General features: G+C 40.5%; 1 protein-coding gene and 3 pseudogenes across 1 annotated transcript; 1 reads left to right on the top strand and 3 right to left on the bottom strand.

Annotated features, from left to right (window-relative positions):
- Positions 1-11,202: 11,202 nt before the first annotated feature.
- Positions 11,203-12,061, bottom strand: LOC104669536 (annotated as a pseudogene).
- Positions 12,062-71,785: 59,724 nt separating this feature from the next.
- LOC115898317 lies at positions 71,786-73,606 on the bottom strand (annotated as a pseudogene).
- A 257-nt stretch (positions 73,607-73,863) lies between these two features.
- Positions 73,864-124,492, bottom strand: LOC104661437 (zinc finger protein 736). Its single transcript, XM_010362054.2, has 4 exons — positions 124,099-124,492; positions 98,228-98,354; positions 97,624-97,719; positions 73,864-80,640 (listed from the first exon to the last, which is right to left on the bottom strand). Exons 1-4 carry the CDS (start codon positions 124,099-124,101, stop codon positions 79,583-79,585), a joined length of 1,284 nt encoding a protein of 427 aa, XP_010360356.1. The 5' UTR covers positions 124,102-124,492; the 3' UTR covers positions 73,864-79,582.
- LOC115898245 lies at positions 98,419-99,206 on the top strand (annotated as a pseudogene).
- Positions 124,493-144,179: the final 19,687 nt, after the last annotated feature.

Below are 144,179 nucleotides of genomic sequence, written 5' to 3'. Positions count from 1 at the left end.
GATTCCTCATAAACTTTTTTTTTTTTGAGACGGAATCTCACTCTGTTGCCCAGCCCAGAGTGCTGTGGTGCGATCTCAGCTCACTGCACGCTGCACCTCCCAGGTTCTAGGGATTCTCTTGCTTCAGCCTCCCAAGTAGCTGGGACTACAGGCACATGCTACCACGCCCAGCTAATTTTTTGTACTTTTAGTAGAGACGGGGTTTCACTATGTTAGCCAGGATGGTGTTGAACTCCTGACCTCGTGATCTGCCTGCCTTGGCCTCCCAAAGTGCTGGGATTACAAGTGTAAGCCACCACGCCTGGCCAAAAATATTTTTAAATATATATTTGTGTATATATTTATGGAATACATGAGATATGTTGATACGGACATGCAATATATAATAATTACATTATGGAGAATGAAGTATCCATCCTCTCAAGCATTTATTCTTTGTGTTACAAATAATCCAATTATACTCTTAGATATATTAAAATGTGCAATTAAGTTATTATTGACTATAGTCACCCTGTTGTGTTATATTAGGTCTTTTTCATTTGTTTTACTTTTTGTATTCGTAAACTATCCCCACTTCTTCCTAACCCCCCACTCACCACCCTCCCCAGCCTGTAATAACCATCCTTCTACCTCTATCTCCATGAGTTTAATTGTTTTAATTATTAGCTTCCACGAATAATTGAGAACATGTAATGTTTGCATTTCCTTTCCTGGCTTATTTCACTTATCATAATGACCTGCAACTCATATCATTGCAAATTACTGGATCTTATTCTTCTTAATGGATATGTAGTATTCCATGGTGTATGTACCACATTTTCTTTATCTGGTCTTCTATTGATGCACATTTAGGCTGATTCCATGATATTACTACTGCGAATAATGTTGCAATGAACATGTGTGTATGTGTGTCTTTATGATAAAATAATTCATATTTATTTGGTTATGTACCCAATAATGAAATTGTTGGGTCAAATGCTGCTTCTGTTTATACTTCTTTGAGAAATCACCACAGTGCTTTCCACAATGTCTGGACTAATTTATATTCCCATCAACAGTGTACAAGTATTCCATTTCCACAACTTTTGCAGCATGTTACTTTTTTGTTTGTTTGTTTTTGTTTTAGAGATGGAGTCTCACTCTGTTGCCAGGCTGGAGTGCAGTGGCACAATCTTGGCTCACTGCAACCTCCATTTCCCAGGTTCAAGCGATCCTCCTGCCTTACCCTCCCAAGTAGCTGGGACTAGAGGCATGTGCTACCATGCCCAACTAATTTTTGTATTTTTAGGAGAGATGGGGTTTCACCATGTTGGCCAGGCTGGTCTCGAATTCCTGACCTCATGATCAGCCTGCCTCGGCCTCCGGAAGTGCTGGGATTACAGGTGTGAGCCACTGCACCCGGCAGCAGCATCTGTTACCTTTTAACTTTTTAATAATAACCTTTATAACTGGTGTGAGATGGTATTTTATCCACTATCTAGTATTTTAAATAATGTGCAAAAAAGGAAACAAAACCATGTTATTCAGCATCAACAGTAACAAAAATTATAGCACATCTGTACAATTTGACATCAAAGGAATGTTACATTGCATGGTAGTTGTGAAAACATACATGTAGATAAAATATTTAAAAAAGGAACGGGCTCAAGATGGTAAACTTGTGACATTGGATGTCAGTTCTCCTTAGGAAGAACAATAAATATTGTGAACTGGTAATTATACCTCAAATAGAATGTCAAGGAAAGAACACTGGAACCTAATTGAGAACTCACAGAAAAAATCTGAGGAGCCAAAGGAAAAGGAAGCAAGAGGCCAACTCAGCAGACACCTGCTAGGAACCTGGAGGGCCTCAGCATTGCTGAGGACAGGTAAGTGGGAAATGTTTCCGCAGCCTCCATTTCTCCTGTGGACTGCCACGGTCTGAATTGTGGGAGAGCTCCTTTGCTCTTATGAACCCTGACACTAACATGGCTGTTGACTTCAAGAACTCTTGAGAGCATAGCACCAGACTGGGGATTCACACCGTGCTACTCACTTTCCACTAAGATGCAAGTGGTTGTGTCAGAATGCCACTGGGAAAATGCAGGCATCAGGGAACTGACTCTAGCCCTGGGAACCTCAGTTCCCCTATCTTTGCATCTCAGGAGCTGCCGCTGACATTGTTCAGTGCCAGCTTGGAGGGCTGCCGTGGCCCAGAGCTGGCTGGACCCAAGAATGATGCAGTTCCCCAGAAGTTTAGCCCTACAGAGTGCTGCTCCTGGGAAAGGGGAGAGTTCAGTGAACCAAGAAGGCAAAACTGGGACAAAAGAAAAAGCATTCTACTTTCAGAGTCCAAGAGCTGCCTGCTTGGGGCTGTGAAAAGTAACTTTGCTCTCAACAAGTTCGAAAACTGTCCTCACACTGCAGATGAAGGGTGAAATGCCCTCCCACCAGTTGCACAGCCTCTGTGCAGTGGCTCAGGCACACAGAATGAGACCTCTCTTTTCCCTTCGCACACCACTGCAGGACAGCCTGTACTACTGCCACAGGAAGTTGGGGTAGGTGAGCATCTTGAGCTGTGAGTGATGACTGCAACCCAACTGGCAGCAAGCCTAGGCTTAAAAAAAAGGGCAAAGGGCAGGGCGTGGTGACTCATGCCTGTAATCCTAGGCTTAAAAAAAGGGCAAAGGGCAGGGCGTGGTGGCTCATGCCTGTAATCCCAGCACTTTGGGAGGCCAAGGCGGGCAGATCACTTGAGGTCAGGAATTCGAGACCAGCCTGGCCAATATGGTGAAACTCCGTCAATAGTAAAAATACAAAAATTAGCTGGGCGTGGTGGCGGACACCTGTAATCCCAGCTACTCAGGAGACTGAGGCAAGAGAATCGCTTGGACCCTGGAGGCAGAGGTTGCAGTGAGCCGAGATCACGTCACTGCACTCCAGCCTGCACGTCACAACGAGACTCTGTCTCAGAAAAAAAAAAAAAAAAAAAAAAAAAAAAAAAAAAAAAAAAATTTAACTAATGAGCTCCCTTCCAAAACAATATAATCACATTTTCTTACAAGTGAGATCTGGAATAACAAATAATTTATATGCACACGAAAGTTTGAGAGGCAATGCTTAGCTAAGTGGCTCTCACCCCAAACTTCCATTTAAGAGCATCTGGCCAGTTTGAAGAAATGCTGATTCTACCTATTGTTCTGGGTGGAATCGTTCATGTTGTTCTATTTAATTGCCCTATGTGATTCCAAGGTGAGGCCAGGGTAAAGCACACAGGCTCCCAAATTCTTTCAGGAGGGCTGAAAAGCTTTAAGCTTTTTCCCCAAAGGGAGATCACAGAGGCTACTCTGCTTGTGTTTGGTAGGGGGCTAGTCAGTTTGGCCTATATTCCCATTGCTGTAACAGAAACCACTGGAGTCTGTGGCAAGGAAGAGTACTAGAGGGCAGAAAAATGAGAAAGTCACAATTTCATCTTTATATAGCAGGTCATTGTTTTTGAATTCTACACAAAGGCCAGGAGGAGAGAACATTTTCCGTGCTTTAAGGTCCTTCTGCCTGTGGGTGTGGTAGCACCAGGTAAAAAGTTTGTCCTGATGCCTTTACAGACATTCTCAAGATGAAGGTGAGATTTGTTCGGTTAATCTCTCCTAAGAAGGAATCAGAGAAGAGAGAAAAAATGGCAGATTCTCAGATAAGTGTGTCCCAGGTCGAAAACTGTGCCCACTTTTTCTTCTAGAATGTCATGTCTCTAGAATTGCAAGCATTTCCATTTCCACTTCTGATGTTTCTGCCTAACAAGATTATTTTAACTACCTTTTTCCTTTTCTTCTCAAGACAGTGAAAGGACCTCTTTAAAGTAACTCTCCCTCTATATCTTCATTCTCTCCATCCAGGCTTCCTACATACCACAAATAATTCTCACCTTGAATTTATGCTCTGAAACATTGAAAGCTTCTCTTTGTTGACAGATCAGTCTGGGCAGGTGGGGATATAAAACATTTTTGGGGGGATGGTGCTGGGTCCTCAGATATCAGTGAGTGAGAAAAGTACACTGTTTATGTTCCATTTGGTTGCTCCGTCAGCTCTATGAAGAACATAACTTTTAAATGCACACTTAAAAAGGATAGAATTAATTGCCTGGGATAATTCAGAAGGTAGGAAAAGGGATTAATTTTTTAAAATGTGCCTTCTAGGAGGCTAAAGAGGGAGTATTTAAATACACTATTAGAAATTAGCCGAGATCGCGCCACTGCATTCCAGCCTGGGCGACACAGCGAGACTCCGTCTCAAAAAAAAAAAAAAAAAGAAATTACAAAATATGGGAAACATATGTAGCTTGAGTTTTACATAAAATTGATGTTTTTTGTGATTAAATTCCAATTATGGTTTAGGTTTTTTGGCCAGTAATCTTGCAGAAGTCATGTTGAATCCTCCTATATGTATCATCACCTGATACCAATTTGTCCTGATAGTTTTATTCACTTGGTGAAGGTGCTCTCTAAAGGATTCCTCCACCACAAAGTTACTTTTTCTTTGAACTCTGTCATTAGCGGGTATCTTGGAGAGACTTTCTGATCAATGTGCATAAACAATCACATTTAATCTGGAAGTGCCTTTTCTTATTAGTTTCTCTTTGTTACTACCTTGCTTCAGAAAATGAAGGTTGTCATCTTTGTTTACCGGTCTTCTACACTGGGATAAAACCCAGGTTCTGTCACTTACTAGATGTTGTACAAAATATTTTTCTTAGCTAGAATCATTGGGATCTTTGATGAGTTTGTTAGCAATGCAGAAACTCAAGTTTCATCCCAGGTCTCTTGAATTAGAATACGCATTTTAACAAAATCTCCAGTTTACTGATGTACACATTAACATATGAGAGGTACCTTCTAACTTATTGTGACTTCTCCATATGAGAACTATATACAACTTACTCTGTATAATGTAAATATAGCACTCAAAACTGTATATGCTTGTGTTTATGCCATGAATTGTATGCTGCATCATTCAGAAAACTATAGTATCTACACTGGCTTTGTGGATCTTATTTCATTCTCTTTCCTCGGAATGAGGGAATACATTAGAGAATCTTTCTGTATTAAACAGTATCTTCTTGGGTAATTCAAGTCTCTCATGTAAAACAGAGTCAACTCTCTTAACTCTCAAACACCTAGAGTCAAATTAAGAATTCTGCCCATGGTCACTTGCTGTGTGTGTGTGTGTGTGTGTGTGTGTTTTAGAAACTGCTACCATTGAAGGATGTGGCCGTAGAATTATCTTAAAAGGAGTGGGAATGTCTGAATCCTGCTCAGTGGAATTTATATAGGGATGTGATGTTAGAAAAATACAGATACCTGGTTTCCCTAGGTGAGAATAACATCTTCCTGGAATTCCTAATACACCCTAAGTTTTCTATTTGCTCCCTTTGTAGAATGATTTTGGGAGTTTTTCCTCACTTAAATTATTTTTAGATCAATATTTTTGAGGAAAACTTGAAGATTTTTTTGGAATAAAGAAAGAAAATCTTCAAGATGTTTTATCTTAACAGAAACCTTCCCCTTTCTTCAGCTAATCTGTATCCTTGACTCTAGATTAGTAGAAATCTAGAAATTCAGTGGCATAAAATATTGTTGCTCAAATATTGAAATCCAATATTCATCATGAATTTTAAATTCAATATTGTTGGATAGTAGAGCTAAGGGCCCAGAAATGTAAAATATGTTTTAAATATTCTAAAGGTTCTGTCAGAAAACAGTATTTAGAAATTAATTTTTTAGAATATTTTATAATATTCTCTCCTCTTTACTGAACATAGTGTTAGGTTTGTAATTGGAGGATCCCAGCAAGTCATGTTACTTTTTTCTAACAAAACAGGTCTTGCTGTCTCTAACCCTCATCTGATCTCATGCCTTGAGCAAACAAAAGAGGCCTGGAATGTGAAGAGACATGAGACAGTAGTCAAATATTCAGGTAGGTAAGCATGAATGAAGCAGATAACACAGACCAGAGGTACAAAGGTCAAAAAGAATGCCAGACCTTAAAATGTGATATGGGGCACTGCTTCAATGGAAATGTTTCCTAAAAAGCCACGTTTTCCTCTTGCTCTCAAATAGGAGCATCTTCTGTCCCATACCCTTAAATTCTCTAAGGACTTGACTTCCCATTCTGTGATTTTCCTTTGAGATTACCATGAGAGTCAGAGTCTTCTTTATGGCTTATAAGGTACTGCATGATATGCCTGTTCTTCCATGGCTTTGGTGGGATACAAGAATATCTTTATTTTTGAGGAACTGCATGTTAGATCATTTTTAAAGTTGTCTTTTTCCATAATGTCTGAAATGTGTGAGAGCAGTGGTGATATTAAAATTTGCTTCAGGAATCTCAGGAACATCAATGACAAACATTGCCTGTTATTTCTCTGTTTTTTTCTTTCTGATTTTTGCAGTCCTCACAGATTTGAAGTGATGGCTCATCATTGTTTTCATTTGCAACTGCCTGATGGTAGGTGATATTGAGCACTCTTTCGTATACCTGTTGGTCATTTGTATATATTTGTTGGCAAAATATTTTGTCAGTTTTCTATTTTTCAGTTGGGTTATCGTCATTATTATTTACCTTTGCTTTGAATTTCTTATATATTTTGAATATTAAACTCTTATTGTATAGATGGTTTGCTATTGTGAGTATGATGCAATAAACATGCAAATGTATCTATCATTTTAATATAATAAATTCTTTTTGTGGGTAGATCCCCAGTGATGAGACTTCTGAATCAAATGGTGATTCTATTCTTAATTATTTGAAAAATTTCCATATTGTTTTGTACAGAGCTTGCGTTAATTTATATGTTTCTGCTGAAGGTGTATAGAGTGTTCCCCTTTCTCCACATCTTTGCCAACATTTATTATGTTTTTTTCTTTTTAATAGTAGCCTTTATGGCTAATGTAATATCTCATCATGGTATTACTTTCTGCTTCTCTGCTAATTAGTGATATTGAGCATTTTAAAAATACGCACGCTGGCTATTTGTATGTCTTTTTTGAGAAAGACCTAGTTATTTGCCCATTTTCAATGGGATTCTTTGTTTTTATTACTGTGATGACTTGAGTTTGAGTTATTTGTAACTTCTCAATATTAGTTCCATGTTGGCACATAGTTTGCAAATATGTTCTTTTATTCTGTAGGTTGCCTGTTTACCCTGTTGATTTTTTTTTTTTTTTTTTTTTTGCTGTGCCAAAATTATTTAGTTTGAGTCCTATTTGTCTATTTTCCTTTACTTTTGTTTATTGCATGTTTGAGGTTTTAGTCATGAATACTTTGCATAAACCAATGCCCAGAAGAGTTTTTCTTACATCTTCTTTTAGTACTTTTATAGCTTCAGGTCTTACTTTAATTCTTTAATTCATCTTGAGTTGATTTTTGTATATGGTGAGTGATTGGGATCTGTTTCTATTCTTCTGTATATGGTAATCCAATTTTCTCAGCACTATTATTGAACAGGGTATTCTTCCTCTGGTGTGTGTTCTGATCGGTTTAGTCAAATATCAGTTGACTGAAGATATATGACTTTCTGTTTTTTTTTTTTTTTTTTTTTTTTTTTTTTTTTTTTTTTTTTTAACGGAGTCTCACTCTGTCACCAGGCTGGAGTGCAGTGGCGCCATCTCAGCTCACTGCATCCTCTGCCTCCTGGGTTCAAGCGATTCCTCTGCCTCAGCCCCCCAAGTAGCTGAGACTACAGGAGCACGCCACCACACCCAGCTAATTTTTGTTTTTTTAGTAGAGACAGGGTTTCACCATGTTGGCCAGAATGGTTTCGATTTCTTGACCTTGTGATCCGCCTGCCTCGGCCTCCCAAAGTGCTGGGATTACATATTTCTGGGTTTTCTATTCTGTTTCCTTAATCTACATGTCTGTTTTTATACCAGTACCATGCTGCTTTGGTTACTATTTATTGTGTTGCAGTATAATTTGAAGTCAGGAAAGTGATGCCTCCAACTTTGTTCTTTTTGCTTAAGATTGTTTTGGCTCTTTGGGCCCCTTTCTTATGAATCTTATAATAGTTTTTATCTAATTCTGTAAAAAATAATGCAGGTATTTTGATAGGGATTGCAGTAAATCTGTAGATTGCTTTGAGCAGTATGGTTATTTTTACTAATATTAATTCTTTCAATCCATGAGCATGAGCCATTTTTCTTTTTGTGGCATTTACATTTTGTCTAATCAATGTTTTGTAGTTTACCTGTAGAGCTCTCTCACTTACTTGATTAAATATGTTCCTATGTATTTTATTGTTTTTTGGAGCTATTGTAAATGAGATTGCCTTCTTGATTTGGTTCTCAGTTGGATCATTGTGTATAAAATCACTACTAATTTTCATATGGTGATTTTGTATCTTGACACTTTACTCAATTCATTTATCATATTTAAACGATTTTGGTAGAGTTTTTAGGTCTTTCTAAATATAACACCACATCATCAGTGAACAGGAATAATTTAATTTTATTTTTCTAGTTTAGGTGCCTTTTCTTCCTTTCTTTTGCCTGATTGCTTTGGCTAAGACTTCCAATACTGTATTAAATAGGAGTTGTCAAAATGGCATCCTTTTCTTGTTTCGGTTCTTAAAAAGAATTTTTCTCATTCATTATAATGTTACTTCTATGTTTATTTTATTGAGGATTTTCATCATGAAGAAATGGTGAGTTTTATTAAATTCTATTTCTGCATTTATTGAGATAACCATAGGTTTCTGTCCTTAATGTTGTTCATGTAACCTATTATGTATACTACTTTGTGTACTTTGAACCGTTATTGCATCCTTGGTATAGAACCCACTAGATCATGGTATATTCTCTTTTTGATTTTATGTTGGATTCAGTTTAGTAGTATTTTGTTGAAAATTCTTGCATTTGTGTTCCCACGGATATTGGCTTATCGTTTTTGTTGTTGTTGTTGTTGTTGTTGTGTGTCCTTGGCTAGTTTTGGTATCAGGGTGATAACGACCTCAGAATTACCTAGAAAGAATTTCATTATCCTCAGTTTTGGGGAAGAGTTTCAGGAGAATTATTATTAATTCTTTGTACATTTGGTAGAATTTGTGCATTCATCCGGTCCTGAGATTTTCTTTTTCAAGACTTTTTAAAATTACTGACTCAATCATGCTACTTACTATCGGTCTTTTCAGGCACTCTGTTTCTTCCTGGTTCTATCTTGAGAGGTCGTATGTTTCCAGGAATTCATTTTTTTTCTAAGTTTTCAGGTTTGTGAGTGTCTAGCTGTTTTTAAATGTTTTTAGTGATCTTTTTTATTACTGTTGCACCCATTGTAATGTCTATTCTTTTACTTCTGATTTTGTTTATTTAGATCTCTCTTATTTTTGCAGTTAGTCTAGCTAGCAATTTATCAATTTTGTCTTTTTGAAGAACTAACTCTTTATTCTTTTGATCATTTGTAGTTTTTGGTCTTTATTTCATTTGATTATGTTCTTATTTTTGTCATTTGTTTTCTTCTTCTAACTTGGAATTTGGTTTGTCATTAATTTTCTAGTTTCTTTAAGTGTGATGTTGGGTCCTTAATATGTAAGCTTTCTACTTTTTTGATGCAGGCATTTAGTGCTATAAACTGCTGTCTTAGTACTATTTTTGTGGTGTCTCACAAGTTTTATTATATTGTGTCTCTATTTCCAATTTGTTCCCACAAATTTTTACTTTTCATCTTAATTTTTTACTTGAGATGGGGTCTCACTCTGTCACCCAGGCTTGAGTGCAATGGCACGATCTTGGCTTACCGCAACCTCACCTCCTAGGCTCAAGCGATCCTCCCACCTCAGCCTCCTGAGTAGCTGGGACCACAGGTGCACACTACTACACCCAGTTTGTTTGTTTGTTTATTTGTTTGTTTGTTTTTGTATTTTTGGTAGACACAGGGTTTTGCCATGTTTCCCGGGCTAGTGTCAAACTCCTGACTTCAGGTGATCCACCTGCCTCAGCCTCCCAAAGTGCTGAGGTTGCAGGTGTGAGCCACCACCCTGGCTGACCATCTTTTTTTTTTTTAAACTTAGTTGCAGAGATCTACAATTTATTATTATTTTCAGTGTTAGAGCTAGAGGGTAATTTTTTCAAAGATGGCACTCAACTCCACTTATTTACCTGTCAACAAATACAGAACTGAACTATTCGGCATAAGCACTTTACAAACAGACTCAGAAAATTATGCAGTAGACAATAACATAGCTCAACCAGACTCTGAAAAACAGACACATATTTTGGTTCACACTTGTACAAAGAGAACAGTCATGTCTGCATGACTTAAGGTTCTCTAAACACAACTGTCTTATGTTTTAGACCCCTAGAGTGTGCCAGTTTACCACATCAGGGAGGAATCAAGGAATGTGCTTCTTCTAAAGAACCAAGGGCAAGTGGGGTAGGGGTGGCTATAGGGAATGCTCTGGGCAGAAGAGCTGCCTCAGGTTTTTGTGGGAATGAAAATTACCTGTTGTAAGTAAGCAATGCCTAGGGTTTATCTAGTTTGAGGTTCAAAACAAAGGAGAGAATTATTTCCTTCCTCGAGCTCTTCCCAAAGCAATATGCACATCTCATAATCAAACCTCAGGTAGTACAAAGAGATAACCAATTATCTAAAAATTTAATTTACATACATGTTGGCCTGGATTAAAAACAAAAAGGTTAGTTTCCATAAATAGCAGACTTTAGTGCTGTATGACCCAATGACTAAAATAAAACCAGGAAGTTTTTACTGAAAGCTCAAGGACAAAAATGAACACTGGCTGGCTATTGAACTCCACATCTGACAATAATTACTGACAGTTTAAAAATGTATATCCAAAATATAACCTCAAAAGGACCAGGTTTTTTTGTCCGACAGAACAGCTCAAAATGTTGAGGTATTATTTGTTTGGATTATGATGGGTTATTCTCAAAGTTTATTTATCTAGAAGGGAAAAGTAATTATAGAAAAATACTTGAAATAATTTGCCAATGAAGTCGCAGATTCTAGCAATAATCCACATCTTAGATTTTTAAGTATGTAGTTTCATAGTTTAAACAAATTCTGTCAAAAAGCTATTCAATATATTTTATCACCATAACTTTCCATGAAAACCAAATAAAAATCACATCTGAATGATTTACTTCTATGCTTTTATATGATTGTATATATATGATGTACTACACATCCAAGTACAAGAGGCAGTTATCCTCTCTGAGAGGTGCAAGAGTTGTTCTTTCATGAATGCCCTCTAATAGTGAAACCGGCAATTTTTATATATGCATTCATGTGCATATACGTGTACTTCAAAAAGCAAAGCGTCATCTCTTCGTCCATTGTTAACTTAATGGTAAGAGTGGGGACCACCAGGCATCGGTGGAGCACCAGAAGGTCCTGAAGGCGCTTGGAAAGGATCACTGGGAGTAGGATAGAGTCCTGTGTGGGATACGATCCTGTAGGGGCAGGATATGGTGCTGCTGGTCCCCAGGCTCCTGGTGGAACGGTGCCCCGTGGAACAGGTGGTGCTGGCCCAGGGGCTTGGGGAGGAGGATGAGCGGGATATGGCCCTGCAGATGGATATGGCATATTAGGGGTAGGATACTGCCCTCCCATTCCTGGCACCCAAGGTCCAGAAGACATGGATCCCCATGGACCTAAAGGACCAGCTGCAGCTGGATCTGTGGGTGCACCATATGGTCTGGGTAGCTCTGGAAAGGGCATATTTGGTGTAGGATATGGCCCTGTGGAGCCAGGGCCTGGCACTGTTGGGGCTAGATAAGGACCACCGGGTGGGGGGCATGATGGTCCCGAAGGAAGAAAGAGTGCTGGGTGTCCTGGAGGTGGTCCGGTGGGAGGCATGGAAGGATACATTCCTGTTGGTGCTGGTCCAAAAGGCACAGTGGAGGGTGTTGCACTTGGTGGGAGTCCAGATGGCACCGAAGGGGGAGCACTCGGATTATTCCAAGGGCTGGAGCCTGGCCAGCCTTGAGGAGGTTGGCCAGGTTTTGTATTGCTCACAGCAGAGGTTTGCAGGGGAGCGTTCAGGTAGTGCATCTGCCAACGAAAATTCACCAGACATTTTCCCAGCAATATCCGAGACCGCAGTAGGGTCTAGAAGCGGCGATGGATCCGAGGGACTGGGCCCTGAAGAAGCAAGCGGGCGCAGCCTGACTGACGGCAGGGAAAGCAGCTGACCATCTTAATTTCTTAATTGACATGGTGACTGTTTAAGAACATGTTGTTTAATTTCTTTGTAATTTTAGTTTCTGAAATTCTTCTTCATATTGATTTGTAGTTTCATTCTACTGTGGTTTTAAAAGGTAGTTGATATAATTTTGATTTTGGGGGGTACTTTGTTGAGACTTGTTTTATTGCCTACTACATGGTCTATGTTGCAGAATGTTCTATGTTTTGATGACAGGAGTGTATATTCTATGGTTGAGTGGGAAGCATGTTCTGTAAATGTCTTTTAGGTCCATTGGGTCTAAAGTCTAATTTAAGTCCAATAATTATTTCTCAACTTTTCTATTTCAATGATCTCTCAATGCTGTGAGTAGAATTTCTAATTTCTCCACTATTATTGTATTGCTGTCTATCTCTTTCTACAGGTTTAGTAATTTTTTTTAAATCTGGGTGTTTTGATGTTGGGCGCATATATATTTAGGATTGTTATATCCTCTTGCTGAATTGATTATTATTGGATGATTACCTTCTTTATCCTTTTTGTTACTTTTTTTAATTTAAAATCTGTTTTATTTGATGTAAATATGGATACTCCTGTTCGCTTTTGGTTTCTGTTTGTGTTAATATATTCCTCCCTTTACTTTTGGTCTATATGTGTCTTACAAGTAAGGTGAGATTCTTGTAGGCAACATAGTGTTGAATCAACTTTTCTTATCCATTTGCTAAATCTATACCACATAATGGGGAATTTAATTGATTTGTATTCAAGGTTAATATTGACATGTAAGGTTTTGTTTCTGTCATAATGTTGTTTTCTATTTTTTAATCTATTTATATTTGTGGTTTGATAAAATTCTGTCGTGTTGTGATTTGATATTTTTTCTTTTTCTCTTTTGTTTTTTAAGATGTATTTTATACTTTTACATGTTTTAATGATAGTGAATATCAATCTTTTGTTTTTATATTAGAAATCCTTTGAACTTCTCTCATAGGCCCAGCCTAGTGGTAATTAGTTTCCCCAGCATTTATTTGTCAGGGCAAGACTTTATTTCTTCTTCATTTGTGAAGGTTAATCTAGCTTAATGTAAAATTTTTGGCTGGCAGTTTCTTTTCCTTTCAACTTTAAAAGTGCCATCCCATTCTCTTCTGGCCAGTAAAGTTTCTGTTGCGAAGTCTGCTGTTAGTCTGATGTGGTTTCCTTTATAAATGACTAGATGTTATTCTTTTACTGATTTTAGAATTATTTCTTGCACTTTGACTTTAGATATTCTGATTATCATATGCCATGATGAACCCCTTTTGCAATGTATTTTGCTGTGATTGCTGGGCTTCCTGTATATGGATGTCTAACTCTGTTGCTAGGTTTGGGAAGTTTTCTTAAACTTTATTTTCAATTATTTTCTTAAATAGGTTTTCTAAAATGTTGATTATTTTACCCCTCAAAAACACTGATAATTTGTAAGTTTAGTCACTATATTTAGTCCCAAACATCTCAGTCTTTGTTCATGCTCTTTTATTCTTTTTTTCTTATTTTTGTCTGAGTAGATTATTTTGAAAGACGTGTTTTCAAGTTCTGAAAATTCATTTTATTCCTGTTCTCGTCTATTATTGAATCTTTAAATGTATTTTCTTTTTTCTTCAATAAACCTCCATAATTTTTGTTTGGATTTCTTTTAAAAGATATCTGCCTCCTTGATACATTTCTCATTCATTCTCTGAATTTATTTATTTATTTTTGTATTGGCTTTCAGATTTCTCTTGCATCTCTTTGAGCTTCTTTAAAATCTATTTTTTGAAAGTCTTTTAAAGTCTGATATTTCAATGAATTTTTTTGCTAGAATACTGGAAAATTATTGTGTTCTTTTGAATGTGTCATAAACCTTGCTTTTCCATGCTTCCTGTGTTTTTATATTGATTTCTGCACATCTGGAGCAACAGTTTCTTCTTTTTATTTTGAATTTACATTCATTGGAGGAAGCTTACTTTTTGAAGTTATTACCATGATGTTTATTGCACAGGGCCATTTGACTTTACTTTTAGGTTTGTGCAGTGGGAAAGACTCTGTATACATTTCTTGAGTATAAACAAATACACACACACACACACACACACACACACACAATGTTTTATTGGCATAGGAGTAATCTTTTATCTTAGGTTGATTTTTAAAACTGAGTCTCAGAAAACAATGTATCTTTGTTGTTTTGGTCATTGAAGTACAGCACAGTATGACACCTGACTTAATAGGGTGGCGGGTTAGGATGGGGGTGGAAGATGAGAAATTACTTAATGGTTGTAATGTACATTATTTGAGTGATGCATGCCCTACAAGCCCTGACCTCACCAAAATGGAATATATGCATGTAATTGAATTACACTTGTACCCCATACATTTGTATAAATAACTTAAAAAGAACCACAAGAGTTTGCTATCTTGCTTGTTCATAAATACAAATACATTATGAATGTTTCCCGTGACATTAACAATTATTGATGCAGGAATTAAAAATAAATTTTAATTTAAAAAAAGCAGACCCCAAATTACTTCTTTTCTAATATAGAGCAGTGTGTAAAATTGAGCTGCAGACATAGATAAGCAAGATGGAAGCTTGCACAAATAAATGCTGGCAGCTGTGCCAATAGGAAAAGGTGCTACCTGGGGACTAGGCATGTTCAGAATGGTGGCTCTATCTTCCATTTCCTTTGTAAACCATGTGTACAGTAAGAAGCAGGCAACATGGTCGCAGGCAACAGGGCACCAGCCAGGCAAAGACTCCATTTACATAATAGAAGATTAGGTGGGGGCAGCCAGCTTCCTCGTGCACTGTGTAAACATCACACCTGGCCCAACCAATCTTTGGGCCCTACGTAAATCAGTCACTGCCTCCTCAAGCCAGTCTATAAAATCTGGTGCACTTTGCTGCAGGCCGGAAGTCCACTCAGGCAACCCTCTCCCTCACAGGAGAGAGAGCTATTTTCCTTTCTCTTTCTTTTGCCTATTAAACCTCTGCTTCTAAACCCACTTCTTGTGTGTCCACATACTCAATTTCCTTGGCATGAGATGACAAAACTCAAGTATTTACCCCAGACAGACGACACTGCTTCATTGTTTTATAAATGATAAATTTATTAGTTAAAATTGCTGTATTAAGAAATATAGCACATTTTAAGGCTGCTGACGCACAGTGCAATAACTGCCATATACAAATATGACACCACTTACACTTAGAGCCCAGGCACAGAGACTCACACCAGTAATCCCAGCACTTTAGGCTCCCAGGGCAGGTGGATCACTTGAAGTCAGGAGTTTGAGATCAGCCTGACCAAAATGGTGAAACACCATCTCTACTAAAAATACAAATTTTGTTTTTAGTAGAAAAAAACCTTTTTTCTATTAGTGGGGATGGTGGTGCATTCTTGTAACCCTACAAGGACGAGTCAAGAGAATCGCTTGAACCCAGGAGGCAGAGGATGCAGTGAGTTGAGATCACATCACTCCAGCCTGGGTGACAGAGTGAGAGTCCGTCTCAAAAAAAAAAAAAAAAAGTATTACAAAACTCTTCTTTCCCTACACTTACCATTTATCAACAGTTTAATGATATATGTTATTTTTAAACACATTTTCCATTTTGGTATGTCAAAAAACTGGCATCTCATTATTTTAATATGCATTTTAGTAACTATTTAGGTAACTTGGTTTTATGTATGTTTAGTGTATTACTTTTTGAATTGCCTAGTCATGTCTTCTGCTTATTTTGCTATTCAATTATGTAACGTTTTAGTGATTCATATGAGCTCCCCATTATAGTAACCATTTGTCCAAAATTATTATTTATATATCTCCATTCAGATTCCAGTGTTCACTCTCAATGTTTCTGAGAAAAAAGGAGTTCCTTCCCTCTAAAGATTTCCACTCTCTAAAGAGCTTAAATAAGTACCAATTACTAAAACACAATTAGGGAAGTTTAAACATTATCTAATTGCATTTTATTTGTGGAAAAAAATTTTCTCACCTTTCCATTACTATTTAATCATGTATAGAAAGGAGCCCATACATTCTGGGCTGATAAATCTCTTTTAAAAAAGGGAAAATGTATTCTGTCAAAGAGGGTACGAAATTCCAAGTTCACACTGCACTTTGCTAGAAACATTGCCTTTAGGTTAGCTGTGTTCTCTCTGAAACACAGAGCTGCTCACATCACAGCCTTGTTCCAAAACATTTGATGGCTCATAGCAGCCAACACAACAGATCCCCCATTCATTTTTCCAAGGTCAACACCTCTTACTATCACAACTCTACACAACGCTTCCAAACTCTATTCGCTACTCACACTCCACTTCTTGTCCTACTCTGTCCTCAAATAAGCCTCATATTTTTATACTCCAATGCCTATACTTAAACTGTTTTTTTCCTAAATGTACATTTTCCCTTTCACACGTCTTTCTCCTCCACATGGCAAACCCTGCACATTTGAGAGCATTACTTTCTTTTTCCACTTGGATGTCCTCCATGTGTTCTTGCTGGTTGTGAGGCACTGGTGAGTTTTAGAACCGTAACTATATTTTATCCATCTTTGCAGTTCTAGAGCCTTGCACTGGGGTAATTGTTAATAAATGGTTCCCGATGCCCAGCTAATCATCATGCTGCTTTTTGGGCCAACACTTTTCACAGTTTTCCAGTTCTTACAAGCCTGCTCTAGTCCCTACCTTCTTCACCATTCCTATCATTTACTTCATTCAGTATTTTTTCTTCTTCCAAACACACTGTACTTCTCTCACTACCCTGGACACATCCACCTTTTCAACCTCAGGGCTCTGTACCAGCTGTTCTCGGAAGCATTCTTTCCCTCCAGTCACCCATCCTTCAGATATTAGTTAAAATGTCACTTCCACTGGATGGCTTCCTTGACCTGCATCCCAGGATCCTCCATTTCTCCTCCCAGCACAAAGGCCAAACTTTACTTCATAGGTTCTGGTCATAGTTAACATTTAGCAGTTAACACAGATGTAAATAACCTCTTCATGGCTGGATGAGTCTCTTTCAATGTGACATATCATCTATGAGACTAGCAACTGTCTATCTTTATACCAGTCTGTGGCCCAGGGGTTGGAGACCCCTGACATAAGGCAGCTGCATTTATTACCAGCACACCTATGTTGTATAGTGCCTGGCATAAACCAGGTAGCCAATAAACAGCTATTGATCAAATACAGGACTTATAAGATAAAGTTTATTTTTTCTCTTAAAGGAGAAAAAAATGCTTTGGGTAAAGGTAACATGCTGTACCTGTGTCAGATGCAAATAAGATCTCAGGAGTCTGCTTGAAGAAACTTAAAATAAAAGATCATTTCATCAATAGGTCACTCGTTGGATGGTGTAACAAGTTAGGAACAGGTGCACCACCTGTATCAGCTCAGTGAGATACATGTTCCCCATCACATAACAACACGTGTCTGCCATATGGGCTTAGAGTCTGAATTTCTGATGAGAAATAAAATGGTATCTAGAAAACCCCAGATAATGATATTCCATATATCAGTAAGCATCAATGGCATTTTTAAAAAGTATCACACATCCAGCAAATCCTTTGCGAAACAAGACACCCTAATATGCAACCAATTTAGCTGTATATATGTATATATTTTTTGATGGAGTTTCACACTTGTTGCACTGACTAGAGTGCAATGGCGAAATCTCGGCTCACCCCAATCTCCGCCTCCCGAGTTCAAGTGGTTCTCTTGCCTCAGCCTCCCCAGTAGCTGGGATTACAGGCATGCGCTACCATGCCCGGATAATTTTGTATTTTTAGTAGAGACAGGTTTCCTCCATATTGGTCAGACTGGTCTCAAACTCCCGACCTCAGGTGATCCGCCCAACTTGGCCTTCCAAAATGCTGGGATTACAGGTATGAGCCACCATGCCCAGCCAGCCGTATTTTTAAGAATGATGGGACAGTGTAACTTTATTTACCTGAAATGGAGTACAGGATCCTTTTGAAGGAATTCATACCCATTCCTGCAAACGTTCTGTGGAATCTTGAATGTAGCACTGAACTAAGCATTTTTTTGTTTTTTTTCCAAAGAGGTTTTAGCCCAGACTTTGGTCTTTAACCTCAGATCCTCTAATTAAAATATGGCTTCAAAACTATACCTGCCTACATGAAAAAGCACCAAATCTAGAGGATGCCTTTCACGAGTGTGAAATAATGAAAACAAAATCACATCCTTCTCTTGGCAGTTCTCTTTCCCTTACCTTCCACTTCTATTAAACTTCCTTCAGAATAATCGTCTGCAGATTCAGAGACAACTACATATGTAAGGAAAAATAAACCCTCTCACGCACCTGTAGTCTCAGGTACTCGAGAGGTTGAGGCAGGAGAATCGCTTGAACCCTGGAGGCGGAGGTTGCAGTGAGCCGAGATTGTGCCACTGCACTCCAGCCTGGGCAACAGAGTGAGACTCCGTCTCAAAAACAAACAAACAACAAAACAAACCCTCTCAAATATATGTGGGTGCACTGGAAACTCTGTCTTTGCAGAAACCATTTTAAGGTTTTTTAAGACAGAAACTTCTCACTATTTTCAGCATTCTTATCCAACAAGCATTTTGTTTCCATTGACTTAGAAAGGGCTAAGCTTAATCTCTGAAGATCGAGGGTTTAATTTTCTGTTAATAAAAATCCCAGACAGGTGTTTTGACTTACCACGGCGTTATACTTTTTATTCACCCTTCTATGTCTCTCCACGACCACGATCATGACTACCCACAAAAGAAGAAGAAAACCCCTCCGATGTTCCCCGAATATATGCTGGTGCTAGCTTGGAAGCTGTGTAGAGTTTTGTAATGGAATGTGAATTGCTACCCCGGATCTGGGCTCGCCTTCTATCTCCTAACCAGTAAGCAGAGAGGAAGGACAAATCGGCTAAGCAGGGATAATTTCTTTCCTCTTCTACATAACCTCTCACTAATGCAGAGCTGACCAGGGTCGCCAGCGGCACATGGCGCTTGCCAAGCGGCCCGCTGGCCAGTACGTTCTGCGCTGGGTGGGGTCCCGGTGCCCTCCAGGGCTCCTCCCTGCCTGGAAAGGAAAGTGCCCCACTAAGCAGTGGGATCCGCCACCACGCCCCGGCCTCACACTTGGCCGGGGAGTGGGTCACATCCTCGATGCGCCCTTGGCCCAGAAAACACTCCACTTCCTAGGGAGCGGGTCGGTGACAGGAAGAACCTCCCCTGCGTCTTAGCAAACATCAGGGTAGCAGTTTTTAAAGAGAGGCAAGTCCGGAGGAGGCGAGGGGGCCCAGGCAGAGGCTGTTACTAGGGGCAGAGGTAGCGACACTAGACTGTGGGCCAGTATGAAAGGAGGAAGGGAAGTCCCAGAACTAGTGACAAATTGTTCCAGCAGGGCACGGCGCGGTGGCTCAAACCTGTAACCCCAGCACTTTGGGAGGCTGAGGCGGGCAGATCACTTGAGGTCAGGAGTTTGAGACCAGCCTGGCCAACATGGTGAAACCCCGTCTGTACTAAAAGTATAAAAATTACCTGGTCGTGGTAGTGGGCGCCTGTAGTCCCAGCTACTCAGGAACCTGAGGCAGAAGAATCTCTTGAACCCGGGAGGCAGAGGTTGCAGTGAGCCAAGATCATGCCACTGCACTCCAGCCTGGGTGACAGAGCAAGACTCCCTCTCAAAAAAAAAAAAAAAAAAAAAAATTGCTCCAGCATGAGAAGGACCCCTGCCTTTTTGTCTGGGTTCACAATGGCACCCGGCATTGAGCCCCCCACCTCGTGCAAGGAAGGTACACTCCACATAGACGGTTTTCAGTAAAACGTGTACCCTGCCAGTGGAATTTTGAGAAACAATAGGTGCCCCCATGACTAGGCCCCGGCCCCCTTCTTTCTTGGGCACTTTAGATGGTAGTAGACCATACCACAGCTGCCAGCCAGGAAAGGGCCAGGGCACAGGGCTACCTGCTGCCCCCTTGATGCCAGTGTCCTCTGCCCAGGAGGATCAAAGTCCACCGAGCAGAGCACAGCAGATGCTCCTACCAAGCACCTTGGGGAGGGCACCCAGGAAGCCACCTCCTAGCCGACACCCCCATACTTTGCAGCTGCAGTGGAAAGCAGGCACCTGATCTCCAGGCTTCCCTGTCAGAGAGAGACTGAAAAGAACATAAGAGAAAAGTTCCTCCTTCCTCAAGGGTAAGGATGCCAGGAGAGAGAGGGCACAAGATAGGGAGCAGCATCGGGAAGATGTTTCTGGACTACAAGACTTGCACCATTGAATCCTGGTGGTGCTACAAAAAAACAAATTCTGGGAGGCCAGAAAGCCCCTACTTTAACTGAGGGCTGCAATGACGTTTTGGGTTCCCTGGAATTAATGTCAGTTCAGAGTCAGTGTCCAGTAGTCCCCAAAATGTCTGATCATTTATTTTCCTTTCCCCAGTGTACAATCACCCTGGTAAAAGGCTGGAGGTCTCCTTGGGGAAGGATGGGTAAAAGATTCACTACATAAATTGTCGTTAACGTAGTGGGGTCCTTCCTCAAGACAATCTGGCCTCCCCTCTGGGTCTGTAAACTGGCTCAAGTCTGGAAATTGATCAAGGTGCCATGATTCTCTGTTTTTATAATTCAAATTAGTCTTTTGTTCATTCCACCTAGAAGTTTTCTCCTTGTATAAATTAAGTAGGAATGCAGTAGGCATCCTATCAGTTTCACTTCTAGGAATACCGTCATTAATTAGCCAATGCCAGAGCTCTACACAAGTGAGACTATTCTGACTGCCACTTTGCCTCTGCTGTCCATTATGGTAGCTATGCTCACCTTGCCTTTGTAGGTTGAGTGCCAACACTTGGCCCCTGCCACCTTGGGATCCAATGATTCCCACTGATTTTTTTTTTTTTTTGGAGACGGAGTCTCGCTCTGTTGCCCAGGCTTGAGTGCGGTGGCCGGATCTCAGCTCACTGCAAGCTCTGCCTCCCGGGTTTATGCCATTCTCCTGCCTCAGTCTCCCGAGTAGCTGGGACTACAGGCGCCCACCACCTCGCCTGGCTAGTTTTTTTTTTTTTTTTTTTTTTTTTTTTTTTTTGTATTTTTTAGTAGAGAAGGGGTTTCACCATGTTAGCCAGGATGGTCTCCATCTCCTGACCTCGTGATCCACCCGTCTCGGCCTCCCAAAGTGCTGGGATTACAGGCTTGAGCCACTGCACCCAGCCGATTCCCACTGATTTTATTTTATTTTATTTTATTTTTCATTATAGTTTAAGTTCTAGGGTACATGTGCATAACGTGCAGGTTTGTTACATATGTATACTTGTGCCATGTTGGTGTGCTGAACCCCTCAACTCGTCAGCACCCATCAATTCATCATTTATATCATGTATAACTCCCCAATGCAATTCCTCCCCCCTCCCCCCTCCCCATGATAGGCCCCAGTGTGTGATGTTCCCCTTCCCGAGTCCAAGTTTCCTCATTGTTCAGTTCCCACCTATGAGTGAGAACATGCGGTGTTTGGTTTTCTGTTCTTGTGATAGTTTGCTAAGAATGGCTTCCAGCTGCATCCATGTCCCTACAAAGGACGCAAACTCATCCTTTTTTATGGCTGCATAGTATTCCATGGTGTATATGTGCCACATTTTCTTAATCCAGTCTGTCACAGATGGACATTTGGGTTGATTCCAAGTCTTTGCTATTGTGAATAGTGCCGCAATAAACATACGTGTGCATGTGTCTTTGTAGTAGAATAATTTATAATCCTTTGGGTATATACCCAGTAGTGGGATGGCTGGGTCATATGCTACATCTAGTTCTAGATCCTTGAGGAATTGCCATACTGTTTTCCATAATGGTTGAACTAGTTTACAATCCCACCAACAGTGTAAAAGTGTTCCTATTTCTCCATATCCTCTCCAACACCTGTTGTTTCCTGATTTTTTAATGATTGCCATTCTAACTGGTGTGAGATGGTATCTCATTGTGGTTTTGATTTGCATTTCTCTGATGGCCAGTGATGATGAGCATTTTTTCATGTGTCAGTTGGCTGTATGAATGTCTTCTTTTGAGAAATGTCTGTTCATATCCTTTGCCCACTTTTTGATGGGGTTGTTTGTTTTTTTCTTGTATATTTGTTTGAGTTCTTTGTAGATTCTGGATATTAGCCCTTTGTCAGATGAGTAGGTTGCAAAAATTTTCTCCCATTCTGTAGGTTGCCTCTTCACTCTGATGGTAGTTTCTTTTGCTGTGCAGAAGCTCTTTAGTTTAATTAGATCCCATTTTTCAATTTTGGCTTTTGCTGCTGTTGCTTTTGGTGTTTTAGACATGAAGTCCTTGCCCATGCCTATGTCCTGAATGGTACTACCTAGATTTTCTTCTAGGGTTTTTATGGTATTAGGTCTAACATTTAAGTCTCTAATCCATCTTGAATTAATCTTCGTATAAGGAGTAAGGAAAGGATCCAGTTTCAGCTTTCTACTTATGGCTAGCCAATTTTCCCAGCACCATTTATTAAATAGGGAATCCTTTCCCCATTTCTTGTTTCTCTCAGGTTTGTCAAAGATCAGATGGCTGTAGATGTGTGGTATTATTTCTGAGGACTCTGTTCTGTTCCATTGGTCTATATCTCTGTTTTGGTACCAGTACCATGCTGTTTTGGTTACTGTAGCCTTGTAGTATAGTTTGAAGTCAGGTAGCGTGACGCCTCCAGCTTTGTCCTTTTGACTTAGGATTGTCTTGGCAATGCGGGCTCTTTTTTGGTTCCATATGAACTTTAAAGCAGTTTTTTCCAATTCTGTGAAGAAACTCATTGGTAGCTTGATGGGGATGGCATTGAATCTATAAATAACCTTGGGCAGTATGGCCATTTTCACGATATTGATTCTTCCTATCCATGAGCATGGTATGTTCTTCCATTTGTTTGTGTCCTCTTTGATTTCACTGAGCAGTGGTTTGTAGTTCTCCTTGAAGAGGTCCTTTACATCCCTTATAAGTTGGATTCCTAGGTATTTTATTCTCTTTGAAGCAATTGTGAATGGAAGTTCATTCCTGATTTGGCTCTCTGCTTGTCTGTTACTGGTGTATAAGAATGCTTGTGATTTTTGCACATTAATTTTGTATCCTGAGACTTTGCTGAAGTTGCTTATCAGCTTAAGGAGATTTGGGGCTGAGATAATGGGGTTTTCTAAATATACAATCATGTCATCTGCAAACAGGGACAATTTGACTTCTTCTTTTCGTAACTGGATACCCTTGATTTCTTTCTCTTGCCTGATTGCCCTAGCCAAAACTTCCAACACTATGTTGAATAGGAGTGGTGAGAGAGGGCATCCCTGTCTTGTGCCAGTTTTCAAAGGGAATTTTTCCAGTTTTTGCCCATTCAGTATGATATTAGCTGTGGGTTTGTCATAAATAGCTCTTATTGTTTTGAGGTACGTTCCATCAATACTGAATTTATTGAGCGTTTTTAGCATGAAGGGCTGTTGAATTTTGTCAAAAGCCTTTTCTGCATCTATTGAGATAATCATGTGGTTCTTGTCTTTGGTTCTGTTTATATGCTGGATTACGTTTATTGATTTGCGAATGTTGAACCAGCCTTGCATCCCAGGGATGAAGCCCACTTGATGATGGTGGATAAGCTTTTTGATGTGCTGCTGAATCCGGTTTGCCAGTATTTTATTGAGGATTTTTGCATCGATGTTCATCAGGGATATGGGTCTAAAATTCTCTTTTTTTGTTGTGTCTCTGCCAGGCTTTGGTATCAGGATGATGTTGGCCTCATAAAATGAGTTACGGACCATTCCCTCTTTTTCAATTGATTGGAATAGTTTCAGAAGGAATGGTACCAGCTCCTCCTTGTACCTCTGGTAGAATTCAGCTGTGAATCCATCTGGTCCTGGACTTTTTTTGGTGGGTAGGCTATTAATTGTTGCCTCAATTTCAGAGCCTACTATTGGTCTATTCAAGGATTCAACTTCTTCCTGGTTTAGTCTTGGAAGAGTGTAAGTGTCCAGGAAATTATCCATTTCTTCTAGATTTTCTAGTTGATTTGCATAGAGGTGTTTATAGTATTCTCTGATGGTAGTTTGTATATCTGTGGGGTCGGTGGTGATATCCCCTTTATCATTTTTTATTGCGTCTATTTGATTCTTCTCTCTTTTCTTCTTTATTAGTCTTGCTAGCGGTCTGTCAATTTTGTTGACCTTTTCAAAAAACCAACTCCTGGATTCATTCATTTTTTGGAGGGTTTTTGTGTCTCTATCTCCTTCAGTTCTGCTCTGATCTTAGTTATTTCTTGCCTTCTGCTAGCTTTTGAATGTGTTTGCTCTTGCCTCTCTAGTTCTTTTAATTGTGATGTTAGAGTGTCAATTTTAGATCTTTCCTGCTTTCTCTTGTGGGCATTTAGTGCTATAAATTTCCCTCTACACACTGCTTTAAATGTGTACAAGAGATTCTGGTAAGTTGTATCTTTGTTCTCATTGGTTTCAAAGAACATCTTTATTTCTGCTTTCATTTCGTTATGTACCCAGTAGTCCTTCAGGAGCAGGTTGTTCAGTTTCCATGTAGTTGAGCGGTTTTGATTGAGTTTCTTAGTCCTGAGTTCTAGTTTGATTGCACTGTGGTCTGAGAGACAGTTTGTTATAATTTCTGTTCTTTTACATTTGCTGAGGAGTGCTTTACTTCCAATTATGTGGTCAATTTTGGAATAAGTGCGATGTGGTGCTGAGAAGAATGTATATTCTGTTGATTTGGGGTGGAGAGTTCTATAGATGTCTATTAGGTTCGCTTGGTGCAGAGATGAGTTCAATTCCTGGATATCCTTGTTAACTTTCTGTCTTGTTGATCTGTCTAATGTTGACAGTGGAGTGTTGAAGTCTCCCATGATTATTGTACGGGAGTCTAAGTCCCTTTGTAAGTCTCTAAGGACTTGCTTTATGAATCTGGGTGCTCCTGTATTGGGTGCATATATATTTAGGATAGTTAGCTCTTCCTGTTGAATTGATCCCTTTACCACTATGTAATGGCCTTCTTTGTCTCTTTTGATCTTTGATGGTTTAAAGTCTATTTTATCAGAGACTAGGATTGCAACCCCTGCTTTTTTTTGTTCTCCATTTGCTTGGTAGATCTTCCTCCAGTCCTTTATTTTGAGCCTATGTGTGTCTCTGCATGTGAGATGGGTCTCCTGAATAAAGCAGACTGATGGGTCTTGACTCTTTATCCAGTTTGCCAGTCTGTGTCTTTTAATTGGAGCATTTAGTCCATTTACATTTAAGGTTAATATTGTTATGTGTGAACTTGATCCTGCCATTATGATATTAACTGGTTATTTTGCTCGTTAGTTGATGCAGTTTCTTCCTAGCCTCGATGGTCTTTTACATTTTGGCATGTTTTTGCAATGGCTGGTACCGGTTGTTCCTTTCCATGTTTAGGGCTTCCTTCAGGGTCTCTTGCAAGGCAGGCCTGGTGGTGACAAAATCTCTAAGCATTTGCTTATCTGTAAAGGATTTTATTTCTCCCTCACTTATGAAACTTAGTTTGGCTGGATATGAAATTCTGGGTTGAAAATTCTTTTCTTTAAGAACGTTGAATATTGGCCCCCACTCTCTTCTGGCTTGTAGAGTTTCTGCCGAGAGATCTGCTTTTAGTCTGATGGGCTTCCCTTTGTGGGTAACCCGACCTTTCTCTCTGGCTGCCCTTAAGATTTTTTCCTTCATTTCAACTTTGGTGAATCTGGCAATTATGTGTCTTGGAGTTGCTCTTCTCGAGGAGTATCTTTGTGGCGTTCTCTGTATTTCCTGAATTTGAATGTTGGCCTGCCCTACTAGGTTGGGGAAGTTCTCCTGGATGATATCCTGAAGAGTGTTTTCCAACTTGGTTCCATTTTCCCCCTCACTTTCAGGCACCCCAATCAGACGTAGATTTGGTCTTTTTACATAATCCCATACTTCTTGCAGGCTTTGTTCATTTCTTTTTCTTCTTTTTTCTTTTGGTTTCTCTTCTCGCTTCATTTCATTCATTTGATCCTCAATCGCTGATACTCTTTCTTCCAGTTGATCGAGTCGGTTACTGAAGCTTGTGCATTTGTCACGTATTTCTCGTGTCATGGTTTTCATCACTGTCATTTCATTCATGACCTTCTCTGCATTAATTATTCTAGCTATCAATTCTTCCACTCTTTTTTCAAGATTTTTAGTTTCTTTGCGCTGGGCACGTAACTCCTCCTTTAGCTCTGAGAAGTTTGATGGACGCTTAAGCCTTCTTCTCTCATCTCGTCAAAGTCATTCTCTGACCAACTTTGATCCGTTGCTGGCGATGGGCTGCGCTCCTTTGCAGGGGGAGATACGCTCTTATTTTTTGAATTTCCAGCTTTTCTGCCCTGCTTTTTCCCCATCTTTGTGGTTTTATCTGTCTCTGGTCTTTGATGATGGTGATGTACTGATGGGGTTTTGGTATAGGTGTCCTTCCTGTTTGATAGTTTTCCTTCTGACAGTCAGGACCCTCAGCTATAGGTCTGTTGGAGATTGCTTGAGGTTCACTCCAGACCCTGTTTGCCTGGGTATCAGCAGCAGAGGTTGCAGAAGATAGAATATTGCTGAACAGCGAGTGTACCTGTCTGATTCTTACTTTGGAAGCTTCCTCTCAGGGGTGTACTCCACCCTGTGAGTTGTGGGGTGTCAGACTGCCCCTAGTGGGGGATGTCTCCCAGTTAGGCTACTCAGGGGTGAGGGACCCACTTGAGCAGGCAGTCTGTCCGTTCTTAGATCTCAACCTCCGTGTTGGGAGATCCACTGCTCTCTTCAAAGCTGTCAGACAGAGTCGTTCGTGTCTGCACAGGCCTCTGCTGCTTCCCCTGTTGTGCCCTGTCCCCAGAGGTGGAGTCTACAGAGACAGGCAGGTTTCCTTGAGCTGCTGTGAGCTCCACCCAGTTCGAGCTTCCCAGCGGCTTTGTTTACCTACTTAAGCCTCAGCAATGGCAGGCGCCCCTCCCCCAGCCTCACTGCTGCCTTGCAGATAGATCGCCGCAGACTTCTGTGTTAGCAATGAGGGAGGCTCCGTGGGCATGGTACCCTCCCGGCCAGGTGTGGGATATATTCTCCTGGTGTGCCAGTTGGCTTAAAGCGCAGTATTGGGGTGGGAGTTACCCGATTTTCCAGGTGTTGTGTGTCTCAGTTCCCCTGGCTAGGAAAAGGGATTCCCTTCCCCCTTGCGCTTTCCAGGTGAGGCGATGCCTCGCCCTGCTTCAGCTCTTGCTGGTCAGGCTGCAGCAGCTGACCAGCACCGATTGTCCGGCACTCCCTAGTGAGATGACCCCAGTACCTCAGTTGAAAATGCAGAAATTACCGGTCTTCTGTGTCGCTCGCGCTGGGAGTTGAAGACTGGAGCTGTTCCTATTCGGCCATCTTGCTCCGCCCCACTGATTTTAAATTTTGTAGCAGAGTGACTGCATTTCCTACCATTAGATCTGACATACAGAGAAGAGCAATTACAGGGGTCTTCAAAGATGCAGGTGCTGCCCCCACAAACCTATCACAAACAATATCAGAAGGCATTGGTCAGGGGTATCCCAGCTGGGATGAGTAGGTCTAAAGTAACTAATCCACACGACCATCCCAATCTCCCTAGGCCTTTGGATGCCTTCCTCTACATTAAACCAAGGGAGGGTAGGCATCTTCAGCTCACTCACAGAGGGCCATCTTTTAATCCATATTTCGGCTAACCAAGCAAATAAACTATTAGAATATTTTTCAACTTCCCAAGCTGTAACATTAAATGCAGAGTCCCTACTTAGTGGGCCCAAATCAATAAATTCAGCCTCATCCAACTCTATGTTCCTTCCACCATTATCCCTTATCCTTAATATCCATTCCCATGCCTGTTATCCAGATTTCTGTTTATATAAGTTAGAGAACTCAAACAGTTCTTTTTGAGTGTAGCATACCTTCTCATGGGTCACACTCTCAACCACACCTCTAGGGCCCACAGGGACTTTAGTCTAGTTATAGGTCTAGAAGAAAACAGGGGTGTTGGGGTTGGATCCTGTGGAGAATCAACATTATCTTGCCTGGCAACTGCCTCAGGGGAGGCTATCTAGAGGAACAGAATATTCTCAGGCAACCCAGGGTTTATCTCCTCAGACAAAGGTGGAAATGCTGATGGCAGCATGGGTTGGAAAGGGGATGTTGCCACTACGGGGATGGGGAAACTGTTCCTTCTGGTAAAATAGGTTCATCAGTTTAAAAATTCAGTGTCTGTCACTTCATCAGGGTACTCCCACACATCCCTATTCCAAGTTTCAGGATCCCATTCTCTTCCAATCAGTACCCTCACTTTAATAGTAGACACCTGGAGAGGCTGTGCATGCATCTTCCATTGCAGGTCAGCCATTTGCATGATAAGAGCTTGTGTCTGTTTTTCCACAATTTCAGCTCTTTCTCTACAGCAGATAAGACTCTCATTCAGGGCAATCTTAGCAGATTTGAGGCTCAGTATTTGCTTCTGAAGCCACAAGATGGCATCCCTGATGTTGTCATTTTCTTTCATCACTTTATCCACTGAACTTAGGAGCAACCAACAAGCTTCATTATGTTCCATGGTTCTCCATACATGGTCAAAGAAAGGCATTATGTGTAGAGTCACTAAACTTCTTGCCCCTCACAAGCAGTAAACCAGGAGTGTCAAATGCATTTATTTTGCATAACTCTCTAAACAGTTCATGCCAAGGACTATCAGTGTTCTTCATACTATTAGAAGTAGAGTCCTTAGCATTTTGGGGTCTAATCATATTAAGCAGCCAACTCCAGAAACTCCAAAACCAGTGAAAGAACTCCATCTTTAATTTTCTGTTAGAACCACTACTGGTATCAAAATCTGTGTTAGGGTTCTCTAAGGGGGCAGAACTAATAGAATACACACACACACACACACACACACATATATATATACACACACACACATATATATATAACACGATAATAAACTCCCATATATGTATATGGGAGTTAGTTTATTAAGTATTAACTTACATGATCACAAGGTCCAACAACAGCCGGTCAGCAAGCTGAGGAGCAAGGAGAGCCAGTCCGAGTCCCAAAACTGAAGAACTTGGAATCTGATGTTCGAGGGCAGGAAGCATCCAGCACAAGAGAAAGATGTCAGCTGGAAGGCTAGGCCAGTCTCGCCTTTTCACATTTTTCTACCTGCTTTATATTCGCTGGCAGCTGATTAGATGGTGCCCACCAGATTAAGGATGGCTCTGCCTTTTCCAGCCTACTGAATCAAATATTAATCTCCTTTGGCAACACCCTCACAGACACACCCAGAATCAATACTTTGCATTCTTCAATATAATCAAGTTGACATGCAGTATTAACCATCACACCAGGCAAAAGAGTAACATCACCTAGATGCAGGTTCCACCCTTATTTCACAATGTTCCATGTGAGCAAGGCCCAAGCAGAAAGTCACATCACCTTGGTAACAGGCCCAGAGATATGTCACAATGTCCTCCTTGAAACATGGCCCTGGAAGAAGAGTACCAATACCTGTGTGCTTGGTCCAGCAGTATGTCACAATGCCCTCTCTAGGCAGGCCCTAGGAAGGAGGGTCACATAAGCTGGGTGCTGGATCTAGCAATACGACAGATTAATACATGTGGAATAAACACAGATGAGGCATGAGAGCCAAGACACCTGAAGGATGGGCCTAAGACGTGCCAAAATACCTTCTGTGGCTCTGGAACAGGCAGGAAAGTCACATCATCGGGGTGCTGGGCCCAGCAATATGCCATAATTCCATCTTAATTCAGGACTTAGGCAGAAGAGTAACATCATTTGGGTGTTGGGCCCTGCAACTGATCAAAATTTCCCTTTGTGTGCATGATTCAGAAAAATGAGGAGAGTCATATTACCTAAGTGCTGGGCTCAGATATATGTCACAATCCCCCCATTGTAAAGGTCCAGGCAAGAGAAGAAAGTCATATCAGTTATGACATGGGCTCAGAGATGTGTTCCAATTACCTCAGTATGCAGGCTTGAGGTAGAAAAAAAAGAGTCCTATCACTTACGTGCTTCCCTATGTATTTGTCACAGTCTAACATGCGGGCAGAAACTGGGCAGAAGAACCATATAAACTGGGTGCTGGGTCCTGAGATAAGTCATAAGGCTCCCTTAAAACAGAACCTAGGCAAGAGGGTTACATCACCTAGGTGCGGGTTCCACCCTTATGCCACAATGCTCCATGTGGTCAGCACCCAAGAAGAAAGTCATATCACCTAGGTGATAGGCCTAGAGGTATGTCATAATGAAACATGTTCCAAACCCTCTTTCTGTAGAAACTATGATGTGACATTTCCGAGTTTTTATAGGAATATAAATATATATAGCCCTTTATAATAGAAACAAATTATCTGTGAAAATGCTTTGTAATGTGCTGTTTTATATCACAAAATGGAACCTCTGTTTTGATTCAACAAGTTCTAAACACACTTTTCCTGGAATCTAAAAAGTAAAGTTTCCAAAACTATTGAGACTTTTTTTTAGAAAAGATAAATATTCAGCCCTAAAGACTGAAAACAAGCTATCTGTAAAAACGCTTTCTGATGTGCGGTTTTATATACAGAATTTAAACTGTGTTTTATGAAAAAGGTTCCAAACACTCTTTTGTAGAATCTAAAAAGTGACATTCCAAACTTTGAGTCCTTATAAGAAAATATGAATATCCAGTCCTAAAACTTAGAAACAAGCTATCTGTAAAAATGCTTTGTGACGTGCTGTTTTATGTCACATGATTAAACCCACATCTTAATGAAAGAAGTGCAAAACAATCTTTTGTAGAAACTTAGTAGTGACATTTCCAAATTTATTTAGCCTTTATAAGAAAATTCAAATATTCAACCCTAAAAACTACAAACAATGTATCTGTGAAAACACTTAGTGATTTGCTGTTGTATATCACAGAACTAATCCTGCATTTTTATAACACAGTGTTCAAAACACTCTTTTTGTAGAGTCTAAAAAGTTACATTTCTGAGCCTACTGGGCCCTTATAAGAATATACAAATATTCATTCCCAAGAACTACAAAAAAGCTGTCTGTGAAAATGCTTTGTCATGTGCTGTTTTATATCACAGAGTGGTACGTGCGTTCTGATGCAACAACTTACACACACTCTTTTTGTAAAATCTGAGAAGTGACATTTCTTACCCCATTGAGCCCTTATGGGAAAATATGAATATCTTGCCATAAAAACTAGAAACAAGCTATCCGTGAAAACGCTTTGTGATGTACTGTTTTATATCACAGACTACAATGTGTGTTTTGATTCAACAAGTTCAAAACACTCTTTTGTAGAATCTAAGAAGTGTTGTTTCTGAAGCCATTGAGCCCCTATAAGAAAATACAAAAATTGTGCCTTAAAAACTAGAAACAAACTATCTGTGAAAATGATTTGTGATGTGCTGTTTTATATCTCTGAATTGAATCAGCATTTCTATGAATAGGTTTCAAATGCTCTTTTTTAAAAATCTAAGAAGTGACATTACTGAGGCTGTTGAACTCTTGTAGGAACATAAGAATATCCAGTCTTAAAAACTAAAACTAGAAACAAGCTTCTGTAAAAACTCTTTGTGATGTGCTGTTTTATATTACAGAATGGAACCTTTATTTGATTCAACAAGTTCAAAACACTCTTTATGTGGAATCTAAGTAGTGCCATTTGTGAACCTATTAAGATCTAATAAGAAAGTACAAATATCCATTCAGAATACTAGAAACAAGTTGTTTGTGAAAATGCTTTGTGTTGTGCTATTTTATATTACAGCATTGAACCTATGTTTTGATTTAGCAAGTTTCAAACAGTCTATTTGTAGGATCTAAAAAGTTGTGCTTCTGAACCTATTGAGCACGTATGAAAAAATACAAATATCCATCCTAAAAACCAGAAGCAAGCTGTACATAAAAATGCCTTGTAATGTGCTGCTTTACATCACAGAATAGAACCTGTGTTTTTATTCAACAAGTTCAGAATACTCTTTTGTAGAATCAAAGAGGTGACATTTCCGAACCTATTGAACCCCTGTAAGAAAATAAGAATATCAAGCCCTAAAACCTAGAAACGAGCTATTTGTAAAAATGCTTTTGATGCACTGTTTTATATCCCCACGTTGAATCAGTGTTTTAATGAAATAGGTTCCAAACACTTTTTTTTTTTTTATAATTGAAAGAGTGACATTACCGAGCCTATTTAGCTCTTATAGGAACATGAGAAGATCCAGTCTAAAAACTGGGAACAAGCTATGTGTAAAAATGCTTTGTGATGTGCTGTTTTAAATGACAGAATGGAACCTGTATTTTGGTTCAATAAGTTTGAAACACTCTTTTTGTAGAATCTAAGTAGTGCCATTTCCAAACTTAATAAGACCTTATTAAAAAATACACATATACACAGGAAAGACTAGAAACAAGCTATCTGTGAAAATGTTTTATGATGTGCTGTTCTATCTCACAGATTGAACATGCATTTTGATGAAACATGTTTGAAACACTCTTTTTGGGGATTCTAAGAATTGACATATTTGAGTCTATTGAGCCCTTATAGGAACATACAAATACCCAACCCTGAAAACTGGAAACAAACTATCTGTGAAAACGCTTTATAATGTGCTGTTCTATATCACAAAATGAAATCTGTGTTTTTATTCAACAAAGATGAAACACCCTTTTTTATAGAATCTAAAAGCGATGTTTCCAAACTATTGAGTCCTTATAAGAAAATATGAATTCCCAGTCCTAAAAACTAGAAACAATCTATCTGTGAAAATACTTTGTAATGTGCTATTCTGCATCACTGAATTGAACCTGCATTTTTGTGAAACAGGTTACAAACACTCTGTGTAGATGCCATCAAGTGACATTTCCAAGCCTATTGAGCCCTTATAGAAACATATTAATATCCAGTCATAAAAACTTGAAATAACCTACTTGTGAAAATGTTTTGTGATGTGCTGTTTTATATCACAAAATTGAAACTGCATCTTGATGAAATAAGGTTTCAAAAACTCTTTTTGTAGAATCTAAGCAGTGACATTTCCAAGGCTAATGAGCACTTCTAGGACCATACAAATATCCAGTTTTATAAACTAGAAACAAGATATCTGTGAAAATGCTTTGTGATGTGCCATTTTATATGCAAGAATTCAACCTGCATTTTGATGAAACAGGTTCCAAATAATCTTTTTGTAGAATCTAAGAAGTGACATTTCCCTCCCTAGTGAACCCTTATAAAAACATATAAATATTGCCTTAAAAATTAGAAACAAGCTATCTGCAAAAACGCTATGTGATGTGCTCTTTTTTTTAAACACAGAATTGAATGTGCATTTTGATGAAACAGATTCCAAACACTCTTTTTGTAGATGTGAAAAGGTGACATTTCCAAGCCCAATGCGCCCTTATAGGAACATATGAATATCCAGTCCTAAAATCTAGAAACAACGTATTCGTGAAAACCTTTTGTAATTTGCTGTTTTATATCACCAAATGGATCCACCATTTGATCAAATATGTTCCAAACACTCTCTTTGTACGATCACAGAAGTGACATTTCCAAGCCTATTAAGCCCTTATAGGAACAAATGAATATTCAGTCCTAAAAACTAGAAAAAAAAAAAAAGCTATTTGTGAAAATGCTTTGTGATGTGCTGTTTTATATTTCAGAAGTGAACCTGCATTTTGATGAAACAGGTTCCAAACACTGTTTTGGTAGAAATTAAAAATGGCATATCTGACCCTATTGAGCCCTTACAAGAACATACAAATATCCAATCCTAAAAACTAGAAACAATCTATCTGTGAAAACACTTTCTTATGTGCTGTTCTATAGCACAGAATCGAACCTGTGCTTTGATTAAACAGGTTCCAAACACTCTTTCTGTAGAATCTTAGAAGTGACATTACCGAGCCTGTTGAGCCCCTGTAGTAATATATTAATATCCAGTTCTATAAACTAGAAACAAGCTATATGTAAAGATGCTTTGGGATGTGGTATTTATATCACAGAATGGAACCTGTGTTTTGATTCAACAAGTTCAAAACACTCTTTTTGTGAAATCTAAGAAGTGACAGTTCCAAACCTATTGAGTGTTTGGAATAAAATAGCTGCAACCAGTTTTAAAAACTAGAAACAAGCTATCTGTGAGAACACTGTGTGATGTGCTGTATTATGCCACAGAATGGAACCTGTGTTTTGATTCAACAAGTTTGAAACTTCTTTTTGTAGAATCTAAGATGTGATGTTACTAAATCTATTGAGCCCTTATCCCAGCACTTTGGGAAGCCGAGACGGGCAGATCACGAGGTCAGGAGATCGAGACCATCCTGGCTAACACGGTGAAACCCCGTCTCTACTAAAAAATACAAAAATCTAGCCGGGCGAGGTGGCGGGCGCCTGTAGTCCCAGCTACTCGGGAGGCTGAGGCAGGAGAATGGCGTAAACCCGGGAGGCGGAGCTTGCAGTGAGCTGAGATCCGGCCACTGCACTCCAGCCCAGGCGACAGAGCGAGACTCCGTCTCAGAAAAAAAAAAAAAAAAAAAAAAAAAGAAAGAAAGAAAGTACAAACATCCAGCCCTAAAAAGTAGAAACAAGCTATCTGTGAAAACACTCGTGTTCTGCTGTTTTGTTTCAAAGAATGTAACCTTGTTTTTATTCAACAAATTTGAAACACCTTTTTTGTAGAATCTGTGAAGTGATGGTTAGGAATCTATTGAGCTCATATAATAAAACACAAATATCCAGCCCTAAAAACTAGAATCAAGCTATCCATGAATATGCTTTGTGATGTGTTGTTTTATATCACAGAATTGAATCCACATTTTGATAAAACAGGTTTCAAACCCTTTTTTGTAGAATCTAAAAAGTGACAGTTCTGAGCCTACGGAGCCCTTATGAGAAAATATGAGTATCTAGCAATATAAACTAGAAACAATCTATCTGTGAAATCATTTTGTGATGTGCTATTTTTTTTCACAGAATGGAACCTGTGTTTTGACACAAGTTAGAAGCACTATATTTGTAGAACCCAAGAAGTAATTTTTTCTGAATCTATTCAGGTTTTATAAGAAAATGGGAATATCCAGCACTAAATACTAGAGACAAGCTATTTGTGAAAATGTTTTGTTATTTACTGTTTTATACCACAGAATTGAACTTGCATTTTGATGAAATAGGTTCCAAACATTCTTTTTGTAGAATTCAAAAAGTAACAATTTTGAGTCTATTGAGCCTTTATAGGAACATATGAATATCTAATCCTAAAAACTAGAAACAAGCTATCTGTGAAGATGCTTTGTGATGTGCTGTTTTATATCACAGAATGGAATCCATGTTGCGATTCAACAAGTTCAGAACTCTCTTTTTGTAGAATCCAAAAAGTGACATTTCTGAACCTATTGAACCCTTATAAGAAAATATAAATACCCAGTACTAAAAACTAGAAACAAGCTATCTGTGAAAATACTTTGGGATGTGCTGTTTTTTATTACTAAACTGAACCTGTATTTTGATGAAACAAGTTCCAAACATTCTTTTTGTAGAAACTGAGAAGTGACATTTTTTAGCTAATTTAGCCTTATAGTACATATGAATATCCTACCCTTAAAATTAGAAACAAGCTCTCTATGAAAACACGTTGTGATGTGGTGTTTTGTATTACAGAATGGAACCTGTGATTTGATTCCACAAGTTCAAAACACTCTTTTTGTAGAATCTAAGAAGAGACATAGATGAGCTTCTTGAGCTTTTATACAAACATACAAATATCCAGTCCAAAAAACTAGAAACAAGCTGTCTGTGATAATGCTTTGTGATGTGCTGTTTTATATGACAGAATTGAACTTTAATTTTGATAAATCAGGTCCCAAACACTCTTCTTGTAGAATCTAAGCAGGAACATTTCCTAGCCTATTAATTTGTTATAGGAACTTACCAATATCCAGTCCTAAAAACTAGAAACAAGCTATCTGAGAAAATGCTTTGTAATGTGCTATTTTATATCACAGAGTAGAACCTGTGTTTTGATTCAATAAGGTCAAAATGTGATTTTTGTAGAATCTAAGAAGTTACATTTCTGACCTACTGAGCCCTGATAAGAAAATATGAATATCTGGGCCTAAAAACTAGTAACAAGCTATCTGTGAAAGTGCTTTGTGATATGCTGTATTATGTCACAGGATTGAACTTGCATTTTGATAAAACAGGTTCCAAATGCTTTTTTTGTAGAATCTAAAAAGTGACATATTTGAGTGTATTGAGTCCTTTTATAACAACACACAAAAATCCAGTCCTAAAAACTAGAAACAAGCTATGTGTGAAAACACTTTGTTATTTCCTATTTTATATAGCACAATTGTACCCGTGTTTTGATTTAAGTTCAAAACACTTTTTTTATAGATTCTAAAAAGTTATGTTTCTGAACCTATTGAGCCCTTATAAAAAAATATGAATATCTAGCCCTAAAACCCAAACATTCTGTCTGTAAAAATGCTTTGTGATGTGCTATTTTATATCACAGAATTAAACCTGCATTTTGATGAAACAGGTTTCAAACACTTCTTTTGTAGAATCTAAGTGACATTTCAAAGCCTATTGAACCTTTACAGAGACATATGAATATCCAGTTCTAACATAATCTATTTGTGAAAATGCTTTGGGATATGCTATTTTAGATTACAGAATGGAAACTGTTTTGATTCAACGAGTTTGTAACAGGCTTATTGTAGAATCTAAGAAGTGATGTTTCTGAACCTATTGAGCTTTTGCATGAAAATAGAAATATCCAGCCCTAAAAACTAGAAATAAGCCATTTGTAAAAACGCTTTGTGATGTATTGTTTTATACACATAATTAAACATGCGTTTTGATGAAACAGGTTCCAAACACTCTTTTTGTGGAAGTTAAGAAGTGGCATGTCTAGGCCTATTGAGCTTTCATAGGCACATACAAATATCCAGTACTAAAAGCTAGAAACAATTATCTGAGTAAATGCTTTGTGATGTGCGACCTTATGTCAAAGAAAAAAAACCATGTTTTGATTTAACAAGTTCAGAACACTTTTTTTAATAGTATTTAACAAGTTCACAACTAAATCAAAATGGAGCATCTGGGAGGCAGGGGATCGCTCCTTGTCTGACTCCCCATGGGAGACAGGACTCTTCGAGAGCCTTTCTTGCAGAAAGCATGATCTGAAAAAGCCAACACATGAAAAATTATATGTTGAGAGAGTCCAAGTGTTGTGGAATCATCTGCATCAGCACTGAAAGATTCCATAACTGTGGGGAGGAAGGCTCCTTAACTCTCATCTATAGTAATCCTCTACCCGCCACTGCAGCTCTTGAATGTCTTAAATCATTGTCCTATGGTTTAGAATCACTTTCATCAGATAAAGCACCATTTTCAGTATGATTTTAAATAATCTGTAATGTTCCTGTCATCTCATAACTGTACCCTATGTAAATCTATACATAGAAAACATTTTTCATATGGTTATAAAAGTACAGTATGATCAAAGGTATTGCTATAATGATTCCTCCTGCTTTACTTAATGCCTGATGGTTTCTGAGTCGACAATTTTCTTGCCTATTCTCAATATGTACCTAATTCATCCTTCACTTGTCATCTTTTATCATAAAGCTCTATTCTCATTGTATTAATGTCTTTGCCATATTTCACAGGGCAGAAAAAGCTAGGCTTCTCAACAGGCACGGTCAGTTTGAAGAATGTGGTTGATCCTACAACAACGTGCTTTTCTAAGGATGACAAAAACTCACACAATCCCTAGAAAGGCTAGTATGAACCTAGATTCCACACAATCTGACCTGCATTGGGGTCAGGAGATGTTTCCCTGCTTCACACGCTTTGGTCACTGGTAAATCTTAAGGTACTTTGTTTTCCCTTGTGTGAATTATCTCTCTCTTTATATATGTCTTCTGACCATTTGTTTCTATTTCTGTGTTAACTGTGTCTAAACATTGTACAAAGGTTGAAAACAAAACACTCCAATGGAGATTTCCCAAGAGGCTGGTGTTCAATTTCTGAACTCACATGTAGCTGTGTTTTTTTTCCCATAATCAATTTTACATTTCCCTCTGCCTCTGACAGCTGTCTCTTCTTTTCTGCTCACTCACGTTCTTTCATTCTCAGCTTCCTGAGGTGAGAAGGGAAATACATGCACATGATTCACTAGCCCTTGTGGGATTCTCTCTTCCCTTCTGACATCTGAAAGCCATGATTCAAAGGTCCTCTGCCAACCTTCCCATAAGTGAAGCAAATGATCCTCACAACTGGAGGAAGAATTGACACCATCCATTGAGGGACAAAGAAAAATCACACTCGGCCTCCTAGCAAGTCACCTGTTATTTCCAAATCATCATAATAGCTCTATAGTCCTATTCTTTAGTAAGTAAGGACTATTACAAGCTTCTATGAGATTTACTACGTCTGCTTCTGGGGTCAGCCTTGTGCTTGACACAGCGAAAGCTCATTTTAGTTTAGTGTGGAAAACCAGACCTCACCAACTCATCAAAACTAACTCCATCAGGATGGAGTAGGGATCGCTACTCATCTTACTCCTCCCGTGGGAGACCCGATTCTCCATCAGAGGCTAATGCCAAAATCCTGACAATCAGTCTTAGAGAGATTCTTCCAGAACATGGTGTCATTAACCCTGCAGTTCACTACTGTACATTTCCATAATTCAGGAATGGAACTCTTATCATCGACTTTAAAGATCCTTATTGAGAGATAAGGCTAATTTGAGTGCTGTGCACATATACTGAATTAGAAATTATCTAAATGGCTACTTAGTCAGGGTGTTATGTCCTGAAAATTGGTGACAACTGCGTATCATCCACTCTGGTGTTCAGCAACTTTAACAAGGTTCGGTTCACAGAGAGTGAGTGCAGAAAAAGAAAATGGCCTAAAAAGGTAGGTTTGCTGTGCTGCCTTCACACTACTTGATTCATGGTTCTGATTCTAAGGATCTCACTTGATACTTGATTTCATATGAAGGATGTGTAAAATTCCAAGAACTCTAGGAAACAGGAACAATAACACTTTAAAGAGAAAGTTAATGTACTTGTTTCTGACCACCCAGGCCATCCTTCAACACATGCTACCTGGAGTGACCTCAAGCAAGGAGTGTGTTGTGAGGTGCTAAAGCTGAAATGGGAACAGGGTCCTGTCCTCACCCTAAATGAGGTCACAGTTTAATGCAAGTGAAAAGCTAGTGAGGACATCACTACTTCTGCTGTGCCCTTGGAAACTAGAAACACAAAACCTGAGTCTGGAAGGAATCTAAGGAAGCATTCTGCTCTTGAGGAGACACGAGTGCATCTGAAGTTTCTGATCTCCTGTGAGAACAATAGGAAACACCAGACAGTATATAAAACCCATAATTTAATTCATCAAATTGCTAACACAGAAGTAAACGGACATGAAGCTGAGATGGAGAAGAAGAACGCCCAGGAAGAAGGTCACCCTCACATTTGGAGCCCATTTCCCTGAGTTTCATCATTGGATTCTGAAAGGGACGACTGAGATGCAAAGAAGCAGAGCAGCTTTTGCACACATGCATGGGATTAGATGGAAAAGAAGTGGATTGAGGGTCTGCCAATCAGAGTGACCCCTACTGAAGTCCACTGGTTTTGGTTGGAACCCAGAAGAATTACACACCAGCAATAGAGATGGACAGGAAATACCCTGGTCTTTGTAGGGGCTGAGCCTGCACTGATGACCTCAATTGCTGAGTATATAGAGGGCTGACTATATAGAGGGTATCCAGGTGTGCTAGGAACCCTGGTCATACCCCAGAAGTAGACTCCCATCTTTTCTGCAGCAAGATAAAATGCTACTAGGCTTTAATTCATTGCTAAAGATTATTAATCAGCATCTCACAATTAATTTAAAAAGACTATTCATATGGCAGAAAAATACAATGTAATATGACCAAAATCTAAGAGTGTGATAATGAATCCAGAGGTGACCCAAGCATTAAATTGAACAATGCCAGTACCAGTACTTTTCTTCCCCCTAAAAAATTATAAACGAGAATATAGGAAGGAAAAGAAAATATGAAGATTGAACTAATAAAGCAGGAAGAAAAAACTCAATTTTATCCCCACTGAATTTGCCACAAATATTGCAGAAAATATTCTCAAGAACATTATAGTTGTCTACTTTCATTGGGACATGGTTCATACAACAGTATTTGTGTCAATGAATATCTTACTCTTGCTTGGCAATCTTTCTTTATCTGTAGATTTTGTAACTGCCAAGCTTCATTGTCACCTTTTGGACTTCAGCTTCTATAGATCTCCATGAAGAAAAGACGTCTTGCAGGTCAGTTTTAATTCCTGAAAAAGATAAACCCCTTTTCTTTGTATGCATACAAATGGACCTGAATCCTTGGTTCAGATGGGAAGAGAAAAAGGTGAGAAATCTGAGGGCAAAAAGCTGTTTTTTCCCTTTCCAGGGCAAACTCACTTTCATGCTATGGGGACCCTGACAGATAGCATATCTTCCTGGCTATGGACTTCCTGACTATTGGACTTCCAGGCTTTCCACTGTTAATCCATGGATTCATCATTTACATTTCATGACTTTAAGAAAGACTTGAGAGAAGACATTTAGCAGATAATAATTAAGCAATGACATGAATATACTTCAAATAACTGAACTGTAGACTTCAATATGGTTAGATGGTAATTATCATCTAATGTTATGAATATTTTATCACAGGTTAAAATGTTTCACAATGTGAAAAGGAAGTAATTACCTTCAGTTCTCTGAGTTCTAGAATTTGTAACATTTCACCCCCTGCTTTTTCCTGATCTGCAGTAGAGCATCTTTCTTCTGTGTCTGCTCTATTCAAAGTCCACTTTCCATTCCCTGACACCAGCTTCACTACAGCTGGTTTAAACCTAACACAAAATATTCTCACCAATTAGTGAATTCTCACAAGGAATTCCATATATATATTGTACGATCTTCATCTTCTAAGACATGAAATATTTGTTTTCATCATAGCCAAGATGCAATGCAAATCCTGTCACAGATGTGGGTTATATGCCTCTGAAATTCAAGAGTTATTTATTGAAATAGCATCTTTCAAGTTCTTTGTAGGGTTTTTTTTTTTTTTCTGATTTTTGCACCTAGAATAGAAATAAATACTGTACTAGGATTTTGATAGAAACAATGGGTCATCTAAAAAGATGAAAGAGCAACCACATCTATCCCACAGCCACTGCTCGGTTTTAGGGGAAAAGTAGCTGGCCCAGTTCAGAGCTAGGAGAAATGTCACACATATGAAAAAACGAGAAGCGAAGAAACACTGTGAGGCACCCACAACTTCCCTGCATAGGAGATAATGGGATAGATGACTAGGTAACAAGGACAAAGATGAGAAGGTGTGAAGATGTCTAAGTCAAACAGCTCAACTGAACTTTTCTTAATGCAATATTTAAAAAGTGGTTCAATCGAAAACTTTCTCCAATTTACACTGAAAATTCTCTGTTCAGGACTAAGTGGGGTAGAGACTGTTTAATGTACCTAGATATCTTCATAACTTATATATTTTCTGTTTTCTACATATCATGAAGAGTAGTGCTGAATGATGTGTAATTATCTGAGTTGTAAAAATAAAACATTCTTCCTCTTTCCTTGAATATAAAAAATTATTGTGGTATTAGTATTTTTTATAAGTCATTGTTCAGAAGAAGGTTCAGCCCCTAGACACCCAGACACTTTTACTATACTGAACAGCAAAAGAAAATGTAGAGCTCAGTTTACCCAATAAATAAAAAGGCTTAAAAGCTAAATTATGGCACAACTTAGCAGCCAAATGCTTATCAAGTCCAGACTTTTGACATACTGATCTCTCTCCAGCTGCAACCAGGAACATGCACTTCAAATGATGTAATTTGAGATTACCACTTATTACCGTGTCCAGACACACTTCTTATTTATTATTTAGAGGGTTTTCTCTTCCTCATGAGACACAGTGCTGTTCTTTTTTTCACCTTCCTGCAGTTTGTTGCCTCTTCCCTATAATCTCAGAGGAATTTTGTGTCAGAAAATTGTTTGTTCCTTGGGCTCTTTCATTTCCCCTAAAAAATCATGTGGTGCCCCTCTAAATTACCTACATCTCCATCTCCCTCTGCCCTGAGAAGAGGGTGCTCTTTAAGCATCAAGAATCTGGCTCTTCTTGCAGTCTCATTTTTTGGCTGGCTCCCATGTTTATGCCTGTTAATAAGGTTGTATGTTTTTCTTCTCCTGTTAAGCTGTCTGTTGTCAGTTTATTTCTGCAGTGAACATTTAGAGAGGAGAGTAGAAACTTTTCTTCCATCCATACCATAGAACTACAAGGCAGAAAAGTTTAGAAATAATTTTCTATTTAAGTGGTGAAACTCCATACTTTATTTCTGATAAGGAACACAAAGGTAAAAAAAAAACAACAACTTATTTTTGCCTGAAAGCTCTGTTGACATTCTATTAATACCAACTTATTTAATTTTCATGATTTTTTTTTTTTTTTTTTTGAGACGGAGTCTCGCTGTGTCACCCAGGCTGGAGTGCAGTGGCGCGATCTCGGCTCACTGCAAGCTCCGCCTCCCAGATTCATGCCATTCTCCCGCCTCAGCCTCCGAGTAGCTGGGACTACAGGCGCCCGCCACCACGCCCAGCTAATTTTTTGTATTTTTTTTTTTAGTAGAGACGGGGTTTCACCGTGTTAGCCAGGATGGTTTCGATCTCCTGACCTCGTGATCCGCCCGCCTCGGCCTCCCAAAGTGCTGGGATTACAGGCTTGAGCCACCGCGCCCGGCCAATTTTCATAATGTTAATGGCAGAGTTTTTGTAATTCTTATGCTAATAAATATTTTCCATGATTTTTTTTTTGTAAAACCAAATATCCATAATGATAATGGCTTCTGATTATACTTTTACATAGATTCCTCAGGACTTAGCTGTATGTTCTTGAAAACATCTTAATTTTAAATGTTTCTTTCAAGATGGTGACCTAAACAGAGATAGCCATTCAACAGGTAGGACTACGCATATGCTGAGTCCTAAATGGAAAGAATTGAATTAGAAATCCATGCAACAATGGGAATAATTTCAGAAACATTGTGTTGAGCAGAATAAGGCAGACACAAAAGAGTACCTATCGCATGGCCTGCATCTATATATGTGAAATTCTAGATTAAGCAAAATTAACCTATGATGAGAAAGGGATTGGCTGGGAAGAGGGAGAATTTACTTTCTGGGATGACATAATATTGTAGATCTTGAAAGGGGGTGGGGGTACGCTGGTTTCAAAGTTAGCAAACTCACACTTAAGATTTGTATATTTTCAATACAAAAAACTAGCCGGGCGACGAGACGGGCGCCTGTAGTCCCAGCTACTCGGGAGGCTGAGACAGGAGAATGCCGTGAACCCGGGAGGCGGAGCTTGCAGTGAGCTGAGAGCCGGCCACTGCACTCCAGCCTGGGCGGCAGAGCAAGACTCCATCTCAAAAAAAAAAAAAAAAAAAAGATTTGTATATTTTCTTCTATGTCACTGTTCCTTAGAAGAAAACTTTATTAAAAAATACTGAATTTCAGTAATGTTAGTCTTGCTAAACCATTCAGTGTGAAGTATGTTGATGTCTCCAATTTAGTTGGAAATACATCTAAAATAAGATGGGGTGATGAATGGATGGAGGATTGGAAAGATGGGGTAGATATGTGTTAAGTCATGTTCATTAAAGTGTTAACAAATCAATGCTATATGTATGAACGTTTTTATAATAAAATGTTGACGGTAATTGCAAAAGTCACTTGTCTCATGTCAATGATTTTTCCTTTCAACAAGAGTTCCAAAATAATAATTATTTATGTTCTATATGTTTGAACAATTTTAAACACAAAATCAATTGGATGTTTTCCCTGTCAATTGATCATGGAGTTGGAAAACGCAAGGATACACAGAGAAATCTTGCAAAGGTGCTGATTTTGGTTTTCAGGACAAAGACCAAATGGAAAAATTAAGCCTCATGTCTCTTTCTAAGGCAGAGGATAGACACACTGTCACATGACCATACAAAGGAATTTTACTTAGTAATAAAAAAGAACAAACGATTAATATTTAAAATGATATGGATCAATGTGAAAATGATTTTTCTGACTTTACAGAATCCAGAACATCAAAAACACCTGCCCTGTACAATTCCATTACATGAAATGGCAGTTCAGGGGAAGGATAATAGAATGGAGGGAGAAGGACAGATGAATTAGAAAGGGGGAGGAGAAAACCTTGGAGAGAGAGGGATGTGTTTATTATCTTGAATCTGGAATGTGGTGGTGCTTTCATTGCTGTATCTATGTGTAAAAGTCAGCAAATTGTATTCTTTAAAAAGATGCTATTTACTATACAGGACATTACAAAACTTAAACTGTAGGAAGCAAATCTGATACCCAAACTATTAGTTTTTATTTATCTGATAAAAACATTGCAAATATTTTTAAAAAAATAATTACAGAACTTTACACAGAAATTTGCAATTCAATGTAAAATGGAGATAAAAAATACAAACTTAAAAAAAATACAAACTTACAATGGTCAGGAAGCCAAGGTCTTCTTTTAAATATTTAGAATTTTGTTGTACATTTTGTGTAATATATCTAAAAATATGCCAGCACTGTTTGGAAAAATATAAGAAAAAAATCTTAAAGTTATAGATAAAATTATTACATAAAGATATGCTTATACATACACAAAACTGAGAGTGGACAGCTGCTATAATAATACATGGGTTATAGTCCAACAATAATAATCAGATTGTTGTTTAGCACAAGTTTCTCAAAACACTAACCTAAAAAATTAATGTTTACTTGCTGCTGAAACAGGGGACTTTATGTCAGATTTTCAAAGTCTATAAATATGATCATAACATAGTCCTCTTGGAATTATGATTAATACTGTGAGAATTGAAGTTAGTTAAATACACAATACCAGGTCACCAATAACAAAAGTTCACCTTCATGTTAGAGCCTTGCACCCAAAGCAAGCAGTAGCACCTTGGAAAATCCATATGGAAAGCAATAGAAACTTTCTGGAATGAAGGGGCCACCACCAAAAAAGGCACAGATACTATTTTACTATTTTACAAACACCAGATTTACAAGCATTGGGAGAGAACATAAATTCAAAACGTAATTCAGACAAATCCATACACCAAGACTCAGTTTTGTGCATATAAGCCCTCTCTAAAAAGCAACTTCTGAGCTCTGCAGTACTTTCACCTTTAGCCTCACAGAGGAGGTGAGTAAAGCCTGGGCTCCTGGGAGGAATGCACTTTCTGTACTCTGTCTGAAAGGAAGCAGGAGCTTGAACACACTCGTTAAAGATGTGAATCAGATGCACATGAAAGACAAGCGTCATCATAAGAGGTGGTGAAACTCACAATCTTAACGTTCAGCTGGGCCCTGTTATGAAACTCTCTGTACCACCCAAAAAGTTTATACAATACACGCTCATGTTTTAAACTATGGGAGCTTTGTACAAATATGCAACTCAGAACCTTACCTATTGCCCTAAGCCTAGCTATGAGAGGCAAATATCTCCCATTGGTTGAATCCCAGTATAAACTTAATTATCAAGCCTGAGAACTGAAGCATGGCATATGTCATAATCACACTTGTGGGCAAAAAAACTAGGCAGGGGGGTAATATCCTTTAGGTGCTGTGGCAAGCAACATGTTACAATGCCCTCTCTAGGCAGGCCCTTGGACGGAGGGTAACGTTATCTTGGTGCTGGACCTAGCAATAGGACACAATTCCACATGTGGAAAAAAACTGAGCCAAGAGATAAAAGATAAAACACCTACAGAATGGTCCCAAGATATGTCAAAATACCTTCTGTGGCTCCAGCACATGCAGGAAAGTCACATCATCAGGGAGCTGGGACCAGCAATATGTCATAATTCCCTCTTTATGCAGGACCCAGGCAAAAGAATGACATCATCTGGGTCCTGGGCCCAGCAATACATTAAAATTCCCTTTTTGTGGGCCTGGTTCAGGAAAGAGGAGAGTCACATCACTTAAGTGCTGCTCAGCAATGTGTCACAATCCCTCCATCGTAAAGGCCCAGGTGGAAGAAGAGAGTCACATCACTTAGGTCATGGGCTTAGAGATATGTCCCAATGTCCCCAGTAGGCAGGGCTCAGGCAGAAAAGGAAGGTCATATCACCTACATGCTTCTCAAGGTATATATCACAGAGTAACATGTGGGCAGAAATTAGGCAGAAGCGCCACATCACCTGGGTGCTGGGTCTTGGATATGCCACAGATTACCTTAGGACAAGACCCAGGCAAGAGAGTTACATCACCCAAGTTCAGGTTCCACCCTTATGTCACAATGCTCCATGTGGACAGAGCCCAAGCAGGGGGTCACATCACCTAGATAATATGCTCAGAGATATGTCACAATGCCCTCCTTGGGGAATGGCCCAGGCAAAAGAGTACCATCACCTCTCTGCCTGGCCTAGACATATGTCATTATTCTCCCTGTGTGCAGGGCTTATTCGAGAGAGGAGACTTATATCACCTAAATGGTGGACACAGTCACATGTCACAATGATTTCTGTCATCATGGTGCAGGCAAGAATGTAACATCACCTGGGTGCTGGATCCAGTGATATGTCACTATCTTTACTGAGAGAAGGGGCCAGCAAAAATGTTACATGACGTAGAGGTTGGCCCAGGTAAATATCACAATCCCATGTGTGGGGTGGAACTAGCCTTTTGAGTCAAATTACACAAGCACTTGGCAAAAACTTATATAACAATCACACTGGCAGAAAATTCTAGGAATGAGATTTACTATACCACACATCCTGTTTTTATGTATGACAGTTGGCTTCATTTATGTGAGAGAGTGACAGTCTTTACTGTTAGCTGGGTGTGCATATGAGACTCAAAATTTCACCTGTGTGCTGGGCTTTGTTGTGACACTCTCTATACAATCCAAAAGCTTTGTAAAATATGTGTGGCTGTTGTAGTCTTCTGTGAACTTTTTAGCAGAAAAAGATCCAGGACATCACTCCTTCCTACTGGCTGGGTCCACATATGAGAGTCATTATCATGCCTGTGGATGTGCCTGGGTATATGTCACAATCCCCTCTGTGGTTTTGAGACAGACAGGACAGCCATATCACCTAAATGCTGGGCCAGAAATATTCCAATATTACCCTTGTAGGCAAGGCCCTGGCAGAAAATTCATATAACTTGAGTGCTAGGCCCAGCTCTGAGGCACAATGCCTCTTGTGGGCAGTGTCCAGGCAAGGGAGGGGATTCAAATCACCTAAATGATGGGCCCAGAGATATGTCACAATGCTTTGTGTGGACAGGGTTCAGGAAAGAGAGTCATATCATTTGGAAGCAGTGCTTTGAAATGCTACAATCTCCACAGGAAGCATGTTCAGGCAGAAGAGGGGAATCATGTAATCTAGATGATGGTATAAAGATATGCTACAATCCCCCTGAGGACACTGTTAAGCGAGTCAAATCACTAAAGGAGCCTGGCCCTGGTATATGTCAAAATCTCACGTGTGAGCTAGACCTAGGAAGGATTATTAAATCACTCAGGAGCTGGGCAAAGGTATATGTCACAAAAACACCTGTGGAAAGCTCCAGAGATGAGAGTCACCATTCTGAACATGTCCTGGCTTCAGGTATAAGAGGACTGGTCCCAGGTATATGGCATAATATCACCTGTGGGTAGGGAGAAGGTAGAAAAGACACATTGCCTGGGTGGGTGTGGGTCTAGTGAGATGTCACAATCCTCTTTGTGGGCAGGAACCCGGCAGAAGGGTCACATCACCTGGATGCTGGTTTCAGGGATATATCTAAGTCCCCCCTTTGCACAGGGCTTAGGCAAGGGAGGGGACTCACTTCACCTAGGCAATTGGCCTAGATATATGTCACAATGACTTTTGTGTGCAGTACCAAGGCAGGAGAGTGACCTCATATTGCTGCTGGGCTGAGCAATATGTCAAAATCTACCCTGTGGTCAAGGCCCAGGCAAGAGAGGAGAAACATCACTTAGGTGCTGAGCCAAGTGATATGCTACAAAGCTTCCTGTTGGCAGAGCTCAAAAAGGAGAGTCATGTCACCTGGGTGCAGTGCCCAGTTATGTATCACGATGCACCACAAGTGCAGGGACAAGGCAATAGAAGGGAGTCACATCACTTACGTGATAGACCTAGAGATAAGCCACAATGCTCTTTGAAGGCAGGGTTCAGGCAGAAAATTCACATCACCTGGGTGCTGGTCCCAGTGACATGTAAAATTTCTCTTTGTAGGTAGAACCTGAGAAGGAGTTTTATATTGCTTAGGTGCTTGTTCCATGTATCACACAATTTCACCTGTGGTCTCGGTTTAGGAAGGAGAGTCAAATCACTCAGGGGCTGGGCAAAGTTGTATGTCCCAGTCACACACTCAGAAAGGTAAAGAAATAAGTTTCACAGCCCCACACAGGTCTTGGCTTCAGGTATGAGAGTCAACACCTCCTGTGAGTCTGGTAGATATACAGGAGTCACAGTCTCAACAATGGGAAAGATCCATGTGTAAGAGCCTCAATCCCAGTTGAAGACTGTGTTCCAGTAGAAGAGTCACAGCCTCACAGATGTGCTGAATCATAGTTCAGACGTCACCAAACCAATTGTGGGTCAGATCCATGTATGAGAGTAACAATTTCAGCCTTCGACTGCTTTTTATGTGTGAGATTTAGTACCTCACTCATAGGCTCTGTTTATGTGTGAGAATGACAATTGTGCCAGCTGGACGTGCATTCAAGAGTCACAATCTCACCTGGTTGCTGGTCCCTGTTATGACACTCTTTGTACCACTCAGGCTTTATATAATATGCCTAAGTGTCATAATCCTCTGTGAAGTTTATACAAGTGGAAGAACCAGGATTTTACCCTTGGCCGTAAGACTGGCTATGAGAGTCAAAATATCTCTACGGGCTGGGTCCAGGAATAAGAGTCATTATTGTGCATGTGAGCTGAACCCAGGTATATGGCACAATTTCTCCTGCGGGACAAGGCAGAAGAGTCACATCACTTGGGTAAAGTCTCAAGTAGTGTGTCACTAATCCCATTATAGAAAGGGTTTAAGAAAAAGACAAGAATCACACTACCTAGTTGCCAGGCTCATAAATATGTAATAATCCCCTCTCGTGGCAGAGTCCAGAATAGAAAGGAGACACATACAGCCTAGGTTTTGCACCCAGCCATATGTCACAATTCCTTTCATAAGCAGGACCCAGGCAGGAGAGGAGAGTTACATCACCTAGACGCTAGTTTCGATGATATTTCAAAATGTCCTCTGGGGGCAGGGCACAAGCTGGAGAGACACATCACCTAGCTGACAGGCCCAGATATATGTGATAATATCCCCTGCTGACAGGGCCCGGGCAGAAGAGTCACACTACTGTGATTCTGACCCAGTGATATGTAACAATGCACCCATGGAAAGGAATTTGAGGAATGAAGTCTCAACACCTGGGTACTAGGCCCAGTGATATGACACCACCTCATCATCTTTGACGGTGACAACTTTAACTTTTAGCTGAGTGTGTGTATTAGAGTCACAATCTCACATGTGTCCAGGGCCAATGTATAACCCTCTCTATGACATCTGAGGGCTTTATAAAGCCTGCATGAGAGTTGCAGACCTCTCTGAGGCCCACGTGCTCAAATGGACTCACAATTTTACATGTTGCCCTAAACCCAGGTTTGATAGTCAACATCTCTCCTATAGGCCAGGTTAAGGGAGAAGACCCATTATTATGACTGTGGGCTGGGTCCAGAAATGCATCACCATCCCACCTGTGGCCAGATCCACATATAAAAGTCACAATTCCAACTTTGTGCTGTATTCCCTTGTTAGACTCAGGACCTCAACAGTGGGCACTGTAAACGTGGGATGGTGACAACTTTTAACTTCACCTGGGTGTGTAATCAAGAGTTCCAATCTGAACGTTTTGCTGGACACTGTTAAGAAACTCTCTACCACCAAAGAGTTGATACAATGTAAGCTAGTGTTGTAAGCTTCTGTGATCTTGGTACAAATATGCAACCCAGGACCTTACCTATTGCCCTAAGCGTAATGATGAGAGGCAAAATATCTCCTGTTTGCTGAATCCCAATATAAGTTTGATCATCATGCCTGTGAACTGAAGTAAGGTATATGTCATAATCCCATTTGTGGGCAAAAAACTAGGCAGGAGGGTAACATCACTTAGGTGCTGTGCCAAGCAACATGTCACAATGTTTTCTCTAGGCAGGGTATAGGAAATTGGACCACATTAACTGGGTGCTGGACCCAGCAATATGACACCATCTCATGTGGAAAACCCCAGCCAAGTTATAAGAGCCAAAACACCTACATAATGGGACCTAGATATGTCAAAATACGTTCGGTGGCTCCAGCACAGGCAGGAGAGTCACATCATAAGAATGCTGGGCCAAGCAATATGCAATATGCCATAATTTCCTCTTTATGCAGAATCCAGCAAGAAGAGTAACATCATCTGGATGCCGGGCCTTGCAATAGGTCAAAATTCTTTTTTTGTGGGCATGGTTCAGGAAAAAGAGGAGAGTAACATATTCTGAGTGGTGGGCTCAGCAGTGTGTCAAAATCTTCCTATTGTGAAGGTTCAGGCAGAAAAAGAGGGTCACATCATCTAGGTCATGGACTCAGAGATATTTCCCAATGTCCCCAGGAGACAGGGCTCAGGCAGACGAGGAGAGTTATATCACATAGGTGTCTCCCTAGGAATATGTCACAACATAACATGTGGGCAGAGACCAGACAGAAGAGCCACATCACTTGGGTGCTGGGTCCTGGGACAGGTCACAAGGCTCTCTTAGGACAGCACCCAGCCAAGAGAGTTACATCACCTAGGTACAGGTTCTCTGCTCATGCCACAGTGCTCCACGTGGGTAGGGCCCAAGGAGGGAGTCACTTCATCTAGGTGATAGGCCTAGAGATATGTCACAATGTCCTCCATGAAGCATAGCCCTGGTAAAAGAGTACCATCACCTGTGTGCCTGTCCTAGAAATATGTCACTCTCCAGGTTGGCAGGGCCCAAGCAGAAGTCATATAACCTAGGTGATATGCCCAGAGATATGTCACAATGTCCTCCTTTGGGCATGGCTCTGGCAAAAGAGTACTCTTGCCTGTGTGTCTGGCCTTGCAATATGTCACTATCCTTCCTTTGTGCAGGGCCCATTCTGGAGAGGAGAGTTACATAACCTATGAGGTGTATGACAGTCAACATCTCTCCTATAGGCTGGCTTCAGGGATGAGACCATTATTATGCCGGTGAGCTGGGTCCAAAAATGAGTCACCATCCCAACTGTGACCAGAATCACTTATGAAAGTCACAACTCCAACTTTGTGCTGTCTTCACATGTTAGACTCAGGACCTCAACAACGGGCTTTGTAAATGTAGGATGGTAACAACTTTTACTTTCACCTGAGTGTGTAGTTGAGAGTCACAATCTTAACTTTTTGCTGGGCCCTGTTATGAAACTCTCTGTACCACCCAAAAAGCTTTTATCATATGAATTAGTGTTGTAAACTTCTGTGAGCTTGGTACAACTATGCAATGAAGGACCTTACCTATTGATATAAACCTGGTGGTAAGAGGCAAACTATCTCCTATTGGCTGAATCCCAATATAAGCTTGATAATCATGCTTTTGAACTGAAGAAAGATATATGTCATAATCCCACTTGTGGGCAAAAAACTATGCAGAATGTTAACATCACTTAGGTGCTTTGCCAAGGAATATGTCACAATGTTCTCTCTAGGCAGGGCCTAGGAAAGAGGCTCACATTAACTGATGGCTGGAGCCAGCAATATGATACAACCACACGTGGAAGAAACCCAGCAAAGTGATGAGAGCCAAAACACCTACAAAATGGGCCAAAGATATGCCGAAATACCTTCTGTGGCTCTGACACAGGCAGGAGAGTCACATCATTAGGGTGCTGGGCCAAGCAATATGCTGTAACTCCCTCTTAATGCATGACTTCTTTACGCATAATTCCCTCTTTATGCAGAAGAGTAACATCAACTGGGTGCTGGGCCCTGAAATATGGCAAAAGTCCTGTTCATGGGCGTTGTTCAGCAACAAGATGAGAGTCACAATACCGAAGTGCTGGGCTTATCGATACGTCACAATCTTCCCGGTATAAAGGCCCAGACAGAAGAAGAGAGCCCCATCACTTAGGTCAGGGGCTCAGAGATACGGTCCAATGTCACCAGTAAGCAGGGCTCAGGCAGAAGAAGAGAGTCATATCATGTAGGTGCCTCTTTAAGTATATGTCATGATTTCATATGTGGGCAGAACCCAGGCTGAAGAGCCACATCAACTGGTCCTGGGTCCAGAGATATTCACAAGTACCCCTTAGAAAAGGACCCAAGCAAAAGAGTTACATCACCTAGGTGCAGGTTCCACCCTTACGTCACAACGCTCGATGTGGGCAGGGCCAAGCAGGAAGTCACATCACCTAGGTGACAGGCCCAGAGATATATCACAAAGCCTTCCTTAGAGCATGGCCCTGGCAGGAGAGTACCATCACCTTTGTGCCTGGCCTAGCAATATGTCACTATTCAAGTGGGCAGGTCTCAAGAAGAAGTGCCATATCACCTACATGATAGGCCCTCTGATATGTCAAAATGTTCTCTTTTGGGCGTGGCCCTGGCAAGAGTATCATCACCTGTGTGCCTGGCCTAGGAATATGTCACTACCCTGCTCTGTGCAGGGCCCATTCCAGAGAGGAGAGTTATGTCTTCTAAGTGATTGACACAGTGATATGTCATGATAATGTCTGTGGGAATGGCGCAGCTGGGTGCTGGATCCACTGATGTCACAATTCTTACTGAGAGCAGGCCCCAGGCAGAAGAGTTCTTTAATACTTCAAGGTTGGCCCAGGTAGATATGAAAATCCCATATGTAGGCTGGAACCAGTCTGAAGAGTGAAATCTCACAGGTGCTAGGCAAAGATTTATATCACATGATTATCATGATGAAATAAAATTTTAGGGATTAGATTTACAATACCACACACATTCTGTTTTCATGTAGGACAGCTGCCTTCATCCATCTGTGATGGTGAAAGTCCTTACTGTCAGCTGGTGTGCATATGAGACTCACAATTTTCTCCACGTGCTAGGCCCTGTTATGACGCTCTCCATATAACCCAAGGTTGTTATAAAATATGTGTGAGTGTTGTAATCTTCTGTGACCTTTCTACCAGAAGGAGACCCCTTTACATCACTCATGTCCCTAAACCTAGTTATAAGAGTCAAAATTTATCCTATTGGCTGGGTCCGCTTATGAGTCATTATCATGCCCGTTAGCTGTGCCTCGGTATGTGTCACCATCCCCTCTGTAGTTATTAAACAGGCAGGACAACCACATCACCTAAATCCTAAACCAGAAATGTTCCAACGTTCTCTTTGTAGGCAGGGCCCTAACAGAACAGTCACAAAACTTGAGTGCTAGGCCCAGCTCTATAGCATAATGCCCCTTGTGGAGAATGTCCAGGCAGGAGAGGAGAGTCATATCACCTAAACGATGGGCCCAGAGATATGTCACAATAACTCCTGTTAAAAGGGCCCAGGCAAGAGAGTCATGTCATTTGGATGCAGTGCTTAGAAATGCTACACTCTTCACTGGAAGCAGGGTTCAGGCAGGACAGAAGAGTCACATAACCTAGATGATGGGTCCAGAGATATGTGACAATCCCTTCTGAGGACACTGTTAAGATATGAGAGTCAAATCACCAAGGTTCTTGGCCCAGGTATATGTCAATATGTCATCTGTGAGCTATAACTAGGCAGGATTATTAAATCACTCAGGAGTTGGGCACAGGTATGTCAATAATGCCTGTGGAAAGGTTCAGGGATGAGAGTCACCATCCTGCACATGTCCTGGCTCCAGGTACAAGAGTCATTATTAGGCCTTTGATCTGGTCTCTGGTATATGGCACAATATTACTGGTGGGCAGAGAGAAGAAAGGAAAGTCACATCAGCTGAGTGGGTGCTGTTCCAGTGAAATGCCACAATCCTCCTTGTGGGCAGGACTCTGGAAGAAGAGTCACATCACCTGTATGCTGGTTTCAGTGATATATCTAAATCCCCCCTGTGGGCCGGGCTTAGGCAGGAGAGGAGTCAAACTTCACCTTGGCAATTGGCCTGGATATATGTCACAATGGCCCCTATGTGCAGAACAAAGGCAGGAGAGTGACTTCACCTTGGTGCTAGGTTCAGCAATATGTCACAATCTCTCTGGTGGTCAAGGCCAAGGCAAGAGAGAAGAAACTTCACCTAGGTGCTGAGCCAAGGGATATGTTAAAGCTTCCTATTGACAGACCACCACCCCCCCCCCAAAAAAAAAGAGTCACATCACCTGGGTGCAGTACCCAGTTATGTGTCACAATGCACCATAAGTGCAGGGCCAAGGCAGTAGAAGGAAGTCACATCACTTACATGATGAATCTAGATAAAAGCCACAATGCTCTGTAGGCAGAGTTCAGGCCAAGATTTCACATCAGCTGGGTGCTGGTCCCAGTGATATGTAAAAGTGCTCTTTGTCGCATTGCCAAAGAAGGTGTTATACATTGCTTAGGTGCTTGGCCCACGTATGTCACAATTTCAACTGTGCTCTAGGCCTAGAAAGGAGAGTCCAAACACTCAGATGCTGGGCAAAGTCATACTTCCCAATCACACACTTGAAAATGTTCAAAAATAAGTTTCATAGTGTCACACAAGTCCTGGCTTCACGCATGAAAGTCAACATCTCCTATGAGTTGGGTCGAAGTACAGGAGTCACAGTCTCAACAATGGGCAAGATTCATGTATAAGAGTCCCAATCCCACTTGAAGATTGTGTCCCAGTAAGAGAGTCAAAGCACCACAGGTGTGCTAAATCATTGTTCAAACATCACCAAACCCCTTGTGGATCAGATTCATGTATGAGTGTAACAATTTCAAGCTTCGACTGCTTATGTGTGTGAGATTTAGTATCTCATTTGTAGGCTCTCTTTACGTGTGAGAATGATAATCGTGTCAGATGGGTGTGCATTCAAGAGTCACAATAGCACGTGGTTGCTGGTGCCTGTTATGACACTCTTTGTACCACTCAGGCTTTATATGCTATGACTGAGCAGCACACTTTTCTGTGAATTCTTACAGGTGGGAGATCTAGGACTTTACCCATGGCCATAAGACTGGCTATAAGAGTTGAAATATCGCCCCTGGCTGGGTCTAGGTATGAGAGTTATGATTGTGCATATGAGCTGAATCCAGGTATATGTCACAATTTCACCTTTGGACAGAGACAAGACAGAAGAGTCACATCATCTGGGTACTGAGCTAGGGATACAGTATAATCTCCTTTATAGACACGATCCAGTCAGAAGAGTCATATCAGTTGGGTACAGTCCCAAATAATATGTCATCATGCCCACTGTATGCAGGGTTGAAAAAATAGAGGATAGTCACATTCCCTAGGTGCTGGGCTCAGCAATATGTTATAATTCCCTCTCCTGGAAGAGTCCAGGATAAAGAGAGTGATGTCACCTAGGTTTTGCACTCAGCGGTATGTCGCAACTTCTTCAGTGGGCAGGATCCAGGCAGAAGAGGATAGTCACATTACCTACACGCCATATCTAGAGATATGTGTCCCCTGTGAGCAGGGCACTGGCAAGAGAGACACATTGCCTAGCTGATAGGCCCAGAGATATGTGACAGTATCCCCTGTTGGCTGGGTCCCTTATTATGAGTCACATTATTATGATTCTGACCCAGCGATATATCCCAATGCACCTGTGGGAAAGAGTTTAAGCCAAAAAGTCTCAACACTGGGGTACTAGGCCTAGTGATATGACACAATCTCCTCATCTCTTAGGGTGACATCTTTAACTGTTAGCTTGGTGTGTATATAAGAGTTACAATCTCACGTGTTTTCTGGGTCATTGTACGACACACTCTACAACATCTGAAAGCTTTATACAACATGCATAAGAGTTGCAAACCACTCTGAGGCCTACATGCTCACATTGACTTGCAAACTTACATATTGCCCTAAACCCAGTTATAGTCGACACCTCTCTTATAGGCTGGGTTCAGAGAGGAGACCCATTATTATGCCTGTGATCTGGGTACAGAAACAAGTCACCATCTCACCTGTAGTAAGATCCACGTATGAAAGTCACAATATTATCTTTGTACTTTATTTACTTGTTAGATTCAGGACTTCAACGGTGGGCTTTGTAAATGTGGGATGGTGACTTTTATTACCTGCATGTGTAATAAACAGTCATGATCTTAACCTTTTGCTGGGCCCTCTTATGAAACTCTGTGTACCATCCAAGGAGTTTTCAGAATATGAGCTAGTGTTGCAACCTTCTGTGAGCTTTCTACAGTATACAACTCATAACCTTACCTATTGCCCTACGCATAGTGATGAGAGGCAAAATATCTACTCTTGCTGGAATTCCAATTTAAGTTTGATCATCATGCCTGTGAACTGAAGCAATGTAAATTTCATAATTCCATTTGTAGAAAAAAAAAGTGGCAGGAGGGTAGCACAACTTAGGTGCCGTGGCAAACAATATGTCACAGTGCCCTCTCTAGGCAGGGTGTAGAAATGAGGGTTACATTAACTGGGTGCTGGACCCAGCAATATGACACAATCCCAAATGTGGGAAAAAAACCCAGACAAATGATGAGAGCAAAAACACCTACAGAGTGGGCCCAAGATATGTAAAAATACTTTCTGTTTCTGTGGCACAGGCAGGAGACTTACACCATTAGGTGGGGGGCCCAGCAATATGCCACAATTCTCTCTTTAAGCAGGACCCAGGCAGACGAGGAACATCTTCTGGGTGTTGGGCCCTGCAATACATCAAAAATTCCTTTTCACAGGCATGGTTCGAGACAAAAAGAAGAGTCATATTACCTAAGTATTGGGCTTAGCAATATGTCACATCACCCCATTGTAAAGGCTCAGGCAGAAGAAAAGAGTCACATCACTTAGGACATGGGCTCAGATATATGACCCAATGTCCCAAGTAGGCAGGGCTCAGGCAGAAGAGAAGAGTCGTATCACCTAGTGCTTCCCTAGGTATATAACACAATCTAACATGAGAGGTGAAAGCAGGCAGAAGCGCCACATGATCACATGATCTTGATGCTGGGTCCTGAGATGTGTAACAAGGCTCTCTTAGGACAGGCCCCAAGCAAGAGAGTTCTAACAAACAGATGCAGGTTCTACCCTTATGTCACAATGCTCCATGTGGGCAGGGCTTGAGCAGGGAGTCACATCACCTACGTGATAGGTCCAGAGATATGTCACAATGTCCTCCTTGAGGCATGACCCTGGCAAAAGAGTACCATCAACTGTGTGCCTGGCCTAGCAATATGTCACTATCCAGGTAAGCAGGACCAAAGCAGGAGAGCAACATCATCTAGGTGATAGGTTCAGAGATTTGTCACAATGCCCTCTTTAGGACATGGACCTAGCAAAAGTGTACCTGTGTGCCTGGCCCAACCACACGCTACTATCCCCCACTGGGTGCAGGGCTCATTCTAATGAGGAGAATTCCATCACCTAAGTGGTTGACACAGTGATATGGAGAATTACATCACCTAAGTGGCTGACACAGTGATATGTCACAATGATTTCTGCAGGCACGGCTCAGGAGAAAATGTAACATGACCTGGGTGCTGGATCTAGTGATATGTCATGATTCTTACTGAAAGCAGGTCCCAGGCAAGAGAGTCACATCACCTAGAGGTTGGCCCAGGTAGAGATCACAATAACATATGTGGGCTGGAACCAGTCTGGAGAGTCAAATCACACAAGTGCTTGGCAAAAATTTATACAACAATCACACTGGCAGAATATTCCCAGGATAAGATTTACAATACCACACATGTCCTGTTTTCATGAGTGACAGTTGGCTTCATATATGTGAGATGGTGACAGTCCTTATTGTCAGCTGGATGTGCATATGAGACTCACAATTTCACCTTTCTGCTGTTATGACACGCTCTGTACAAGCTAAGGGCTTTATGAAACATCTGAGGCTGCTATAAACTTTTGTCTTTTTTTTTTTTTTTTTAACCAGAAAGAGATTTAATCACTTGTGTTTCTAAAGTAAGTTATGAGAGTCAAAATTACTCCTATTTGTGGGATCTACATATGAGAGTCATTATCATGCCTCTGAGCTGTGCCTAGGTATATGTACAATTTTCTCTATGGTAATGAAACAGGAATGACAGCCAAATAACGTAAATGCTGAGCCTGAAATTTTCCAGTATTATCTGTATAGGCACATTCCTGGCAGAAAAGTTGCATAACTTGGGGGTTACATCCAGATGTATGGCATAATGCCCCTTGTGGGCAGTGTCCAGACAGAAGAGGAGGCTCATATCACCTAAATGATAGGCCCAGAGATATGTCACAATGTCTCCTGTTGAAAGAACCAGGCAAGAGAGTCGTATCATTTGGATGCAGTGCTTTATAAATGCTACAATCCCTACTGCAAGCAGGGTCCAGGCAGCAGAGGAGAGTCAGGTAACCTAGGTGGTACGTCCAGAGACATATTACAATTCTTCCTGAGGATATTGTTAAGGACAGGAGAGTCAAATCACTAAGGTGCTCAGCTGAGGTAAATTTCCAAATCTCATTTGTGGGCTACACCTAGGCAGGATTATTAAATCACTCAGGAGCTGGGCAAAGGTATATGTCACAATAACACTGGTGGAAAGTTCCAGGAATGGGAGTCATCTTGCATATGACCTGGCTCCAGGTTTAAGAGTCAGGATTAGTTCTCTTATCTGGTCTCAGATATATGGCACAATATCACCTGTGGACAGAGAACAAGCAGGAAGGTCACATCATCTGCGTGGGTGCCGGTCCAGTGAGATGTCACAAACTTTCTTGTGGGCAGGACCCTGGAAGAAGCGTCACATCACCTGGATGCTGGTTTTAGTGATATATCAAAACTCCCCCTGTGGGCAGGTCTTAGTAAGGTGCAGACACTGACTTCACCTGGGCAATTGGCCTAGACATGTGTCACAATGGCAGCTATGTGCAAAACCAAGGTATGAAAGTGACCTCACCTTGGCACTGGGTTTAGCAATATGTCACAATCTCCCCTGTGGTCAGGGCAAGGCAAGAGAGGAGAAACATCACCTTGGTGCTGAGTCAAGTGATATGCTACAAAGCTTCCTGTTGGCACAACCCAAAACGCAGTTACGTCACCTGGGTACAGTACCGTTATGTGTCACAATACACCATAAGCGCAGGGCCAAGGCAACAGAAGGGAGTCACATCACTTACACGATGGACCTAGATATAAGCCACAATGCTTTTTTTTCTTTTTCTTTTTTTGAGATGGAGTTTCACTCTTGTTGTCAGGCTGGAGTGCAATGGTGCAATCTTGGCTCACTGCAAACCTCCGCCTCTTGGGTTCAAGCGATTCTCCTGCCTCAGCCTCTGGAGTAACTGAGATTACAGGTGCCCGCCACCACGCCTGGCTAATTTTTTGTGTTTTTAGTAAAGATGGGGTTTCACCATGTTGACCTAGGCTGGTCCTGAACTCCTGACCTCAGGTGATCCACCTGCCTTGGCCTCCCAAAGGGCTCGGATTACAGGCATGAGCCACCACACCCAGTCAGCTGCAATGCTTTTTATAGGCAGGGATCAGGCAAAGAATTGTCATCACTTGGGTGCTGGTCCCAGTGATTTGTAAAATGCCCTTTGTAGGCTGGCCCAGGCACTTTTGCTTAGGTGTATGGTCCACATATGTCACAATTTCATCTGTGGTCATGGCCTAAAAAGGAGAGTCAAATTATTCAGGAGCTGGGCTTTTATGGCCTAATCACACACTAGGAAAAATTCAGAAATAAGTTTTACAGTCCAACACAAGTCCTGGCTTCGTCAACACCTCCTGTGAGTTGGGTCAAAGCAGAGGAGTCACAGTCTCAACAATGGGCAGGATCTATGTATAAGATGCCCAATCTCACCTGAAGACTGTGTTCCAGTAGGGGAGTGCCAGCCTCACAGGCGTGCTGAATCATGCATCACCAAACCACAGGACAATGATGTCTACTTTTACCACTTTTATTCAATAGAGTACTGGAAGTCCCAGTCAGATCATTTATGCAAGACAAAGAAATAAAATACATCCAAATAAAAAAGGAGAAAGTCAAATTGTCTCTATTTGCAGATCACATAATTGTCTATATAGCAAAAGTTAAATACTACACTAAAAATCTTTAGAATTAATAAAGAAATTCAGTAAAGTGGCAGAATACCAAATTAATATACAAAAATTAGTAGCATTTTTACATGACAAGAATAAGCCATCTGAAAAAAAAATCAAGAGAAAATTATTTACCATAGCTATAAAAAATAAGTCTTACTTCATTCTAAACTCACACTTGTGGTAAGGTTTACCTTTATTTTTTATCATTTGGACGTTCAGTATTCTCCAACCCATTTGTTAAAAAGACTGTTCCTTTCTCATTTTGAATGATAGAGACAGGAGATTGCCAAGGGACCTTTTCTCATTTTGAGTAATAGAGACAGGAGACAGTCAACGGTCCTGGGCGAAACTCCACCTTCAAGCCTAAAACAGTAAGAAGGCTGAAAAACTGGACTGCTGGTTTCGGATGAAGCCCACCCTTTCCTGATTGTTTCTCTCTGAATAATGCCCACCTGTGCACTGGGAAAAGAAGTTGGAGCCATAGAAATTCACACCTTTTGGCAGGGGAGGAGCCTGTACTCTTCAGTTGCTATGTGGTGACCTGCTGTTCGTCAATAGTGAGGAGGGGGCCTGTTAACAGGAGTCTCTCTCATTTTGCTGACAGTTTTTTTTTTTTTTCTTTTTCCTTTTTGCCCTTTACTCCTCCCACTTCAGTGTGACTGTTAGCCCATTCATTCCTGTTCTTGTGATAAGATTCTAGTTTTAGATGAACTAAGGAAAAAGTTCTACAACATTTCAGTGTCTAGATGTGGGGCCTGAGGAAGGGTAAGATGTAAACCAAAATATCTTTTTCTCCTTTGCTTGTAAGCATTTTCATCCTTGGACTTCTCCCAAGGGTAGAGGAAACTGTGCACCACTCCACCCCAACAGCCCCAGGCACATGAGGGATAGACAGGTGAATGGCGGCTCCTCATCCCTGTCTCCTCTGGGCTGGAAAGTGCCAGGCATTCATGGTGTCTTCCCCTTCACCAGCCAAGGGATCCAGCCTTATCCAACAACAATTAAGTTTTTCCCTCTGTTAAAGGAATCCATATGCCTAAGAATGAATTTTCTTCCCTGCCCTTTTTTTCCCCCTTTTATTCACCCTCTGCTGGGCTAGGACCTCAACGATCACTGCTTATATTTTTTGCAGTTTTAATAGTGAAAGCGTATTTGTGAGGTTGGTCTTGAGCTGTGGCAATCTGATGTGCTTTGTACAGTCATTCTCTATGGTTGTTAGGAAATTTTTCTGTAGGCCTCTATCTTGTTTTATGTTTTCAGGAGCATGACCTGTAACCACATTGGCAATGTTTTGTTTTGGTCTCTGCCATTTAAGGAATGAGTCCCTTCTGGTTTCCTATCAGCATGTAACTTTTGCCATTTGCAGATTCTCTTCCCCTTCACAAACTACCTCAATTTTTTTTTCCACTGAGCACCTGGTAAGTTACCTTTGATAAAGTTTGAAAGCCAGAAATACTGGCTGCTTGGTACTGCTAGAGTCAGGTAATAAGGAATTTAACAGCACTTTCTTAAAGAGTGCTCAACTTAATTAAAAGTTGATATCCAAATTATAGGTGAATTTTAAAAAACTATGTTTTTCTCTTCTGGGATCTTGTTTTGCTGGGAAAAGGTTTTTTTCTCAGTCAATTGAATTCTTTTTCTTCATTTTGTCTTCCCACTCCAATGCATGCATGAGAGGCCAGTAATTCAATCAGGAAATTGGCAAATTAAAAACCTTATGGCGACTGGGTTTTCTTCTGCCTATCTGTGTAGTTGTATATGTGTTGTGTGTGTGATGTCTACAAAAAAGAGGTCTAACAAATTTACTTAAAGAATCATAAGCACTTGGATCAAATATTTTTTGAAGGGAAGATAAAAGCTGTGTACCTTTTAGTTCACATGACTGTTACTCTTTGAGAAATAAAAACAGCCTTAAAGATTATTGGCAAAACACAAATGTCATCAATATATGAGTAGATGAACTAAATTATGCAGGTCAGACACTAAGTTTACTATATGTTTTAAGGTTATAAACTGCTTTTTTGGTTTTTTAAAACAGTTCAACTTTGCTTCACAATTGGTAAGACCTGAAGACAAATGGAATTAACCACACCCTTATTTATGCTGAAAGCAGCCAAACCCTTGGCTGCACCTACCACATAATTAAAACAATTTACCTGGTTTTACATTAAAGTAAAAATTGCTAGACGTTACCATTGTAACATGTAATTGAAACCACTGGAAGTAGATTGACATACAAGGTGTGTAAGAACAGTCAAATGTGTTTTAAATAAAAGATTGTAAGAAGGCATGGAAATATAAATTATTGCCTAGAGTCAAACAATTGTTTTGAATTACGTAAGATAAAGCTAAAAGTTCAAACAAGTTGTAGAACGATTGTAAAAATAAACGTTGCCAAAAAATTGTGTGTGAACATTAATTAAATTCAAAAAGGGTTTTTATAAATTGAGCATTGACATAAAAGCACAGCAAGGTACTCTTAAGGCACTAATCTGCTCTTTAGCAAAATTTGTAAAGAATTATGAAAGGTTTTTGCTTTTTACATTTCTAAGTCATCATTTTGGTTAAATAAATAATTTATGGTAATCTGAAATTTTATTTCATAACATCAAGTGTTTTAAACCCCTAACATGTAACATCCTTCTGAAAATCAAACTCTAGTTACAAAATTGTCTTTCCTAATTCCTGGCTTTTGGATGCTAAAGAGGGCTCCTGGAGTATCCACAAGAGAAGTAAATAGGATTATATGACAGGTTTAGTTACATAGAATTGCCGAAATGGTGTTCAATATTCTTTAGATGATATTGTGGTGAATAATACTAACACATGTTCCAAAATTGTATGGGATTTCTAAAATTCTAATGTCTGAAGTATATGATATACCACAATTAAGGTTGTTAAGTTACTGTAAACCACAGAAATAACCAAAGTTTTTGTCAATCATGTTTCTGACTGTAACTACCTGGGACATTTTGTTATACACAGACAATTGTTGTCTTGTTTTGATTTTTTTCAAAAAAATGGTTTTTAATCAGCTATAGAACTTTGACAGGTGCTCTCAAATGCATGCTTCTGATAACCTTGGAGCTTGTGACATTGGAATATAGGAAAAACGTACAGGACTCATGAAGAGCTAAAATGTTCATGAATATTAAACAAAACAAGAGTTAACTGAATGGACTGGACTAATAGAAAACTGAAGTAATCTTTCTGACTTTTGCTTGTAACATTACTGATCATTGTATTGTTTACCAGCATCAAGGAAACTTATTTTGAGCTTATTTACAGCCTTTAATATTTCACTAAGGTGCACTCCTGTGAACAAAATTTGGAGCATGTTTGTCTCTCTGCCTGGCTTCTCCAGAATTTGAAAAATAATGTGAGTATTCTTAACCTACGGCAATATGGCTGTTTGCATCGGGTATGCTTCCCTTTATGGAATCAAGCTCAACTTGCAGAGCCAATAAAAGCCCGTTGGAAAAACTGGCCTCACACCTCATCTATACAGTCCTTGTGCAGGGTTCCTATCTGTGGTAAGTAAAGAATGACACTTTCTGATAGGCCCAGGAGCCCCAAGTTTATCTTGGGACCTCAAGAGGAGAGGATCACCCAACTTGCAAGTATTTGATAGTACAAACCCATGGCTGGGCTTGACTTTAGAAAGTCCAATCCAAAATTTCTTGTGGAACAGAGTTCCATCAAAGCCAATGTAAAAGACCTATGTAAAAATAATTATTGTTGCTGCACTTTATGCAAATAATCAGGCCAAGTATAAGACTGAAGTTTATTTCACAAATAACTCAGTCCTATCATGATTTGTTATTAACAGAAAAGAGGACTGGATAAAGATTATGTTTCAAAACTTATTATACATTTGTCATTAAATTCTAAACTCATTAGTTTTGAGTTTTTGCCTACATTTTAGACCAACCCTGTTTATTCCTGTGAACCAACTAGCGATCTTCAACTGTAGCTCAGAAGAAACAAAAAGGGATGGGTAATGTAAAAATCTGGATTAATATTCTATTTCTGGGCAATTATTCTGCAAATCCTGCAGAGTGATGGGAATAAATTGGGTGCCCATCCTAATCTCAGTAAGCATAACTATAGCCACTAGTTATCTGGGTGTGGCAAAAGACATTCTTTTCTCTCCCTTGTGGAAAGAGGACTCAATTCCACAGCTTCATCTTAGCATTCAGCTCATAAGGAGTCTATGCAATCCTCTGAGACATATTTTTGTCCCAACCTCAATTCCAAGCTTCAGGTTGAAGCCCTAGGAAAGAATATGGGATCTGAGAAATCCACAGGTAGATGAAAATGGAGGTTAAAAGGCACAGTGCAGGTGAGCATGACTAATTCCAGCCGATTAAGCCAAGCCTCCCATTTCATAGATAAAGATCATGCTACGATCTGTGGAATAAATGAGGTCTAGTCAACTCCAGAACCACAGACAGCAGAGAGATAGAGTAAGAGCAAATATTTCCACCCCCCTAGGCCTCCCTGTTAACCGGGGTGAAAGCTGCTTGGGTGACATGGGTGGCACCCTGTCACAATCACTGGGACTTGGGGATACAAGGATGGAAGGGGAAAAGAGAACATTCTTTCTTCTATCTGTCAACATACCCTGGGTATTTGCTAGGATGAAAAAGGAACCAGGGACACCTGCTTCTCTCTTTCTAGATGAGTAGTCATTCATTCATCTTCAGTCTATACCCTTTTCAAATGTATCCTGAACCCTTGGGACTCCTTTGAAAACATGCTGTTTTCCTTTTATCTCCTCTGTCTTCTCTTTACAGATAGGTAATCATGTCTTCATACTATGGGGCAGTCCCCTCAGATGCATCCTCCAAGCTTGGAAGAATTAATTTCCCAAACCTTACACTGAGTGGCTTAGGATTGGACTCAGAACAAAAGAACCCAGAAGCCTGACATGCTGGCAAAAGGGTAAAAGGTTTTTCTTTTTCTTTTTTTCCCCAGTTGGGCTTTTGGCCCCCCTCTCCCTATGCAAACTGGTAAAAGACCTTGGAATTTTTGAGCTGTCCTTGCCACCTTCCCTGTTTTGTTTTAATACATGCTTTTTAATAACCCAGTTTGATTCTTCCCACCTTCAGGCTACCAAACTTCAAACAGTCACACAACCACAGCCTTGGACAATGGCCCCTTTCATAGGGGACACTTAGATAGGCCTCTTAGGGAGATCTGACTGCCATTTTTCCAAAACAGTGCTCCCTGTCAGCAGGAAGCAGTTAAAAGTGTTTTTTGTCCTCATCTTTATTTTGATTCTAAACAGCAGTTAGATGTACTTCTTTAGAGAGGGAAATAACAGTTAGAAAACAGCCAAGGGTCCTGGGCGAAACCCCATCTTCAAGCCTAAAACAGCCTGAAGGCTAAAAAATCAGACTGCTGGTCCCAGATGAAGCCTGCCTTTTTCTAACTGATTCTCTCTGAATAATGTCCACCTGCACACTGGGGGAAGGGAGTGGAGCCGTGGAAAGTTTACCCCTTGTGCAGGGAGGAGGAGCCTGGCCTCTTCAGTTTCTGTGTGATGGTCTAGTGTTCACCAATCTAGGAGGTGGAGCCTGTAAATAGGACTCCGACTTACTTTGTTGAGGGTTTGTTTTTTTTTTTTTCTGTTTTTTAACCCAATCAACTCTATTCCTCATCCTTCAGAGTGTCCCTGAGCCTTATCTTTCCTAGTTACGTGACAAGAACCCAATTTTGCTGAAGGAGAAAGTTCTGCAACATGAGAATTTGGAACCCTCATTTAAGATAAACTTAGTATATGCATGTGGCTTCTTTTATTTGTTTCAACATTTTTCTGTCTTTATGCCAACACCACAGTATTTTGATTACTGTAAATTTGCAATATATTTTTAAACAAAAAAAGAATTATGCCTCTGAGTTTATTATTTATTTCCAGGTTGTTTGGCTACTTGTGGTTTTTTTGAGTGTTTACAGAAATTATAGGGCAATATTTTGGTGGCTCACTCCTGTGATCCCAGAACTTTGGGAAGCCAAGGCAGGTGGATTGCTTGAGCCCAGGAGTTTGAGACCAGCCTGGGCAATATGGTGAAACCCTGTTTCTACAAAAAATACAAAAACTTGCTGAGCCTGGTGGCATGCACCTGCAGTCCCAGTTACTTGTAAGGTTGAGGTGAGAAAATCAATTGAGCTTGAGAGGTCAAGGCTACAGTAAGCCATGATTATGACACTGCACTCCAGCCTGGGTGACACAGCTAAATATTGACCCAAACACTTCAGAATATTTTAGTACTTCTTCAAAAAGTTCCATTTGTTTTTTTGAAAGAGATCTCATTGATTTGTAGATCATTTTGAATACCATTAACATCTACAGAAACTTGCACATTCTAATTCTTGAAAAATAGTATGCCAAATAATTTGTCAAGTTTTCATATATATGCAGGCATGCTAGTTTTCTTTTGGTTTTTAACTTCCAGTTATATTTCATTGTAGTCAGAAATACTACTTTTTATGATTACCATTTGTTTGTGCTAAAACTTGCACTCTACCTTAGAAGTTTGCTTATCTTAGTACACATGCCATACGCAATTAGAAATATTATGTATTATGCTATTGTTGGGTGAAATGTTTTGTAGATTATTCCCAGGTCTTATCTTTCTTTTTAATATTTTATTTCCCTTTGCATTTGCCTTTATCTTTATTTTTTATTTACTTTCATTTTTTCTATTAATTTTATTTCTATTTTTCTTTTTTCTCATTACATTCTCTTCATTTCAAATTTTCTAGAATTCTTCTTGCTTGTAATATTTAATTTCTTTTTGTTTCTTTTATTTCCATTCATATCCCCTCATATTATTTTTCTCCATTTTTTTCATTTTTCTAATTCTTAAAATTTTCTTATTTTATTGCAAATTATTCCATTTATCTCTTGATTTTATTGTATTTATCTTCATTTTATTTTTCACTGATCTCAATCACATTTGTTTATTTTTCTTTATTTCAGTTTGTCCTTACTATTTCTTAATTACTTTAAATTTATCTTTAAATTTCATTTTCGTTCTCTTGATTTCATTTGTTTCACTTTATTTTTCTATATTTTGCTTTGTAAAACAGAAGGGATGAGCTATTTTAGATTGGCTTAGCCATAGTGGTCAAGACTCGTTTGCTGAGGCTCTCTGGTAGCCACTCTACCCCAGGAGTCTCCAACCCAGGGTATAGTCAGGGCCTCCTAGCAGGATTGCTAAGATCCCTGGGCAGATTTTTCACTGTTACAGGCCCATCTAGCATTCAGTGTCATGGGCCATTTCTGCTACTTTCTGAAGCCCGCTGCAAGTCTTAGTGTTGCTAGGCCTAGACTCTGACTGCCTCTTTGTGTCCCAATGGATCCCCCACACATAATCTAGGGCACTGACTTCTTTCCCAGGAGAGGGCCACACTCCACTCCACTCCACACCCACAGACTTTCAGGGCATGTTTGGACCATATGTGTCTTTTCTTTGTTATAAAACAATTTTTTTTGTTTTTTGAGATGGAGTCTTGCTCTGTCACCCAGGCTGGAGTGCAGTGATGTGATCTCAGCTCACTGCAACCTGCAACCTCCGCCTCCCAGGTTCAAGTGATTCTCCTGCCTCAGCCTCCCAAGTAGCTGGGATTACAGATGTCTGCCACCACATCCAGCAAATTTTTTTTTTTTTTTTTGTATTTTTAGTAAAGACAGTGTTTCACCATGTTAGCCAGACTGATTTCGAACTCCTGACCTCAGGTGATCCACCCGCCTTGGCCTCCAAAAGTGCTGGGATTACACGTGTGAGCCACCATGCTCAGCTGAGAAAAAAACATTTTTTTTAACTTGACATATAACTTATTATGAAAACATCAGCTTTATGGGTAGATATACATGCAAATATGTGCAAAAATGAACATTTCTACATTTTATTTAATGATTTCATAGAGTTGCTATTTTACCCTTTCCTGTCTTTGTATGCTCAACGGGAAAATCTTCAGTGAAGACTCCTCAGTATGATAGACAAAATGTTGTGCAATCTATTCATTGATAGATGCAGTGAAGTAACTTCTGGTTTTCACTTGGAGCTCTCACAGCTAGGATTAAAAACCCTTGGTTGTAAACTCACATGATGAGGAGTTATATAGTCTGCCATCATAATTGTTTTCAACTTACCAAGGCAAAAAGTGGGAAATTGTTTCCCTCAGACCTACTCATCTCCCTTTCATAGGTTTTCAGGGTGTGCACTGTCCAGATTGCTTAGAAGCTCATGATCACAGAGGTCGTATTTGTCAAGAGAAAGCTTTGTTGCAGGATTAAGTGAAGGTGTTTACCACTCAGGACCCATGGGTCCTCCAGAGGCCAGATGAGCTTAAAAACCATTCCTGAATCCAGAAAGTAATGACAGAAGTTGGGGGCTGCCCACAGGAGAAAGAAAAATGCTCCCTTTTCCTTTCCAAGTGGTCACTGCTTATTCTGGCATTAATCATGCTTCTGACCACGACGTGCTTCTTAGTCATCTTTTTTGGTATTCCACTGATTGTGCATCTAAGGAAAAGAGGCCTGGATGAGACTGGTAAAGAGAACAACTGCATCCTTCTATAGCCGACGCCTCGGTGAGTTTTGAAGCACACTGAGCAGTCAGAAATCCTTCCTCACTATGGGGTAAGTTATGTCAAATTCGACTCCCATGGAAATGGCACCAGGTTCAAGATGTCAAAGAAGAGACTCAGAACCAGTGAATGAGATATGGAATTTTACTGGGGACTTACATAGAGGAGAGAAGGTCCAGTGTCAGTGGGCTTAGCAGGATAACCATGCCCACTTGCAGAAAGCATGCAGTTTGTACAGCATTTTTATTTAGCACTTTTTTTTCTAAGCAACCTTTCACCTGTCAGACTTCATTTAACAAAAAAGGAATGGCCTCAATTCCCTGTGTGGCCTATGTTCCATGCCACAGGATGGGACAGACCAGGGGCTCAGATGTTGCTCATAGATAAAAAACAATCTCCAGGTTGGCCACTACTAGATCTTTTAGCTTAGAACTCTGAACATTCAGAAGCATTTTTTATACATGGTCAGTCTCCAGGTATGCCCGAGCCAAGTTAACACTATCAGTTGCATCCATCATACAGGCTGGTTCAGGCAGTGGAGGTTCTTTTTCCTGAGACTAGATTCAAAAAAGTATTTGCTTTTTCTTGAATCATTGGGTTGACAGTTTACTAAAGGCCTGAAGTGTGTGCACATTGCTGGTACGGTTGTCTAAGTTAATGAGATGACTTCATAGTTGGTAGGGCCTGTTCCCGTTACAGGTGTGACTGGGTGTGTACAGGCTGCTGAGGTGCCTCTTCTCCAGACTTTCACTGGACCCTGACATTCTGAGGCCCCAGTTCCACTATTTTCCAAGGTGGGACATGCTGAACCAGACCCTGGAATTGTGGTTCAAGGTGACCAGGTTGCGGCTGCTCTTTAAAAGGCAGAACTGCCAGGTCTGTGTCTTATTTTCCTTATCATTCTAAAGTATCTTTTGATATGGAGACCAAGCAAAGAGTCTGAGTATGTGACAGCCCTCCTGCTAGAGTTGGTACTATTTATACATGACTCTTAAGAGTCAAGGTAGGTTGAGAGATCTCCCTTCCTGGCATAGCCTGAGTAGGCTAGAGCACTGTGACCCTTAAAGCTTAGCTCATGCAGTCTTCAGAGGAATTTCAAAAAACCATAGGATGAGGGGGTAGAGAAAAAGCTGGTACAAATGACAAGTTGCAGGTGAAATAATTGGAGGCAGGAAGAGAACAGGACCTGCTTGGAACAGTACACACACTGCCTGGGTACAGCTGAACAGTCAAGCCAGTTCTCTGATTTGGGCCTTGTGCAGTGGGATTAACAGGCCCACTTCTGCTCTGACCTGGGTGCTGAACACTTTGGTTCTAGAACCAAATGTGGATTCTGGACTCGGGAATTCCAATTGGGTTTCACAGGCCAGTGGAGTGAGGAGGCCCAGATGGGCCCACAAAAGTGGCTGTGGGTGAGCTTACCACACACGACTGGCTGCTTCTATGCCTACATTCACAAGAGAGATCTTCTTCCTCAAAGGCATGCCCAGGGAGATGTGAGGGTCATGGGAGCCAAGTGAAGAAAAAAGGTGATGCCTCAGCCCAGTGCCTTTGCCCTTCCTGGCTTGTGGCTTTGGGGGCTCAAATTGCTCATCAGAAAAATGGGCAATGAAAGCTCAGTGACTGGCTGCTCACCTCACTTTTACCAGGCGACTACACAATGCTCACTCTGCAGCTCCAGGTACAGCCTGTGTTTCAAAAAGCTGGCGGATCTCTGGGCTGAGTTCAGGAGTCCCCCTCAGGAACTCCTCCTGCCTACCCCTCTGTGCCCACCTGACAGCTCACCATGTCTGCTGTATGCCACCCTTATTGCATGCTCTTGCCAAGCCCATGTCTCCCTGGGTTGGCTTGGGGCACATGCTCACTGAAGCCCAGGTGGCCTGACCATCCTTCCTCCAATGTACAGCCTTAGGCAGGTGCCACCCAGGTTTTCTCCTAGAATGTGATCTCAGGGGATCGCAGCAGCACATTCCACTCTAACTTACTGACTAGTTAATCAAAAAGTCACTTAATGTACCAAGGTGGGTGTGGGCCTTGACACTCTTGATATCCTTCCTCTAGTGGGGCTGCACTGGGGGTTGCCATCCTTATTTCTTGGTGGAAAAAGCTAGCAGGTGAGGCAGGACTCAAGTGCTAGGGACAGGACAGAGAACCTAGGCTGGCCTCACTCAGGGCCCTCTGTGGCTCCTGTAGGCAGGAGGGCTCCATGGAGCTTCAGACCCCTTTTCTAGGATGGTGCCCACAGCCCCTTCCTGGATCTCCAAAAAGGGCCCACTCTTTCTGCAACCTGCACCTACTGGTCTCTAGAAGGTGAGCATCCATTTATCTTTATGGACATGGCCTTCTGCTCCATTTCCATGAGAAATACCTAGGGAATCCTGGGCCTGCGCTGGAGGTTCTCTAAGTGCCAAAGTCAGTAAGTCCCAAGAATATAATTAATAGTATTTTCTGCACATTACTATCTCAGGGTTACTTTTGCCCAAAAATGTGTAAAAACAAATATTAAAATTTTTATCCTTTACATTATCTTAATTAGGTCATCATACAAACTTTTTATTTTCCTCCCAATCATTGAATTTTTGTTTTATTCTCTGTTTAAATTGTCACGTGCTTTAAAGGCAAAAACTTAAAAAAAAGTACACTACACAAATACTAATAGGTAACAGCAATTTATTTAAATGTAATTAGATTTATTTAAGTAAATAATTTAAGTAAACAATTTATATTACTTGTATAAATTATCTTACATCTCATCCTCAATCTTAAAAAAAATTTAGCTAGGTATGCAATTCAAAATTGCAGATTTTTTTTTTAAATAGGCAACTTAACATTTTATTGGACAAGTTGGGTAATATTAATTCTCAAATATTTTATCTTAGAAATCAACACACTTGACAATTGATATTCATAGTATCTATGAAAGTGACATTCTGAACGTGCTTTATACTTGCCAAAAATTTAGGAGAAAAAAATCTATTCTGGCCTTCAGTAGTAAAACTTAAAGAATAAAGAAGTAAGATTAAATTTACTGGCTAAATTACCCAAGAAAACTGAAACAGATTCATTTACTTGTTCTTTATCTTTCAGTATCTGATAATGAACAGATTTTAAGATGTTCAGAATCTGCTTCAGTATAGAAATAAGGCCGAACAGCTCTTGTGAAAGAATCATTAAAATATACAGAACAAACCTATCACTTACATTACTTTAAAAAATCACCCAATTCGTAGTCCAAAAGAATACCAATCTTACTGGATTTTACTACTGACAGAAGTGGGCTTTTTTAGGACCTGATGCAGCATAACCACTCTATGTATCATCCAACTGTCCCCAAATCAACCCAGAACTGAAGGTTGATCCTGCCAGGTCCTAAGAAGACCGTCTTGACACACACTCAATTTTCATTTAGGATCGTTTCCCACTTCTCCTTCCAGTAATGTCTGCCAGAACTACACTTCTGAGAGCCCAGGACAGCAGGGCAGAAATAAAATCTCGGGTTATAACAAACGTTTGGTTTTGTTCTTCCATCACACAGCTTTTTCTATCCTCGGAGACAGTAAGTTGAGGATGTGCTGTGTCAAGATCTAAAACCAAGGACAGGCGCGGCGGCTCACACGTGTAATCCCAGCACTTTGGAAGGCTGAGGTGGGTGGATCATGAGGTCAGGAGATCAAGACCATCCTGGCTAACACGGTGAAACCCCATCTCTACCAAAAATACAAAAAATTAGCTGGGCCTGGTGGTGGGCACCAGTAGTCTCAGCTATTCAGGAGGGTGAGGCAGGAGAACTGCTTGAACCTAGGAGGCGAAGGTTACAGCGAGCAGAGATCATGCCACTGCACACCAGCTTGGGTGACAGAGCGAGACTCCATCTCAAAAAAAAGAAAAAAAAAAAAGATCTAGAATTAAATCTACTTGAAATAGTTCTAAGCCAGAATATAGAGGAGGATGACTAAAACCATATATATGTATTTTTTTTTGAGACACAGTCTCACTCTGTCGCCCAGGCTGGAGTGCAGTGGCGCGATCTTGGCTCACTGCAAGCTCTGCCTCCCAGGGTTACACCATTCTCCTACCTCAGCCTCCCGAGAGGCTGGGACTACAGGCGCCCGCCACCACGCCCGTCTAATCTTTTGTATTTTTAGTAGAAACGGGGTTTCACCGTGTTTGCCAGGATGGTCTTGATCTCCTGACCTCGTGATCCGCCCACCTTGGCCTCCTAAAGTGCTGGGATTACAGGCATGAGCCACCGTGCCTGGCCCTAAAACCATATTTTAGATTTTGTTAATCTATATGAAAATAGTTCAGGGTATTTTAGGTTTCGATGCCTGTGGTGCACACTCTTAACACGTGTCAGCAATTCCAGGTTTGACTGCATAGAATTGCCCTCTACCTCCCCTAGTAGATGTTGAAATGTAGAAACATAATCTGAAAATTTTACAAGGTTTTCACTTAGTTTTGCTAAAATGTCCATCTCTTCATCTTGTTTCAATTGTGAGAGTCAACTGTGCAACATGGGTGCAATTATGCTCTCTTCATATGCAGAATTAATGTCATTGTTTTTACAACAGATACTTTCCATTTTTCACCTGAGACCACAGGCTAATTTCAAAAAGAATATTTACTTCTAATTATGTAGCTTCTGTTACATAGCTAGTATTGTCTTTGTTTACTTCATGTATATGCCAAAAAGACCTGATGACTTATGAAACATTCAACTGTTTACTTCAATAAATTGGCTCAATAAATTTAATAAACTCAATTATGTCAATTTTATAAAGTAAAATGAACAATAACTAAACAAAAATTGGATTAAATAGCATTCTCTACTTCAAACAAAATATAAAATATACTAAATAACATACAATACACGCACTATGAAATTACTCACATGTGAAAATTATTTTGTGAACACCATTAAATATTATCAAAGTCACTTTCATAATCTCTGAGGGAATTATACAAAGAATGTTTTATGAAATTAGATGAAAATTACATATTATGTCTATGGCGAGCAACAGGCAAACAAACAAACAACAAAAAAATAGAATTTGCACAAGATGATTCTAAGCCAGGAGCAATAACATTTTAGATGAATGAATTTAATATACAGCAGAGAAAATAGATTTGCTTTCAAAATCTTTGAAGTTTCTGGTATCTTGGTAACTGATCAACACTTGTAAAATTATCTATTTCACTCTAATATTTTTCTTTTCTTCTCAAAGTAGGTACACAACCATAAACAAATACGATTACTTTCTCTATAAATCTGTTACACCTAAAGTTTATTTCATAGTGATATATTTGTATATTTAAATCCATGTAAAACAAAATTAAAGGTCTGTATGTGTTTAGCAGACCAGAGAAGTCATATGTTCAACAGAAAAAAGTAGGATAAAATTTTGTAAATAGTTGTTCAGAATTCAGAAACACACAGCTCCACTATACTCATAATCTTTGTTACAACCCTCATAATAACCTGTAGTTACAACAAAACAAAACTGTAAGTTGTAGAAACCATATTCTCTAAATTATTTTAAGTTAAAGACCACTGACAAAGGGATCACTAGAGATGTTATTCCACTGTCACCCAACAGTATATTGTTACCTGTAACCTTGGGTTAAGATGGGACAAATTATCATCAGTGGCAAGATACATATTCAGTGTAAAATAGCCTGAACACAGTAACAACAATTTTGGTTTATTAAAACAAATTAAGTTCACATGTTGTCATTAAAAAGGCATTTTGAAATTCACTCTATTTTAATAACCTTAATTTGCAAATGGTAAAGCAATTTCCTTCTAAAATTCAAATTGTTTCTCTTACTAAGCAGATTATTATCCTGATCACTTACCACACTTCTATCATCCTGTCACTTACGACACCGCTCTAAACTACTAAGTGGCCTTTCCACTTAGGATTTCTTCATGTATCTTAGATTTCAGTTTACTTAACCTTCCATGGGAAAGTATATAAATCTGTCCATCTAACAGAGAAGAACCTCTCATAACTCTGGTGCAGCAATCATTGACCATGTTTTCACATAAATTCTAGAAATGAAGACATAGCATCAAATGTAAGAATTAAATTACATCAGTATTTGCTTTTGAAAAAATATTGAATCCTTTTAATATAAAAAAGTAGGTTCCTTTTAGAGAAAAGTGATCGAGACTGCTGACTAGAAGCAGCTAGACTGTGTAGTTCTCATAGAGAGGAATGCAAGGTGTATACAAATACAGCACCTGCAACTGAAACATCCAGGTACTTGCATTGGGAATAATCAAAGAAACAACTTATAGAGAATGGAGTAAAGAAAGGCAGGACAGTGGGCCACCTGGGAACAACATGGAGCCAAGGGAACCTCCCCACCCAGTAAAGCAGTGAGTGCATGTGTGATCCTGGGAACGCACAATTCTCCCACAGATCTTTGCAACCTTCAGGTTGCAAAGGAGATACCCTCATGGACCCACTTCACCAAGGCCTTCAGTTTAACACACAGAGCTACATGGAGTCTTAGCAGAGCAGCTACTCAGGCCTGTGCAAATTCAAGAGCTTTAGATACTAGCTTTCCAGGCTTCCAGAAAAAGCAGCTGCAACTTGAGCAAAGCAGGAGGTTACACCCCTGTACATACTCATAGGAAAGAGGCAGAATCCAGGGGGCTGAGTAGTGATGATCTGTAGGACCCACTTCTACAATGCCTCACACAGTAAGACCTACTGGCTTAGATTCCAGCCAACCATTGGTAGCAGCACTGCACCTCCCTGGGTTAGAGCTACCAGAAAGAGGAGTGGGCCACCATCTTTGCTGGTTGGGCAACTTAGCCATTCTAGCCTTCAGGTTTTGAAGCGCCCAAGCTGACTGGGGGCAGAAAGGATCTCCTAGCACAGTACAGGTGCTCTAAAAAGACGAGGCCAGACTGCCTGTTAAAGTAGGTCCCCAATTTCATTCCTTCTCACTGGAAAGTACTTCCCAATGAGGGTCTCCAGCTACCACCACCAGCGCTCTTTGGTTGAGAAACCTCTTTGGGATATAGTTCCTAGAAGGAAGAGTGAGCTGCCATTTTTGCTGTTTGTGTGTTAGCTCTTCCAGCCTTCTGGCTTTGGAGAATCCAAATAAACTGGGGGTGGAAGTGGTACCTCTGAACAGCAGAGTTGTCCTACAAAAATACGGTTAGACTGCTTTCTTGAGGGGGTCCCCAATCACGTTTTCCTCACTGGGTAAGACCTTCAACAGGGGCTTTCCAGCTACTTCCTACAGGTGCTTTTGGGTTGGAAACAGGTCTGTACCTCCCTGGGATGCAGCTCCCAGAGAAAAGGGCATGCTGCCATTGTTGCTGTTTTGCAGCATTCAGTGGTGATAACTTCCGGTACTGGAACATCCGAGGAGACCAGAAACTGCAGTGGACACCGAGCATACTACAGCAGCCCTTCAGAAGTCGTCAGACTGTTACGTGAGTGCCCGTTCTCATATATTCTCATGAGGCAGGTTCTCCAGGCCTGGGCCACTAGCCAATCATTGCCAGAGCTATTGAGCCAGTAGCAACTTAGCAACTCCCTGAACAGAGCCTCCAGGGGCCTCTGCAGTACTACTGCCCTTGCCACCCTCAGACTCATGAAAAATCCAAAACCCTAAGTGCCTTATTCACACCTCAAACAACCTGCAGTTTACCCAAGGAGAGGAGGCCAGTCCATCCTCCATGGGTCCCACAAACTACCCACTGCTCCTCATCAGACAGTGAACCCCTAACTTGGCCAAAAGTACAGATCTTCCATCCTGGACTGGCTGCACTGGGTGATTGCTGACCTACATCTCTCTAAGATGCAGCCCCCAGAAGACAAGCAAAGAGATGGGGCAGCAAGCCAGCTCATGTGGTACCCAGAGGATTTGGTGCAAGAGCATCTGTAGTCAAGTGTGGCCAGCGACGGCCATTTCTCCAGGCTCAACTTTCTCCCATAAGAGACTTTAGCCCTAGGGGAACTGTTGGGCCTAATTTCTGCAGGATGGTCTTGCAAATCAGAAGCAGCTGGTCCAACTGCACACTCCTTGAACTGCTGGTCTCTCCCAGGGACCCAGTCTGGCCACAGCTGCTTATAGGGCAGTCTCAGGTACCCTGGAAGCTCATACCACAGCATCTGCACTGGTGGGCCATGCCTGACCCATGAGGAGCTCCAGCAAGGCAGCCCCTACGACTGCACCAGCCCACGCTTCTTCCCCACACTCCAGCTTCCCCCGAGACCATTGCAACTCCCCGTATTTCTTTGCTGGCACATGTCTGCAAAGGCAGGTTTGGCTTTGCTTGCCCCACCAGCAAATGGAAATGCAATATGCCCCTGCCACTCCCAGCAACTGCCACTGTAGATGAAGTTTTGGTGGGCAGAGAGCCAGAAAACTCCACTCCTGCCTTTGTGCTAACACTGTGTGGAGAACAGGGTATCTTCCCACACTCTGAACAATCACTCCTTCTTGGGGGACACAGAAAAGGCATCAAAACTTTCGCTGGCCAGCATCCTCCCCTATACTAACACCACCTTTAAGTGCAACAGTACACAGTCTCCAGCAGGTATCCCCCACTCCCCTCCCAGCTGCTTTGCTCCTGCCAGTGAGGTGAATGCCAAAGACAGGCAGAAACCCCATATCCACCAGCACTCTGCTCCAGCTGTGGCACCTTGGTTCCACAGAATCGCAAACTCCAAATCTCAAGGAGCAAGAAAACACAGTTGGGGCTCAATACAAGTCCCCCGGAGTTACAGTATGCAGCCTCTGAGTTGTGAGCTGAGCACTGCCCACCCCCCACCACCACCAAAACAAAACAAAACTCCCAGGAACAAAGCCTGTTGGCTGCATCCATCTTATACCACAATCAAATACTCAAGACCATCAAATAGGATTACAAAAAAAAAAAACAAAAAAAACAAAAAAAAAAAACCATTCAAAGGTCAGCAACCTTAAAGATATGCCCACAAAGACAAGACAAAATCAGTGCAAAGATAAAAACACAAAAAGCCAGAGTGACTTTTTTCATCCAAATGACCAAATTATGTTTCCAGCAAGGCTTAAGATGACAGAAGTAGAATTCAGAATATGGATAGAAACAAACTTCACTGAGTTACAAAAGTAAGTTGCAACCCAACGCAAGGAAGGGAAAACACTGCAGGAACTGACAGAAAAAACAGCCAGTCTAGAGAAAAATGTGGCCAACCTGATAGAAGTGAAAAACACAATACAAAACCTTTATCATGTAATCACAAATATTAACAGCAGAATAGGCCAAGCAGAAGAAAGAATCGCAAGAGCTTCAAGACTGGCTTTCTGAAATAAGACAGACAAGAAAAGTGAAAAAACAAAAAAGAGGAATGAACAAAACCTCTAAGAAATATGGGATTATGTAAAGAAACCAAATCTATGATGCAAGAGATTGCCTGAAAGCGATGGGGAGAATGAAAACAACCTGAAATACATATTTCAGGATAACATCCATGAGAACTTCCCCAACCTAGAGAGGCCAACATTCAAATGCAGGAAATGTGGAGAACCCCAGTAAGATACCCCATGAGAAGGTCATCCTCAAGACACATAATCATGAGATTCTCCAAGGTCAAAATGAAAGAAAAAGTATGTTAAAAGGCAGCTACAGAAAAAAAGGACAGGTCACCTCTAAAAGAAGCCCATGAGAAAAACAACGAACCTTTCAGCTGAAATCCTACAAGTCAAAAGAGATTAGGGGCCAATATTCAACATTCTTAAAAAAAGAATTCCAACACAGAATTTCACATCTGACCAAGGTAAGCTTCAGAATTAAAAAATATATATGATCCTATTCAGATAAGCAAATGCTGAGAAAATCTGTTACCACAAGATCTGTCTTATAAGAGCTTCTGAAGAAAGCATTAAATAAGAAAGACTATTACCAGTCACTACCAAAGCACACTAAAGTATACAAACTGCAGACACTATAAGGCAACCACATAAACAAATGTGCAAAATAGCCAGCTAAGATCCTAATAACAGAATCAAATCCACACATATGAATACTAACCTTAAACATAAATGGGCTAAATAACCAAATTAAAACACAGATGGCAAGCTGAATAAAGAATCAAGATCTAACGGTATGCTTTAATCGAGACACCCATCTCAAATAAGCTCAAAATAAGGGGAAAAAGAAAAGTCTACCAAACAAATAGAAAACAGGAAAACAAGGGTTGCAATCCTAGTTTCTGACAAAACAGACTTGAAATTAACATAGATTAAAAAAAAAAGAAGGACATTACATAATAGCAAAGGGCTATATATGCACCCAACACATAAGCAACACATAAAGTTCTTAGAGACCCTCTAAGATGATAGATGTTCTTCCATCGTTATTACATTTATACTGCATTTGTTCAGTATTAAATTTCAGATGTTGAAAACAGTATGAGGACTTGTTAAAGGCTTTTCCACATTTTTAACACTTGTGGAGCTTCTCTCTAGTATGAATTCTCTTATGTCTGATGAGGTGTGAGAACCAGCTCGATGCTTTGCCACATTCTTCACATTTGTAGGGTTTCTCTCCAGTGTGAATTCTCTTATGATTAGTCAGGTCTGAGAAGCACTTGAAGGTCTTGCCGCATTCTTCACATTTGTAAGGTCTCTCTTCCATATGAATTCTCTTGTGGTTAAAAAGGGTTGAGGAGCGGGTAAAGGCTTTGCCACATTCTTCACAGATGTAGGGTTTCTCTCCAGTATGAATTCTCTTATGTTTACTAAGGGCCGAGAACCACTTAAAAGCTTTTCCACATTCATTACATTTGTAGGGTTTCTCTCCAGTATGAATTATCTTATGTTTAGCAAGGTCTGAGAACCACCTATAGGCTTTGTTACATTCTTCACATTTGTAGGGTTTCTCTCCAGTATGAATTCTCTTATGATTAGTAAGGTCTGAGAAGCACTTAAAGGTTTTGCCACATTCTTCACATTTGTAGGGTCTGTCTCCAGTATGATTTCTCTTGTGTTTAACAAGGGTTGAGGAGCAGGTAAAGGTTTTGCCACATCCTTCACATTTGTAAGGTTTCTCTCCAGTATGAACTCTCTTATGTTCAGTAAGGTTTGAAAACTTTTTAAAGGCTTTGCCACATTCTTCACATTTGTAGCATCTCTCTGCAGTATGAACTTTCTTATGTCTAGTAAAATCTGAGAACAACCTACAGTCTTTGCCACATTCTTCACATTTGTAGCATTTCTCTGTGCTAAAAATTTCCTTATTTTCCATGAAGATTGAGCACAACTGGCAATCTCTGCCAAATTTATTACATTGACAGGTTTTGCTATGGGTAATTGAAAAACATTGATGAAGGCCATTATAACTGCTTTTCTGACCCTTGCAATTACCCACACTTTGGTTGTCTTTCTTTAAATGTAAATTATTAAGGTCACAGCTTCCATATTTTCTCAGAATCACTTTTTGAAATGAATCTTTTATGTCATGCTCCGGCAATATCTCTGCAGTAAAATGAAAAGAGCCAGCTGGAGAAAAAAAAAAAAAAATTCTCCCTCATTAGACTCAGGTGAATACATTTGACAAATATATAATTATACAAAGTACATTAACAAAATGACAATAAAATACCACAGGCTCTATATTCTTATAGACATATAAACCTAACAGAAATATACTGACCAAAATGCCTTTGCGAGAAGTCTAAGAACCAGTTAAGCATTTGCAGCATGCCAAGTGAGCAAATGCCAAGAACCACATAGAAGCATAATAAAAGTATTTCATATTTACCCAGCACAATCATTCTTCATCCTATGATGACTCTAACTATAGACTCCAAACTCCTGTCTTCCCCCTCCAAAAATAAATAAAATAGTGGCACATGTGTCTATGCTTCTGGCTTACTGAGACCTTACCAAAGACTAATTTCTATATTCCATGACAGTGTTGAAAGGAAAGGTGGTATACACTGACAGTTTCAGACAGATGAGACCAAAGGTAAATGACTGTTACAAGAGATGAAAGACTTCAGTATCATAGACAGACAATGGGTATAGCAAGTGACTACAGGATCTCAGGAAGAAATATAGGGAATGGCCAGGAGTGGTAGCTCACACCTGTAATCCCAGAACTTTGGGAGGCTGAGGCAGGAAAACCACCTGAGGTCAGAAGTTCAAGACCAGGCAGGCCAACATGGTGAAACCTTTTCTCAACTAAAAATACAAAAATTAGTAGGGCATGGTGGCAGATGCCCATAATTCCAGCTACTTGGGAAGCTGAGGCAGAAGAAAGGAGAATCGCTTGAACTCAGGAGGTGGAGGTTGCAATGAGCCAAGCTCGTAACATTGCACTCTAGTCTGGGCAACAGGAGTAACACTCAAAACAAAACAACAACAAAAGAAACAAAACAAAACAAAAAAACCATGGGGAATCTTTTTAAACTAAAAAACACACAAGCCCAGAGAAAACATCCATAGAACAGGCTTGAGAGACTCCAAAAATCTCTAGCCTAAAAAATTGGTATCATATTCCCCCAGACAAAAGTCACTTAATACAGATTTTGACATGTGGCTTTTTATTATACAAATTGCAACCTAACATTACAACATATACAAAACATCAAGATAATATGGCTCAAAGATAAAAATGAATATCCAGAAATCATTTATTTTAAAAAGGAGATGTAAAAATTACATGAAACAATTTGAATTAAAGTCTAGATCTACTTTTTAAAAGAAAAAAAGTTACCCTAGAAAATCAAAATTACATCTCAATGATGCTCAATGAGTAAAATGGAAACAAAACAAAACAAAACAAAATGAAATAACAAAAATGAAACCAACAAAAAGATAAAAAGCACAGAAAGATATAAAAATTGCGTAGAACTACAAAAAAAGACTAATATGCACTTCAACATTAGTAAAAAATATAAGAAAATCAAGAACTCGGCAAATTTCAACTAAGATTAACACAAAGAGATTTCTAACAAGACACAACATAAGCAATGATTTAAAAGTCACAGACAAGAAGAGAATCTGGAATTCAGGAAGAAAAAAGAGATGTGTTATTTATATGCATGCTTCTGCCAGATTATGAGTAAATTTAAGAACACAAATCTTTCAGGCAAGAAGGGAGCAGGATGACATAGTTAAAGCACTGGAAAAAAAAAAAAGTCCAAGCAAGAAACTTATCCAGCAAAAGTATTCTTCAAAATGAAAAGAAAAAAAAAAAAATCTAACTGTATCATTATATCAAGATCTGTATCAAGATCTAACTATGTGTCTTCAAGAGACTCATTTCGGATCTAATTAAAAAAAAAGACTGAAAATGGCAGGATGAAAAATACAATTTATTCAAGTGTTAACCAAATGAGAGGAGAAGAGGCAACAATTTATTAAGTTGAAAACTGTCATATTTCATATAATTTACTTTAAGTCAAAATTCACAAGAGACAAAGTAGGACATTCAATTATAGTAAGAGGGTTCATTCACTGAGAACCTATAAATACAAGACAGTTTTCCCAAACACATAAAGCAAACATTGACGGAACTGAAGCAAAAATAGACAGCAATATAATAATGGAAGGATACATCAACATCCCACTTTCAGTAATAAATAAAGCAAGACAGAATATCAATGAAGGAACAAAAAACTTGAATGCACTATAAAATAATTACACCTAACAAATGTATACAGACAGCAGAATACACATCTTTCCAATATCTCATGAAACATTTTTCTAGATGGATGACCTGCGACATCAAAAAAGAAGTCTTAACAATTTTTTAAATTGAAATTTTACAGACAATTATTTATGGTCCAAATGGAATGAAACTAGAAATCAATAGCAGAAGAAAAGCTGAAAAATTCAAAAAACATAAAAATAAAACAACACTTTCTCTCCCCCGCCTGCCACCCCGCCCAGATGGAGTATTGCTCTGTCACCAGGCTGGAGTGCAGTGGCACAATCTCAGCTCACTGCAACCTCCACCTCCTGTGTTCATGTGATTCCCTGCCTTAGCCTCCCCTCCCGAGTAGCTGGGACTACAGGCATGCACCACCACGCGCCCAGCTAATTTTTTGTATTTTAGTAGAGACAAGGTTTCACCATGTTGACCAGGATGGTCTTGATCTCCTGACTTCATGATGTGCCCACCTCAGCCTCCCAAAGTGCTGGTATGACAGGCATGAGCCACCGCACCCAGCCAGCAACATAATTTTAAGCATGTTCTTTTTCAAGGGTTGGAAGACATAATACTGTGAAGATGTCCATGCTGCTTAAAGTGGCCCACACATTCAACACACCCCTTTTCAATTTTTAATTTTACTTTTCCAAAAAGAAAAAAAAAAAACCACAAAATTATGTAAGATCTCAAGGGACCATGAAAAGCCTGACAATCTTTAAAAAGAAGAAAAATATTGGAAGCATTATGCTTAACAATTTCCAAACACAAAACAAACCTACAGTAATCAAAGCACTTTGGTACTGGTATAAAGGTAGAACACCAAAGTAATGAAACAAAATGCAGCACAGATATAAACTCTTGAATATATGGTCAAGTGAGTTATTTGTACACCATACTGAAGCATTATACACAAAAGAAAATAGGTAAAAGCAATTTAAACTTTCCTTACCAAATGAATGGATAATTTAAAATACAAAAAAGGGAATATTAATCAGCTTTTAAAAAGCAGGAAACCTTCTAATACCTATTATAAAGACAAATTTTGAAGGCAACATGCTAAATAAGCCAGCCACACATACACAAATACTGTATGAATCTACTTACTTGGAATATCTAAAATAGTTACATCCTTAAAAATAGAAAATAGAATGATGTTTGTAAAGGGTCAGACAACAGGAAAAATAAGTAGTGGATTCATGTGTATAGCATATTTCTTTTACAAAATAAAATGTTCTAAAGATATGTTGCTAAAAATGTCAATATACTTAAAGCTTAAATATGTGATTGAAAATATTAAAGAGTATAAAATATTGTTTTTTTAACTTTTATGTTTTAGACAGAGTTCTGCTCCTGAAGACTAGGCTGGACTACAGTGATGCCATCTCGGCTCACTGCAACCTCCACCTCCCAGGTTCAAGTGATTCTCCCGCCTCAGCCTCTGCAGGAGCTGGGATTATAGGCGCACACCACCACACCTGGCTAATTTTATATTTTTACTACAGATGGGGTTTTGCCATCTTGGCCAGGCTGGTCTTGAACTTCTGACCTCAGGTGATCTGCCTGCCTTCACCTCCCAAAGTGCAGGGATTACAGCTGTGAGCCACCATGCTCGGCCCTTGTATTTCTTACAATTAAGAATAAAACAATCATTGACTACTAACAACAACAACAACAAAAAAGCAAATATACAAGTCATAAAATAGGGGTAATATTTACACAGTCAAACAAACACAGAAATAATTATATTGGCAACATATGTATGACTGATTAACATCTGACTTTTGTCCAAACATTGGTTTAATGTGTACAGAGTTGAAATATTGGCATACAAAATTTTAATACATAAATAAAAACTAAAAACAATTAATTAATGTGACATAGTCTACTGTAAAACATGAGCCACTAAGATAGAAAATAGTGAAACAAAATTTAACAAAAAAATTAACCAAAAAATATTGAATCAACATAGTGTACTACTAAAAAATAATTATTCTAGATAGCCATGCATTTTAACTGTGAGTACACATTTATAAAGAGCACTTATTTCGGTATTTTTGTTCAATTTCAACTTTTTCTATAGGTTCAGAGGCCACACGTCTAGGTTTGTTACATGAGTACATTATGTATTGCTAAGGTTTTGGATACTGTTACTACTACCCACAGTACCCCATAGGTACCTTTTCAGGCCTTGTCTCTTTCCTCCCTTCCTCCTCTAGTGGTTCCCAGTGTCTACTGTTTTCATTTTTTATATCCATGTATACTCAATATTTAGCTCTCACTTATAAGTAAGAACATACAGTATTTGGCTTTCTGTTTTTCTCCATTAATTTACTTAAGATAATGGCTTTCAGCTGCATCAATGTTGCCACAAAGAACATAATTTTTTTTGGCTGTGTAGTATTTCACTGTGTATAGGTACCACATATTCTTTATCCAATCCACCAGTGATGGGCAACTAGATTGATTTCATGTCATTGTTATTAAAGACAATAAAGTTTGAATCACTAGTATACAGTGAAAGCAATAACATTCTATGGAAAATGCATTATAATCATTCATAAAAAGCTTTTTTTTTTTTTTTTTAGAAAGAGGAAACATTTTGATTATTTTATTTTTTAATCTTCAAAATCTTCTGCCATGAGCCAGGAATGCATGATAGCAATGGCTCAACTTCTTCACATGAAACACTTGGATTCATTTTCATTCACAAGTTTTTCTAAAAACATCTACAATTTCATAACCCCACCCACTTCCAACCATTATCACAGATTTAACTGACCATTAAATAGCTGGAAGCTTTGATGAGAAAATATGAATAGGCACTTAAATAATACTGGACATACTTATTATGTCATTAATGTATAGCTGCTATTTTTGCACAAAACGTAAAGGTAAGGCGACCTCTGGAAGCAAAGTATTACATTACTAAATAATATAAACAACATAAATACAGTACAATATGGTGTGAAATAAAATAAACAATTAGAAATAAATTTATATAATCACATAGACAAAGTTTGAGAAAAGTTGATGAAAATGCTAGTAAACTTACACATATAAATCAAAGATTACAATATATGGTGTGCCTGTTAATTATCTAGTTCATGTTTTATGTAACATATACATTTGAGCACATTACCTCAGAACTTGTGAAATTACAGGCATAGTTGTTATACAGCAACTCAGAAAGAACAACATATATATGACAACCTAGTAGTCTTCATAGTAAAGAAGATTATAAATTATTTATAATTATAAAATAAGTTATTAAGAAATAGGTAACAATTTGGAGTTTATTATATGCTGGAGGGTGTTCTGAGTAACCTATGGTAGTAGTGTTTTTTGGAATTCTGTGAGGTGAGTAGATAAAATCAACTATTCCACAGTAGAGGCATCTGTCATATAGAATTTAAATTTCTAAGCTTAGTTCCTACTAAGAAAAATATACTTTTGAAGTGAAATAGACGTTTAGATTTTCTTGTACTTAATCAGATGCTTTGTGCTCTGATAAAAGTTCTCTGATAAAAGTTCTCACTTTCAATTTCTGTATGATCAACTGACTGGAAATTATAAAGCAGAAAACATACGACGTCTGTCCCGGGCCTCTCTCGAATCTCTTAACCAAATCTCAATGTCTCCCTACTCCTCTCACAGACATCTAACATAACGCACAGATTTTTAAAAACAGCTTAAAAAATAGTGGTCTCCAAAAATTTGCACAAATTTTCCAGATCCCTCAAAGCAACAGAAGAACAGTTAGATTATTTAGATCCTTACAGCATAAAAAGGAGTTGTCTCTCACTGTGAATGCACCAGCAGATTAAATGGATAAAAGACTTAAAGAATTCAAAAGCTTAATAAGCATACATCAAAAAGTTGTCCTCCATGACAGTAAGAGGCTTTTCAAGAATCAATTCCATTAGAGAACAGCCTCCCAATCCACATTTTAAACTCTGGGTTTCTCCTTCACCTTTGGACCTTTCACATGTGTTATCTGCTAAATCATTCAGACGTATTTGAGTGTATGGCTATTCTTTCCACTCGTTTCATATTCCAGTAATATTTTCTATGCTGCAGAAGGTAACCACGTCTAGCTTAAAGACTTTGCAACACAACCTTTCTTTCCTTCAACAGCAATTGGTCTAAGTAAAACACAATCAACTCCCAGTATTATCCTCAGGAGAAATCTAAAACAATGGATCTGTTTAAAGTTCTGATTAATAAGCCGGACGCAGTGGCTCACATCTGTAATCCCAGCACTGTGGGAGGCTGAGGCAGGCGGATTACGAGGCCAGGAGATCAAGACCATTCTGGCTAACACACGTGAAACCCCATCTCTACTAAAAATACAAAAAATGAGCTGGGTGTGGTTGCAGGCGCCTGTAGTCCCAGCTACTACTGGCGAGAACCTGGGAGGTGGAGCTTGCAGTGAGCTGAGATCAGGCCACTGCACTCCAGCCTGGGTGACAGCGAGAATCCGTCTCAAAAAAATAAAATAAAATAAAATAAATTTTTTAAAAAAGTTCTGATTAATAGTCTCTCTCCCTTAATATGAAAATGATGGAGTAATGAGAATTAATCTGTATCTGCTAGAAGAAAGGTGAATGTTGTTATAATACTAGAGGAATTGCCATGCCACAGTCATCTAGGGAAGCAAAAGATTATAGAATCTGAAAAGAAAATGAGGAAAAATCTCTTTAACTTAGAAATTACACACAAAAGTCCAAAGACACAACTGAGAACATGTTTGTGAAGCACTAAAAAATCTATAGCCTGGCTCATTGCCATAGCCATTCTTTAAGCAAGTCTTTAAACATTAGATTAGATGGCTGTTTTTAAGTTTCCAAATTTCATAAAAGGATCACATGACATTAAAAAAAAAAACAGGAAACATACCCCACTTGAAAAAATAAATTTCCAAAACTCAATCTTTAAGAAAAGAAGATCTTTGCATTATCTGACCAAGATGTCAAAATAATGATACTAAGTATGCTCAATAACAAAAATAGAACACAGACAAAAAAAAAAAGAACCCAGTAGAAATTGTAGAACAGGATGGGGTGACCAAGATGGCCGAATAGGAACAGCTCCAGCCTCCAGCTCCCAGCGTGAGCAACACAGAAGATGGATGATTTCTGCATTTTCAACTGAGATACCGGGTTCATCTCACTGGGGCGTGTTGGACAGTCGGAGCTGGTCAGGGGGTACAGCCCGACCAGTGAGAGCTGAAGCAGGGCAAGGCATCATCTCACCTAGGAAGCATAAGGGGGAAGGGAATTCCTTTTCCTAGTCAAGGGAAACTGAGACACACAACACCTGGAAAATCGAGTAACTCCCACCCTAATACTGCGCTTTACCAAGGGTCTTAGCAAACGGCACACTAGGATATTATATCCCACACCTGGCCGGGAGGGTCCCATGCCCACAGAGCCTCCCTCATTGCTAGCACAGCAGTCTGAGATCTAACTGCAAGGTGGCAGGGAGGCTGGGGGAGGGGCGCCCATCATTGCTGAGGCTTAAGTAGGTAAACAAAGCCACCTGGAAGCTCGAATTGAGTGGAGCCCACCGCAGCTCAAGGAGGCCTGCCTGCCTCTGTACACTCCACCTCTGGGGACAGGGCATAGCTAAACAAAAAGCTGCAGAAACCTCTGCAGAGGCAAATGTGCCTGTCTGACAGCTTTGAAGAGAGCAGTAGTTCTCCCAGCACAGAGGTTGAGATCTGAGAATGAACAGATCCTGACCCCTGAGCAGCCAAACTGGGAGACATCCCCCACTAGGTGCAGACCGACACCTCACACCTCACACGGCTAGGTACACTGCTGAGACGAAGCTTCCAGAGCAAGAATCAGACAGCAACACTCGCTGTTCAGCATTCTGCAGCCTCTGCTGCTGATACCTAGGCAAACAGGGTCTGGAATGGACCTCAAGCAAACTCCAACAGACCTGCAGCTGAGGGTCCTCACTGTTAGAAGGAAAACTAACAAACAGAAAGGACACCCACACCAAAACCCCATCAGTATGTCACCATCATCAACGACCAAAGGCAGATAAAACCACAAAGATGGGGAAAAAGCAGTGCAGAAAAGCAGAAAAGTTGGAAATTCAAAAAATCAGAGTGCATCTCCCCCTCCAAAGGAACGCTGCTCATCGCCAGCAATGGAACAAAGCTGGATGGAGAATGCCTTTGACGAATCGAGAGAAGGCGGCTTCAGTCGATCAAACTTCTCAGAGCTAAAGGAAGAACTATGTACCCAGCGCAAAGAAACTAAAAACCTTGAAAAAAAGAATGGATGAATGTATAACTAGAATAATCAATGCAGAGAAGATCGTAAAAGAACGGACAGAGATGAAAACCATGACATGAGAACTACATGACAAATACACAAGCTTCAGTAACTGACTAGATCATGTGGAAGAAAGAGTATCAGTGATTGAAGATCAAATGAATGAAATGAAGCAAGAAGAGAAGTGTAGAGAAAAAAGAGTGAAAAGAAATGAACAAAGCCTCCAAGAAATATGGGATTATGTGAAAAGACCAAATCTACGTCTGATTGGTGTGGCTGAAAGTGACGAGGAAAATGGAACCAAGTTGGAAAACACTGCAGGATATCATCCAGGAGAACTTCCCCAACCTAGTAGGGCAGGCCAACATTCAAATTCAGGAAATACAGAGAATGCCACAAAGATACTCCTCGAGAAGAGCAACTCCAAGACATATAATTGTCAGATTCACCAAAGTTGAAATGAAGGAAAAAATGTTAAGGGCAGCCAGAGAGAAACGTCAAGTTACCCACAAAGGGAAGCCCATCAGAGTAACAGCAAATCTCTCGTCTCGGCAGAAACTCTACAAGCCAGGAGAAAGTGGGGGTTAATATTCAACATTCTTAAAGAGAAGAATTTTCAACCCAGAACTTCATATCCAGCCAAACTAAGTTTCATAAGTGAAGGAGAAATAAAATCCTTTACAGACAAGCAAATGCTTAGAGATTTTGTCACCACCAGGCCTGCCCTATAAGAGATCCTGAAGGAAGCACTAAATATGGAAAGGAACAACCGGTACCAGCCATTGCAAAAACATACCAAAATGTAAAGTCCATCGATGCTAGGAAGAAATTGCATCAACTAATGAGCAAAATAACCAGTTAATATCATAATGACAGGATCAAGTTCACACATAACAATATTAACCTTAAATGTAAATGGACTAAATGGTCCAATTAAAAGACATAGACTGGCAAATTGAATAAAGAGCCAAGACTCATCAGTTTGCTGTATTCAGGAGACTCATCTCAGATGCAGAGACACACATAGGCTCAAAATAAAGGGATGGAGGAAGATCTACCAAGCAAATGGAAAACAAAAAAAAGCAGGGGTTGCAATCCTAGTCTCTGATAAAACAGACTTTAAACCATCAAAGATCAAAACAGACAAAGAAAGTCATTGCATAATGGTAAAGGGATCAACTCATCAGGAAGAGCTAACTATCCTAAATATATATGCACCCAATACAGGAACACCCAGATTCATAAAACAGGTCCTTAGAGACTTACAAAGAAACTTAGACTCCCATACAATAATAATGGGAGACTTTAACACCCCACTGTCAACATTAGGCAGATTAATGAGACAGAAAGTTAACAAGGATATCCAGGAAATGAACTCAACTCTGCACCAAACGACCTAATAGACATCTACAGAACTCTCCACCCCAAATCAACAGAATATACATTCTTCTCAGCACCACACTGCACTTATTCCAAAATTGACCACATAGTTGGAAGTAAAGCACTCCTCAGCAAATGTAAAAGGACAGAAATTTTAACAAACTGTCTCTCAGACCACAGTGCAATCAAACTAGAACTCAGGACTAAGAAACTCAATCAAAACCACTCAACTACATGGAAACTGAACAACCTGCTCCTGAATGACTACTGGGTACATAACGAAATGAAGGCAGAAATAAAGATGTTCTTTGAAACCAATGAGAACAAAGATACAACATATCAGAATCTCTGGAACACATTTAAAGCAGTGTGTAGAGGGAAATTTATAGCACTAAATGCACACAAGAGAAAGCAGGAATGATGTAAAATTGACACCCTAACATCACAATTAAAAGAACTTCAGCAACTTCAGAACAGTCTCAGGATACAAAATCAATGTGCAAAAATCACAATCATTCTTATACACCAGTAACAGACAGACAGCCAAATCATGAATGAACTCCCATTCACAATAGCTTCAAAGAGAATAAAATACCTAGGAATCCAACTTACACGGGATGCAAAGGACCTCTTCAAGGAGAACTACCAACCACTGCTCAGTGAAATAAAAGAGGACACAAACAAATGGAAGAACATACCATGCTCATGGATAGGAAGAATCAATATTGTGAAAATGGCCATACTGCCCAAGGTAATTTATAGATTCAATGCCATACCCATTATGCTACCAATGACTTTCTTCACAGAATTGGAAAAAATTGCTTTAAAGTTCAGATGGAACCAAAAAAGACCCCACATTGCCAAGACAATCCTAAGCCAAAAGAACCAAGCTGGAGGCATGCTACCTGACTTCAAACTATACTACAAGGCTACAGTAACCAAAACAGCATGGTACTGGTACCAAAACAGAGATATAGACCAATGGAACAGAACAGAGCCCTCAGAAATAATACCACACATCTACAGCTATCTGATCTTTGACAAACCTGACAAAAACAAGAAATGGGGAAAGGATTCCCTATTTAATAAATGGTCCTGGGAAAATTGGCTAGCCATAAGTAGAAAGCTGAAACTGGATCCTTTCCTTACTCCTTATACGAAAATTAATTCAAGATGGATTAGAGACTTAAATGTTAGACCTAAAACCATAAAAACCCTAGAAGAAAACCTAGGTAGGCCGGGCGCGGTGGCTCAAGCCTGTAATCCCAGCACTTTGGGAGGCCGAGATGGGCGGATCACGAGGTCAGGAGATCGAGACCATCCTGGCGAACATGGTGAAACCCCGTCTCTACTAAAAAATACAAAAAAACTAGCCGGGCGAGTTGGCGGGCGCCTGTAGTCCCAGCTACTTAAGAGGCTGAGGCAGGAGAATGGCGTGAACCCGGGAAGCGGAGCTTGCAGTGAGCTGAGATCCGGCCACTGCACTCCAGCCCCGGCAACAGAGCGAGACTCCTCTCAAAAAAAAAAAAAAAGAAAAGAAAACCTAGGTAATACCATTCAGGACATAGGCATGGGCAAGGACTTCATGTCTAAAACACAAAAAGCAATAGCAACAAAAGCCAAAACTGACAAATGGGATCTAATTAAACTAAAGAGCTTCTGCACAGCAAAAGAAACTACAATCAGAGTGAACAGGCAACCTACAGAATGGGAGAAAATTTTTGCAATCTACTCATCTGACAAAGGGCTAATATCCAGAACCTACAAAGAACTCAAACAAATTTACAAGTAAAAAACAACCCCATCAAAAAGTGGGCAAAGGATACGAACAGACACTTCTCAAAAGAAGACATTCATACAGCCAACAGACACATGAAAAAATGCTCATCATCACTGGCCATCAGAGAAATGCAAATCAAAACCACAATGAGATACCATCTCACACCAGTTAGAATGGCAATCATTAAAAAATCAGGAAACAACAGGTGCTGGAGAGGATGTGGAGAAATAGGAACACTTTTACACTGTTGGTGGGACTGTAAACTAGTTCAACCATTGTTGAAAACAGTGTGGCAATTCCTCAATGATCTAGAACTGGAAATACCATTTGACCCAGCCATCCCATTACTGGGGATATACCCAAAGGATTATAAATCATGCTGCTATAAAGACACATGCACACGTATGTTTATTGCAGTATTATTCACAATAGCAAAGCCTTGGAATCACACCAAATGTCCATCAGTGACAGACTGGATTAAGAAAATGTGGCACATATACACCGTGGAATACGATGCAGCCATAAAAAAGGATGAGTTTGCGTCCTTTGTAGGGACATGGATGCAGTTGGAAACCATCATTCTCAGCAAACTATTGCAAAAACAGAAAACCAAACACTGCATGTTCTCACTCATAGGTGGGAACTGAACAGTGAGATCACTGGACCCAGGAAGGGGAATATCACACACTGGGGCCTATTGTGGGAAGCGGGGAGGGGGGATGGATAGCATTAGGAGATATACCTAATGTAAATGATGAGTTAATGGGTGCAGCACACCAACATGGCACATGTATACATATGTAACAAATCTGCACGTTGTGCCCATGTACCCTAGAACTGAAAGTATAATAATAAAAAAAATTATAAAAAAAAAGAAATTGTGGAACAGAAAAATAATTGTTGAAAAATTTTGTAGAGCCACAACAGAATTAATGATCAGAAAACAAAAACCAGAAAACTAAAGACATGTTATTTATAGAGTCATGAAAAAAATAAAATAAAATAAGTTGAAAAACATCAACATGGAATATGTGACTTATCAGATATGATTAAGGAGACCAATATATTCATGAAAGGAGTCTTTGAAGAAGAATGCAAGGGGAAGTGGTAGAGAGGTGATTTGAAGAAAAAAGGGACTCACTAAAACTTCCTAAATTTCAAAGTCATGAAAAAAATCTGCTACCAACCAAGGATACTTAATCTGGGAGAAATTTACTTAACAAATAAGACAAAAATAAAGACTTTCTAATATGAACCAAAGGTAAGCATGTTCATTACCCCTAAAACAGTCTTATAAGAAATACAACATGGAGTCCATAATGTTGACAGACATGGTGGTTCACACCTGTAATCCCAGCAACTTTGTAGGCGGAGGCAGAAGAAGTAGCATTTTAAGCCAGGAGTTTGAGACCAGCCTGGGTGATATAGTGAGACCCCTTCTCAAAGAAGAGACCTTTATAATAATTTTGTTTTTCAGGGAGAGGGTTTTAAGACCTGTTAGAACTAAAGATTGACTGGAGTCATTTTGAAAAGGCAGGTCCTCATATAGGTGAAAAACTTGAAAACTCTTGGTCTTTGGCTACAGGCCAAGAAATGGTTCACCTATTTTGACTTGACTTAAAATTCTGTAGTGACTCCATAACCATCTCCAGCTCCTTCCAGCCATAGCCTAGGAGTGGTTCTGCACATCAGAGACCCAGAGAAAGATGCCTATTTGTGGTTATAGCAGTAGGTCTGCAGACCTTGGCCTTTACTGTGCTCTCTGAAACAGTTCAGTGACTCAGTTTCAGCACTGATAGTCACAGTTTGTGGCAAGTTCTGCCAACCTAGGTACTCAAAGTGTTACTTGGGGAAATCCTGCCACATACTAAGTAAAAAACACACATCAGGCACACCATATACCAACTGTACTGCAGAACACTGGCCCTAGTGCTGGCCCTACAGATCAAAGTCCTGAAGGCAATTCAGTCTGCCAAGAAATAAGAGAGGATTAACAACTACCTAGGCTCCTGGTAACAAACCCACTAAAGGCAAACTCCACAACAGAACAAGAAGTAGCCATGTGACCCACGTATAACCCCTCTCCACTGCATACACAAAAAGATTCTATCAGCTAATTGACCCAAGAGAAGATTTGTACCTGCTGAAATTAGTCTATAAAATTGGAAAATTTAGATTCAATAAATGCCCTATTAAAATTCTAGTAAAATTTTTCAAAGTAATAGAAAATACAATCTTAAAATTTATATGGAATTACAAAAAACATTGAATAGCCAAAGCAGTTTTGAGGATTAAAAACAAAGCTAGGGGCATTATACTTTCTGATTTTAAACTACATTTGAAGACTACTGTAATAAAAACAGGATGATCTGTGCATAAAAATGCACACCGGTATCAGTGGAGCAGAATGGAGAGCCCAGAAACAAATCCACTCATGTAAGATCAACTTATCTTTGACACTGAACCACTGAGAATGCTGAAAGTACAGTCTCTTCCATGCTTGGGGCTGGGAAAACTGAATATCCACAAGTAAAATAATAAAATTAGACCACTTTTCTTACATTATATTTAAAAACTGACTAAATATAAAATAAGGACTCTAATGTATTACATAAATTCTTAATAATCTTAAAAGAAAACATGAAGAAACCTTAATATTGGTCTTGAAGTGAATTTTTGGATACAACAGCAAAAGTACAGCAATAAAAGCAAATATAAATAAATTAAACTGATCAAATTAATTCTGCAGAACCAAGAAAAAACAGAATAAGAAAACCATATCTGATAAGTGGTTAGTATCAAAAATATATAAGAAACTCATGCAAATAAAAGACAACAACTATAATAGTAATAATAACAAGATTTAGAAATAAGCCAAGGACTAAATAAATGTTTACTAATGAAAGCATACAATTGGGCAGCAGGTATATAGAAAGGTTCTCAATGTCACCAATCTGGCAGATGCAAATTAAATTCATTGTGAGATATTACTTTATACCTGTTAGGATTGCTAATATCAAGAAGAAGACTTATAACAAGCGTTGACAACAATATATTAAAGAAAAGATGCTGTACACTTTTGGTGACGTGGAATTTTCTGGAGACATTATGAAAACCAGTATGTAGGTTCTTTTAAAAAATATTTAAGGCCGGGCGCAGTGGCTCAAGCCTGTAATCCCAGCACTTTGGGAGGCGGAGACGGGTGGATCACGAGGTCAGGAGATCGAGACCATCCTGGCTAACACGGTGAAACCCCGTCTCTACTAAAAAAAAATACAAAAAACTAGCTGGGCGAGGTGGTGGGCGCCTGTAGTCCCAGCTACTCGGGAGGCTGAGGCAGGAGAATGGCGTAAACCCGGGAGGCGGAGCTTGCAGTGAGCTGAGATCCGGCCACTGCACTCCAGCCTGGGCGATAGAGCGAGACTGCGTCTCAAAAAAAAAAAAAAAAAAAAAAAAATTAATAGTACTACTATACAATTCAGCTATCTCATTTCGGCATATACAATAAATTTACTATCTCAAAGAAATACCTGCACCTCCACGTTCACTGAAACATTTTTCACAATTGTCAAGACATGAAAGCAATCTCAAGTGTTTGTGGACACTGACTACACACAAAAAAAAACATGGTATATGTACAAAATAGAATATTATTCAGCCATAAAAAATAATAAAACCCTGCCATTTCTACAACATGGATGGACCTAGATGACGTTATGCCAAGTGAAACATCACAGAAACAGAAAGACAAATACTGTATGATCTCATTTCTATGGAGAATATATATAATAAGGTTGGACTCCTAGGAGAAGAGAATATAGAGGTGAGTGCTAGGCCCTGGAGGTGAAGAAAGGGGAGTATATTGTTCAAATGGTACAAATTTTCAGTTAAAGGACAAATAAGTTATGGTAACCTAAGGTACAGCTTTATGAATACTGAAAGTAATACTGTTATGTATGCTGAAAACGTGCTGAGAGATCTTAATTGTTCTCACTACAAAAAAGGTAACTCGTAAGGTCACAAATGTGTTTTTTCATTAATTTAATTGTATTAATCATTTCATTATGTATACACATATAAAATCAATACATTGTATATAATACATAGGTATTCAATTATTTGTGAAAAAAATTCACATTACTGGGATTATATGTGTGTGTGTGTCATACACATGCATATATAAATGTGCTTATATATATACATATGAATGACACAATCACAGTAAGCTTTATACTAAATAAAATCACAAAATGATGTCATTTAAAATTAAAATTAAAGTTAAAATTGAAGTTTAATATGTACTCAGCAGGTCAGACGCAGTGGCTCATGCCTGTAATCCCAGCACTTTGGGAGGCCGAGGCAGGCAGATCACCTGAGGCTGGGAGTTCAAGACCAGCCTGACCAACATGGAGAAACCCCATCTCTACGAAAAACACAAAATTCTCCGGGTGTGGTGGCACATGCCTGTAATCCCAGCTACTAGGGAGGCTGAGGCAGAAGAATCACTTGAACCTGGGAGGCGGAGGTTGCAGTGAGCCGAGATTGTGCCATTGCACTCCAGCCTGGGCAACAAGAGCAAAACTCCGTCTCAAAAAAAAAAAAAAAAAAACTATATGTATATATATATATATATACTCAGCAATGTTTTAAGCTCCCCAGTGACATAGTATATTTAATAAATGTATGAAGTAGATACACTGAACTATATTACATACAGTTGAGGAATTTGGCCATATTTACCAACATTTGTTTATATAAGAATAACATTTTGACATAACACAATTTTAGAGTTTGTTTCATTTAGGGAGATGCTTAGTGTTTTGATATAATTACTGAGTATAAATTTCTGTAAAATCACATTTGAAGGCTCCATAGAATAGAAAATTATAAAGCAGGAAGCATACATCTTCTTGCGGTGTTCCTGGAATTTCTGATCCAAATTACAATATCCCCAAAACTTATATATTTAGACATTACCCAAAAAGAGAACTTAAAAAATGGTTTAATATAGAGTTTCTCAAAAATACAGATATTGCTGTTTCCCCAAAGCAACGGAAAAGCAGTCAAATCACCCATTTTCTTTTAAGCCATGAAAGACTTTCATTTTTACTGTAAACTAAAAACAAAAACAAAACAACACACACACACACACACACACACACACACACACACACACACACATTACTGAAGGGGAAGTACAGTGCTTGGAAAATTCACAAGAATGGGACAAAAAATGTCCCTATGTTAAAGCAAGAGAAAGAAATGAAGGCTTCTCAGAAACTATTTCCACTGGAGCAGAGTTTCTGGAAGCAAAGGTCTGGCTTCCTCTTTGACATTGGGTTCCGTCATTTGTGTCATTTGCTTCATTCACTCCCACCTACCTGGGTGTTTGACTACTGCCTCCTGTCTCTTCACTTTCCAGGGCTCTTTTCTTTGCTCCAGACAGGTCATCAAGTCTGGCTTAAAGATAGCAAGACCTGTTTTATTAGAAAAAAATAACATCACTCTTGCTAGGATAATCCGATTACGAATCTAGTACTGTGCTCAGTAGAGAAGAAAGAACATTATAGAAGACTCTAGAAAATTAATTTAAATATACTGTTTCCTAACAGAAACTTTAGAATATTTAGAAAGTATTTTAAATTTGTGCTTCTTAGCTCTATCACCCAGTAATAGTGAATCAAAAATTGGCGTGAAAAATGCATTTTTAGGTGTGGGTAACAATATTTCACGCTACTAAATTTCTGATATCACTGCTAATTTAGACTGAAGTATACAGATGAGCTCAAAAAAGGGAAAGATTAATGTTAAGATGAAACATCTTGAAGATTATATTTTCTACCTCAACAGATACCCAATTTTTTCTTTTTGAAGCAGGATTCTGAAACTTATTTATGCAAAGCAGAACCTCAAAAAAAAAAAAAAACAAGAAGAAAATAAAATATTTAATGTAGAATATGAGTTGTATATGGAAGTTATTCTCACCCAAGGAGACCAGGTTTCTGTAGTTCTCTAACATCACATCCCTATATAAACACTGCTGAGCAGAATCCAGGCATTCCCACTCTTCTGGGGAGAATTCTATGGCCACATCCCTGAATGTCAACACTCCCTGGAAAACAAAACATATTTACCAAGTGACCATAGAATGAATTCTTGATTTGACATCAGGTAAAATGAGAGTAAAGAGAGCTGGTTCTGACTTATATGAGTTACTGGAGTTATTCAATAGGATACTTTCTAGCACAGAAATATCCTCTACTGTATTTTTACCTCTAAGAAAAGATGGAATAAGATCATGAAACCAGTGTATGTGCAATACTTTTCTTGGTGATACTGTATAAAATAAAGGACATTAACACAGGCATGTACATTTCTTAATGCTATATTTACATAATACAAGATAAGCTGCCTATAGTTCCCATATGAAAACTTCATGGTGAAGTAAAAGCATACTTCTCAAATCTTATTGTGTACAGCAATGAACAGGAGATCCTGTTAAAACCTAGATTTTGACTCTGAAGATCTAGGGTAAAGCTTGAGTTTCCAAATTTCTAAGAAGTTTGCCAGTGATATCACTGCTTCTAGCCCAAGAATATTTTGTCAAAAATTCAGTAAGTGGCACGGCCTAGGTTTTTAGTTTATTTGACCAGTAAAGAAAGATGGCTTTCCGGCGGTGACGACCTACCCACACAAGAACACGCCTCTCGCAAAGGATCTCCTTCATCCCTCCCCAGAAGAGGAGAAGAGGAAACACAAGAAGAAACGCCTGGTGCAGAGCCCCAATTCCTACTTCATGGATGTGAAATGCCCAGGATGCTATAAAATCACCACGGTCTTTAGCCATGCACAAACGGTAGTTTCCTCCTACAGGAGGAAAAGCAAGGCTTACAAAAGGATGTTCCTTTAGGAGGAAGCAGCACTAAAGGCACTCTGAATCAAGATGAGTGGGAAACCATCTCAATAAACAAATTTTGGATTAAAAAAAAAAAAAAAAAAAAAAGAAAGATGAGAGCCTTCATTTTCCATAGCAAGCTATATGCAAAGAGAGGGTAAGAAGAAAGAAGAGCTATCAGATTAAATATGGTTTAATCTTCTTGCACATCACTTGATAAAACTCCCCAAGGTACCTATCAATAATAAAGAGAAAAATAATTAACTAGAGTGAAAAATATCTGTCAGAGAGCATATTTACCAAGTAAATAAAGATCAACTATATTAAAAGAAATTTGTATCAGGTGTTGATTAACAAAGGATACAAGAATACTGCGCTATTATCAACATTAACACAAAAAGGGTCAACTTAATATGAGTCTAGTCATGAAGAAACATCAGTTTTAAGCAAAATTTAAGCTACAAATATCTCCCATGTTCTGTAATCTCTAATTTTGGGTTAAACTTTTTTTTTTTTTAAACTTTAAGTTCTACGATACATGTGCAGAACGTGCAGGTTACATAGGTATACATGTGTCATGGTGGATTGCTGTTCCTATCAACCCATCATCTAGGTTTTAAGCCCCACATGCATTAGGTATTTGTCCTAATGCTCTCCCTCCCCTTGCCCCCATCTGCTAACAGGCTCTGGTGTGTGATGTTTCCCTCTCTGTGTCCATGTGTTCTCATTGTTCAAATCCTACTTATGAGTGAGAACATGCGGTGTTTGTTCTTCTGTTCCTGTAAGTTTGTTAGTTTGCTGAGAATGATGGTTTCCAGCTTCATCCACATCCCGGCAAAGGGCACGAACTCATTCTTTTTTACGGCTGCAGAGTATTGCATGGTGTATATGTGCCACATTTTCTTTATCCAGTCTATCATTGATGGGCATTTGGGTTGGTTGCAAGTCTTTGCTATTGTAAATAGTGCTACAATAAACATACGTGTGCATGTGTCTTCATAGAATGATTTATAATCCTTTGGGCATATACCCAGTAATGAGATTGCTGGGTCAAATGGTATTTCTGGTTCTAGATCCTTGAGGAGTCACCCCACTGTCTTCCACAATGGTTGAACTAATTTACACTCCCACCAACAGTGTAAAAGTGTTCCTATTTCTCCACATCCTCGCCAGTATCTGTTTCCTGACTTTTTAATGCTCGCCATTCTAACTGCTGTGAGATAGTATCTCATTGTTGTTTTGATTTGCATTCCTCTAATGACCAGTGATGATGAACTTTTTTTTTGTTTGTTGGCCACATAAATGTCTTCTTTTGAGAAGTGTCTGTTCACATCCTTTGCCCACTTTTTGATGGAGTTGCTTTTTTCTTGTAAATTTGTTTAAGTTCCTTGTAGATTCTGGGTATTTGCCCTTTGTCAGATGGATAGATTGCAAAAATTTTCTCCCATTCTATAGGCTGTCTGTTCACTCTGATGAAAGTTTCTTCTGCTATGCAGAAGCTCTTTAGTTTAATTATATCCCATTTGTCAATTTTGGCTTTTGTTGCCATTGCTTTTGGTGTTTTAGTCATGAAGTCTTTGCCCGTGCCTATGTCCTGAACAGTACTGCCTAGGTTTTCTTCTAGGGTTTTCACGGTTTTAGGTTTTACATTTAACTCTTTAATCCATCTTGAGTTAATTTTTGTACAAGGTGTAAGGAAGGGGGGGTCCAGTTTCTGTTTTCTGCATATGGCTAGCCAGTTTTCCAAGCACCATTTATAAATAGGGAATCCATTCCCCATTGCTTATTTCTGTCAGGTTTGTTGAAGATAAGACGGTTGTATATGTGTGGTGTTATTTCTGAGGCTTCTGTTCTGTTCCATTGGTCTAGATATGTTTTGGTACCAGTACAATGCTGTTTTGGTTACTGTAGCCTTGTAGTATAGTTTGAAGTAACGTAGTGTGATGCCTCCAGCTTTGTTCTTTTTGCTTAGAATTGTGTTGGCTATATGGGCTCTTTTTTGGTTCCATATGAAATTTAAAGTATTTTTTCTAATTCTGTGAAGAAAATCAATGGTAGCCTGATGGGAATAGCACTGAATCTATAAATTACTTTGGGCAGTATTGCCATTTTCATGATATTGATTCTTCCTATCCATGAGCATGGAATTTCTTTTCCATTTGTTTGTGTCCTCTTGTATTTCCTTGTTTTAGAATCCTAGAGAGGAAGTCTCTTCTGTTTTTTTATACAGAACTTTCTGAGTTATCCTGGGCAATAAAGACCATTCTCATTAAATGTGCATTTTTATAAGCAGTTTTGCATATATTTAATGGAAGCTAAACAGTACATGGTCTCCTTCTTCACTGATAACCAAGGACCTGATCCCATCTCAAACAGGAATCTTGGGCCTCCACACCTTTCCATGTTCAACAGCCACAAAAGAAACATTTGTAATGTTGCAGGTATAAATTCATGGTGACAATATTTTCATGGTTTATTAAAAGCTGGGATGTAGAGAATAAAGAGAAGACTCGGGTATATAAGGAAAAAGTATTTCTCAGAGTCCCTTGACTATCATGAGAATAAAAAGTGAAAAAGGAGTTAAACTGGTAAGGCAAAACATCACAAGTAGAGTGTTGCAGGAGTCAGGGACCCCGAACAGTGGGACCAGCTGGAGCCACGGCAGAGGAACATGAATTGTGAAAACTTCATGGACATTTATCAGTTCCCAAATAATACTTTTGTAATTTCTTATGCCTGTCTTTAACCTCTTAATCCTGTTATCTTCGTAAGCTGAGAATGTATGTCACCTCAGGACCACTGTGATAATTGTGTTAACTGTACAAATTGATTGTAAAACATGTGTGTTTGAACAATATGAAATCAGTGCACATTGAAAAAGAACAGAATAACAGCAATTTTTAGGGAAAAGGGAAGACAACCATATGATCTGACTGCCTGCAGGGTCCGGCAAAAAGAGCCATATTTTTCTTCTTGCACAGAGTCTATAAACGGACGTGCAAGTAGAAGATATCGCTGAATTCTTTTCCTAGCAAGGAATATTAATATTAATACCCTGGGAAAGGAATGCACTCCTGGGGGAAGGTCTATAAACGGCAGCTCTGGGAGTGTCTGTCTTATGTGTTTGACATAAGGACTGAGATACACCCTGGTCTCCTGCAGAACCCTCAGGCTTATTAGGGTAGGGAAAAACTCCACCTTGGTAAATTTGTGGTCAGACCGGTTCTCTGCTCTTGAACCCTGTTTTCTGTTGTTTATCAAGACAACACATGCACAGCTGAACCTAGACCCTTATCAGTAGTTCTGTTTTGCCTTTTGTCCTGTTCCCTCAGAAGCATCTGATCTCTTTTCTGCTTTTTGCCTTTTGAAGCATGTGATCTTTGTACCTACTCCCTGTTTTACACCCCCTCCCCTTTTGAAACCCTTAATAAAAACTTGCTGGTCTGAGACTCAGGTGGGTATCACAGTCCTACTGATATGTGATGTCAACCCCAATGGCCCAGCTGTAAAATTCCTCTCTTTGTACTCTTTCTCTTTATTTCTCCGTTGGCTGACACTTATGGAAAATAGAAGGAACCTATGTTGAAATATTGGGGGCAGGTTCCCCCGATAGTAGAGAAGTAAACATTTGCAAGTTCTACACACATGATATTTCAGAGAAAAAGTGGACACAGTCTCTGACCTGAGACACATGCACCTCAGAATAAGCCATTTCTTTCCTTTTCTCCTTCTCTGTGATCCCTTCCCAGGTGTGATTATCTGCACAAATTACACCTGTTTCTTGAGAATATGCTTTTGAAGCATGAGCAAAACTCCTTCCCCCAAAGTAACCACACCCACAGGCAGAAGGACCTAGAATTGCAACTAAAGTCTGCCTTTGTCCTTTACCACGAGAGAGTATCAGAACCAGTAAAGTCCTACATAAAAACCAAAATGTGAGTTTCCCCTTTCCAACACTCAGTTGCCCTTCTCTGCCATAGACACCAGCAATTTCTATTGCAGCAATGGGAATATGGGCCGCACTGACCTGACCCTACCAAACCCAAGCAGAGCAGTCTCTATGATCTTCATTTGGAACTAAAGCTAAACTCACCTCTTGTGAATGTATCTGAAAGCACTCGTGGTTGACCTGGGCTCACCTTAGCCTCACATGTGACACTTAATTCAAACAACATGGCTGCAGGGGAAGTGGAGCAAGATGACTAAAAAACACCCTGCAGCAATCATCCCCCAGATAAAACACCAAATAGAATGACTATCCCAATAAGAAGCATCTTCATAAGAGCAAAAACTCTGGGGAGTGATCACAGGACCTAGTTTTAGCATCAAAGAGGCACTGAAGAGGGTAAAAAAGAAAGCCGTTAATTGCCAACAGCAGCCCTCCTCCATTCCCTGGCAGTGCAGCCTGGCAGAGAGAAAATCCATGTGCTTACAGAAGGGAGAGTGCAGTGATTGTGAGAGTTTGCAGTAAAACTCAGTGCTGCCTGTCACAGCAGAAAGCAGCATGGGGCAGAATTCAGCCAGAGCCTACAGAGGAAGCACTCAGACTAGCCCTAGTCAGAGAGGAATTGTCCATTTCAGTAATCAAAACCTGAGTTTCAGGTAGCCCCACCACCATGGGCTAAAGCACTCTGGGGTTCTAAATAAACCTGAAAAGCAGTCTAAGCCAGTGGGTGCTTTGCTAGGCTCAGAGCCGGAAAACTTGAAGTGCATGTGACCTTGTGAGAGATGTCAACTGGGATGGCCAAGAAAGTGCCTGCATTGCCGTTACCCCAGGTACAGGCAGCGCAGTTCACAGCTTCAGGAGAAAATCTTTCTACTTGAGGAAAGGGGAGAGAAGAGTAAAAAAAACTTTGTCCTGCAACTGGGACATCATCTCAGCCATAGTAGAACACAGCACCAGAAAAGCCCTGAGGCCCCCATTCTAGGACTTAGTTTCTGAGTGACAGTTCTAGACATACCCTGGGCCAGAAGAGAACACACTGCCTTGAAGGGAAGATACCAGTTCTGGCAGGATTCATCACCTGCTGACTAAAGAGCCCTTGGGCCACGAATAAACATCAGCAGTAACCAGGTGGTACTTGCTGCATCCCTTCAGGGGGTGAGACCCAGTGCAGTGCAATCCAAGCTGTGGCAGCCATGTGGAGAGACTCCTGCTTGAGGAAAAGAGAGGGAAGAAGAAGAGACTTTGTCTTGAAGCTTGATTACCAGCTCAGCCATAGTGGGGTAGCTGTAACAAGACAGCTCCTGAGGTCTCTGATTTCAGGCCTTGGCTCCTGGATGACATTTCTGGAACTACCCTAGGCCAGAAAAAAACTCACTTCCCTGAAGCAAAAGAAGCAGGCTGGGCAGAGTTCACCACAAGCTGACTGAAGATCCCTTAGGTCTTCAGTGGATATCAGCAGTAGCCTGGAAGTACTTGCTGTGGGCTCTGGGTGGTGGTGGTCATGGGGAGTGGTTTCTTATGCTTGAGAAAGGAGAGAAAAGAGTAGGAAGGATGTTGTCTCATGGCCTCAGTGCCAGCAAAGCCACAGCAGAATAGGGCACCAAGTAGATTCCTAAGGTTTCTGACTCCATGTTCTTGCTACCAAATGGCATTTTGCTACCCCCAGCCCAGGGTGGGTAATAGAGCTCACTGCCCTGAGGGAAAGGACATGAGACTGGCTGGATTCACCACCTCCTGAAGAGAAACTGGGTCTTGAGTGAATATCTGCAGCAGCTAGGTAGTGGTCACTGTGGGCCTTATGTGAGACCCAGTCCTGTGCTGGCTTTGGGTCTGACTTAGTGTAGTCTTAGTGATGGTGACCACAGGGGTGCTTGTGTTACACCCACCCCAGCTCCAGGCAGCTCAGCATAGAGAGAGAGAAAGATTCCATTTATTTGGCAGAATGTAAAAAAATAGAAAAAGAGTCTGCCTGGTCACCCACAGACTGTCTTGGATCTTACCTATGACCACCAAAGTCGTACCTCTACAAGTCTGCAAGCATCACCGTGTTATTCAGTTTGGGGTGTCCCCTAATGCAGATATGACTGCAATGATCAAAGACTTAGATTACAACACTCAGTTAATTCCCTTTGAATACTTGGAAAGCCTTTCTAAGAAGGACAGGTATTAAAAAGCCCAGAATGCAAAAACTAAAATAAATACCTAACTCATTAATGCCCAGACATCAATGAACATCCACAAAGACTATTCAGGAAAACACAACCTCATTAAATGAGCTAAATAAGGCACTAGTGTGCAAATCCTAAGAGACAGAGATATGTAACCTTTCAGACAGGAAATTCAAAAATGCTCAGCAAAATTCAAAATAACAACAACAAAAAAAATTCAGAATCTGATCCAATAAATTGATTAATAAATTGATTAAAATCATTTTGAAGAATCTAGCAAAAATTCTGGAGCTGAAAATTCAAATGACATTGAAGAATGCATTAGAGTCTCTCAACAGCAGACCTGATCAAGCAGAAGAAAGAATTAGTAAGTCTGAACACAAGTTATTTGAAAAGATAGTCAGATGAGACCAAAAAAAAGCCTCAAGAGGGCAACTCTAAGAAATACGGCCTTAAAGAGGAGGTAGAGAAAAAGTTCTGGGTAGAAAGTTTATTCAAAAGAATAAGAAGAACTTCCCATACCTAAAAAAAAAAAAAAAAAAAAAGTATTAGTATTCAAGTACAAGAAGGTTATAGAATACCAACCACAATTCACTTAAGTATGACGACCTGAAGATCTTTAATAAAACTCTCAAAGGTCAAAGATAAAGGATTCTAAAAGCAGCAAGAGAAAAGAAACAAATAACATTCAAACAAGCACCAATATGTTTGACAGCGGACTCTTCAGTGGAAATCTTACAGGCCAGAACTTTCATCCTAGAATACATCCAGCAAAAATATCCTTCTATCATTAAAAAAAAAAAAAAAAAAAAAGACAAACAAGCTGAGATTTTAACACTCCCAGACCTGTCCCACAAAAAATGCTAAAGGTAGTTCTTCAATCTAAACAAACAGGACATTAATGATCAATAAGAAAACATCTGGTACAAAACTCACTGGTATATAAAGGACACAAAGACAAAATTTTTTAGCACTATATATGTGGTGTGTAAACTACTTATATTTTGAGAAGACTGAAAGATTAGTCTATAACTACTTGTAATTATTAAAAATAATAACTCTCTCCCTCAAGGCCATAACTCATATTTCTACTTTTGAGGCAGTTATAGTTATTAAAAATTCTAACCACAAGTTTAAGACATAGACAGTATAAGATATAAATACAAACAATAAAATGTTAAAAAGTTGGGAGATAAACTGTAGTTTTTATTAGTTTTCTCTTTGCTTTCTTGTTTGTTCATTTTTACAATAAGGGTTAAGTTGCCATCAGTTTAAAATAATGGGTTGTAAGATGTTATTTGCAAGCCTCATGGTAACCTCAAATAAAAAAAAAACCTGTAATAGACACGCATACATAAAATCAAAAAATTAAAACATACCACTAGAAAAAATCATCTTTACTAAAAGAAAGACAGGATGAATGGGAGAGCGAAAAGGAGAGAGAAAAGACCACAAAACAACAAGAAATCAGATAACAGAATGGCAGGTGTAAGTCTTTATTTATTAATAACAACACTGAATATAAATTAACTCCCCAATCAAAAGACACAAATTGGCCAAATGGGTTAAAACAAACAAACAAAAAAACCCCAAGACCTGACACTTCATTTCTTACAAGACATACACTTCATCTATGAAGGCACAGAAAGACTGAAAATAAAGGGACAGAAAAAGACATTCCATGCAAATGGAAACCAAAAAAGAGGAATAGCTATGTTAAATAAAACAGACTTCAAGACAAAAACTATAAAAAGAGACAACAAAAGTTATTATAATAAAGTGGCCAATTCAGCAAGAGAATACAACAACTGCAAATTTATATGCACCTAACACTGGAGAACTCACATATATGAAACAAATATTAGAGCTAAAGAGACAGAGATCAACCCCAATACAACAGAGACTTCGACAACTCACTTTCAGCAGTAGATAGATCATCCAGATAGTAAAATCAACAAATAAACATTGAGCTTAATCTACACTATAAACCAAATAGACCTAATAGACATTTACAAAGCATTTCATCAAAAAGCTACAGAATACAAATGCTACACTTCAGCCCCTGAATTATTCTCAAGGATAGACCATGAGTTAGGTCACAAAATAACTCTCAAAATAATCTCCCCCCAAATGTGATTATATCAAGTATTTTCTCTGACAATAATAGAATAAAACTAATAATCACTAACAGAAAAAACTTTGGAAACTATACAAACACAGAGAAATTAAAATATGCTCCTGAGTGACTAGTGGGCCAATAAGGAAATTAAGAAAAAAATTTAAGGCCGGGCGCGGTGGCTCAAGCCTGTAATCCCAGCACTTTGGGAGGCCGAGACGGGCGGATCACGAGGTCAGGAGATCGAGACCATCCTGGCTAACATGGTAAAACCCCGTCTCTACTAAAAATACGAAAAAAAAAAAACTAGCCGGGCGAGGTGGCGGGCGCCTGTAGTCCCAGCTACTCGGGAGGCTGAGGCAGGAGAATGGCGGGAACCCGGGAGGCGGAGCTTGCAGTGAGCTGAGATCTGGCCACTGCACTCCAGCCCGGGCGACAGAGCGAGACTCCGGCTCAAAAAAAAAAAAGAAAAAAGAAAAAAATTTAAAATGTTCTTGAAACAAATGAAAATGAAAACATAACAAAACTATGAATGCAATGAAAGAAGTACTAAGAAGGTTTATAGCAGTAAGTGCCTACATCAAAACAGTTTAAAAAAATCTCCAAATAAACCAATGATGTATCATACAGAACTAGAAAACAGCAAACCAAACCCAAAATTAGAAGAAAACAATAAAAACTATAGCAGACATAAATGAATATAAAACCAAAAATTCAAAAGAAACATAATGAAAAGTTAGTTTTCTGAAAAGGTAAAATTTACAAAACGTTGGCCCATTGGCTAAAGATTTGAGATTCAGGGTCCCATTGTGTTGGAATTACTTTCAGGTCTGAAGGTGCAAAGTGCATTGAAAGATGGAGCTGGAATGGTTGATTGCTATGCTGTGAAGCTATTTTTCTACAAATCTGGCTGAACTGCTCTGTAAGGGACTGTGTATTAAAAATACGCAGATAAATATTCTGCCTGCAGATTTGGGGGCAAGCCAAAGAGAGAAAAGCCTCTCTGAACTAAAGCCTTGTGAACACCTCCTGTGTTTATATCCTGTCTGGTAATTCTGTACAGTGTTTGGGAAACATAATTAAAAACAAAATTATCTCCAACCTCAGAGATACTCTAAAATGGTAGAAGACAAAGAAAATTATTTTTTTTTTACATAATTAAACCACAATGTGATATCCATCATAGGCAATCTACTGAGATTACAAAAGCAGAAATAAAAATCGCCATATTTAGTCTAAGTAGAAGACTTAACAGCATAATTTGTCATATATAGTTCATCCTAAATTAACCGGGTAATTGAGAAGCCTATATGTATATTGGGTATATTCAATGAAAATTTATATTGGCTATAATTCAAAAGCAAAATAAGCTTTCCTTGACTTCATAATATTTTATGAATTTACCTACCGTCTGACAGAAAGGTAAACCATTTACATTTCAATGCAATGGTTTCCAGATCCTACAGAAAGACATTTCTAAGAAGACTGACAAAGTCCTATTTACCTATTTAAATGATGTACATATATTTAATAGACACAAAATAAATTTACATATAAAATTTTTCTAAAATTATTTTTTAAAAGGAGAGCAAAATGTCTTATCTTCAAGTTGGATAATTAAGTCTGGTATTTCTAATTTGTATTTGCCCTTACAACAGCCAAGTCTAAGGCCATGACCTTGAATTCATGGACATCTGATTTCCAGTAGGCATCTGAATCAGGCACCCGAGGAGTTGTATTGGGTATAATTTTTCACATGAAAGAGGGTTTAGTCAGGAAGTAAAGGCAGAAGAAAGATGCTATGAAGAACTGTTAATGTGAAATAATCTTAATAATCAACAAAGCCTCAAAATCCAATTTTAGAGTTTATTCAAGTGAAAAGCTAGAAACAGTCACCCAGGAGACAATGGCTCTAGTGAAACAAGATGAGTGCTTCATAGCTGAAAGTTAAGTTCTTATTTCTATAGGCAAAAACAAAGAAATTGAACAAGATGACAACGTTTTCTATACAAGCCTGTTTTTTTTTTTTTTTTTTTCAGACGGAGTCTCGCTCTGTCGCCCAGGCTGGAGTGCAGTGGCCGGATCTCAGCTCACTGCAAGCTCCGCCTCCCGGGTTCACGCCATTCTCCTGCCTCAGCCTCCCGAGTAGCTAGGACTACAGGCGCCCGCCACCTCGCCCGGCTAGTTTTTGTATTTTTTAGTAGAGACGGGGTTTCACCGTCTTCACCAGGATGGTCTCGAACTCCTGACCTCGTGATCCCCCCGTCTCGGCCTCCCAAAGTGCTGGGATTACAGGCTTGAGCCACCGCGCCCGGCCATAAGCCTGGTTTAAGATTTGCAAAAAATTAATCGGTTACAGTGTATTTTTCCAACTTTTTTTTTTTTTTAACAACTGGTTTTTCTTTCCTTTTCAACCTAAGAGTGTATTTTAACATTTCATCTTAAGACAGTGCAATAAATAGCCATAGGTAAGAGGGAGGTTAATCTACAATGAAAGTCAATAGTGAAGGGGAAAGAGGTCTTCCATGGCGCACTTCAGCCATTTACAACACCTGACAAAAGAATGCAGCTGTAGACGTAGGTGTAATCCATAAACAGAAAAACAAAGGTGAGAGCTGCCTTGTTACAGCTGCCTGTCACATTACCCAAATCTTGTATTTACACTCATTTAAGGCCCGGAATAATTTAGAGTATCAAACAGCTTAAATTTTGAATTATTTAGTTTCACAGGACCTATGGGCAGGGGACAGTCCAGAGTTAAGGAAAAGAATAATTTGTGCTACAGATAGTGACTCAGAAATGGTTAGGCTCTGGCTTATTTCTGTGTCTATGCAGGTAGACGAGACTATGATCAGGTGACTCAGAAGCCCAGTTGACTGGATGGAGCAGACCATAGCCACAGATTTAGGATCTGGGGACAGGGGTAAGTCTAAAGTCCTCTAGGCACCTGTATTTGGCTGAAAACTCTAGGGCAAAGAAAATGTAGATGCAATTTGTGAGCATGGAGATTGGTCCTAAGAGGTGTGTGAGCACATTATTACATAGTGTGCATGTGTCCGGGGAGGGGCAGAATCTCATACTGGTAGCTAAATGGGAGAAGGAATCTGCCCTCATAACTTATTTCCTATGTGTCCTCAGTTCCTGTTGACCTTGGGGGAAACATGGAATCACAGAACAATTTACAGTGTGACAGTCTGTGTGCAGTAGAACAGAACCTCCCTTTTCTGAGACACCTGGAGCCTCCCTTCAGCCCAGGGCCTGCCTGACACATGCTGAGTGACTCACAGGCATACACGTGTCCTTGGTTCCTCTTATGTTATTTGTTGTAGATGATGGACCCAAGTGTCAAAAACATCAGCAAAACAACTCTATTTCCTTTTGAGTAACTCAGGGTATATTGTCAGAAATTATTATAACATGAGGATGAAGATATATTTATCCCAGTTTTGTTGGAAAATGAACGAATTAAAAAAAAAAAAGAACAAATCAGCAACAATGGATATGTGGTAGAAATAGATGGAAGCCTTTGGCAATGATGCCATGAAACTATATTTTATAATATATAAGTAACAAAGCAGAATATAACTGCATTAAGAGGTAAGATTATGTTGTTTTCAAATAGTTTGTGTGTATGTGTTTACTATGAATTTTTGTACCACAAATACCCCTGCTTTTAGGTATTTATTTTTTTACTTTTTTAAAAAAATCAACTTTTGGCCGGGCATGGTGGCTCACGCTTGTAATCCCAGCACTTTGGGAGGCTGAGGCGGGCGGATCGTGAGGATAGGAGATCGAGACCACTGTGAAACCCCGTCTCTACTAAAAATACAAAAAATAAATTAGCCTGGGCGTGGTGGTGGGCGCCTGTAGTCCCAGCTACTGGGGAGGCTGAGGCAGGAGAATGGTGTGAACCCAGGAGGCGGAGCTTGCAGTGAGCCGAGATCGTGCGGCTGCACTCTAGCCTGGGCGACAGAGTGAGACTCCGTCTCAAAAAATAAATAAATAAATAAAATAAACAAATAAATATATCAACTTTTAAGTTTCGGGGTTTGTTACATACGTGTGTGTCATGGTACTTTGCTGCACAGATCAAACTCTATCATCCAGGTATTAAGCTCAGCACCCATTAGCTGTTCTTCCTGACTCTCTCCCCACCCCGTTACAGGCCCCAGGGTATGTTGTTCCCCCAATGTGTCCAAGTTCTTATCATTCACTTCCACTTATTAGTATGAGAGGATGCAGTGTTTGGTTTTCTGTTCCCATGTTAGTTTGCTGAGAATAGCAGCTTCCAGCTCCATCCATGTCCCTGTCAAGGACATGATCTTTTTCCTTCTTATGCCTGCATAGCATTCCATGGTATATATCTACCACATTTTCTTTATCCAGTCTACTTTTGAAAGCAATTTGGGTTAATTCCATGTCTTTGCTATTATGAATAGTATTTTTCTGTTTGTTTATTTTAGGTGGCCCTAGAAAGGCCTTACTAAGAATTAGGAAGTTTTAGTAAGTAACAAAGAGTGACTAAGTAGTTTTGTAAAGAGTAAACAGAAAGATGTACTTTTTTTATAGAATTAAAATGCTGATGGTCCTACTAAATTATTATCTAAACTATTCCAATAACTGACATTCTTATTACTGTTATTTCAGTTAATTACACTAATAAATATTTTAATTTTCAAGTCAGGATATTACTTCTGTCTCTTAACATACTCAACAATAAAATAAGTAATCTGTTATTATTTCTATTTCACAAATGAAAGCTGTGAGACACAAAGAGGCTGTGTAACGTATAAAAGTTGACTTTTTAATTGTGGGAATAAGTTTCAGGCCCTTTTTAAAGCCAACTTTCTTCTCTATTAGACGTCTTTTGTCACATTCTCAGCCGTAATTTTAGAAATGTCTATATCTTCACTACTGTTCACACTGTATTTTGACGTCACGAGTTACTATCTTAACACTTCTTAGAACAGTGCCTGGCCTTATCAAACATGATTCCCAAAGGAAAAAAATAAAAACACAATTTCTATTTGTAGATGATACAAATACCTAGAAACCCAAGAGTCAACAAATACCAAGATTTAGCATAGTGGCAGCATAAAAAATAAACCTGTTTATAAAATAAATATAAAAATCAATGTTCTATCATATTGAGATAGCACTTCACACACATGAGAATGGCTATTATACGAAAAACAACAGCATAATCCCTAGAGGAACAAGCAGTAAAAAGAAGAGGGAGAAATTAGAATGATTTTTAATTCCTGGTGCAAATGTAAAGTGGTGTAGCCACTATAAAAAACAATGTGGATATTTCTTGAAAAACGAACAAACATAAAATGTCGTTCTTCTATGTTTAGAACATAAAATTATATGATCCAGCTATTTCATTACTAAATATATATCCAAAAGAATTAAAAGCAGGGGATTGAAGAAATATTTGTATGCTTGTGTTTATGGCAGCACTACTCACAATGGCCAAAAGCTGGAAGCAGCCTACGTCTTCAGCAATGAATAAACAAAATGTGTTACTTACATGCAATGAAATATTAATCCTTAAAGAGAAAAATAAATTTTACACATGCTGAACCTTGAGGACATTATGCTAACTGAAACAAGCCAATTCCAAAGGAACAAATACTGTATGACTCCACTTACATAATTTATTGAGAATGGTAGAATTCATAGAGAAGGAAAGTAGAATGGTGGTTATGACAATGGAGAATAGGAAATTAACATTGAGTTTTAACTTTGCAAGACAAAAAGAACTATGAACATGAATGGTGGGTATGGTTGCAAAACAGTATGAATGTACTTTATTGTCACTTTATGTACACTTTTTTTTTTTTTTTTTTTTTTGAGACAGAGTCTTACTGTGTCACCCAGGCTGGAGTGCAGTGGTGCAATCTCGGCTTACTGCAACCTCCGCCTCCCAGGTTCAAGAGATTCTCCTGCCTCAGCCTCCTGAGTAGCTGGGATTACAGGCACATGCCACCATGCCTGGCTAATTTTTTTGTAGTTTTTAGTAGAGATAGGGTTTCACCATATTGGCCAGGCTGGTCTCAAACTCCTGACCTGGTGATCCACTTGCCTGGGCCTCCCAAAGTGTTGGGATTACAGGCATGAGCCACCACGCCCGGCCTATGTACACTTAATAATGGCTTACAATGATATATGTTATGCATATTCTATAATATTATTTTTTATAATTTTAATATAGAAAATCAATGAAAATTTAACAAATATAATGAGGGGGGAAAGATGACATTACCAAAGCTACAATAAATACATCTAGGAGAAAATTTTAAAGAAGTATGTAAAACATAAAAGTACAACCTTAAAAGACCTTAAAAGACACAAAAATCAGCTAAAAATTTTTGTAACATCCTAGAGATAACGATTTTAACACAATTTTAGGTATTTAACATAATAGACAAAAAGTTGATGAATAAAGGCAGTTGGCTCATAAATTTGAAAATAATATAGAAATAGAAATGTACACTAAGACTACAGAGAAATCCCTATTTTTACCTCTCAGTTGTAAAAAATTCCACAATATGCAGTGATGTTGTAAAAAACACTCTTGTGCAATCCAATTAGAAGAGAATATACAAAATACCTAAGCATTAACTTTGAACCCTGCAAACTCAGTTCTGTGACCATACCACGTAACAGAGCTTTACAAACGTTAAAGAAATATTTCTGAGGTTATTCCCTGTGACTTATCATAGCAAAATAACAGACAGAGCAGCTATGTTTATTTATAGGGCACAGGGTAAATAGCCTCATGCCACCATCTTATCAGAACATTCAGCAGCTTTTTTTTTTTTTTTTTGAGACGGAGTCTCGCTCTGTCGCCCAAACTGGAGTGCAGTGGCCGGATCTCAGCTCACTGCAAGCTCCGCCTTTCAGGTTCATGCCATTCTCCTGCCTCAGCCTCCCGAGTAGCTGGGACTACAGGGGCCTGCCACCTCGCCCGGCTAGTTTTTTTTGTATTTTTTAGTAGAGACGGGGTTTCACCGTGTTAGCCAGGATGGTCTCGATCTCCTGACCTTGTGATCCGCCCGTCTCGGCCTCCCAAAGTGCTGGGATTACAGGCTTGAGCCACCGCGCCCGGCCTCAGCAGCTTTTAAGATAGAGGAAGAGAGACCTCTGTGTGCCTGTATGGAGCCTTGGTCATAGCATATTATAAAGGGCTGTGTCAGTGTGAGAATGTGATTGTAGTAAGAAACATATATTGGTCTCTATCTACCCCAGCAGGTTGAAGTCCTGAAGTTCTAAGCAATCTTGTCTTTCTCTCCTTTTGAAGACAAACCTGAAGATAAGTTTTTCTGTCACTGCATAGACCAACCAGAAACTGAGGTGTGCTTTCAGACATGGGTGAGCATTGAGGGAAGGCTACCCTTGCATCCAGGGCATGGCTTTCCTTGCAAGTCCAAAACAGCCCCAAACAGCTACTTACTGAGTCTCTGCATATACTAAATCCTGCTGTACATCTGTGCCTCCTCCACAAAGCTTGGCAGCTCATGTATTTATGCCCAGGTGTGTGTTCTAGGACAGCCTTCTCCCCCTATTGCTTCCACCCCTGTGCTGGATACACATAATCTATTAACAATGAGAAATTAGATACAACTTTTTTATCTGATTGATGTGAGCAACCTCTAAATTATTAGGCCCAGAGGCATAAAAATGAGGAAGCAGTCATGTCCTACCCACTCCCTGTATTAGTCTGTTTTCATGCTGCTGATGAAGACACACCTGAGACTGGGCAATTTACAAAAGAAAAAGGTTTAACTGGACTTACAGTTCCATATGGCTGGGAAGACCATCATGGCAAAATGCAAGGAGGAACAAGTCACATCTTACGTGGAGGGCGGCAGGCGAAACAAAAAGGAAATGTGTGCAAGGGAACTTCTCTTTAAAAACTATCGGATCTCATGAGACTTATTCGTTATCAAGAGAACAGCATGGGAAATACTTGCCCCCATGATTCAATTACCTCCTACAGGGTCCCTCCTACAACATGTGGGAATTCCAGATGAGATTTGGGTGGGGACACAGCCAAACCATATCATTCTGTCTTTCGCCCCTCCCAAATCTCGTATCTTCACATTTCATAATCTATCATGTTTTCCCAACAGTCTTCAGAGTCTCAACTCATTTCAGCATTAACTCAAAAGTCCACAATCCAAAGTCTCATCCAAGACAAGACAAGTCCCTTCTGTTTATGAGCCTGTAAAATCAAAAAGCAAGTTAGTTACTTCCTAGATACAATGGGGGTAAAGGTACCGGGTAAATACAACCACTCCAAAAGGGAGAAATTGGTCAAACAAAAGGGCTACAGGTCCCATGCAAGTCCAAAATCCAGCAGGGCAGTCAAATCTTAAAGCTCCAAAATTATCACCTTTGACTTCATGTCTCACATCCAGGTCACACTGATACAAGAGGTGAGCTTCAGTGGCCTTGGGCATCTTCGCCCTGTGGCTTTGCAGGGTATAGCCCCCCTCCTGGCTGCGTTCATGGGCTAGCATTGAGGTCTGCAGCTTTTCCAGGTGCATGGTGCAAGCTGTCAATGGATCTACCATTCTGGGATCTGGAAGATGGTGGCCCTCTTCTCACAGCTCCACTAGGCTTCCCTTCTGCACTGCTCTAACAGAGGTTCTCCGTGAGGGCCACACCCCTGCAGCAAATTTCTGCCTGGGCATCTGGCTGAGGAGGCCTCACAATCATAGTGGAAGGCAAGAAGGAACAAGTCATATCTTATGTGGATGGCAGCAGGCAAAAAAACAAAAACAAAAAACAAAACAAAACAAAACAAAAAAACAAGAACTTGTGCAGGGGAACTCCTGTTTATAAACAACCATCAGATATGAGACATATTCACTATTTGGAGAACAGCAAGGGAAAGACTTGTCCCCATGATTCAATTACCTTCCACCAGGTCTCTCCTATAACACGCGGGAATTCAAGATGAGATGTGGGTGGGGACACAGCCAAACCATATCACTCCCCATCTACATCCTTAAGCTAAATAATTATTTCTTGAAGCTACTTGCTATGTGAAATCTAGACTTATTGATGGCATGAGTGGCTATAAATTAACCTAACTATTCTGCCATAATTCATAGACTGTAGTTCAACAACATATAGCTTATCATTAGTCAATGTTATTTCTGCAAACTAACAAGAATTCCTGACAATGGCCAACTATTTATTCTGCTTTTTACTTTATAAACCGTATTAAAAAAGGCCAAAGTTCATATCTTAGGTAACATGCATCTAAGTCTTCCAGGCAGCTGTCCAAACCTTGGCTCAAGTAAATTATTTAAAATTTTATTTTTTTTGCCCCTGCTTCTTCCTTTAGATTGACATTTGTGGTGCTGTGAGCAGGATTCAGAGGGACACCCCCAACCATCCAACATCCCTCTTGAACTCAGAAACTAGCCAATGAGAAGCCCTTATATTCTTCCAGCTCCCAGTACATCATTGAGTGTAAGGGGTGAACCCTACTATTTCGTGAGGTCAAGACTTTGCTTGAGCTGTTCTTTTCAACCCTCACTTTCTAGAAAAAAGATTTCCATTTTTGATTAAAGTTAGATTTTTAATTTCAATTTTTTAAACTGCTTTCTCTGCTTCTGTCTCAAGATAGAAAATCTGGGTCATAATATTGGCAGTCTAGCCCTGCTGGTTTTACTTCTTTTGTTCTAAATTAGGTAACATGCTTTTTAAAACACAGCTGTTTTCTATTGCTTCTAATTTGAACTTGACTTTTTGGGACCTTCAAACCAAAAGGTACATGGGAGTGAATTCTCTCATCCCAAAGAGAAAAGGCAATTTATCTGACTCATTTGGGTGCTCTAGGCAACTTGAGACTTCATAGAGGTGTTAGGATGATTTTCAATGATGTGTACCAGTCTCACAGGGTCTTCCCAAAAGAAAAACACCTGCAGAAACTTTTAACTAAGCTGGAAGGTAAACATAAGCATTGCTCACCCAGCACTACAATCAGCAACTCTTGGGTGACACCTGGAGGAGTGATGCTCATATACAGCACACTTAGACCTGGCACACTGCTCTGGCCATGATCACCTTTGAAAAGTTTCTAAATTATGGAAAACTGATCATCAAAACCATGCTTTTCCTTCTAGGTAACATCCCTTAGAAACATAAGCTGAACTCATGTATAATACCTATGGAGCTTCATCTTGAGTAAATTCCTGAGTAAATGGACCGACATGACTTCAGATGACCCCAAAATGCAATGAGAAAAATGAAGGTCTTTTGACATTTCTAAATTAATATATTTCCATGTGCAATTGGAAAAGGCAGGTTTTAGAATGAAATTTAATGACAGGCCTTCTTTCTGTTTTGCCTGGCTAAATTCTAATAAGAGATTTCAAAGTACATTTTAAGAGGGCTCTTTCACTTCCTCAAAAAAAAAAAAAAAAAAAAAAAAAAAAAAAAAAAAAAAAAAAAAAACCTTTTACATGTTCAAACTGCCTGTTTGACTTTGCTGCAGGATTTACAATACATATTTTAACTTTCTCCAGTCTTTTCTCAGTCTCTTGGAGATGTAAATCTTACCATGGATCTGAAATGTTAACATCCAGAGAATTAGCAAAACAGCATTCTAGCTAAGATCAAATTAGAAAAAAAAAAAAAAAGTATTTTTAGACCAAACCTCAAAATGTTATTTCTCAATGAATTATCTCTAGCTTAGGCAAAAACATTACATACATAATAATTAATTACTAATGTATTTGTTTTTATTATTTGATTTTTGCTCTTGACCTTCTGGAGTCCACATTTGCAAACCTGTCTACTCCCATAGACAGCTTTTGTTCTCCTGTTTTACCAACCATTTCTTAAAATCTTGTGTCTGGCCTTTGCAGGTAGATGGTAAGCTGAGAAGCTGAGATACTAAAAAATGTGGCCTGAAAATATAGATTTCAACCCATTTGCAGTAAGCTGTTCTTAGGATAAGTTTTGATTATAGAAGAGCTACAATTTTTTTATTTTGAAGTTTTATAGTCATACAGGATTTCTTGGATTTGGCCTCATGAATGTTTGTGTTGGTTTTTAGTCACTACTTCAGGTATGCCTTTAATTTAAAATTTCAGTTTATATTTAGAGTGTAATAGAAACTTTTGTTGTTTTGTTTGTTTAGTCTTCTCTCTGGAACTAAATAAAACCATATACTGTGGTTTGGAAAAAAGAAAACTATTTACTGAAAAATTTCAAAGAGAAACAGCTTTGAATAGTGATTACCCTAGTCCTCCAGGAAACAAAAATGCCCCATCTCCAAAATTCCTTCTTGATGTAAATTTTAGAAAGAAAAAGACAAGTAAAGAAATATTTTTGTCTGAGCACGGTGGCTCACACCTGCAATCCCAGCACTTTGGGAGGCCAAGGCAGGCGGATCACGAGGTCAGGAGTTTGAGACCAACCTGGCCAACATGGTGAAACCCCGCCTCTACTAAAAATACAAAAAATTAGCCAGGCGTGGTGGTGGGCACCTGTAATCCCAGCTACTTGGGAGGCTGAGGCAGGAGAATAATTTTAAAAAATTTAAATGTTCTACAGTCAAAAGTCCATTTATTTAAAATTGACAGGCTATATATACGTACACACACACACACACACACACACACATACATATACATACATACGCACACGTATTTGAGGCCTGTGGTTTTCCTATATAAGGTCTTTAGTTAGCTGAATTTCTCTCTCCCTAAACTAGTATCTCTATGTGCTTGTTTCTTCTCTTGCCGACATGATTTTTGCCAAGGATAATGAACTTTACTGGCTTTTTGGAAAACAAAATCTTCTCAAACTGTCTCCTCTGGAATTAATTCTTCCATTTCCTTCTATGTGTCTCATGTTCCACTTAAAACCTTTTGTCACTATAGAGGACAACTAAAGGAAACTTCTAGCAGCCTGAGACCCCTTGAAGAACACAGATAAAGCACCATAGCTTCTCCTTTTTGGCAGGGTACCTCTGTTTTTCTTCATGAAGCCTCCAGAGTTGTGGGTAAACAGGTTCTTTTGAGGTCTGAAGCTCTACGACCTTTTACAATGAACTCCCTCTCTGGGGCTTTTAGATAGAAACATGAGTAAGTTATATGTTGTGTCTACATGTATGTCTATAAATGTTTTTGTATATTATCTACACGGTACTGAATTAACTTAAAGATAACTGCTCATGAATTAAAAAATAAGCCCAATATTTTTCAAGAATATGTGAACTGAGTAAATCTTTTGGTAAACATGACTAGTTTAACATTGTTGGTTTAATAAAAAACAATGTCTTCTGACTTCTCAGCAAAATATGTATATATTTAACTTTAAGTTTATCGCTTTTATGATGCTTGCCCAACATGGTAATATAAAAATGGATAACAGGAAGTTTAACTTTAGATGAGTAGATTAGTCTGTTTCATGAAATTTTACAAAAATAATTGTTAAGAATAAATAAGTAAAACATGTAAATGGGACAAAAGTTTATAAACTTACAATACTAATTGTTTTGTAATGTTAAGTTTAGTTTCTCAAATCTTTATGGAAACTACACTCGCAGACTGTTGTTAAGTTACATTAAATGATGGCTATTCATTAAACATCTAAATTATCCCCAAGTAAGATAAAATGCTAAGATACTAATTTTTAAATATAAGTTTAAAATCTGTTAGTATGTCCTATTCCACAATAAAAATGTTTCCATTTAAAATCCTATGTTTCTAAAAAGTATAAAATATATATTTATAAAATTTTAGTACATGACTAATAGTTAAAATTGCTTACTTCTCAGGCTTTCACTATAAGTTAAGATTATTAAAAATTAAAATTCTGCCTAAGATATAATAACTAAAACTATTGTTAAGGAGAGAAACAACTTTACATACAGAGTACAAATAAAATAAAATGTGTTTCTTGATGAAAAATATATTTTAGACACAGACGTGAGGATGTGGTTTTTCTTAAAGAAAAGGCAATTTTGCTGAGTTTAGAGGTTATTTAAAAAGTATGTAAAATTGAAAGAAAAAAGATAAAGAAAATGAGGTAAACTTAATGGATATAGAAAGCTGGAGAAAGAAAGAAAAATAAAATTTTAAGGGGTTATAAAAGGTTTATAGAAATCTTATCTTGTACGGTCAAAGCTGATTGAGATTGAATACATCTGTTAATAATGCTTTCCTAAAATTAGCTTTAATATTAATACTATAAAAATAAAATTTGATTTTCTCTTTTTATGAAGAAAAAGATTTACTCCAAGTTTGTTGGAAGGAACCCTATCAGATTTTCTTGGCCAGTACCTGTGCCACTAAATTGAAGGGTAATGTCTTTTAAAATATCTGGTCACTGCTCTCTCTATACACAGCTCTGAAAAAACCCAGCACTGGACAAATTCTAACTTTTCCACAGGCATGGCCACCAATCTGTTTTAGATTAAGATTCTATTTGAAAAAAATCTGTTAATTATCTGCCTGGCTTTCAAAAAACAGCTTCATTCATTTTATTGGAAAAAATGTGTTTGCCTTGGTGAGGTAGTCACCTCCCATGAACATATGATTAAAAATATTTTTATAAGCTTAGAAAAAATTACTGATAAAACTGTTACATCCATTGCAGCTCAAAAAAAAAAAACTACAGATTCACTGGCTACGATTATACTAGACAATCATATTGCTTTAGATTATATATATTACCTGAGCAAAGATATGTATGTATGGTAGGAAGTACCTTTTTATTGTATACACATAAATACTTCCTATGAAGCAGAAATTTTTTTTAAAAATGAGTTGGCCACTGTCACAAATTCTCCACTGTGCACAAGATAGAAACTGATGTTTTCATGAATGTTTTGTAATTTATGTGTTAATCTACTACATTTTCTTGTAGATATGTATTTATTTTTCTGCAGGCATCATGAGACATTTCCTCTATGTCTTTTCCCAGGTAGCATTCCCAAAGCTAAGCCCTGGGATTCTGTTTGAAATCATGCTAAATAGAACAGACCTCAGAATCTTACTACACTCACTGTGTGAAATATAAAAGGTAAATGAGAATTTTTAACCAATGGAATATAAACTATTTTTTTCTAAATCCACCTCTTTTCTCTTGGAAAACATTTTTTTTTTAAATCTTTCAAGCTCTAATGATAAAATCCATTATACAATTAATGAAAAACTGAAGTTGAAGTGAGTGAACATACATATTCAAGGCGACAAACACGGGGAGAAGTAGTGCTGACTGGAACACAGATGTATTAGACTCACGTGTCAATCACTTGAGAGATTCTCCCCACCCCCATTCTGCTCACTAAAGTATTTCATCATCACTCTCCCAAAAGACACTGTGTGGCGGATGTGTATTTTGCTTTGCAAATTTATACACTCCCTCACTAGGGTGTATCTTTCCTGTACTTTGGGACAGTTACTCTCCTTCACAAGTCTGAGAGAAACCAGAGTGCAAGATGCGTTTGTGCCTTTTCCCCTCAATACCAGCACCTGATTGGTTGACCACCAACATGTCTGCAAGAAAAGAAAACTAGGGTTGAGAGGGAAAAAATCTTAATGTTAAAGCGGTTAGCTTTTTAGAGGAAGGGTAAATCAGGAAACTGTCCTCAGCACTAGGGCCTCCAGCTGCTCCCCTGAGAGGCTCCACCCAATACCTCCGGCTCTTCTGTGAAAGGAGATGACCCAGGGGCTAGTGTTTGCTAGACACTCCAAGAGACATGGTCCTTGTGGGTGTCTTGGATCATCCCCAAAAAGTTGTAATACTTGGAACCAGGAAAATACAGGAGAGTGGTTGAGGATACACGACCCTGCAAAGTTTTCCAAAGACATTCTGGGAAGGCGCGGGTGCCTAGAGAAGATGAGAGGAGATGCGCAGAGTGTCAGGTGATTACTCTTTGCTTTTCTGTCCTGTGAAATATTAACAAACAGACGAATATATTAAAAAGAGCCACCCACGGCTCTGTTAAACAAAAATAAACAACTAAAATGCCACATCCGTTTTAAAATTAAATAAAGAACTGACAGTTCATAATGTGATTTGGAGAGGGATACTTGGCATTTGGGAACGTGGGAAAAAAATTGGAAATGTAGAATTTTCTACAGTCCCTAGAACAGTTAGGCTGGCAGAACAGTTTTAGATTTGAGACCCTGCTTGCCAAACATTTGAAAAATGCAGAGAAAACCAACGACCCTGTGGAGCATTAAAATAATTACATAGCTAGCAATTAGGCTGAAGTGGCCATGGCGCCCTGGGATTCTGCCTAAGGAAACCTAACTTCGTCAAAGGAATTTTTTGTAAATTACTAACTGTGAGGAAAAACAACAACAACAAAAAAACCTTAGGCTTAACCAACCACAAGCTGCCAATAAAAAGCTCATTACATAACCAGGACATTTCCACCGGAGGGCTGCAAATGCAATACGTAACTGGAACCAATCAAATATTGTATCTGGTTTGCTTCCTCATACCTCTTAAAAAAAAAAAAAAAAAAAAGCCTTTTGTTCCAAGACCCTCCTTTGAGCCCCCAAACAACAAATCATAGCTGGGTGTTCTCTGATTCATAAATTGCTGTTTGTGCAAATAAACTGTTTGTATTAATCGCTTCCAGCATTACTGTAAATACCTCAGACTGGGCAACTTATAAGAGGATTAATTGGCTCATGGTTCCACAGGCTGTATAGAAAGCGTAACACCAGCGTCTGCTTCTGGGGAGGCCCCACCCAGGAAGCTTAAAATCACGGAGGAAGGTGAAGCAAGAGCTTGAAAAGGAGGCAAGGTGGGGTGCTGTACACTTTTAAATGATGAACTTCAGGGAACTCACTCACTATTGGCAGGACAATACCAAAAGGAATGGTGCTAAACTATTCCTGAGAAATCCGCGCCCATAATCCTTCCACCAGGCCCCACCTCCAACATGGGGGATTACATTTAAATAGGAGATTTGGGCTGGAAAACACACCCAAACTATATCCTAAAGTTGCCTCAAATTTAGGCTAGGGCGGTGGCTCATGTATGTAATCCCGGCGCTTTAGGAGGCCCGAGGCCGGCAGATCACCTGAGACCTGCGCTCAGGAGTTCGAGACCAGCCTGAGCAACATGGCAAAAGCCCGTCTCTACAAAAAAAAAAACAAAAACAAAAACAAAAACAAAAAAAACAGGCGTGGTGGCGCACCCGTCTAGTCCTAGCTGCTTGGGGGACTGGGGTGAGTGGATCAGCTGAGCCCGAGAGGTGGAGGCTGCAGTGAGAAGAAATGCACTTTAGCCTGGGCAACACAGTGAGGCACTGTCTCGAAAAAAAAAGGCCACAATTTTATTTTTAAAAGGAGAAAGAAGGGACTAGGGACCCCAAGGCCCACTGCTTCTTCCACGGAGGAACTCCAGACCCTAATGAGGATTCTCGTCTTATGACGCTCCCATCATCGCCGCACAATCTGGAGGAGGGAGACTCGAGGTTGCGGTACAGAGCTGCCCAGAAAGGGCCCTGAACTGGGGAGAAATTCGAGCTTATGGACAAAACAAGACGTACGGTTTTGGCTGCTGGCTCAGCCCCTCATCTGCGATGGAGGAAAATGAGGACTGAGCTGTGCCCGCGGGGACTCGGAGCTGAAAACTCCAGAGCCGACCGCGAGAAGGCCGAGATACAACCGCAGCCGGTTCCGGCCGGATTCAAACACCCTCTTCCCCATTCTCGGGACACCCACTCCACGCACTCACCATTTCCCAGCCTCCGGATGTTCCGCCGTCCTCCCTATGGATCTCCCAGTACCTGCAGATCACGGGATAACAGAAGCTACGGTAGAGTCACCGAGAAGCTCCAGGAGCGGAGGCGACGGAACAGTGGAGACGGGAACTGGGCTCAGAGCCCGGGAGGTAGGAGACAAAGGCCCCGCCATATTGAAGAGGCCGCCTTTTCGTCTGTAGCTGCGCACCTGATTGGACAATTTCACGCTAGCACCACTGATTGGCTAGGGCTCCAGGCCCCACCCATTTAAACCCTGAGTGACAGATGATGTAATCAGACACTGGGCTGAATGAGGCAGGAGTGACAGGTTTTTACCTGCACCTTTTTCAGTCAGATTCCTCCCTGTGCTGGGGTCCTGGCCCTGCCTGAGAGACATTTGTATTTAACCTTGCATATAAGATTATATCACTTTCTGATTATATTTACGTGTGTGTGTATATATTACATTCTGAATTATAGTTATGTGTATGCTGCGGGCCCTGTCTCAGCATCCTGTCTTTCCCTTTAGCTGCAGGAGATCAAACTCCTCCAGAAGATGCAGCTGCACCAGCTGGTTGCAGACAATTATCACCTTCAGTCTGTGAAGCTTCCAATTAATGGAGTGGCTCAGTGAGACTGAGAGTTGAGGGCCTGGCAGATTGGTTAGATGTGCCACTCACCCAGGCCTCCCAAAACACCCTCTTTCCCACCAAAGCTGAGCCTGCCTGAGGACCTACAAAAACACAGTGAACCCAGATCGGATCCTAGTCAGGGATAGTGCTGGGCTGTGGGGTAAAGTCAGCTAGGACAGGGCCTCCAGGTGTGGGGAGGGGCCGACCTCTTCAGTAGGGCCCGGGGTAAGTCACTGCCCTCTTTGGGCCTCTGTTTTCTTATCTAAAAAAGGTAGGGATGGTGAGCCTCACAGGGTAATGATGAGCTTCAAAGGAGAAAAGAAAGTTGAGAGTGCTTGTGCCTGGCTCTTCCCGAGAGAGATGATGATGAGAACAATGGTGGCGGCTACGTATAACTGAGTCCTCAGGAGGCCCAGTGAGGTAGGTGTGGTTCCCATCACACTTTCAAGTTGAGAAACAGTCTCAGGGAGGCCTGGCTGCATGCCCAAGGTTTCACACACAGTGAGTGTTGGAGCAGGGAGCGAATCTAGAATCAGAGCTTACTGGAGGTGGCAGGAGCACTGGACCAGCTTACTCACACCAGCTATCCAGGGTACCAGGTCAGTGTAACTGGGCATAACTGGTTGAAGGGAGCATAGTTCACTGACCTTGTCCTTGACCCTGGCATGTGAAGACACCCAAGTTGGCCACTCTCGAGAAGAAAACACAGAGAGCCCAGATGAGGCTAAAGCAGCAAAAAGGCAGTGTCCCTGTGATGGGGAGGAGCTCCAGGGAGTTAGAGGGGAGAGCTCCTCCCTCCCAGCTGGAGGCCTCCACATTAAAAGAGCAAGGGGCCTTTCTCTCCTAGCCCTTTCCTCCTGTGGCAACAGTCCCTGAAATGCCTCTATAAGAGAAATCAGAGTAAAGGCCTGGAAGAGCTGGGCTGAGTGGATTTGGGAAATGGTGGGGCTAGGGACCACATAACATTGTGACTTGTTAAAATCTCACCACAGAGTTAACAAGGGAGTGCTTCATGTTTTTGGAGGCAGCTAGGAAGAGGGGAGAGAGCTGGGGAGAGGCAGCTGTGTGTCTTTGGCTTTTTCAAGTAAAAGATGTGGATAGGAGAGTCCAGGAGACAGGGGCCTATGAGATTTCAGGGACAGGCCTTGAATGGACACCCAAAAGTGGATACTCATCCCCATCACTACCCGATGGCACAGGGTATTGCCTCCATCCTGGGCACATTTTCCAGTTGTCTAGTGATGGTAGACCCTGCCAGAAAGGATTATATGGATGGGAGTGAGCCTGGGATGGGCAGTGTTGGAACCAGGATCCTGAGACTTGGGAGAAGAGAGTCCAGGACTACACCCTTAGATCTCAGCACTTGGCAAACTCCTCTCATGAGAGTCTCACGGCTGCCTCTGTGAGCTGAGGCATCAGGCCCCTCTTCCCTATGAGTGGAAGACTCCACATCAGCTGCCAGTCCCTGTTCCCTAAGTGGTGACGCTGCAGAGCTGCCTGCTTGCAAAGCTCAGTGAGGTTTGCCCTGAGCTGGACTCAGACTCTCCCTCAGATGGTGCCAATGGAAAGATAGTAAACTTAGGCCTCTCCAAGGGCAGGCAGCTCGTATATGGCTGAGCCCTTTTCTTTTTCTTTTTTTTTTTTTTTTTGAGATGGAGCCTTGCTCTGTCGCCCAGGCTGGAGTGCAGTAGCATAATCTTGGCTCACTACAAACTCTGCCTCCCAGGTTCAAGCAATTCTCTGCCTCAGCCTCCTGAGTAGCTGGGATTACAGGTGCCCACCACCACTCCCAGCTATTTTTTTGTATTTTTAGTAGAGACGGGGTTTCACTATCTTGGCCAGGCTGGTCTTGAACTCCTAACCCTGTGATCCAACGGCCTCGGCCTCCCAAAGTGCTGGGATTACAGGTGTGAGCCACCGCACCTGGCCTGGCTGAGCACTTTTTTAATGGAAGCCCTCAGTTTTTATGTCTGTCATCAAAGAGAGTTGGGGAGGGAGGTCTCTGAGCCTCAGCTCCCATTGTCCCCTTTGAACCCCAGAACCTGATGCAGACCCAAGTCCTGCTTTGTGCACATCCCCTGACCCTGGTGGCCCTGGCAGTAATGCAGTATGAAGAATGTGGGGAGGGGACCTAGTCAGGGTCCAAGGGACCTTTCTGATGAACATTGGCTGACTTCCAGGAAAATGTAACACCCAGAAAGAAAAGGAAGGTGAGCAGCTGGGGCAATATTGGGGGAGAGTGGAGAGGTGAAAGTCAGAGATGCCCTTGGGGAGGATACTCTGTGTTTATACACTTTTTTTTTTTTTTTTTTTTTTTTTTTGATATAGAGTCTCACTGTTGCCCAGGCTGGAGTGCAGTGGCATGATCTCTGCTCACCGCAACTTCCTCCTCCCAGGTTCAAGCAATTCTCCTGCCTCAGCCACCTGAGTAGCTGGGATTACAGGCATGAGCCACCACACCTGGCTAATTTTTCATATTTTTGGGTTTCACCATGTTAGGTTGGTCTTGAACTCCTGACCTCAAGTGATCCACCCACCTTGGCCTTCCAAAGTGCTGGGATTACAGGCATGAGCCACTGTGCCTGACTTAACCTTTTCAATAAATCTAAGATGCAGAGGATGGAGCCTGTGCAATCTCAGATTTAGATTCCATCCTCTGCATCTTAGATTTACTGAAAAGATTTGACACACAGAGGAAGAGACCCATCATAGTGGAGGGTGTGAGTAGGGGACTGAAATCAAAAACCAGTTCCTGGAGGAGGGGCTATCTGTATCCAACTCTGAAAATAGGTTGGGGCTGCATAGCATTAGAGAACAGGAAGAGGCCCTTAAGGGAAGAGCCACAGAAACCAGCCCCTGTTCCCTCTCTTTCCCACAAGTTCCCTTCAGCATCTTTCACCCAGTCCCCATTAGTAGGACGTTTACTCTCCTTCCATTGGCACCACCTGAGGGAGAGTCTGAGTCCAGCTCAGGCCAAACCTCACTGAGCTTTGCGAGCAAGTAGCTCTGCAGCTTCACCACTCAGGGAACAGGAACTGGCAGCTGATGTGGAGTCTTCAACATTCATAGGGAAGAGGGGCCTGATGCCTCAGTTCACAGAGGCAGCCGTGAGACTCTCATGAGAGGAGTTTGCCAAGTGCTGAGATCTAAGGGTGTGTCCTGGATTCTCTTCTCCCAAGTCTCAGGATCCTGGTTCCAACACTGCCCATCCCAGGCTCACTCCCATCCATATAATCCTTTCTGGCAGGGTCTGTCATCACCAGATAACTGGAAAATGTGCCCAGGATGGAGGCAATACCCTGTGCTGTTGGGTGGTGATGGGGATGAGTACTCACTTTTGAGTGTCCATTCAAGGCCTGTCCCCTGAAATCTCATAAGCCCCTGTCTCCCCTGTCTCCTGGATCCTCCTATCCACATGTTCCACTTGTCCCTCCCTTTAGCTGCAGGAGATCAAAGTTCTCCATGAGATGCAACTGTTTCAGCTGGCTGTAGACAATTATCACCTTCAGCCTATGGAGCAATTTTGGGTCTGCCTCCAGTTAATGGAGTGGCCTCAGTGAGACTGAGAGGTGAGGGTCTAGCAGATCGGCAGAGGGCATGGAGAATATTTATTTTGGGCCACCTGCCAAGAGCCTGTGGCCATGGCTCCCTGGTCAGTGTCAGGCCCTGCTGCATGGTGACCCCTGGGGCCCAGCACTCCAGCTGGGCAGGCACTGGGAAGGAGACTAGGGGTGTGGCTCCTACATAGAGGCCTCACATCTGCCTCTATGTCTTGTAGCTACAATCTGTCCTGCCAGCTGGATCGCTTATCCCAGTAGGCCAGCAATACCACCTTCAAGGCCATGGAGAACATGCCATGATGAATGTTAGGGGACACTGAGTGCCTGGACCAGCAGGAGCAAAGTGCCTTCGGGCTCAGTGACATTTCGGTTAGGCATGGGATCTGGGTGTCAGACAGCTACACTGAGCTCCCAGCTCCACCACTGACCAGCCCTGTGACTGGGACACAGGACGCACTGCTGTGGTACTTGAGGCCCCATTGTCATGAATATAATGCACACTGCCAATTCCTTTTTCCCATTTATCTATTTAATTATAATCACCAGGTACTACTGATCTCTGTTGGTGTTTTTATTGAAAATTAATAAGTATGTGATATATTTTATCATTCTTCCTCATGATTTCTTTACTACATGATTCCTCTCATGTGTGGAACTTAAGACTAGTTAAATTCATAGAATCACAAAGTAGGAGAGTATTTCCCAGGGGCTGGGGGAGAATAACAAGGAGTTGTTGTTCAATGGGTATAGTTTCAGTTTCAAAAAATGGAAAATGCTTTTTATATATGGAAATGATGGTAGCAAAATAATGAGTGTACTTAAATCATCTCAACTGAAACCTTTAAAATGGTTAAAACAGTTAATTTTGTGTGTATTTTAACATAATGTATAAAATTATTTTAAATTTTTATATTATTTTTTAAGAGACAGAGTCTTGCTCTGTTACCCAGACTGGAGTGCAGGAGTGCAATTATTGCTTCCTGCAGCCTTGAACTCATGGGCGCAACTGATCTTTCTGCCTCAGCCTTCTGAGTAGCTGGAATGACAGGCACATGCCACCATGCCTGGCTAATTTTTAATTTTTTGTAGAGAGAGGGTCTCACTCTATTGCCCAGGCTGGTTTGATCCTCCCACCTTAGCCTCCTAAAATATTTTAGGCTGAGCATGTTGGCTCATGCCTGTAATCTCAGTGCTTACATATCTACAGCAGCATTGATGAAGATTACAAATATGATATACAAAAGAAAGTAGATGTAAAAATATACATACTATATAATGTAATTTATGTAAAATCCAAAAAGAATATAAAATTGAGATTTTGGCTTTCAGTAATAGTGGAGTAGCTTGTCGAACACTACTCTTACCAATAATGGTAAAATCTGGATACAATGTCATATATTATTATATAGAAACACACATCTATATATCATACATATGATATATGTGGGAATAAGAACTGAATGATAATTTTAGCTGTGCCCACTGAAAGGGAGACAGGTATTTGAATTTGAATCCAGCCAAATTAACTCCCTCTTCAAAAAATAACAACACTCTTCAAAGGAATACAACAGGATCCAGTCTCTGTAAATATTATTTATAGTTTTTAAAATACAATTTTAAAATTTAAGAGACATGAGAAGAAACACAAAAATGTAATCCATACACAAGATAAAACATAGGCATAAGAAGCTATCCCTAAAATGTCCAAGATGTTATCAGCAGTCAAGTATTTGAGAGCAGCCATTAAAACTATACTCATGGGTGAAGAAAAAAAATTTTCATAATGAGTAAATACATGTGGAATCTCTGTAGAGAAATGCACATTATTAAAAAGAACCAAATAGAAAGATAATGAAATTTTTAAATAGTACTTTTAGGTTGATTCATAGATTAGAAAAAGAACAATAGAAATTATTCAATCTGAAAAAAGAAGTACAAAAAGTTTGAAGAAAATGAACAGTCTTACCAATCTGTGAGAAGATTGTGTCCCAGAAAGAGTGAAGGGACAGAAAAATTAAATGGGGTGTAAAAGTAACAACTGATAGCTTAAAACTTGCAAAAATTGGTGAAAACCCCACATTTTTATATCCAAGCAGTCAACAAATCCCAAAAAGAAAATCCAAGTAATATCATACCAAGGCCATATTGTGATTTAAGAAACTGGCAGGGCAGGGCTTTCAATTGACTTTCTATGATTTCTAACTTTTACTATTTATAATGATGAAAAATACATTATCTTTGAGAGATTTATCTTGGAGAATGTCTCACATATCAGGCACAGATGACTAAGGGTTAATAAAGGCAGATGACTTTCTAGCCTTGTTTTAGAGTTTTAATTTCTTACCTTGGAAATAAATTTGTTTCTTACAAATCTTGTAGTAAAACTGATTCTCCAGAAAGATGTGCCCAGGATATTCTCTCCTATTGCATCCTCCCTGCATGGAATTGAAGCTGTGCATACTTCAATTTCAGAAATGTACAGTATGAATTACTTAATCTGAAAAACTAAAAGAAAAACATGAATTAAGATAATTACTGTTACGTTCCTTCAGCAAATGACTAAAAGTGGTTCCAGAGAGATATTTAAAAATGATTATTAAAAGAATTAAAAGATTATTAAAAGAATTTCTACGGGGCCGGGCGCGGTGGCTCAAGCCTGTAATCCTAGCACTTTGGGAGGCCGAGACGGGCGGATCGCGAGGTCAAGAGATCTAGACCATCCTGGCTAACACGGTGAAACCCCGTCTCTACTAAAAAAAATATAAAAAACTAGCCGGGCGAGGTGGTGGGCGCCTGTAGTCCCAGCTACTTGGGAGGCTGAGGCAGGAGAATGGCGTGAACCCGGGAGGCGGAGCTTGCAGTGAGCTGAGATCCAGCCACTGCACTCCAGCCTGGGCGACAGAGCGAGACTCCCTCTCAAAAAAAAAAAATAAATAAATAAAAATAATTTCTACGGGAGCCCTATTCAGGGCAAAAAGCCATTGTACATTACCTCAGCACACAAACTTTCCTAATGTTTTGGGAAGAACCTAGGGTCCTGTTTTGTCTTTTTGGCCCGTGTTAACACTAGGACACCTGATTCCTGGGAACCAGCCTGTGTGGGAGTCACAGAGTCATGGATGTGGCTCCCAAAGTGGCTTAAAGGGGTCCCTTCTCTGAGTATTCTGCTTGTATGAAGGAGTCAGGTCTTTCCCCTGTGACGTTTTCTCCTCTTTATTACAGTGGCGGGAGCATCCCTGCTAGATGCCTGACCCAGGAGTGTAGGCCAAGCAGCCAGCCTAGAAATCCAATGGGGTGTTCTTGGGGTACAGAGGAGGCTTTGTGACAGTCCAGAGAGAGAGAAAGGAAAAGGTGGCTTGGGAGAGGCAAGTGCAAAGATACCAGAGATGGGGTATTGTCATTTTAGGCAGTTAATTGACGATTTCACTTACCAGGGAGCTCCCATCATGGGCTCCCAAAACGCCTGACAACTGCTAGGCCCGCGGGCCCCTAGCTCCACCTTTACAGAGGGGCTGCACTATGGAGGGGCTGCACTATGGAGGGGCTGCACTATGCATGTCTGAAAGCCGCGTGGGACAGAGGAAGGGGCAGGGATGAGGGAAAGGACGGGGTGAGGGAAGGAAGGGAGGGTAAACCTAACTACGGCAACCTTGAGCAGGCTGGGAGAGGCTTCCTTAGGTAGGGGTGATGTCACAGTCACAGGTTGAGATCAGCTGCCCAGGCCACGCTGGCTCCCCGCAGGAAGGTGAGACTTGGGAACAGCCAGGATCCCCTCCGTATCGGGAACCGCTCTAGACGCACAGAGGGGAGGAATCCAAACGAGTGCCATCACCGTACATCCTGGGAGCTGTAGTCTCTTAACCGCTCGTAGCCTGTTAGTGGCAAGGCGACAGTATTACAATCCCAGCATGCGCAAGGCTGGGGGCGGTGCGAAGCCCTGGGGCAAGGCGGTGCGCCCCTCGCTAGACATGCTGAGAATTGTAGTCTCTTAACCGCTCACAGTCCCTTGGTTGCAGGACTGCAGGACTACAATCCCAGCATGCTCCGGGCTCGGGGTTTGGGCATAGGCTTAGAAAGAGATGCAGGGTGGCCAGGCGCGGTGGTTTATGCCTGTAAGCCCAGCTCTTTGGGAAGCCGAGGCGGGCGGATCACGAGGTCAGGAGATCGAGCCTATCCTGGCTAACACGGTGAACTACCCGCCCCCCCCCCCCCCCCCCCCGTCTCTACTGAAAATACATAAAATTAGCCGCGCGTGGTGGCGGGCGCCTGTAGTTCCAGCTACTCGGGAGGCTGAGGCAGGAGGATCGCTTGAACCCCGGGGGCGGAGGTTGCAGTGAGCCAAGATCGTGCCACTGCACTCCAGCCTGGGCGACAGAGGGAGACTCTGTCAAAAAATAAATAAATAAATAAATAAGAAGAAGAAGAAAGAGAGGCAGGGCGCTGCACACCTCGCCGATCATGCGGGGACGTTGTAGTCTCTTAACGGCTCACCGCTCTCTGGTCGCCTGGCTGCAGGACTACAATTCCAGCAGGCACCGGGCTCAGTCGGAGGGGCAGGGTGATGTGGATCTGGCAAAGCAGTGCTGCCAGCTCACCCCCTGCTGCCCCTTGTCCATGGGGAGTGAGTTTGGAGAGGAATATGAGGGATAAAACTGGGCTGAGCAGTGAGAAGGGTGTGACTCCTCGAAGTACACTTCACTTTTGCATAAATCTGGCAGGTCCCACCTCCGGCTGAGCAACTCGGTTTCCTCTCTTTATCCTTGCCCGCTGTTCTTTCCACGGCATCGCGCCTCCTCCAGCCCATGGAGCTGCCTGCTTTCCTAAACTACTGCAGAAACTGGCCTGATGTCTGTCTGAGACATTGTACATTGTGCCACTGGCCTCTGCTTACTCCAGGCAGAGCGCCAGTTCAGCAGCATTTGGGAGAAATTTGCTGCCTGGGCCGCCCGTGTACAACTTCAACTTTGCAGTGGGTAACATGGGCTGTGGTTTGGTGAAAATGTCAACCTCACTGACCCCTTTTTCGTGGAAGTGGAAGTCGAGACATGAGGGAGAGTAAGTATTGGCTTACCCGGGATCTGTTAAAAGCAGAGGAGAAAGCACTAATGTTTCCAGGCATGTGTCTGGTGGGACATTTTCGCCAACCCATTTAAGGGGCTAGGCCTCCAAAAATCAACCTAAAGGTGATGATCGTTTTGATATTTTACACTTGTAATTATGGGCCTCATCTCACCTTAGACCTGACTGGCCAGTGTCTCAAAGACATAGATGGTGACCAGCTCTCTCTGGAAGAGATAATGCTCCAGCTTTGTGGGAGCAACTTTCAAGGTGTAGATCATCTGGAAGGCATCTGAACCTGTGAGGTTTAACATCTCTGCTTTGGATAGAAAGCTCATGACCTTCTGCAGTCAGGGATGTAACTGAACTTGCTGGGAATGATCTGTTGAAATGTTCTGTCTAGATAGTAGAAACATCCAGGAGCACTTCTGCTTCCATGTAGCCTCTTAATAATTGATGTCCCTAAAATCCCAAGTCCTCAGAAACAGTTACTTTTGGCAGGGCATGGTGACTCACACATGTAATCCCAGCACTTTGGAAGGCCAAGGCAGGTGGATCACCTGAGGCCAGGAGCTTGAGACCAGCATGGCCAATATGGTGAAACCCCATTTCTACTAAAAATACAAAAATTAGTTGGGCATGGTGGCGTGTTCCCGTAATCTCAGCTACATGGGAGGCCGAGGCAGGAGAATTGCTTGAACCCAGGAGGTGGAGGTTGCAGTGATCTGAGGTCGCACCACTGCACTCCAGCCTGGGCTACAGAGCAAGACTCCATCTCAGAAAAAAAAAAAAAAAAGGAAAAAAGAAAGTTACTTTCAGAAAGTTGGTACCAGCTTTCTTGTTTTTATATCTAATCTGTAAAAACCCGGGTGTTAATCTACAGGAAAGTAATAGTTCATTCATGTCACACATTCCAGTAGTTTTTCATTTGTCATTTCTGAATGTGGTACACTATCAGAAAAATGGGAAAACATGATTGTGACCATGTAAATCTATTATTGTACTTATGAAACTTGTGAAGAATTTACCACTTGAGGATTAATTACACCTGGATTCATCACTGCCTTTGTAAAGAAAGGAAGAGAAACCATGTGTCATCTATGCAGGTGGCAAGATGAGGAAATATATGGAGATGACAGCACAATACTAGGGCTCTAGGGCTCTAGTCTTTTTTTTTTTTTTTTGAGATGGAGTCTCATTCTGTCACCCAGGATGGAGTGAAGTGGTGCAATCTTGGCTCACTGCAAACTACGCCTCCCGGATTCAATCTATTTTTCTGCCTTAGCCTCCCAAGTAGCTTGCACTACAGACATTTGCCACCACGCCTGGCTAGTTTTTGTATATTTAGTAGAGACAGGGCTTTACGGTGTTAGCCGGGCTGGTCTCAAACTCCTGACCTCAGGTGATCCACCCTCCTCGGCCTCCCAACCTGCTGGGGTTACAGGCGTGAGCCACTGCGCCAGCCGGGTGCTGCTCTTCTTATAAGTAAGGCCCTTAGGGACAGTCTGTATGGTAAAGTGCATGCATCCCTCCCCCATTCCTCAGCATTCTCACCCTACTCCCAGTTCCCTCTTTTGGTAAGGGGGTCTAATTACCCTTGCCCACAAGTGTTGAAAGGGAATGTTATAATGTGAGCCTATCCATCATTTTAAAATGAGCATTAATGGAGAGGAGAGTCTTGGGACCTGTATTTAGATGCACTGCTGTTTGGTGTGTGGCTGCAAAGACACTGTGCTGTCAGCTATCTCATGGCAGCTGTCTGAGAAGATTGGTCCTGAGGCAACCACAGCTGCTGTGCATGGAGCAGGATCTCTTTGCAATTCGGTGTCTTCTAGTTAGATTTTGTGGCTCTGACCCTCTTTTGCTCCCCCATTCCTGGTAGTATCTGCTGGGTGGCCTGGTTTGTTCCACTTTTTTCCTGTTAGTCTGTTGTGTAACTGTATTTCACAGGATCTTTAGGGATTCTACCCTTATTAGTCACTGGACATTGCCCAGGTACTTATCTTGCTGGAGCCCCCATGCTCATTTTCTCCAGTGGAGCTGTGAAGAATTCAACTTACTTGTCAGTCTTCTCATTCGGATATTGCTGGACTGTTTATGAATCTGGGAATCTTGTCTTTGGTTTCATCAGCATTACCTCTTTTATGTATTTTGAAGTCTGATACCTTTTTGTTTTGTTTTATTTTGTTTTGTTTGACACAGAGTCTTGCTTTGTTGCCCAGGCGGGAGTGCAGTGGAAGGATCTCGGCTCACTGCAAACTCTGCCTCCTGGGTTCAAGTGATTCTCCTACCTCAGCCTCCTGGAATATCTAAGACTACAGGTGCCCACCACTACCATGCCTGGCTAACTTTTGTATTTTTAGTAGAGACAGGGTTTCCCCATGTTGGTCAGGCTGGTCTTGAACTCCTGACCTCAGATGATCAGTCTGCCTCGGCCTCCCAAAGTGCTGGGATTACAGACATGAGCCACTGTATCCGGCCACTGATACTATTTTATTAATAATGTGGACACTTGCAGTAACTGCCACTTTTAAATATTAGTGAATTTAGACTGGGTGCAGTGGCTCACGCCTGTGCCACTTTACTCCAGCCTGAGTGACAGAACGAGATTCTGTCTCAAATAAACAAACAAACAAATAAATAAATAAAAGAATTAAACTCTGGCAACAGCTTGATGAAGTAGGCATAGATCCCCATTTTACAGGTTAGGAAACTGACACCCAGAGAGGTTGAGTCATTTCATTAACACCACACAAGTTTTTGGTGCATTTCAAATCTTAACCTAGAAATCTTTCTCTAGGATATTTAAGCATATCTCATATTCTACTTTGTTTCTCACTGCCAGAGTCCCCAAGGTTACAGATCTCATTCTCACTCCATTTTCTTCTTGTCGATACAAAACTGGCAAAAAATAGCATCATGGGGAGGGAGGAAACTAGCTGGAGCTGGGTCTTCCCTTTTCTATTATCCTTGATAATTGTTAGTTTTTTTGAGTGAGCTGGAGAAGTGATGGAGCCTGGCGAATCCGCACCTTTAAAGTCTATTATGTAAAGCTAATCCACTTACTTTTTGCAGGTGTGATTATTCTATTCTTTTTTTTTTTTTTTTTTTTTTTTTTTGAGACATGGAGTCCTGCTCTTTTCACCCATGCTGGAGTGCGATGGTGCAATCTTGGCTTATTGCAACCTCTGCCTCCTGGGTTCAAGAGATTCTCCTGCCTCAGCCACCTGAGTAGCTGGGATTATAGGCGCCTATCACCATGCCCTGCCAACTTTTTGTATTTTTAGTAGAGACAGGGTTTCACCATGTTGGCCAGACTGGTCTCAAACCCCTGACCTCAGGTGATCCCCCATCTAAGCCTCCCACAGTGCTGGGATTACAGGCATGAGCCACATTACCCAGCTTTATCCTAATTATTTTTCTGGGTTTTCTCTTGTAAGTTCCTGCTGTGTATTAAAATACAATGCAAATATTGATGAAAATAAAATTTTTGCCCTCCTAATAAATGGTAAAACATTCTTTTTTTTTTTTTTTTTTTTTTTAATGGAGTATCCCTCCTGTTGCACAGGCTGGAGTGCAACTGCGTGACCTCGGCTCACTGCAACCTCCACCTCCTGGGTTTAAGCAATTCTCCTGCCTCAGTCTCTCAAGTAGCTGGGACTACAGGAATGTGCCACCATGCTCGGTTAATTTTTGTATTTTTTCTAAAGACAGGGTTTTGCCATGTTGGCCAGGCTGGTCTTGAACTCCTGACCTCAGGTGATCTACCCACTTCAGCCTCCCAAATTGCTGGGATTACAGGCTGGTTTGGACTGAGTTCCAGATCTGGGCTGTCGTGGGACGTAACAGGGACCTTTCATGAAGACAGCAAGAAGGTTCACTGACCCAATTCAGAGGAAGGAGGAGCCTGGCCTTCAATATTACTACGACCATCAGAATGCCCTGGGAGATCAAAGAAATAAAGGAGTGGGTGTGAGACCTTTTACAAATGTGTGCACTCAAACGGTGCAAAGGCAAACCTCCTGGGGAATCAGAATTCAGACCCCACCTCTACCCTCACAGAAGTCTCATTTGGATTTTTGGCTGCTGCCAAAAACCTGCCAGTTAGGATTCCAAGCTTCTTTTTTGAGTCCTAGCTCTTGTAGTAGACAGAATTTCTAAAATCGTTCCCCAAAGATGTCCAAATCTCGGAAACTTCTGAATATGATGGGATTTCAGTTCCATGATTGTGTTATGTTTCAAGATAGGAAGATTATCCAGGTCAGCCTGGCCTAATTATGCAGGCCTTTGAGAGCACAGAGCTTTCTCTAAGAGATTCAAAGTGGGAGTGAGATGCGATGTGCTTTTGCTGACTTGGAAGATGGAGGGGACAAATTGAGAAAAATGTGGGGAAACATCTACTTACAGAGAGTGGGTCCTAGCTAGCAGTGAGCAAGGGAACAAGGATCCCAGTCCTACAACCATGAGGAATTGGAAATTGGTAGCAACAGAATGGGTATAGAAGTGGGTTCTTCCCAGCACCTCTAGATGAGAGCCCAGACTGTTTGATACTCTGACTTTAGCGTTTTGAAAACTAAAGCAGAGAGCCCAACGGAGCCTGCTGGACTCTGAACCATAAGTTCTACAGAACCATGAGCTAATAAATGGGTGTGTTCTAAACCACTAATTTTATGGTAACCTGTTATGGAGCAATAGAAGACTAATATGCCTCTTATGCCCTGTTCAGTGTTGACCTCAGCAGCACCTTCTAGGTCTAGGGGACTCATGTAATATATTCTTTTTTTTAATTTTTTTTCCAAGACAGTCTTGCTCTGTCATGCAGGCTGGAGTTTGGTTGTAGCTCACTGCAACCTCCGCCTCCTGGCTTCAAGCAATTCTCCTGCCTCAGCCTCTCGAGTAGCTGGGATTACAGATACACACCACCATGCCCGGCTAATTTTTGTATTTTTAGTAGAGGCAGTGTTTTACCATATTGAACAGGCTGGTCTCGAACTCCTGACCTTAAGTGATCTGCCCATCTCAGCCTCCCAAAGTGCTGGGATTACAGGTGTGAGCCACCACACCTGGTCTTTGACTCTATTTCTTGGGTCCCTGCCTTTAAGAGGTATTGTGACATACCTTTGGGTTAATCACTTAGGAATGTGACTTACTTCTGTCCCCGAGGCAGCATTGTAACATATTTCTGAGCCCATAGCAGGGATAATGTGACCCTTCTCTTTTTGTCCTGCCCCAAGTGAAGATTGTGACATGTCACCAGGCCCTTTGTCTAGGCAATATGACTCTTCTCTCTTGCCTGGGCCCTGATTACAAGGGAGATTGTGACAATCACTGGGTCCATCACATAGATAATATGACTTTCTCTCCTGCCTGGGCCCAACTACAGAAAAGATTAAGACATATCACCGGGTCAAGCACCCACATGATGTCACTTGCCTGTCTGCATTCTGCCTACAGTGGGTATTGTGACAAATCCCTGGCCAAGAACCAAGGTAACATGACTCACCTACCTGGTTCCTGCCCACTGATGGGATTGTGATATATACCTAGGTCCAGCTCACAGGCATGGTGATAACTGTCTTACGTGGACCCAGCCAATAAGAGATTTTTGCTCTTAGGCTTGTTACAACAGATATGGTTCTGGGTATTCTCCATACAGAGAGGTCACAGACTATTAGGACGCTCATGCATATTTTATAAAGACCTTGGGTGGTACAAAGATGTTGTCACAGGCCAGTGCACAAGTGAAATTGTGGCTCCCATAGGCACACCCAGCCAATAATTAAGATGTTCACCCTCAACGCATGCATACAGCCCACTCTTGAGGTTCTCAATCTCACACCTGGTAGCAGTCAAAATTTGTAATTGTGACTCTCATATGTGGATTTGATAGACAGGTAAAATTATAACTTTTTTTTTTTTTTGAGACGGAAGTCTTGCTCTGTTGCCCAGGCTGGAGTGCAGTGGCCGGATCTTAGCTCACTGCAAGCTCCGCCTCCTGGATTCCCGCCATTCTCCTGCCTCAGCCTCCCGAGTAGCTGGGACTACAGGCGCCGGCCACCTCGCCCGGCTAGTTTTTTTTGTATTTTTAGTAGAGACGGGGTTTCACCGTGTTAGCCAGGATGGTCTCGATCTCCTGACCTCGTGATCCGCCCGTCTCGGCCTCCCAAAGTGCTGGGATTACAGGCTTGAGCTACCGCGCCCGGCCTTTTTTTTTTTTTTTTTTTTTTTTTTTTTGAGACGGAGTCTTGCTCTGTCACTCAGGCTGGAATGCAGTGGCACAATCTCAGCACACTGCAATCTCCACCTCCCGGGTTCAAGCGATTCTTCTGCCTCAGCTCTTGGACAAAACTTCAGCACTCCTGCTAGGGTGTGTCTGCCCTACTAAGACACTGTGTGCAGATGGAGTTGAGGCTCTTATGTATGGATCCTGTCTACTGTTGAGATTGTGAACCGCATGCGTAGACTCAACTCACAGGAGGTGTTGACTCACAAACCTCCAGCTGGGACATGTGCAGGTTTAGAAATTTTATTTCTGGATCTTTCTTCAGGTATGATTGTGACATATACCTTTGCCTAGAACCTGATTGCTTTTACATTTTTGCCTGGGCCCAGTCTATAGTTGAAATTGTGACATATACTTGGGCTACATAGGTGATGTGATGCTCCTGCCTGCTCCCTGCCTTCAGAAGAAATTGTTACATATCTCTGGGCCAATCACCTGGTGATGTGACTCTCTCCTTCTTTCTAGGCCCAACTTATAGAAGGCATTGTGACAGATCTCTGGGCTCATCACCTAGGAGATGTGACTCTACACTCCCAGCTGGGCTGAGTCCCACTGAAGATTGTGACATATTACTGAGCCCATAAACTAGGTGACATGACTCTGCTCCCCGGCCTAAGCCACAATTAAAGGGGACATTGAGACATATTGCTGTGCCCAGCACCTATGTGATATGACTCTCCTTTCCTGCCCAGGCTATGCCTACAAAAGAAATCGTTACATATCACGGAACCAAGATCCTAGTTGATGTAACTCTCCTCCTGGGCCCTGTGCACAGGGGAAATATTGGCATATTCCTAGCCTAGCACCCAGGTGTTGTGAACTTCTGCCTGGTCCTTGGCCATATGTGAGATTGTGACATATACCTCAGCCCAACTCACAGGCATAATGATGACTGTCTTTCCTTACCAAGACAATAGAAAAGGCTTTGACTCTTCTTAATAGGCTTATGGAGATAGGCTATTTACTGGGTCTTTTACTTGTAGAAAGATCAGAGATTACAACACTCGTGCATATTTTATAAAGTTCCTGAGTGGCACAGAGAGTGTCATAACAGGGCTCAGCACGCAGGTGGGATTGGGACTCTCACAGACCCAGCCAACAGTAAGGATTGTCACTTTGCCACATGGACACAGCCCAGTCACTGCTGAGGTTCTGAATCTTACACTCAGAGGCAGTCAAAAGTTGAAACTGTGACTCTGATATGTGCATCTGTTCCACAAAAAAAGATGATGACTCTCAAATATTCAGCACACGTGTGAGGCTGTTACTATTCTACCAGGAAAAAGTCTGCAGAGGTCTTGGGGCTCTCATGCAGGAGTCCAGTTAACCACTGAGATTCTGACTTGCAAACTTGTACCCAACTCACAAGTGTTTACTCCCATACCTGAGGTTGGGACCAATGTGAGATTGTGAATCTAATCTCTGGACATTCCTGCAGGTGTGATTGTGACATATACCTTTACCCAGGTCATGAGCTTTGATTATTTTGCCTGGCTAAAACCAAAAAATTAGACAGTGACATGTATTTGGGCCACACACCTTGGGGATATTACTCTCCTGTCTTGGCCCTTTTCTTAGGGGAAATTTGGACATATCTCTGGACTATCATCTGGGTTATGTTACCATCTTTTTCTGCCTGAACCTTGTCCACAAGGGAAATTGTGATATATTTTTAGACCCACCCCCCAGGTGATGTGATTCATCCCGTCTGCCTGGGTCCTGCTTTCAGTAAGAATTGTAACATATCGCTGGATCCTGCACCCAAATTGTGACTCTTCTGCCTGGGCCATGCCTACCGTGGGAATTGTGACATATTTCTGGGCCCAACATATAAGTGATGTGACTATCATTTTATGTCCACAGAAGGCGTTGTAACATATCACCAAGCCCAGCACTCAGGTGATGTAGGTTTCTTGCCATGGCACTGCACACAAGAAGAATGTTGACATATTCCTGGCCCAGAATTCAGGTGATGTGACTCTTTTGCCTGATCCACACCCAGAGGTAAAATTGTTACATACATCCAGGCGCAGTTAGTGGACATGATAGTGACTCTCATACGTAGACCCAGCCAATACAACAAAGTTTTTACTCTTCTGGCTAGACTTAGGGACACAGCTAAGGTTCTGGGTTTTCTTATAAAGGGTCACAGGAGATTATGACACAAATATTTTATAAAGCCCTTGGGTGGTATAAGCTGTGTCATAACACGGTCCAACACACAGGTGAGATTGTGACTCCCATAGGTACACCCAGCCAACAATGGGATTGTCACCCTTAAACCTAGATACAGCCCACTGGTGAGGGTATAAATCTCGAATATGGTTGCAGACCACAGTTGGAATCATAATTGTCATATGTGGTTTGGCCACAGGTCGAAGGGAAAGTCATTTCTTGACTAACTCACAGGCACAGCGTTGTCTCTTACACTTGAACCAAGCTAATAGAAGAGGCGTTGACTCTCACTGTTATGCTTGGGAAAATGGGGATGGTTCTGGGTTTTCTACTTGTAAAAAGGTCACAAAAAATCACAACACATACAGCATAAAAATCACATACAGCATAATGCCCTATGGTGGTACAGAGAGTGTCAGCACAGCCCAATACAAAGTTGAGACTTATATGCACAACCAGCTGACAGTAAGAATTGTCACCTGCACACATGGGCAGATCCCACTAGTGAGGTCCTGACTTTCCCTTATGGACATAGTTCACAGTTGAAATTTTGACTGTCATACATGGATCTGGCCACAAGTAAGATTGGGACTCCTTTCTTGACCCAGCTCACAAACATGGTGATGACTCTCATACCTGGATCCAGACGAGAAATTATGTTGACTTCTGCCTGGGCTTAGGGTAACAGGTAAGATCTTGGATCCATAAAAACGTAAAGTTCTCAGAGCAGAATTCCACTCTCAAGCATGTTGTGTGAAGATCTCAGATGGTACAGAGGGTGTCATAACAGAGCCAAAAACAGAGAGGAAACTGTCCATCTCCGATGCATACCCAAACAATAAGGATGGTCACTCTCCCATATAGACACAGCTCACTGTTGAGGTTCTGAATCTCACACTCAGGCACAATGAAAAGTTGAAAGTTTGACTCACGTACATGCATCTAATCAACAGGTAGGCTGGTGACTCTGAGACCAAGATTCAGCACCCTGGTGAGGCTGTGCCTATCTTATGAGGACTCTGTTTGCAGGTGGAGATGGAGCTCTCGTGCATGGTTCCTGTCCAGTGTTAAGACTGTGTCTCATGTATTTGGATGCAACTCGCCAGAGGTGTTGACTCTCTGACCTAAAGCTGGGAAATATGTAGAATTGTGAATTTTATTCCTGGACCTTCCAGTAGGTGTGATTGTGGCATATAGTTTCACACAGCATCTAATTTATTTTACGACTTGTTCGAACTCAGCCAACTGTTGGGATTGTGACATATACCTGGACTAAGTTCCTAAGTGATGTAACTCTCCAGCCTGGGACTTACCACAGGGTACATTGTGACATATCTTTGGACTTATTACCTATGTGATGTGACTCTACTTTCTTGCCTTGTCTTGGCCTTCTTTGACGATTGTGACATATTTCTGGGCCCAGTACGTAAGTTATGTGACTCATCTTTCCTGCTTGTGCAGTTAGAAGTGATTGTGACATATTGCTGGGCCAAGAACCTAGGTGATGTGACTCTCCTGCCTTGGCCCTGCCTTCAGGGGAAATTGTGATATGACTCTTGGTTTATTACCTTGATGATGTGTCTTGGGGCCCGTGCTGGGGGTAGTGGAGAATGAACAGACACAGACACGAAAGACAAAGACAAACAGAGAACATGGCGGCCGCCCCTAGGGCCTCCGCCTCACTTTATTTATACCCCACAAATCCCACGTCAGCAAAAATGACATAATACAAAACAAACTTTCTGCACCCAAATATAACCTACTGCTTAGTTCTTTGTTTCTAAGTTCTTTCTTATTTTGTCTGCCTTCTTGGCGCCTACTAGAGTTCATTAAAAGTTCAACTAGAGATAGTATCCTTGACTACTGAAGTTCATGGAAAGTGCAACTAGCTAGAGATACTGTCCTTGAGCCTTATCCATTCTCAGCATATTATTTTCAATGGCCCCTGCATTTCCCCCTTTTTTGTTTTGCCTCAATCTTAGAAAGGCAGTCCATACTTGTTCCTGGTTTTTCTTTTGTTTTTGGATGCGACAGAGGGAGCATCGGAGTATCAGGAGAAGTAGACTCAATCCAAGCGCCCAAAGCAATATACTTCCAGAGATTGTAGAAATCCATGTTTTTATCTGAGTCCATGGATTAAGAGCAGCAAGGCATTGACCCATCTCCTGCATGGTAGCTGCTCCGGACAATACATGTAATTGTTGTTGAAACGCTACAGAAATGTTTCAAGTGAGTTCTTGGATGTTCAAACTAATATTTTTATGGCCTATTAATAATCTTTGGATTTTGGTCCAATTTTGAGAACCGTTAAAAGACACAGGTGTTATGCAAAATTGCGTGGAGTTCCAATCACATTGCAATGTTAT

The sequence above is a fragment of the Rhinopithecus roxellana genome, chromosome 6 (genome assembly GCF_007565055.1).
Source record: "Rhinopithecus roxellana isolate Shanxi Qingling chromosome 6, ASM756505v1, whole genome shotgun sequence".
In the NCBI taxonomy this organism is placed as follows: Eukaryota; Metazoa; Chordata; class Mammalia; order Primates; family Cercopithecidae; genus Rhinopithecus; species Rhinopithecus roxellana.
This window is presented reverse-complemented; position numbering and strand designations above follow the sequence as displayed.

Bases quoted from the DNA above. Each gene is read 5' to 3' on its own strand.
- LOC104661437 (XM_010362054.2), bottom strand. The intron at 97,720-98,227 runs GTGAGAATAACT...CTAATAAAACAG, and splicing joins CAGAAACCTGGTCTCCTTGG to GTCTTGCTATCTTTAAGCCA. The intron at 80,641-97,623 runs GTAGGTGGGAGT...TTTTTTCTCCAG, and splicing joins GGCAGTAGTCAAACACCCAG to CTGGCTCTTTTCATTTTACT.